The sequence below is a fragment of the Apodemus sylvaticus genome, chromosome 4 (genome assembly GCF_947179515.1).
Source record: "Apodemus sylvaticus chromosome 4, mApoSyl1.1, whole genome shotgun sequence".
Classification (NCBI taxonomy): Eukaryota; Metazoa; Chordata; class Mammalia; order Rodentia; family Muridae; genus Apodemus; species Apodemus sylvaticus.
In genome coordinates, this window is record NC_067475.1 from 70,296,612 (window position 1) to 70,440,790 (window position 144,179).

At 41.9% G+C, this 144,179-nt stretch overlaps 5 protein-coding genes and 4 pseudogenes across 5 annotated transcripts; 5 read left to right on the plus strand and 4 right to left on the minus strand.

The window, feature by feature from the left end:
* The first annotated feature begins 11,589 nt into the window (after window positions 1-11,589).
* Window positions 11,590-12,660, plus strand: LOC127683043 (TD and POZ domain-containing protein 1-like). Its single transcript, XM_052179894.1, has one exon. The coding sequence runs from the start codon at window positions 11,590-11,592 to the stop codon at window positions 12,658-12,660; it is 1,071 nt and encodes a 356-aa protein (XP_052035854.1).
* Window positions 12,661-35,847: 23,187 nt separating this feature from the next.
* LOC127683611 (TD and POZ domain-containing protein 2-like) lies at window positions 35,848-91,014 on the minus strand (annotated as a pseudogene).
* A 5,832-nt stretch (window positions 91,015-96,846) lies between these two features.
* On the plus strand, window positions 96,847-97,911 carry LOC127682219 (TD and POZ domain-containing protein 1-like). Its single transcript, XM_052178604.1, has one exon. It carries the CDS (start codon window positions 96,847-96,849, stop codon window positions 97,909-97,911), a length of 1,065 nt encoding a protein of 354 aa, XP_052034564.1.
* Window positions 97,912-104,369: 6,458 nt separating this feature from the next.
* On the plus strand, window positions 104,370-105,440 carry LOC127682220 (TD and POZ domain-containing protein 1-like). The gene has a single exon (XM_052178605.1). The coding sequence runs from the start codon at window positions 104,370-104,372 to the stop codon at window positions 105,438-105,440; it is 1,071 nt and encodes a 356-aa protein (XP_052034565.1).
* A 7,413-nt stretch (window positions 105,441-112,853) lies between these two features.
* LOC127683612 (TD and POZ domain-containing protein 4-like) lies at window positions 112,854-113,307 on the minus strand (annotated as a pseudogene).
* A 6,673-nt stretch (window positions 113,308-119,980) lies between these two features.
* LOC127682439 (TD and POZ domain-containing protein 2-like) lies at window positions 119,981-121,024 on the plus strand (the record flags this gene model as incomplete). The annotated part of the gene is made up of 1 exon (XM_052178807.1): window positions 119,981-121,024. A coding segment is annotated over exon 1 (1,044 nt), but the record flags the coding sequence as incomplete, so codon positions are not given.
* A 7,487-nt stretch (window positions 121,025-128,511) lies between these two features.
* On the minus strand, window positions 128,512-128,965 carry LOC127683614 (TD and POZ domain-containing protein 4-like; annotated as a pseudogene).
* Window positions 128,966-135,627: 6,662 nt separating this feature from the next.
* LOC127682221 (TD and POZ domain-containing protein 2-like) lies at window positions 135,628-136,671 on the plus strand (the record flags this gene model as incomplete). Its single annotated transcript, XM_052178606.1, has 1 exon — window positions 135,628-136,671. A coding segment is annotated over exon 1 (1,044 nt), but the record flags the coding sequence as incomplete, so codon positions are not given.
* Window positions 136,672-144,161: 7,490 nt separating this feature from the next.
* The window catches only part of LOC127683615 (TD and POZ domain-containing protein 2-like), a 1,168-nt pseudogene continuing 1,150 nt past the window's right edge, over window positions 144,162-144,179 (minus strand).

Here is a 144,179-nt window from a genome sequence, read left to right on the forward strand (position 1 = left end):
AGCCCCATCTCTCAGGTTGATCCAAGCGCTGAGAATTTGCCTGTCATTGAGTATCATTGGATTCCAGACAGTATAGTATGTACAGTGTACCCTGGAGAGTAGGATTCTAAGATTTTAGAGAGGCCAGCCACACAGAGACGTCTTCCTGAGCGTCTATAGCTGCAAGAGCCTGATAAACTATGGCTCTATGAGCTACATGATCTCGTCTAATACGGCAGAAGCACCAAAGGCAGACAAAGGCTGCTAAGCACATAAGGGTGGCTATAGCTAACAATCCAGCCCACTCTTTGATCCAAGAAAAGACACTGGAGAGCCACGAGGTCAGGTCCTCCACGGTGATTGGCTTCAGTCTTGTGGCATTAAGCGAAGCTATCTGAAATACAAGCTGTTTGGTTAATAATTCTCCCTCAAGAGACCAATTTCCTCTGAGGAATTCACTGATATTGTACTGACTTTCTTTTAGAACTGTCATATTTACCTGAAGGGGAGTAATACACAATCCTGGGGTATGTTTAACGCAAGATACCTGCACCATTGTTACAAGTGCATCAATTTCTTCTTGTAGAATATCTACTCTCTGATTCAAAAGTCGTATTCCAGCTTCTAAATGGGAATTATATTGATTTGGGGTCTGTAAGGCTCGTGCAGACCACTCAACTATACTATTCACTACCTCTGCAGTCTGCACTTGAGACGCCATGGCTACTGCAGCAGTAGCAGCGGCTGCTGCAGATATAGTAATGGCTGTAATAATGGCAACAGTAATACCAAACTCTCTCTTGAAATGGAACAATTGTCCTATAGGAAAAGTGTCTGCATCTTCTATAACTGGAATGGGCACAAACATGGGTAGGTGAACTACCAAGGCAGTATCGTTGCCGCCATCCCAACATTCTGATAGATAGCATTGTGTATGGGTACTGTTACAATCTAGGCGATCACTAGACATATCGGTACTAATAAGGAAGAAAAAGGATGGTTTGAGGCAAACCGGGGCAGAAGAATAATTCATGTTTTGCAAAAGTGAGTTTATGGTTATATTAAGAAGTCTGACTGCCCTTCTGTTAACGTTCCTAACAGCAAATATATTATAAAGAAAAAATTCTCCCTTAATGCGAGCAAGAGGAGTTAGTGGGGTAAAAGCATTTTGATAATTTGACAAGATCCCATCATACCATGGCCATGCATTCTGTGCTCCTGTTTGTTCCTCCTTTTTTATTATTAAACACGCTATCAGGTAAGAGTATATAAGGCTGTCAGCCAGGCCTGGGGGAACTGTCCAGCTTTAATAGCTGTGAGTGCCTGTACTATCATTGTGGCCTGTCTCTGTTGGACAAACCTATCCTACAGATACACCACAGGCAAGCAAATGCTATTAAAATCATGAGAACAGCAAGGACTCTAAGTCCCGCCCACTCCTTCAGATGATACACCACTAAGCTGATCCATGATGACAGTCCTTCAGCCAAAGACACATCCACTGGAGTGGAATTCACGGTGATGATAGCCATATGGAGTTGGTCCATCAGGGTGTCAAATTCACCAATGCAATTTCCTAAAAGATACTTAGACATTTGTTTAAACAAATTCGCAGCTCTTTTAAAATTTTCATGCTAAATGTTGGTAATGCATAAACTAGAATATTTCCACTGACATCCCAATTGGGCTAGCTGCCACAAGGTCTCAATTTGTTCTTGTACTAAATCAATTCTTTGGTTTATTACCATTAAGCCTCCTTTCAGTTGACCATAAAGGCTCACTTGCACATCAATTGCATGAGCAACGCTAGATGACAGATTACTCAGAGCATGAGCCCTGTGGCAAATTGTAAAAGGATTAAAAGCATAATCCATAAGTTGATCATGGTCAGCTCTGCTAACTGAGCTGAGTCCATGTGTTTCCACAGCCACCTGTTGATTATAAACAAGATATCTAGCTCTTCCTTCAAAAAAGCCATTCATGAAAATGATGTCCCAAGATGAATCATAGTTATGTGCACATATATTGATTTTTTAAATTAGAAATATGAGTATCAACCATCCTCAGAAGCTAATTAAGTCCTTTAGAATCAACATCATAATGTGCTACATCAAGAACAAATCTTTATAATTTGATGTATACAAAAATGTAAAATTGTTTTTTAAGCCATTACCTTTTTGATGATACGAATAATAAGTGTGCTTATATATCTGAATGTTTATATATACCCTCTTTGGGATACACACTTTATGTGTCCTGTCCCAAAGGGTCCTGTCTAGGCACCTTTTTAAAGATTAAATTATAGATAAGTATATTGTAGCTGTCTTCAGACACACCAGAAGAGGGCAAATGCTATGCCGTCCTTAGGGGTGTGACCATAGCCAATTCCCCTTTTTGTTTTATTAAGTGTTCTTTTAAGGTGTAGTGGGCATGCTCTATAATGCCCTGACCTTGGGGATTATGAGGAAGGCCATGATTTAACTGTATATTTATTTGTTTGTAGAAAGACTGGAACGACTGAGCAGTATAAGATGGACCATTATCTGTTTTAACTAACAAGGCTGCCCCCAGGCAGCCCATGCTTCAAGGCAATGTCCAATCATATTGCGAGCCTTCTCTCCACTCATGGCAGTAGCATGAATAATGCCAGAGCATATATCCACAGAGACATGAACATACTTTAAGGTTCTAAACTTAAGATATATGAGTCACATCTATCTGTCATAATTTTAGGGGCAATAGGCCCTTTGGATTAACTCCTAGACGCAGGGGATAGTGAAAAAATATACATTGTTGGCACTCCAGCACGATCTGTCGTGCATCTGCATGGGAAAGATGGAATTTTTGTTGTAATGTCCTAGCTGAAACATGAAATTGTTGATGAAATTTCCATGCAGCTTCCAGGGATGAGGGCATATTCCATTCTGGTGCATCGATCAACAAGGTCATTGCCCTTATTCAGCGGGCCTGGCAGACCAGAATGGGCTCTAATATGTTGTATAAAAATTTTTGAATCTCTGGACCAGATAATTTTCTGTAATTCCTTCATAAGATGACTTACTGTACTAGTAGGTTTTATGGAGCCAGCTACTTCTAATACCTTAACAGCATTTACCACATAAGATGAATCCGAAAGTAAATTAAATGGAAAGGAACATTTTTTGAAAACTTCTAACACAATTTGTAACTCAACCACCTGTGGGGAGCCAGGCTGATATTGGCACAAAACGGGCTTATTGTGCTCAATCATATAAGCTCCACAGCCTGTTTTAGATCCGTCTGTAAATATATTGGGGGCACCCGGCAAGGGTGCTTGTGCAGTTACTTTTGGAAACACCACAGGATGCTCCTTAAAAAATGAAAGCAAAGGATGTCTGGGAAAATGATTATCTATTAATCTATCAAAACAGCAGTGCAATATGGCCCAGTCATCAATTGTCCCACACAAAACCTGCACCTGAGAAGCAGTATAGGGAACGATCAGTGATGTAAGATTCTTCCCAAAAAATCTGTAGACATTGTTGTATCCCCAGAAGGACCAATTTAGCAATTGCAGTAGAGTAATGATCAATAGGTTTTGTTGGTGAGGCTATAGGATGTACCCACAACAGGGGACATTCCTGCCAAAGCAGGCCTGTAGGCTGCAAAAAGGTAGACAAAATATATAAAGCAATTTTTTCTCTTTGTAGTGAAACAATATTGCGTCTTGTAACCCTTGTTCTATTCTTTTGAGGGCTACTCTAGCCTCCTGTGTTAATATTTGGGGTGAATCCAAGGCCGAATTTTAATGCCTTTATAATTTCTATATAGCCTTATTAATGTTTTATGGATCTAAGTTTAAAACTTTATTTTGAACCACATCTGTATGAATCTGTTAAAAACGTTCTTTTGGCCATAACTCTCTAGGTGAAGATAAGGCCAGCCTTATACACATCAATCTTGCAAGGAGTAGCCTGTAACCAGACCCCACTGTATGAAGGTCAAATAACAAAAGTAACCTGTAATATCAAAGCATAGCTGCAATTTTTTGAAAGCAAAACCCAGTTTAAATAATCTTTTCTCCTTAAAATAATAGCAAACACATTATTTTCATATTGCAAAGTTTGTCTATCAGCTTGTGTGTTTGATTGTATGACAATGTAACTTATTGAAGAGACATTACTTTAAGTCTTATATTTTATAAGTCTGAGTTCTAGGATAAGAATCACATAAAACGTTATGTCAATTTAGAAATACCTTGGAGACCTGTATTTCTTGACTTCTGTCATGCCACATGTTGCTTAAGATAGCTTTAACCCTAAATTGTTAGTTTTAAACTTACCTTTTGTTACCATCATTATATTTTTTAAATCATGTCCAATAACTTATGAGTCAATACTCTATAGTCAAGGCATGTAAAACATTTATACCTTTAAGATCAATTAGAAATAAAATGAAGCAATTACACAAATCTCATTAATTTAAACCAAATACATATATATTTTTCTAGCTGTAATTTTAGGGGAATAAAACACCTTGAACCCAACCATCACCATGGTAGAAATTTTTCCAGGAGAATTAACCATTAAGTTTGAGGCTGTTGGCCTCTTAAAAGTAGCTTTTTTCTCCAGCTATGTTTAACTCATAGTTAAGAATGTGAAGCACCTTTAATCATCTTCTGTGTAAATTATAGACTGGCATGACTGCCAGTAGATAATACCTTTTTTTAACCATTTTATTTTTTTCTTTTTAACACATAACATAAACACAACAATCATTCAGCACTCAAACAATAGACAACATGAATTGACACACATATAGACAAGTTTGGTGCACCAAAGGTAGGCAACAGACAGAAATGGAACTTGATGTCCCAAAAAGATCCAAATACCTTAACCAGAACTACGAATATCTCCATTAGGATTCAGAGAGAAAATAGGACATCTCCCATTTTCTTCTGTTTCTTGGAGAGTTTTGAAATTAGCTTTTAACCATTATTATTATTATTACTATTAGTAGTAGTAGTAGTATAATTATTATTATACTATTTGATACCATGTCCTGTACATGGAAAAACTGCTTTTTTTGAAACCTGCTTTTTCTCTTGTTTAAGAGTTAACTCCTTGTCTTCTTTTTCTTCTGGGAGTTCTGCCAGGGAAGGAAGGAAAGAAATAGTGCCAACCATTGATAGTTATTGTATAGTGTCTTGCTTTTTTAATCCATATTAAGTTTATAAAAAGAGAAAAAGTTTTAAAAAATGTGAGACACGGTATATTGGCCATGACCATGTAGAGAGAGGTGGGGGGGGGGGGTAGAGGAGAGCCCAGGAATTTCTTTGTCTGGCTGTTTTAACTGTCTCTGACTTATAAAGAATAAATTTTCCTCCAGAAAATTTAGCTCGTGTAGGATTCAGCCTTCCGCGGAAGATTTAAAGTACCTTTTAAATTTTCCTTTTAAATCTCATAGATCCTGTAAGAAGGCTATTAAAGCAAGCTCTTTTTCCCTGCGGAACCCTGGAATGTTTTCACCCGGTGAGAGGTTTTGCTCGGGACTGCCCCTAGAGTTCTGGGCAAAAGGAACGCCCACAAATTGCGGGAGGGGAAGGGGGTAAGGGTGCGTTGTAGAAATGCCTTTCTGGTAAGGAGGCAGGTCTGGCATAGGGGAGTGGCACTCTGCTGCCTTGGCCGGAATTTGCTTTTTGTCTTTGAATGTCTTTTTTTCTCTTTAGTACCTCGGCCTCTAGGCCTCTAACTTGCTCATGAGAGCCTGAATTTCATCTTCGCTGTGGGAATCTTCAGATTCTGTTTGTTCTAAGTCCCTGAGGCTAGGATACAGCGACCCTCTCCTATCTCCTTTTTCACTTTCAGCTTTTTCTGACCTTTCTTCCTTTATCATTTCCAAAGCATTTCGGCCGTTCTCAAGGGCCCTGTAACATCTGTGATCTTCTAGACAGCTCCTCACCAATTTCCAAACGGGCTTCACCCCCGGTTTCAGGGTGCCCTGTTCCCAAGAGAAATCCAAGTCCTTGCCTAATTTATCCCAGCAGGGTACCTTAAGGTTCCCTGAGACTGCAAACCAAGGGGCTACTGTATCACATTCATTCAGGAATCTCTCCAGGGTGGATTTCTTAAGTTTTAAGTTTTTAGAAAATAATAGCTCTTGCAGAGCCAGAAAAATTGGATGAGACTGGGAAGTCCCCATCCTAAATAAATTTCTATTATCACTGCTATCACGTAATTAGAGGCAGAATCTAAACTGCTTCTAATTGACCAGGCAGAGTAACAAGGTGCCTGTCCTTTAAAAACAGGCATGAGAACTTCTTACTTAAAATTCCCATGGTTCTTAACCATGGAGTTCACTGTTAGTTGATTACTATGCAAATCCTCTTTCCTTTTGTTCCACCTCAAACTCCCCACCCTCCCCCCCCCCCCCCCCCCGCCTTAATTTGTAGGGCGGAGCGAACTAACCACACTTTCCTCCGTTTGTCCACTTGTACTACAGACCTGAGACTCCCGTGGCCTCTATTACCGATTAATTTTTCTTTTATAATTTAAAACTTGCCCCAAATACTGTTTTTCTGCCTCAAGACTCAGATTAAATTTATCTGTTTTTCGACCAGAAGAATCTGTATTAGAACTGGATCTATATACTTCAACTTAAAAAATTTAGGTGGGGACTGGTGAAACATGCCTTTAATCCCAGCACTTGGGAGGCAGAGGCAGACAAATTTCTGAGTTCAAGGCCACCCTGGACTAAAAAGTGAGTTCCAGGACAGGCAGGTCTACACAGAGAAACCCTGTCTTGAAAAAAACGAAAAAAAAAAAAAAAAAAAAAAAGGAAGAGGCATGCCTTCCACTTTAGTATGTCCACAATAAGTGCAGACTAGAAGAATAACCATCACCAATATACTTTGCTTACTAGGGACAATCATGCATAAATAAAGAGATCATGTAAATCTCTGCACAGATACTATTTACCCATGCACTGGTCTCACAAATGCCACCATAAACATGATCAGGGAAGGGGTGCTTTCCTTAACTGGTCAGGAGTTTGAGTGTTCACAAAATGTAAGGCATGTGGAAGAGCTCCTGTATGGTGGGCAGGATCAGAGCCCCAAACCTCTGAAGATGGCTCTATACTTTCCTGTGTGTTATTCCATTTAGACTTTGTACTTTCCCTCAGGGTCTTCAGGGCCCCCTTACCTCCTTCCTCTGAAACTATCTGTTTTAGGCATCTCCTACATTCTTCTGATTTTTCCTTGCCAACAGACTTTTTGACGGGTCTGGAGTCTGTTGCTTCTGTCCACTTATCTTTTTTCTCTTTTGTAGTCCTCTTTTATTAAATACTCTCTCTGCCACTATCACTAAATCTCTCAAACACCTTTCCCTAACCTCTAGACCCTCTGCAGGTTTTTTTTAAATATGCTGCCTAATTAATAAAAGCTAGATCAAAAGCTGTCTTTGCTTCTGCTTTCTGTTAGGGTGTGTTTTAATTACAAATTCCACATTATTCATTGATACAATTTAGCTAACAAGAATAGTTATCCAGCATCAAAAACTTGAACACCAAAAACTAAGACTAGAGAATACAGATATTCCTGATGTATGGTCAGATTTTTGAAATTCAGACTCCATTTTTAAAAATCTGTTCAAATTAATATCCTGGCACCTAGCATTAGTTTCCAAGATGCCCCTCAACAAAACCTGAGCCTAGCTTCACTCTCTAAGCCAATCTCTAATAAGACCAGCATCTTCAATTGGCACCCTCAACAAGACCAGGTTATTCCAACAACACACCTGCAACCCCAGATTACAAAACCACCCCCTGCCTAATGACCATCAATGCAGAGGGGAACAGAAGTTAAGTTTATGTTAGCCAGGTGGTGGTGGAGCACGCCTTTAACCACAGCACTTGTGAGAAGGAGGCAAGCAGATTTCTGAGTTCGAGGCCAGCCTGGTCTACAAACTGAGTTCCAGGACATCCAGGACTACACAGAGAAACCCTGTCTGGAGGAACAGGGAGAGAGAAGAAGGCTTATGGGAATTGCAGGGAGTGGGGACCCAGAAAAGGGGAAATCATTTGAAATGTAAATAAAGAATACATCGAATAAAAAAAAGAAAGAAAAAAATAAGTGCCCAAAAGATCAACTCTGAAGCTAAAGTCAGAGGTGTCCTTCTGAAAATGATATTCAAGAGACAGAGGCAGAAGAACCTAAACTGAAGTGGTACCCTAGGATACACACTAGGGCTGTTCTGGGAAAATAAGTTTATTTTAATTGATGTCATTCTTCATAACTAAGTTAATATCTAAAACAAACACAAAAACATTAAATGAAAAAAAATGACACAGGTTGAGCTATTATTAAAAAAAAAAACAGTTGAGCTATCTGTACCATGGAGCTGGGGATGCTCCACAGCCATCTGTGCACAGGTCCCACCAGAAGAGAGCTGGGCTCCCGGGAGTGCTGGCACAGGCTTACAGGCCCACAGGAAGTACAAGCTCCAGGTAGGAACACAGAAACAACAGAACCATGTAACACCAAAAATAACAAGATGGTGAAAGTCAAGCCCAAGAACCCTACCAACAAAAACCAAGGCTACTTAGCATCATCAGAAGCCAGTTCTCCCACCACAGCAAGTTCTGGATAACTGAATATACCACAGAGCAAGATTTGAATTTAAAATCACATTGCGTGAGGCTGATAGAGGACTTCAAGACCAACTCACTGATAAGTGGATATTAGCCTAGAAGCTCAGAATACCCAAGATACAATTCACAGACCACATGAAGCTCAAGAAGAAAGAAGACCAAAGTGTAGATACTTTGATTCTTCTTAGAAGGGGTACAAAATACCCATGGGAAGAAATACAAAGTGTGGAGCAGAGAGTAAAAGAATAGATATCCATAGACTGCCCCACCTGTGGATCCATCCCATATGCAGTTAACAAACCCAGGCACTATTGTGGATGCCAATAAGTGCTTGCTGACAGGAGCCAGATATAACTCTCTTCTGAGAGGCTTTGCCAGTGCCTGACAAATACAGAGGGGGATGCACACAGCTAACCATTGAACTGAGCAAAGGGTTTCAATGGAGGAACTAGAGAAAGGACCCAAGGAGCTGAAGGTGTTTGCAACCCCATAGGATGAGCAACAATATGAACCAACCAGTAAGCCCAGAGTTCTCAGGGACTTAAGCACAAATGAGAGAGTACACATGGAAGAAACGATGACTCCAGACACATGGGTAACAGAGGACAGCCTGAACAGACATCAATGAGAGGAGAGACCCTTGGACCCTTGAAGGCTCATTGCCTCAGGGTACACCTACCAGGTCAGGGAAGCTGGAGTGGGTGGGTTAGTGAGCAGAGGGAGGTGATGGAATAGAGGTTTTCAGAGGGGCATTGAGCAAAGAGGACATTTGAAATGTAAATAAAGAAGATATTTAAGTAAAATTGAAAAAAAATAAATAATGGCAAAAAGCCAGAACACAAAACCTGGCTCACTCACTCTGCTGCAATCCACGCTGGAAGCCAATGTTTTGAGATGGTTCACCTGACAATCTACTCCATCTACCAGCTTCTGGAGGTCATGGAGGAGCCACTCCTATGATGTTTCAGAAAGCAGAATCCTTGAACCAGAACATTGATTACTTGCAGTGAAAATTTGCATGTAATGCTGTTTGGGCCGAACACACACACACACACACACACATACGCTACTAATGCTATGTTTTCCATGCACACAGGAGACTAGCATGGCTGTCCTCTCAGAGGCTCTACCTACCAACAGCTAACAGAAATGCAGTTACAGCTAAGCATTGGATTGTAGTAGGGGAACCCTATGGATGAGTTAGGCGAAGGATTAAAGGAACTAAAGGAGATGGCAACTCTAAAAAAAATGACCAGTATCACCTAATCTGGACTTTCGGGGGCCACCAGAGACTAAGCCACTAACCAGTGAGCATACATGAACTTGTCTGATGCCCCAAGCACAAATGAAGTACAGGCATAACTTGTCTAGCCTCAGTGGAAGAGGATGTGCCTAATCCTATAGAGACTTAATGCCCCAGGGAGGGGGAATGCATGGGGAGCACCCTCTCAGAGGCCAAGGAGATGGGGGAGGGCTGAAAAACTGTGAGGGGAGCACTGCAGTGAGGCAGAATTTCAGATGAAAATTAATAAAATAAAAATTGAAAAAAGGATAATCCAGCCAGGCAGTGGTGCCACACACCTTTAATCCCAGCATTTGGGAGGCAGAGACAGGCAGATTTCAGAGTTTGAGGCCAGCCTGGTCTACAAAGTGAGTTCCAAGACAGCCAGGGCTACACAGAGAAATCCTGTCTCAAAAAACCAGAAAGACACACACGCACACACACAGAGAGAGAGAGAGAGAGAGAGAGAGAGAGAGAGAGAGAGAGACAGAGAGACAGAGAGACAGAGACAGAGAGAGACAGAGACAGAGAGACAGAGAGACAGAGAGACAGAGACAAACAGAAAGAGAAGCATTTATGATATTCCAGAACCATTGTTCTAATTGGCTCTGAAGAAGGATTTCCTAGGAGGGAAGTACAAGACTACCACCGACCAAATTGGGAGGAGTGATCACAAGGTCTGTGCTTCTGATTGGAATAACACACAGGAAAGAAGAAAGACATCTTCAGAGTTTTGGGGCTCTGATTCCTGACCACCATACAGGAGCTCTTCTACATGCCCTCCATTTGGTGAACACTCAGACTCTTGACCAGTTAAGGAAAACATCCCTTCCCTGATCAGGTTTATGGCAGAAATCAGTGTAAAAGCCAGCACAGGAGTAAATAATAGCTTTGCAGATATTGACAAGATACCTTCATTTATGGAAGTCTGAAGTATCAGTAAGCAAAGTACACTGGTGATGGCTCTTCTTGTCTAGACTACCTGTAGACTCATGTAACATATAAACTGGAGGGGTCATCTTTTAAAAGCTTGTTTTGCTTAAATTGAAATAGATAGATCCAGTTCAAACACAGATTCTTAGGGTTGAAAATCACACACCTTTAATCTGAGTCTTCAGGCAGTAAAACAAACACCTTTAATCCAGAAGCTGAGACTTGAAGACACATCCTTAATAGGGCCACGCCTTCTACTGGAGGCCTATATAAGCATATGAAGAAGTAGACTGTGTCTTTGCCTGCCTGCTCTCATCTTACTACCAAGCCCGTTTCTTCACTGGCATTAGACTCTACTTCAGAACACCAGCATATACTGAAGAAAACCTGAGACTTCAAACCTTGTGGACTAAGTAAGTACTGACTGTAGTCATTGTTATATTAGTTGAATTTATGTTATTCTCATATATCCTCTTTCTATTTATATAAAGGAATTAATTCTGTATGTTCAATAAACACACGCACATATACACTCAGAGAGAGAGAGAAAGAAAGAGAGAAGACAGAGAGGGGGGAAGAGAGACACAGAGAACCAGAGACAGTTACACAGAGACAGAGAGAGAAAAACAGCAGAGAGAAAGAATTTAGGAGAAATCTAAAATAAAATCTAAAGAGTATATATAATTGTATGTATCAGGATGAAGAGTCAATAAATGCTAGTTCTTCTTTTCAGATCAATGTTAACCTCCAAACTACCACCAACAGAAATGTCAGGGGACATGGAAGCCAAGAGCTGGGGCTCCACACAGATCAGTGTAAAAAACATCTGCTGTGAGTGGACCATTAGCAACTTCTCATTTTGCATGGATGGAATTCAGAAAGAGATTAGAAGCCCAGAGTTCTCATTAGAGGCCAATGAGGAAGCAGCATGGTGTTTGAGAGTATACCCAAATGGAGTTGATAAAGAAAGCAAAGATTACCTGTCAGTTGACCTGGGATTGCTCAGCTGTCCCGTGTGCCCAGTTTGGGCAAAGTTTGAGTTCTGGATCATAAATTCCCAAGGAGAGAAATGTCAAAGTAGGAAGAACCCCAGTGTTGCAAGCTTTTGGCAAGACCAACACAGGGGATTCAAAGAGTTCATCCTTCGAGATTTCCTCCTCTCCCATCAGCATTTACTTCTCCCTGAAGACCAGCTCACCATCTGCTGCAAGGTGAGCATAGCGGGAGCCATCTTCAGCATGCCTGGACAGAACATGACACCTGCAATCAAGGATCCAAGGCATGTGTTGGCAGATGACCTAGGGAAGCTTTGGGAGAATTCCATCTTCACAGACTGCTCCCTATTGGTAGGTGGCCATGAATTCAGGGCTCACAAGGCCATCCTAGCAGCTCGCTCTCCAGTTTTCAGAGCCATGTTTGAACATGAAATGCAGGAGAGACTAAAAAACTTCGTTGAGATTCATGACTTGGATCCCCAAGTCTTCCAGGAGATGATGGGCTTCATCTACACATGGAAGGCACCAAACCTCAAGAGCTACTCCATGGCCTCTGGTCTGCTGGCAGCTGCTGACAGGTATGGCCTGGACGGCTTGAAGGCCATGTGTGAGGATGCCCTCTGCAGGATCCTCTCTGTGGAGAATGCTGCAAACATTCTCATCCTGGCTGACCTCCACAGCACACAGTGGCTGAAGACTCAGGCCCTGGATTTCATTACAGATTTTGCCTATGAGGTCTCTAAGACCTCAGGGTGGAAGTCATTGGTGGAGTCACATCCCCCCTTGGTGGCTGAAGCCTTCTGCTCCCTGGCTTCTGCACAGTGTCCTTCTTTGGAGCCATGATTTAAATGCCTAAAGTGATCTCAGAAGATGGACAGCTGTGACCTGTACCTCTTCTGCAACAGCAACAACCAGCTTTTTTACCAATGACTTCTGCTTAGACAATGGTATTGAGGGAGCATTTGCACTTTATCAGGGGAATGGCAGCATGGTGGCTCAGGATTTAAAACACCTGCAATATATTATACATACTGAAATGGTAGGTGTGCAATAGGCAGCACTGCAGTCTGGGACACTCTACATGACATCTATGATGTTAATGTTCCTGTTTGAATTTGTCTGATTTTTGGAAACTGAGATTCAATTTAGAGTGGGTCCTAGGCAGAGAACAACTGTGTTTCTTTGGAGAAACACTTCTGCCTTGGACTATACAGAAGAGATGACTGTGGCCATTGGCAAGGAGAAATCAACCATGATTGCTTCCTCATCAGAGAAGGAAAGACAATGAAGAGTTTCTGTTTAAACATTCAAGGTTCAGGGAACTCGGCTTCAAAAGCAATTACTGCTCTCTCAGAGAACTCTAGCTAAGTTCGCAGCACACATAGGAGAGTTTTCCACAACCTGAAACTGGTGAATCAGAGGATCTGAGGCCCTCCTCTTGTCTCCATGGCCACAAAGAACTCTGTAGACAAAACCTTAACCAAATAAAATACAAGATGAAAAAAACTTTTGAAATCAGTCTGTGGTTTCCAGAGATGTTTATTTCAGAGAAGTAACATGTAGTCCAAGCAGCCTAGCTCAGCTGTGGATGTTTGAACAGAGCCCTCACTCTCCTACCAATATTAGAAACCCTTGGTCTTTTTCCTTGGAATTTAATGTTGGAAAATGAGAACTCCACCCTCATGCTCTTTTTTTTTGTTTTTCATGTACTTCTTCAATTTTACCAGAAAATATAACTCCACTTTCAATCAACATAGAAATATTTTTTATTCAAAATATTTTTTATTTACATTTCAAATGATTTCCTCTTTTCTATCCCCCCACTCCCTGAAAGTCCCATAAGCCCCCTTCTCTTCCCCCTGTCCTCCCACCCACCCCTTCCCACTTCCCCGGTCTGGTTTTGCCAAATAGTGCTTCATTGAGTCTTTCCAAACCAAGGGGCCACTCCTCCTTTATTCTTGTACCTCATTTGATGTGTGGATTATGTTTTGGGTATTCCAATTTTCTAGGTTAATATCCACTTATTAGTGAGTGCATACCATGATTCACCTTTTGAGTCTGGGTTACCTCACTTAGTATGATGTTCTCTAGCTCCATCCAGGAATGGGCATGCTATTGAGATGTGAGCAGGAAGCTAAAGAAAAAAGCTTCCTTCTTCTTAATGCTTATTGTGGGGCTCCAGTAGAAGGTGTGGCCTAGTTAAGGGAGTGTCTTCTAGTCTGAAGATCTGGATTAAGGGTATGTGTTTTTCTGCCTCAAGACTCAGACTAAAGGTATATGTTTTTCTCAGATTAAATGTATATGTTTTTCGACCAGAAGAATCTGTATTAGAACTGGATCTATATACTTCAACTTAAGAAAAAAAATTAGCTGGGCACTGCTGGCACATGCCTTTAATCCCAGCACTTAGGAGGCAGAGGCAGGCAGATTTCTGAGTTCGAGGCCAGCCTGGTTTACAAAGTGAGTTCCAGGACAGCCAGGGCTACACAGAGAAACCCTGTCTTGAAAAAAGCCAAAAAAAAAAAAATAAAGGAAAAGGCATGCCTTCTACTTTTGGATGTCCACAATAAGTGCAGACTAGAAGAATAACCATCACCAAATAATATACTTTGCTTATTTGGGACAATCTTGCATAAATAAAGAGATCATGTAAATCTCTGCACAGATACTATTTACACATGCACTGGTCTTACAGATTGCTACCATAAACATGATCAGGGAAGGGGTGCTTTCCTTAACTGCTCAGGAGTCTGAGTGTTCACAAAATGTAAGGCATTTGGAAGAGCTCCTGTATGGTGGGCAGGATCAGAGCCCCAAACCTCTGAAGATGGCTCTATACTTTCCTGTGTTTTATTCCATTTAGACTTTGTACTTCCCCTCAGGGTCTTCAGGGCCCCCTTACCTCCTTCCTCTGAAACTATCTGTTTTAGGCACCTCCTGCAGTCTTCTGGTTTTTCCTTGACTGCCAACAGACTTTTTGATGAGTCTGGAGTCTGTTGCTTCTGGCCACTTAACTTTTTTCTCTTTTGTAGTCTTCTTTTATTAAATACTCTCTCTGCCACTATCACTAAATCTCTCAAACACATTTCCCTAACCTCTAAACCCTCTGCAGGTTTGTTTTTAATATGCTGCCTAATTAATAAAAGCTAGATCAACAGCTGTCTTTGCTTCTGCTTTCTGTGGGGTGTGTATTAATTACAAAATCCACATTATTCATTGATACAATTTAGCTAACAAGAATAGTTATCCAGGATCAGAAACTTGAACACCAAAAAGTAAGACTAGAGAATGCTGATATTACTGATGCATGGTCAAATCTTTGAAGTTCAGACTCCATTTTTAAAAATCTGTTCAAATTAACATCCTGGCACCTAGCATTAGTTTCCAAGTTGCCCCTCAACAAAACCTAAGCCTAGCTTCACTCTCTAAGCCAATCTCCAATAAGACCAGCATCTTCAATTTACACCCTCAACAAGACCAGGTTATTCCACCAACACACCTGTACCCCCAGATTACAAAACCACCCCCTGCCTAATGACCACCAATGCAGAGGGGAACAGAAGTTAAGTTTATGTTAGCCAGGTGGTGGTGGAGCACGCCTTTAATCCCAGCACTTGTGAGGAGGAGGCAAGCAGATTTCTGAGTTTGAGGCCAGCCTGGTCTACAAAGTGAGTTCCAGGACATCCAGGACTACGCAGAGAAACCCTGTCTTGGAGGAACAGGGAGAGGGAATAGGGCTTATAAGACTTGCGGGGAGTGTGGACCCAGAAAAGGGGAAATAATTTGAAATGTAAATAAAGAATACATCAAATAAAAAAAGAAAGAAAAAATAACTCCCCAAAAGATCAACTCTGAAGCTAAAGAGGTGCCCTGAAAATGATATTCAAGAGACAGAGGCAGAAGAACCTAAACTGAAGTGGTACCCTAGGATACACAGTGGGGCTGTTCTGGGAAAATAAGTTTATTTGAATTGATGTCATTCTTCATAAATAAATTAATATCTAAAACAAACAAACAAACACACAAACATTAAATGAAAGAAAAAACAATGACAGAGGTTTAGCAATTATTTAAAAAAAAAAAAAACAGTTGAGCTATCTGTACCATGGAGCTGGGGCTGCTCCACAGCCCTCTGTGCACAGGTCCCACCAGAAGAGAGCTGGGCTCCCGGAGTTCTGACACAGGCTTACAGGACCACAGGAGGTACAAGCTCCAGTCAGAAACACAGAAACAACAGAACTATGTAACACCAAAAGTAACAAGATGGTGAAAGGCAAGCACAAGAACCCTACCAACAAAAACCAAGGCTACTTAGCATCATCAGAAGCCAGTTCTCCCACCACAGCAAGTTCTGGATAACTGAATATACCACAGAGCAAGATTTGAATTTAAAATCACATTGCGTGAGGCTGATAGAGGACTTCAAGACCAACTCACTGATAAGTGGATATTAGCCTAGAAGCTCAGAATACCCAAGATACAATTCACAGACCACATGAAGCTCAAGAAGAAAGAAGACCAAAGTGTAGATACTTTGATTCTTCTTAGAAGGGGTACAAAATACCCATGGGAAGAAATACAAAGTGTGGAGCAGAGAGTAAAAGAATAGATATCCATAGACTGCCCCACCTGTGGATCCATCCCATATGCAGTTAACAAACCCAGGCACTATTGTGGATGCCAATAAGTGCTTGCTGACAGGAGCCAGATATAACTCTCTTCTGAGAGGCTTTGCCAGTGCCTGACAAATACAGAGGGGGATGCACACAGCTAGCCATTGAACTGAGCAAAGGGTTTCAATGGAGGAACTAGAGAAAGGACCCAAGGAGCTGAAGGTGTTTGCAACCCCATAGGATGAGCAACAATATGAACCAACCAGTAAGCCCAGAGTTCTCAGGGACTTAAGCACAAATGAGAGAGTACACATGGAAGAAACGATGACTCCAGACACATGGGTAACAGAGGACAGCCTGAACAGACATCAATGAGAGGAGAGACCCTTGGACCCTTGAGGCTCATTGCCTCAGGGTACACCTACCAGGTCAGGAAGGCTGGAGTGGGTGGGTTAGTGAGCAGAGGGAGGTGATGGAATAGAGGTTTTCAGAGGGGCATTGAGCAAAGAGGACATTTGAAATGTAAATAAAGAAGATATTTAAGTAAAATTGAAAAAAAATAAATAATGGCAAAAAGCCAGAACACAAAACCTGGCTCACTCACTCTGCTGCAATCCACGCTGGAAGCCAATGTTTTGAGATGGTTCACCTGACAATCTACTCCATCTACCAGCTTCTGGAGGTCATGGAGGAGCCACTCCTATGATGTTTCAGAAAGCAGAATCCTTGAACCAGAACATTGATTACTTGCAGTGAAAATTTGCATGTAATGCTGTTTGGGCCGAACACACACACACACACACACACATACGCTACTAATGCTATGTTTTCCATGCAGACAGGAGACTAGCATGGCTGTCCTCTCAGAGGCTCTACCTACCAACAGCTAACTGAAATGCAGTTACAGCTAAGCATTGGATTGTAGTAGGGGAACCCTATGGACGAGGTAGGCGAAGGTAAAGGAACTAAAGGAGATGGCAACTCTAAAAAAAATGACCAGTATCACCTAATCTGGACTTTCGGGGGCCACCAGAGACTAAGCCACTAACCAGTGAGCATACGTGAACTTGTCTGATGCCCCAAGCACAAATGAAGTACAGGCATACCTTGTCTGGCCTCAGTGGAAGAGGATGTGCCTAATCCTATAGAGACTTAATGCCCCAGGGAGGGGGAATGCATGGGGAGCACCCTCTCAGAGGCCAAGGAGATGGGGGAGGGCTGAAAAACTGTGAGGGGAGCACTGCAGTGAGGCAGAATTTCAGATGAAAATTAATAAAATAAAAATTGAAAAAAGGATAATCCAGCCAGGCAGTGGTGCCACACACCTTTAATCCCAGCATTTGGGAGGCAGAGACAGGCAGATTTCTGAGTTTGAGGCCAGCCTGGTCTACAAAGTGAGTTCCAGGACAGCCAGGGCTACACAGAGAAACCCTGTCTCAAAAAACCAGAAAGACACACAAACACACACACAGAGAGAGAGAGAGAGAGAGAGAGAGAGAGAGAGAGAGAGAGAGAGACAGAGAGAGAGACAGAGAGACAGAGAGAAACAGAAAGAGAAGCATTTATGATATTCCAGAACCACTGTTCTAATTGGCTCTGAAGAAGGATGTCCTAGGAGGGAAGTACAAGACTACCACCGACCAAATTTGGAGGAGTGATCACAAGGTCTGTGCTTCTGATTGGAATAACACACAGGAAAGAAGAAAGCCATCTTCAGAGTTTTGGGGCTCTGATTCCTGACCACCATACAGGAGCTCTTCTACATGCCCTCCATTTGGTGAACACTCAGACTCTTGACCAGTTAAGGAAAACATCCCTTCCCTGATCAGGTTTATGGCAGAAATCAGTGTAAAAGCCAGCACAGGAGTAAATAATAGCTTTGCAGATATTGACATTATACCTTCATTTATGGAAGTCTGAAGTATCAGTAAGCAAAGTACCCTGGTGATGGCTCTTCTTGTCTAGACTACCTGTGGACTCATGTAACATATAAAATCGAGGGATCATCATGGTGGCTCAGGATTTTAAACACCTGCAATATTATACATATTGAAATGGTAGGTGTGCAATAGGCAGCACTGCAGTCTGGGACACTCTATATGACATCTATGATGTTAAGGTTCCTGTTTGAATTTGTCTGATTTTTGGAAACTGAGATTCAATTTAGAGCTGGCCCTAGGCAGAGAACAACTGTGTTTCTTTGGAGAAACACTTCTGCCTTGGACTGAACAGAAGAGATGACTGTGGCCATTGGCAAGGAGAAATCAACCATGATTGCTTCCTCATCAGTGAAGGAAAGACAATGAAGAGTTTCTTTTTAAACATTCAAGGTTCAGGGAACTCGGCTTCAAAAGCAATTACTGCTCTCTCAGAGATCTCTTGCTAAGTTCGCTACACACATAGGAGAGTTTTTCACCACCTGAAACTGGTGAATCAGAGGATCTGAGGCTCTCCTCTTGTCTCCATGGCCACAAAGAACTCTGTAGACAAAACCTTAACCAAATAAAATACAAGATGAAAAAAACTTTTGAAATCAGTCTGTGGTTTCCAGAGATGTTTATTTCAGAGAAGTAACATGTAGTCCAAGCAGCCTAGCTCAGCTGTGGATGTTTGAACAGAGCCCTCACTCTCCTACCAATATTAGAAACCCTTGGTCTTTTTCCTTGGAATTTAATGTTGGAAAATGAGAACTCCACCCTCATGCTCTTATGACGACGGAGAAGTCTATGCCATAGTAGAGGGAGTCTAATCCTTCTGGGAGAGATGTGTTTGTGGATCAAGGCATGCAAAATCTATTAAATGTTTTGAAAACATCCAAAGGGATTTATTCATTACAGATTTGCAGGCCTGTATACCTGTTGAGGGAGAACCGGCTGGGGAGGGAGCAGAGGTACGAGTCCTTGGTCCAGTCTGTGGTCTGGAAGCACTGAGAGGCCTGTTACATTGCTCCAACATAGCAGGATTAGATAAGAGGAGATAGCCCATGATTGTAAAGCATTATTACAGAAAAGGAGGTGCCAAGAAAAGAGATCAAAAGGTAAAAAGAGAAAGAGATAGAGAGGTGAGATCCAGCCGTGGCCACTTAGAAAAAGAATGGGGGGGGGTAAGGGGGATAAGAGCGTAAGAGAAAAAAGAGGACAAGAGAGCATGCACAAGAGAGGAAGGAGGAGCCAAGCAGCCCTCTCTATAGTGGGTCAGGGTACCTGGCTGTTTCCAGGTAACTGCGGGGTGGGGCAAACCTGGCTGTACCTAGGTGACTGTGGGTGGGGAATCTAGGCCGTGGTGTGGCCCAGATATAAAATTAATTCAAACAAATCAGTAGCCTTCCTATACTCAAAGGATAAACAGGCAGAGAAAGAACTTAGGGAAGAAGAAATAGAAGAAGACCTCAGAAGATGGAAATATCTCCCATGCTTGTGGATTACCAGGATTAATATAGTAAAAATGGCCATCTTGTCAAAAGCAATCTACAGATTCAATGCAATCCCCATTAAATTGCAACTCAAGTCTTCAAAGAGTGAGAAAGTGCAATTCTCAATCTTATCTGGAATTACAAAAAACCCATGGTGCTTTTTCACAGCTAAAGAACACCAACTAAAACAAACCAGATGATAGATGACCCAGTGACCTGGAGTAAAACACCAGTAAAATACTACTGGTCTTCTTTAAAAGGGGTAAAATATCTTCTAATAATCCTTTAATCTTAATAATCTCCTTAATTAATAGCTTATTCACTCATCAGAGAAGCTTCCTCCTGCAGCAGATTGGAACAAATACAGAGATTAACACCCAGACATTATGCAGAGAGAGACAGAGACATTGGAGAGACAGAGACAGAGAAAGATCTTCATACACACAACTGTAAATGAGATGTTTCCCTTAAATCCATGCCCTCATAGTTCAGAGAGCCCTAAGGAAGACGATCAGAAGCAGGGAGGGAGACACAGGGAATGGAGGTTCTCAGGAAGACAACGCCCTTTGAATCCCCTTTAACTCAAAGACACTGAGGCAGCAGTCCCATGGCCTCCATGGATCTGTACCAGCTGTCCTTTTCTGATGACAGACAGAAATGTAGAGGATCCATGTGGGAAAGGACGTGGGAAAGAACAAGAAGAATTGAGGGAAACACTACTCACTCAGATTATACAGTATTAATAAAGAATTCATGCTTAATTAAAGAAGGAGGAGGAGGAGCAGATGCCTGGGGAGAAAATATAGTAGTTTTCCAAAACTTTCAGAATGAGATAAGAAGTGTTTCTAATTAGAGCTCCTCTGGTTATGTTTTAGTGCAATGCCATTAGGGACATTATATTCAGTGGTAACCAAATATCAGGAAGAGAGAATAAAATAAAATACATAAATGTACCCTTTTTGCTCATATTCTTGGTGTCTTAGTCAGGGTTTCTATTCCTGCACAAACATTATGACCAAGAAGCAAGTTTGGAAGGAAAGGGTTTATTCAGCTTACGCTGCTGCATTGCTGTTCATCACAAAAGGAAGTCAGGACTGGAACTCAAACAGGTCAGGAAGCAGGAGCTGATGCAGAGGCCATGAATAGATGTTCCTTACTGGCTTGCTCCCCCTGGCTTGCTCAGCCTGCTCTCTTATTGAACCCAAGAATACCAGCCCAGTGGTGGTACCACCCACAAGGGGCCCTCCCCACTTGATCACTAATTGAGAAAATGCCCCACAGCTGGATCTCATGGAGGCACTTCCCCAACTGAAGCTCCTTTCTCTGTGATAACTCCAGTCTGTGTCAAGTTGACACACAAAACCAGCCAGTACACTTGGCTGGTTCTTCCAATTCTGAGAAAAACCTTATCTACCTCCTGTGGATCTCTATTGCCTCAATCAATGTTTTAGAAAAATGGCTTACTTCATGTTTAGAGTGTCGTTTCTGCATGCCTATCTGCATGTGTGCTACCCACAGAATCCAGAGGAGGGCACTAGATCCCATGAAACTGACAGCTAGACTTTTGTGAGTTGCCCATTGCTACTAGGAATGAAACCTGGTTCTATTGACTGGCAGCCAGAGCACCAAGTGCTCAGTCATCTCCTCAGGCCCTGTCCCATTTGATTCTGATTACACACCTGTGGTTGTCCTCAGCATGAGGTCGAGTTGAAGGGAAACTTGACAAGTGAATTCTGAGGAATCTGGGATACAGAGCTAACAGAGCACAATCTCTTCTTTCAGGTTCATCCTCTCAGCATCAGTCTTTGGAATGAGGAATTCAGCCTCTGTCCCTATAGTTTCTCCATCTTCCCACACAATTGTGTCCACGCCATTCCCTGACTATTACTAATATTGAGAAGTTTGGGAGTCCATGAAAATATTTTATTGTCTCCTCTATTGGAAATTTTTGCAGGTTTTTGTATCTGCTGACTAGCTCTATCTTGTGTTATTGGAATTAAGAAAAAATACCATTCTGGCATAATAAATTGCATCATACTATGTAATTTATAAACCATGGAATTTATTCCCACAGTGTGAAGGTCAGGAAGGATCAACACATGCATTTCTTCATAAATGATACCTGCTCTAGGGATATAATGGTAGAAGAGCCAATTGGCAAGGACCTACTCACTTCCTTTATACTCTTTGACTCTTATTATGGTAGAAGCTCAACAGTCAAGGCAGGCCTCAAAGTCATGGTTAAACAGGACTTTCTCGATCTCCAAATCCTTGCTCGATCAGAAACATGTAGGGATTCCTGGATTGAATTTTTGTATGAGAGTACTTTCCTATTCCTAAGGATTAGCATATGACCAAATCACCTTACAGAGGCCCTGCTTTTCTTTCGTTTTTATTGAAAATGATTTTTCCACACAAAATATTCAGATTACAATTTGCCTTTCCCCATCTCCTTCCAGTCCCTCCCCATCTCGCTACTCACTGTACTGCTCAGGTCTCACTCCTTCCAGTTAGATGACAAGCAGAAAAACAAAACCAGGATGAAAAACAAAGAAAACACACATGAAACATACATGCACTTACACACAAATGCATAAAGTCAATAAAACACAAAATCATGAACCAAAACATAAAAGCAAAAGTGTAGAAAAATGACTAAACAAAGCATATGAGAGAAATAAAAAGTACAATTCAGCATTTGTGTAGGCCATCAACTCCTTGATAGTTGGCCTACTCTTAAATATTCTTTGTATAACCAGGGTAAATCTGCTGGAAAAATAATTTTTCATTTCCAGGCAGTTATGAGTTAGAGAGAACATCTCAGTCAGGGATAGGAGATAGTGTAAAATTCCCCGATTCCGCTCCTGCACCTCCTCTAGACCCATGCAGAGACATATATCTACCCTAATGTTAATACAAATAACAATATTTGACTTCTTCCTTTCTAATTTGTATACCCTTGATCTGCTTCAGTGGTCTTATTGATCAAAGACATCAAGTGCCCTATTTAATAGGTATATATACAGAGGAGATCACCTTACCTTATCTGGATTTTAGTGGAATTTTTCAAGTTTCTCTCCATTTAAGTTGATGTTGGTTGGCTATGGGCTTGCTCTAAACTGCCTTTTTTATATTCAGTTACATCCCTGTCTCTTGGGACTTTTGTCAAGAAGGATGTTGGATTTTGTCAAAGGCTTTTTCTGCATCTAATGTGATGATTGTGAGGCTGCTGTCTCTCAGTTTGTTCACCTGGTAGATTGAAGATCTAGTGCAGAAGTTCCTGTGCCAGCTGTGCCAGCTACTCCTATACAAAGCAGAGTGGAGAACACCACAACAGGTGCAGCAACCCTTTTCACCTGGTGATCTACAGAGTCTAATTCATTGGGAATGTTTTCCCCTGTGTGGGAGGTTATTGGGGTAACTACTGTGCCAGGATACAAATATCAGATGATGCATTTACAACTAGGGAATGTCTGCAAGGGGTAAGTCCTGATGCACAAGCCCACCTATCATCCTCTGGAAGCAAGAGGCACTCATATTCTTAATTGGTAGGAGTTACAATGGAATTGCAGAGATGTGAACGTTCTGAGGGTATCTGATTCCCAATACAAAGGCTTTCTTCTGTTACTGAAGGGTCAGCTTACCTCACTGTGGATGCTACCATGTGCACTGAGTACTCTCTGTAGTCTGTGAATAGTTTCCAGGAAGAGCTGTTCTATCATAGTAGGTGGGTTAGTCATTTAAGCATAACCAACAGTCCTATGTCAAATCAGGACAGGAGTCAATTATCTGGAACAAGCTTTCATAAATGATTGTGGAGTGGGTTGTTGAGACAGGAAGCCAGTAAACTTAGTGACACTTATGTTAGGGTAGGTGTGGTCATAGGCAGAGGCTAGGGCCTGAAGTCCAGCCTTGCAAGGACTTAATTGGGCCCAATAGCCAGCCCAGAACCTGTCTAACAACTTGTTGGATAGAGAAGAGAGTATTTCTATTGATTACCCCTGGAATCTGTATGCATACGTAACTCCTTTTTTTGTACATGCTCTGCATCCCCAAATATAGCCTGAATCCCATCCAGTGGCCTGTTTTCTTCTTTCGGTGAAGCTGAGTGTCAGGTGGCTATAAGGTGAATATGCATGAGAGAAGCATGGAGGTTTTTCTTCTTTTTTTCTTTTCTTTCGTTGGATATTTTCTTTACTTACATTTCAAATGTTATCCACTTTCCAGTCTCCCCTATGAAAACCCCCTATTCCATTCCCCTCCCCCTGCCTCTATGAGAGTGCTCCCCTACCCATGCACCTACTCCTGCCTTCCTGACCAGGCATTCCCCTCTACTGGAGCATAAAACCCCAACAAGACCAAGCGCCACTTCTCCCACTGATTTCCAACAAGGCCATTCTCTGCTACATATGCAGCCAGAGCCATGGGTCCCTCCATTTGTATTCTTTTGTTGGTAGCCCAACTAGCTTGATGAAATCAGATTTTAGTGAGAGTCCCAGTAGAACCTGTGCTTTCATAACCCCACTGTGCACAGTAGTAGTCCGAAGCTCCTTCACAGACTCTCTGATGGACCAGATGCTCTGGGTGCATGTAAAAATATTGTTTGAGGTATTTTCTCACAGAGGGGTCTAACTGGTGATGCAACAAATCTTCCAGGTCAAACTATAAAAATGAGAACCAAGTTTCAAGTGGGAGCCATGTAGCTGGCCTGATGGATGAGATAGTTTGGTCAAGGTTAACAATGATCCAAGTGAAGATAAGAGGCTGATGAAGATGGGCTGTGATGGTTGTAAGATGTCAGCATAAAGGGAGCAGAATTAGGAATATTGAAGTAACAACTTCAGCAGATCAGCTGAGCGTGGCATGACTTTGCATTGTTCTAGTGCTAATTCCTTGGGAACTTCCTCTCACTCCAGGCAGGCTGAACATGGGAACAGTGTATCCATGCCTGGATTCTATTCACTTTAACAGCTGAACAACTGTAGGAAGATGGGTGAGAAGGTCTTTGTGATCCACTTGTTAGGTGCTTTACAGGACAGAAAAAAAAAACACATCAAATTTCCCACTATAGATCTTGGAATAGGATTGGGGAAATAGTAAGTGGGAAAGCAAAGGACAAGTTTTAATTCTGCCCTTACCCTCTGTTACCATGGAAAGAGTGACACTTGTGTTAGCAGGGGTGCAAGCTGGACTTAAAGCCTGGGGCAGAGCATAGAGTTGGGTAGGGAGGCTAGAAGGTAAAGATCTGTGGCATCCACAAGATATAAAAAGAATGGTCAGTGAAGACTCCCACAGGTGGTGCGGTACAGAGGTTAATTGAGATTGTGGAATTAGGTGTGGTGGAACTTTAGTACAAGAAGTTCTGTAAGAAGTCTAGCTGGTATGAAGGCAGGCATGGCCTAGAGCCATGCTTCTCAAACTGTGGCTCCCTCATCCTCTGTGGTGGAGTATTGACCATTTCATGGGGGTTGGATATCAGATATCCTCTATATCAGATCTTTATAGTATAATTCATACGGGAGCCACACTACAGTAATGAAGTAGCCAACAAGTTATTTAATGGTTCTGGTTGACCACAAAGGAAGAACGGTATTAAGGGGGCACAACATTGACAAGAAGAGAAACTTCTGGCCTACGGAATATGAATACATAATGAATCAATCTCTTTGAATGTTTTCAAAATTAATAAAAGATTTTTGCATGCTTTGGCCAACAAACACTTCTCTCCCAGGAGGAGGAGACTTCCTCCACATTGGTCTACACTTCTTAGTCATCATAAGAGCATGATGATGGAGCTTTTAGCTAATGTAGATGCCAAGAAAAAAGACAATGGGTTTGTAATTCTGGTAATATAGTCTCCACGAGTATCCACACCTGATCAGGGCTGATTGGACTATATGTGACTTCTCTGAACCTAAACATCTCTGGAATCCACAGACTGATTCCAAATGTTTTATTCATATTATATTTTATTGGGTTACGATTTTGTTTACAGAGCTGTTTGTGGCCATGAAGACCAGAGAAGGGCCTCAGATCCTCTGAATGACCAGTTACAGTTGGCTGAAAACTCTCCTGGGTGTGCTGGGAACTGAACCACAGTTCTCTGACAGAGCAGTAATTGCCTTTGCAGCTGAGTTCCCACAAACTGAACCTTTAAAAAGTCTTCATTGTCATTTAAGTCTCAGATAAATAAATATTCATGTTTGATATCTCCCTTTCTTTGGGCCCTGGTCATTTGTTCTGTTTAGATCAGTCCATACAGTATTCCCCAATGAAATTCCTTTGGGCTGTGCTTATGGTCATCACCTAACTTGAATCCCAGTTTCCATCATGTCAGACAAAAACAAACAAGAACTTCAACAGGGCAGATATCATCTAGATTGTGTGAGACTCCTGTTCTGCCATTCACACCTGCAATTTTAACATAGTAGAGCTGTTTTAAATTCTGAGCCACCATGCTGCTTTCTTGCAGATGCAGTGTAAATGTTCCAGCTATACTGAACTCTAACCAGAAGTCATTGGTAACTACATTGGGTGCTGCCATTGGAAGACAGGTGTTGGTCATATCTGACTAGCTCCTAAAATCTCTTTATGCCTTTGAGCGAGGGATCAGTCTTTGAAGAGAGATTTCTCCCACAGCTTTGCTAGGTCATCTCTCAACATCTGTCTTGGCTCCTTGATTGCAGGTGTCATGATCTGTCCAGGCATGCAAAGATGGCTCCTATTATGCTCACCTTGCAGCAGAGGCTGAGCTGGTCTTCAGGGACAAGCCATTGCTGACGGGAGAGGAGGAAACCTCAAAGGATGAACTTTTTGAATCCCCACTTTTCGTATTGCTGAAAGCTTACGACATTGGGGTTCTTCATACTTTGGCATTTCTCTCCTTGGGAATTTCTGATCCAGAATTTGAACTTTGCCCAAACTGGGCTCTCTGGACAGCTGAGCAATCCCAGGTAAACTGACAGGTAATCTTTGCTTTCTTCATCAACCCCGTTTGGGTGTACTCTCAAACACCATGCTATTTCTTCATTGGCCTCTAATGAGAACACTGGGCTTGAAATCCTTTTCTGAATTCCCCCCATGCAAAATGAGAAGTCGCTAATAGTCCACTCATAGCAGATTTTTTTTACACTGATCTGTGTGGAGCCCCAGCTCTTTGTCTCCATGTCCCCTGACATTTCTGCTGGAGGTAGTTTGAAGGTTAATCTTGACCTGAGAGAACACCAGAGGTTATTTACTCTTCATCCTATTGAACACGATTATAGGTATACTTTGGATTTTAGTTTCAATTTCCCTAAGTTCTCTCTCTCTCTCTCTCTCTCCCTCTCCGTATCCCTCTCCGTCTTCCTTTTCCTCTCTCTCCCTCTCTCTCCGTCTCTCCCTCTCTTTTCCTCTCTCTCTCTCCCTCTCCCTTTCCCTCCCTCTCTCTTCCTCTCTCTCCCTCTCTTTGCCTATCTCCCTCCCCCTCTCCCTCTCCCTCCATCTCTCCCTCTTTCCCTCATCCCCCCCTCTCTCTTTCCCCCAAACACTGGAATTTCTATGTGTGTGTATGTGTTTGAGTTTCGTGACTCTTAGGTCAGTGGCCACTAGTTGGGCTATTCTATCCACCTCTGGATAGGAAAGTCTGTAAAACTTTATATATTCTCATCTCAAGTGTGTTGTATTTTCAGGGTCCTATAGAGAATGTACAGAATGAATTCCTTTATGTAAATAGACAGAGAATATAGAAGAATAACATACAGGCTGAGGTCTAGCTAATATAACAATGACTACAGTCAGTATTTACTTATTCCACAAGGTGTGAAGTCTCAGGTGTTCTTCAGTATATACTAATTCTTAAGAAGAAGGGTCTAATGCCAGTGAAGGAATGGGCTTGCTATTTAGATGAGAGCAGGAAGCCAAAGAAAAAAGCTTCCTTCTTCTTTATGCTTATTGTGGGCCTCCAGTAGAAGGTGTGGCCTAGTTAAGGGAGTGTCTTCTAGTCTGAAGATCTGGATTAAAGGTGTGTGTTTTTCTGCCTCAAGACTCAGATTAAAGGTGTATGTTTTCCTCAGATTAAATGTGTATGTTTTTTCTGACAAGAAGAATCTGCATTTGAACTGAATCTACCTACTTCAACTTAAGAAAAAAAATTCGCAGGGCACTGGGGGCACACGCCTTTAATCCCAATATTTGGGAGGCAGAGGCAGGCAGATTTCTGAGTTCAAGGCCATCCTTGTCTACGAAGTGAGTTCCAGGACAGCCATGGCTACACAGAGAAACACTGTCTTGAAAAAAAGCAAAAGAAAAAAATTTAAAAGGCATGCCTTCCACTTTAGTATGTCCACAAGTAGTGCAGACTAGAAGATTAACCATCACCAATATACTTTGCTTACTAGGGACAACCTTGCATAAATAAAGAGATAATGTAAATCTCTGCACAGATACTATTTACCCATGCACTGATCTTACAGATTGCTACCATAAACATGATCAGGGAAGGGGTGCTTTCCTTAACTGCTCAGGAGTCTGAGTGTTCACAAAATGTAAGGCATGTGGAAGAGCTCCTGTATGGTGGGCAGGATCAGAGCCCCAAACCTCTGAAGATGGCTCTATTCTTTCCTGTGTTTTATTCCATTTAGACTTTGTACTTCCCCTCAGGGTCTTCAGGGCCCCCTTACCTCCTTCCTCTGAAGCTATCTGTTTTAGGCACCTCCTGCAGTCTTCTGGTTTTTCCTTGACTGCCAACAGCCTTTTTTACGGGTCTAGAGTCTGTTGCTTTTGTCCAATTATTTTTTAATCTTTTGTAGTCCTTTAATTAAATACTCTCTGCCACTATCACTAAATATCTCAAACACCTTTCCATAAGCTCTAAACCCACTGGAGGTTTTTTTTTTTTAAATATGCTGGCTAAGTAATAAAAGCTAGATCAACAGCTGCATTTGCTTCTGGTAATTTAGGGTCTGTGGGGGTGTGTTTTAATTACAAAACCCACACTTTTCATTGATGCAATTTAGCTAACAAAAATATATATCCAGGAGCAGAAACTTGAACATGAAAAACTAAGGTTAGAGAATACAGATATTCCTGATGTATGGTCAAATCTTTGAAGTTCAGACTCCATTTTTAAAAACCTGTTCAAATTAACATCCTGGCACCTAGCATTAGTTTCCAAGTTGCCCCTCAACAAAACCTGAGCCTATCTCCAATAACACCAGCATCTTCAATTTACACCCCCTTAATCACTCTCTAAGCCAATCTCCAATATGACCAGCATCTTCAATTTACATCCTCAACAAGACCAGGTTATTCCACCCATACCTGCACCCCCAGATTACAAAACCACCCCCTGGCTAATGACCACCAATGTAGAGGAGAACAGAAATTAACTTTATGTTAGACACATGGTGGTGGAGCACGCCTTTAATCCCAGCAATTTTGAGGTGGAGGCAGGCAGATTTCTGAGTTTGAGGCCAGCCTGGTCTACAAAGTGAGTTCGAGGACATCCAGGGCTACACAGAGAAACCCTGTCTCAGAGGAAAAACAAAACAAAAAAATAGTTTATGTTATGACACCCAGCACTAGCCAATTATGTTAAAGGTCACAGTAGCTTTACAATTAGATGTTTTCACATTTACTCCCTGCTTGCTGCTTAGTATATGGCCTTGCCACATAGATATCCAGGGCTCCCCAAACACCAAAATCACCTTACATGGATATGGTGTGGCAGGAGCTAACTCAAATAAAATAAAGATCCTTCTTAAGTTGCAACAGAGCACCTCTCTGTATTTTAGGAGATCACTAAAATTTCCCTGGCTCTACACTCCAACACTATGGACTATGATCAAATACACCTTGGTTTTAGGTTTAACTGGAAATGCTTTGTATGTGTTGGGGTTTGCATCCTGAATGACTTCTATCACGGAAATGTCTGGAAATGCCTCACACACGTTCTGGACACTGAATCAACTGATCGTGGCTGAATTCTATGTGTCCAAACAGAAGTCATCCTAACCATTTTCTTTTCTTTTACAGCTTTATTTACTTATTATATGTAAGTACACTGTAGTTGTCCTCAGACACACCAGAAGGGGGTGTCCGACCTTACTATGAATGGTTGTGAGCCACCATGTGCTTGCTGGGAATTGAACTCGGGAACTCAGGAAGAGAGATCGGTGCTCTTAACCAGTGATCCATCTCTCCAGCCCATAACCATTTTCTTGAATAGAAGGCGGCATAGATGGATGTCTCAGATTTTTTTGGAACGACGATTGAAAGCTTCCTGTTCTCTCCAGACATGCTGAAGGAGCCTTGTACCATGCTCACCGTGCAGCAGAGGGTGGGCTGGTCTGCAGGGAGAAGCCAATGCCCATGGGAGAGCAGAAAAGATCACAAGCTGAGCTTTTTAAATCCCCTTATGGGTTTTGCAGTAACGTAATTTTTGTTATACTTCAATTCTTGATGTAGATGATGTTTACCTTCAATTCTTAGAAATAGCCTTGTCTTATACTCTGTGGTGCTGAGAAAGGAAACCTGAGCTCCCTTGTACACTGATACAACAAATTATGAGTAACATCAGTCTCAGAAACACAATGTTAGATGCTCTGCATCCTTCTTGGACCAAGTTTTCTGAAGGAAAATCTGATAAATATTAAGAAAGGAAGAAAGGGCCTGTGGGAGTAATGAGGGTACAAAGTGTGGAAACATTTAGCTCAATGCTTGGGAACTTGCCTAGCATGTTGAAGTCCGCAATTCTATCTCCTGCCAAACACACAGATGCAGCTTCCCACGGGTGACTGCTTGTATATGTGGACTGGCTCCTGAAAGAAGAAAACTGCCTGGTTTTGCCCTATACTGCTTCACTGAGTCTTTCCAGAACATGGGGCCAATCCTCTGTTCTCCTTGTACCTCATTTAATGTGTGGATTATGTTTTTGGTATTCCAGGTTTCTAGGTTAATATCTACTTACTAGTGCATTCATACCATAATTCATCTTTTGTGTCTGGTTTACCTCACTTAGTATGATGTTCTCCAGCTCCATCCATTTGCCTAAGAATTTCATGAATTCATTGTTTCCAATGGCTGAATAGTACTCCATTGTGTATATATACCACATTTTTTTTGCATCCACTCTTCTATTGAGGGATACCTGGGTTCTTTCCAGCTTCTGGCAATTATAAATAGAGCTGCTATGAACATAGTGAAACATGTATCCTTATTACATGCTGGGGAATCTTCTGGGTTTATGCCCAGGAGTGGTCTAGCAGGATCTTCTGGAAGTGAGGTGCCAAGTTTTTGGAGGAACCGCCAGACTGATTTCCAGAGTGGTTGTACCAATTTGCAATCCCACCAGCAGTGGAAGAATGTTCCTCTTTCTTCACATGCTCGCCAACATCTGCTATCTCCTGGATTTTTAATCTTAGCCATTCTGACTGGTGTAAAGTGAAATCTCAGGGTTGTTTTGATTTGCATTTCCCTAATGACTAATGAAGTTGAGCAGTTTTTAAGATGCTTCTCTGCCATCCAAAGTTCTTCAGGTGAAAATTCTTTGTTTAACTCTGTACTCCATTTTTTTAATAGGGTTATTTCATTTTATAGAGTCTAACTTCTTGAGTTCTTTATATATATTGGATATTAGCCCTCTATCTGATGTAGGGTTGGTGAAGATCTTTTCCCAATTTGTTGGTTGCCAATTTGTCCTTTTGATAGTGTCCTTTGCTTTACAGAAACTTTGTAATTTTATGAGGTCCCATTTGTCAATTCTTGATCTTAGAGCATAAGCTATTGGTGTTCTGTTCAGGAACTTTCCCCCTGTACCGATGTCCTCAAGGGTCTTCCCCAGTATCTTTTCTATTAGCTTCAGAGTGTCTGACAGCTGATAAACAACTTCAGCAAAATGGCTCGTTACAAAATCAACTCTAGCAAATCAGTAGACTTCCTATACTCAAAGGATAAGCAGACTGAGAAAGAAATTAGGGAAATGACACCCTTCACAATAGCCACAAACAACAGAAAGTATCTTGGTGTCACTATGATCAAACAAGTGAAAGATATGTATGAAAAGATCTTCAAGTCTCTGAAAAAGGAATTGGAAGAAGACCTCAGAAAATGGAAAAGTCTCCCATGCTCATGGATTGGCAGGATTATTATAGTTAAAATGGCCATTTTGTCAAAAGCAATCTACAGATTCAATGCAATCCCTTTCAAAATCCCAACTCGGTTCTTCATAGAGTTAGAAAGAGCAATTCGATGTAATAAGGATACATGCTCCACTATGTTCATAGAAGCCCTTTTTATAATAGCCAGCAGCCGGAAAGAAACCAGGTTTCCCTAAATGGAGGAATGGATACAAAAAATGTGGTATATATACCCTGTGGAGTACGATTCAGCCATTAGAAACAATGAATTCATGAAATTCTTAGACAAGTGGATGGAGCTGGAGAACATCATCCTAAGTGAGGTAACCCTGTCTCAAAAGACCTATATCATGGTATGTGCTCACTGGTAAGTGGATATTAGACTAGTAATTTGGAATACCCAAGTCATAATCCACATATCAAATGATGTCCAAGAAGAATGGAGGAGTGGCCACTGGATCTGGAAAGGCTCAGTGCAGACGTATAGGGCAATACCAGAACAAGGAAATGGGAAGGGGTGGATGGGGGAAAAGGAGGAGGGGAGAGGGCATATGGGACTTTCAGGAAGTGGGGAGCCAGGAAAGAAGAAATCATTTGAAATGTAAATAAAAAATAAATGGAATTTTAAAAAAAGAGCAATTCTCAAATTCATCGGGAATAACAAAAACCCCAGGATAGATAAAACTATTCTCAGCAACATAAGAAAGTCTGGGGGAATCAGTATCCCTGACCTCAAGCAATACTACATAGCAATAGTGTTAAAAACTGCAGGGTATTGGTACAGTGACAGGCAGGAGAATCCATGGAACAGGATTAAAGGTCCAGAAATGAACCCACACACCTATGACCACTTGATCCTCGACAAAGAGGCTGAAATCATCCAATAGAAAAAAGATAACCTTTTCAACAAATGGTGCTGGTTCAACTGGAGGTCGGCATGCAGAAGAATGCGAATTGATCCATCCTTGTCTCTTTGTACTAAGCTCAAATCCAAATGGATCAAGGTCCTCTGAAGCCACTCTGAAGCTATTAGAAAAGAAACTGGGGAAGAACCTTAAGGACATCGGTACAGGGTGAAAGTTTCTGAACAGAACACCAATAGCGTATGCTCTAAGATCAAGAATTGACAAATGTGACCTCATAAAATTACAAAGTTTCTGTAAGGCAGAGGACACCATCAAGAGGACAAATCGGCAACCAACAAATTGGGAAAAGGTCTTCACCGATCCTACATCAGATAGAGGGCTAATATCCAATATATATAAAGAACTCAAGAAGTTAGACTCCAGAAAACCAAACAACCCTATTAAAAAATGGGAAACAGAGTTAAACAAAGAATTCTCAACTGAAGAACTTCAGATGGTGGAAAAGCATCTTAAAAAATGCTCAACTTCATTAGTCATTAGGGAACTGCAAATCAAAACAACCCTGAGATTTCACCTTACACCAGTCAGAATGGCTAGGATTAGAAATTCAGGAGACAGCAGGTGTTGGAGAGGGTGTGGAGAAAGAGGAACACTCCTCCACTGCTGGTGGGGTTGCAAATTGGTACAACCACTCTGGAAATCAGTCTGGGGGTTCCTCCGAAAACTGGGCACCTCACTTCCAGAAGATCCTGCTATACCACTCCTGGGCATATACCCAGAGGATTCCCCACCATGTAATAAGGATACATGCTCTACTGTGTTCATAGCAGCCCTATTTATAATTGCCAGATGCTGGAAAGAACCCAGGAATCCCTCAACAGAAGAGTGGATGCAAAAAAATGTGGTATATCTACACAATGGAGTACTATACAGCCATTAGAAACAATGAATTCATGAAATTCTTAGGCAAATGGATGGAGCAAGAGAACATCACACTAAGTGAGGTAACCCTGACTCAAAAGGTGAATCATGGTATGCACTCACTAATAAGTGGATATTAACCTAGAAAACTGGAATACCCAAAACATAATCCACACATCAAAAGAGGTACAAGAAGAAAGGAAGAGTGGCCCCTTGTTCTGGAAAGACTCAGCAAAGCAGTATTTGGCAAAACCAGAACAGGGAAGTGGTAAGGGGTGGGTGGGAGGACAGCAGGAGAGAAGGGAGCTTACAGGACTTTCGGGGAGTGGGGGCTAGAAAAGGGGAAATCATTTGAAATGTAAATAAAAAATATATCGAATCTAAAAAAAATAAATTCAAGGCCAAAAAAAAAAAAAAAAAAAAAAAAAAAGAAACTGGGGTAGACCCTTGAGGACGTGGGCACAGGGGGAAGGTTTCTGAACAGAACACCAATAGCTTATGCTCTAAGATCAAGAATTGACAAATGGGACCTCATAAAATTACAAAGTTTCTGTAAGACAAAGGACACTGTCAAAAGGACAAAATGTCACCCAACAGATTGGGAAAGGATCTTCACCAACCCTAAATCCAACAGAGGACTAATATCCAATATATACAAAGAACTCAAGAACTTAAACCCCAGAGAACCAAATAACCCTATTAAAAATGGGGTACAAAGCTAAACAAAGAATTTTCACCTGAAGAACTTCAGACGGAGGCCAGAAGGGAAAGATATATGGCATCCTTGGATATAAAACGAATGGACAGTGAAGACTCCCACTGGTATTGTGGTACAGAGGTTGACAGAGATTGTGGAATTGGGTCTGGGAGAACTTTAGTATGAGAAGTTCTATAAGAGGTCTGGCTGGTGTTACAGAAAGCATGGCCTGGAGCCATGGTTCTCAACCTGTGGCTTCCTCATCCTCTTTGGGAGAGTAATGACCATTTCATGGGGGTTGAATATCAAAAATCCTCTATATCCGATTTTACAATATAATTCCTAACAGGAGCCACACTACAGTTATGAAGTAGCCACAAAGTAATTTAATGCTTCTGGTTGACCACAACAAGAAGAACTGTTTTAAGAGGGCACAACATTGAGAAGAGGAACTACTGGCCTATGCTGCATGAATCCATATGAAATGAATCCCTTCAAATGTTTTCAAAATACATAAAAGATTCTTGCATATCTTGACCAACAAACACTTCCCTCCCAGGAGGAGTAGACTTCCTCCACATTGGTCTACTCTTCTTAGTCATCATAAAAGCATGATGATGGAGCTTTTTGCTAATTTAGATGCCAAGAAAAAGACAAAGGATTTCTAATACTGGTAGGAAATCTGCACAAATATCTTGAGCTGAGCAGAGCTGATTGGACTATATGTGACTTCTCGGAACATAAACAGCTCTGAAATCCACCGAATGATTTCAACTGTTTTATTTTTATTATATTTTATTAGGTTAAGGTTTTGTATACAGAGCTGTTTGTGCCCATTGAGACCAGAGAAGTGTCTCAGATCCACTGCATCACCAGTTACACGTGGCTGAAAAAACTCTCCGGTGTCTGCTGGAATTGAATCAGTTTTCTGAGAGAGCAGTAATTCCTTTTGCAGCTGAGTTCCCACAAACTGAGACTTTAAAAAGTCTTCATTGTCATTTTAGTCTCAGATAAATAAACATTCATATTTGATTTCTCCCTTTCTCTGGGCCCTGGTCATTTGTTCTGTTTAGATCAGTACATACAGTTTTCCTGGATGAAACTCTGTTGAGCTGTGCTTAGGGTCAGCATCTAACTTGAATCCCAGTTTCCAACGTGTCAGTCAAAAAATAAACAAGAACATCAACAGGGCAGATGTCAACTTGATTGACCCAGACTCTTGTGCTGCCCTTCTCACACCTGCCATTTTAACATAGTACAGCTGTTTTAATCTTGAGCCACCATGCTATCTTGCCACAGATTCTGTATAAATGCTCTTATAATACTGTACTCTAACCAGAAGTCATTGATAGCTACATTGGGTGTTGCCATTGGAAGACAGGTGTTGGACATGTCTGACTAGCTTCTAAAATCTCTTTAGGCGTTTGAGTGAGGGCTCAAAGAAAATATTCTGTGCAGAATCCAGGGAGTGGAAGGCTTCAGCTGCCAAGTGGGGATGTGACTCCAACATTGACTTCCACTCCGAGGTCTCAGAGACCTCAGAGGAATGAAATGCAATGAAATTCAGAGCCTGGGTCTTTAGATTCTTTCTGCTGTGGAGGTCAGCCAGGATGAGAGTGTGTGCAGCATTCTCCACAGAGAGGATCCTGCAGAGGGCATCCTCACACATGACCATCAATTCCTCCAAGCCATACTTGTCAGCTGCTGTCAGCACACCAGTGGCCATAGGGTAGCTGTTGAGGTGTGGTGCCTTCCCTGTGTAGATGAAGTCCATCATCTCCTTGAAGACCTGAGGATCCAGGTCAGGGATCTTCACAAGGTTGGTTAGTCTCTCCTGCATTTCATGTTCAAACAGGGCTCTGAAAACTGGAGAGCGAGCTGCTAGGATGGCCTTGTGAGCCCTGAATTCATGGTCACCTACCAATAGGGAGCAGTCTGTGAAAAGAGATTTCTCCCACAGCTTTGTTAGGTCATCTATTAACGTCTTGGCTTCCATTTCCCCTGACATTTCTAAAGGAGGTAGAATTTGGAAGTTAAAGGTGATCTGAAAGAAGAACTAGAAGTTACTTATATGTCTTCCTCTTGGATACAATTATAGGTACACATTCGATTTCAGTTTCAATTCTCTCTCTCTCTCTCTCTCTCTCTCTCTCTCTCTCTCTCTCTCTCTCTCTCTCTCTCTCTCTCTCTCTCTCTCATTGTCTCTCTCTTTCCCTCTCCCTCTTCATCTCTTCTCATAGTATCCCTGCTTAACTCCCCTCCCAAGGCTGCAAATAAACTCTATTCTATGCTAGTCCTGTCATATGACTGGTACCCCAGGGGCAAGGGAAGCCTTAGCATGGTCCAGCCAGAGTACCCCTCCAACCCTTACCATAGACATGTCCTGCATTTCTTTTTATAAAACACAGCATTGATGTTGTGACTCAGATTTAGAAACTTACAGGTTAACATCTCCCACTGCCACATGAACTTGCCAGCAACAATATTGCTCTCTAGAGCTATCCATCCAAACATCAGCAAATTGGTTAGCTCCCTCTCCCACACTGGTCAGTGTATACATCCCCTGGTCCCAAGGGAGGGGTGTTGACCTCACAGCCACTTTATGGTGTCCTGGTGGATGGTGACATTTACAGTCTTTAAGACTGGCATCCTTGCTCACTCCTCATTTTAGGACATTTTCCCTTGAGTGAGATTTCCTCTCTCCTCTGCATCAATTCCTTTTCTCACTGTTGTGAAACCCCAGGCCTTTGTGGACCATTCTCCTCACAGCCCACTCAGGTACTGGCCTGAGCTCAGACCACAACGCAAAGCTTGAGGTCTTAGTGAACTGACCCTCTTGTTGTTTAGTTATAAACATTTCCTCAGAATGCTGCTAGCAGAAATTAATAACTGCCGATCTCACCCAGAAAGGGTATATCTTCGTTGACACTCCCATGCTCCCTCCTGAGATGCCACGGACTCTTAAAGGCTTCCAAATTCACAGGCTAAATTTGGCCCCAATATCCACTAAGCAATAACTCTCTATTGCTGTTTGAGGGCACTTAAATTTTTACAATCCTCTCACCAACCATTCAGATAAATGGAAAGATTTCTATGCAGGGCCCCCTCCCACTACCTCCATCTCTTGCAACTTTACTTCTTTGCTCTCCCTCCCACATACAGGCACAGTGAGAAGGCTGCCTTGATTGTGGTATGATAAACACTGAGAAACAGTGTTCCACCTTGATCTATGGCTGCCTCTATTCTCCTATCTCTGTTCCCCCTTGCTTTCTTGCTCCCTGCCTGACCCAACACGATGGGACACAAAACATGCTATGCTAGAGCAGAGTTGCAGGCAGACAGAGCACAGCTGCAGGCCCTGCCTCCTATTCCCTGACCCACCCAACATGCTTGCTTCCTTGCCCTGCCCCACTTGTGCCCTGCTTACACGAGGTTGAGCTGCTGCCTATGCTTCTGTGCTCCTGGGGTCCCCGCACCACCACCACTGTCAGCTCTCTGAATTCTTTCCATTCTGTTCTGCATCAGCTCTAAACCAGTTGTGACAGCTGAGCTGCTCCATGCACAGATCAGACCCACTGCTCTGTACACATCAACAGAGGCTGACTACAATGAAAGGGGAGACTTGCTGTCCACCAGACAAAATGTGTCCATTCATCTCCATATGTATGTCCTTTTACATGTTTTTATCTGCTGATGCACAATTATTTCTGCCATTCCCACATATAACAAACACATTACATTCCTCTAGGCAGAGTTGTAGCTTCAGTGCTACCTTTGTTCTGGGCAGTCTTGTAAGTGTCTGCCATCTTTTTTGTAGGAAAATAAGGTTTTCCTATGCTTTTGCTTCAGCACCATCTTTTTTTTCTTTTTTATCTTTTTTTTATTCGATATATTTTTTAATTTACATTTCAAATGATTTCCCCTTTTCAGGTCCCCCACTCCCCGAAGTCACATAAGCTCCCTTCCATCCCCCTGTTCTCCCATCCACCCCTTCAGCACTACCTTTGTTCTGGGCAGTCTTGTGAGTATCTGCCATCTTTTTTGTAAGCAGATAAGGTTTTCCTATGCTTTTGCTTCAGCACCATCTTAAAAAAGGGAGGTCAGATGAATGGCTGTAGCTTTAGTGCCATCTTAGTTAATGACAGTCCCATGATCACCCAGCATCTTTGTTATGGGCAGTTCCTACCTCACTGCCTCCTCACCTTAGAACATCGTGACAGGGTCTCTGATGTCTATCCTGCCTTGATAAATAATAATGTAAATATTAATTTAAAGATTTAGAATAGCAAACAGGTAAAAGATCACTGCTTTAAGTTAAAGATTGCCTAACTCAGATATGCTTAATAGATACTAGCTCTCATTCTTCTCAGAAAGTGCTAAATGTAACAACAAATGTTTAAGCTTATTAGGACAGAAAGACTCCATAGCATAACAGTTACCACCCCCTCCCCCAACCAAGATCTCTGAAAAGATGTATGCAGTGACAAGACTGCCTAGACTGCATTATGATAAGCACTGAGGTTCTGTGATCCATTGCCTTGCTGATGCCGGCACTCAGCCTACATTATTGTCAAACTGAGGATAACCAGAAAGTTAAATGTCTCATATTGCCTAGGACAGGGTGGGGCATTTCTCACAAATTTTTGGGTTATTTTTTTTTTGAGTCAGGGTTTCTCTGTGTAGTCCTGGCTGTCCTGGAACTCGCTCTGTAGACCAAGCTGGCCTTGAACTCAGAAATCCACCTGCCTCTGCCTCCCAAGTGCTGGGATTAAAGGCGTGCACCACCACTCCCAGCTTTCTCCCACATTTCTACTCCTCAAGAAAAAAGCTTCTTGTCTTCTGGGCCTAATGGCCACATTAACTCTGCCTGAGTTATGATGGAGAACCCAGGTACCTGGGAAAATTGTCTAGGTAGTGGACTATTGAGCAAACTCTGTCATTTTAATTAATGACTTCTAGATTTTAATTTACTTTTCATAAATGTCTAACTACATTGACAGCTAAGCTAACTCTAGAAAACAGAACCCTAATTCTTTACCCCAAATCTAAATCTCCCACTTTATTAGCTCATTAGTCAATTTGTTAACTAATTATGACTACCAGATATCTTATCAAAGACAGACAAGTTTGCCTCACTCACAGGATTCAAGATAAAGTACACACAGTTCAGATATAACCTTTCAGACCTACCCTTCTGTTACTTCCTTTTCTAAGTTCAGTTCCCAGTGACTAAATGCTTCAAATTTATCTTCCCTGTTATGCCACTGTCCTAACATTAATAGTTTTTATAAATTAGCATAACCTTAATAAAACACTCTACTATACAATCCCACTTTTATAATTGTAAGTCCAAATTTGAAGTTTCCTTTGACTGTCTTTAACCTATAGACTTAAAGTGTTTCTCATTCTAAATATTTTAACTCTAAACTCAAGGTGTTTCTCATGCTAAACTATATGATCAATTATCATATTCACAAGGTTGTCAAATTTTCCAGTTAATTGTCTTTTCAATACATACTTCAAAATGCTTCTCATTATACTACATTTGTATACAGTCAGTCTCCTAGAGAGAAAAAAAGCCCTTCTGGTTCCTGTTCCACAAAAGGTTTCTGTCTTCCCAAAGCTCATCCTGAAGACTTCTCATGCTATTAACTACATTTATCTCTTTTGTAAACTTATAAGCTCCAAGAAACACAATGAGATTGACCTCTCATGGATGAAACAGACTCCATTTGGATAAGTACAACTGCCAATCAATAGCCTAAGTTCCCACTTGTGACCTATTCCAGACCTTGGGATTCTTCTCCTCTTCCCTGGGATTGGGACTTTCCTCACACCAACCACCAAGACACAAATGGTTCGACTGGATCTGCTCCTCTTCCTAAAGATGGTTCCACAAACCCTGGATAGCAAGGAAACAGCCAACTTTCTAAGATGGAACCAACTTCCCAATAGAAATTTTCTTTAGTTTCACAAATACACATCCTCCCAAAACAGCAGCAAATAGCTAAAGATCACGGAGTCCCTATCCCTGCTCCACCATCATTTCTGCCTAGTTTTCACCTTTATTTTAAATTAATCCAAAATGAAGGAATGTTAGAATTCTTTCTAGGGTCCACCCAACAGTTTCCTAGCAATAACCAGGTACTGTTGACTCACCATGAACGGAGATGTTTGCCCCCTACTTCTCTCTGATCATCTTTTAGTCTTTTCCTCTCTCAAACTCTGTAATCACTTTCTCCCTCACTCCTGTTACACCATCCTCCTCATTCTCCATGTGTTACTAGACAGATTCTCCTCTTCTCTTCTCTCCTCTCCCTCTTCTCTCCCCCCTCTCTCTCTCTCTCTCTCTCTCTCTCTCTCTCTCTCTCTCTCTCTCTCTCTCTCTCTCTCTTACGCTATCTCTCTGTGTGTCTTTCTCTACCTCTACATCCTTCTCATCCCTACTCAACTCAATTTCCCATGGTCTAAATAAACTCTATTCCATACAAAAGCTATATTAAACTATATACACATGCTATACATTCTCATTTCAAGTATATTTCATTAGTCAGGGTTCTGTAGAGAACCTGTAGAATGAATTCCTCCACATAAATTGAAAGTGGATATCTGAATATAACATACAGACTGAGGTCCAGCTTTTCAACAATGGGTAAAGCCAGTACTTACTTAGTCCACAAGGTTTGAAGTCTCAGGATTACTTCAGTATATGCTGGAATTCTGAAGTAGGGTCTAATGCCACTGAAGGAATGGGCTTGCTTGTTAGATGAGAGCAGGCAGGCAAAGACACAAAGCTTCCTTCCTCATTTGCTTATATAGGCCTCCAATAGAAGGCATGGCCCCATTAAGGGTGGGTCTTCTAGTCTCAAATTCTGGATTAAAGGTGTTTGTTTTCCTCCCTAAAGACTCAGATTAAAAGTATGTGATTTTCTAACTTAATAGTCTGTGTTTGAATTGGACTATCTGTTTCAATTTAAGCAAAAAAAAATGTTTTTAAAGACACACCCTCCAGTTTTGGATGTTACTTAAGTCCACAGGTAGTCTAGACAAGAATAGGCATCACCTTTGCTTACTGGGATCAGTCTTCCCTAAATGAAGGTAACATGTCAATCTCTGCACAGATATTATTTATACTTGTGCTGGTCTAACACTGATTTTGCCATAAGCATGATCAAGGATGGGGTGTTTTCCTTAACTGGTCATCTGTCTTGTGGTTCACCAAATGTAGGGCATGTGGAAGAGCTCCTTTATGGAGTGCAGGAAGCAGAGCCACAAACCTCTGAAGGGTTACAGCATATATTCAACACATATCAAAGAATAGGGTGTTATTACTGCCCTCATTTAAACTGACAGGTTAAATTCTGCCTGTGACTCTCATCTCTTCAGTTGTCATGTCTTAGAGAGACCCACATCCTAGAGGACATGGATATAATTATTGTGTTTTAGTCAGCTCCACAGCGCCTAGCTCTCCGGTATGTCTTGCTCCAATTTTGCTTATCCCTCAATATTCAATAACTGAATCTATTTTAATTTTTATTCCCACATTAGACTTATTGAAACTTATTAGTCACTTCTGAACATCAGTGACTCTGTATCTCATGCTTTTGGGGCCTCAATAGGAGGATCCCCTGTTTGACGTCTAACATTTGAAATCTTGTAGATGATCACAGTGCAACAGGCCCTTTGCATGAGAGATGTTCTAAATTGTTTTCTTAGCTCCTAGGAACACGCTTATGTAGGTAGAAGTTGCCTCCTATAGGAGAACTGAGACCCCCTGGGCAGCAACCATAGGTTTTGCTAATAAAATCTCTGTCACAGAGTGGGACCTCTATGAGGTATTTTGTTAGGGGGTGGCAGAGAGGTGTGAATTTATGGATGACTTGCCAGAGCCAATAGAATTTTGTACCACACAGAAGGAATATAGCCCTGGAAGCATCCTCATACCAGAGAACACAACTCGTCATTACAAAAAAACAACAGTCAAAATGTATGTAGAAAGAGACAGGGTGTGTTGGAAGAGAGGGTGGGGGGGAGAGAAGCAGAGATGAGAGAGACAGAGACAAAGACAGAGACAGATAGAGGGACAGAGGCTACACAGACAACCAGTGGTAGCTGTCACATGTCCAGAAAGATGAGAATCTGGGGATGTATTTAACACTTTCTGGACACTGGTGTCTAAACTGAAGATGCCATCTCATACCATACTTACCTTCAGGGATGACAGTGCAGGCACCTTTCAAATAATTCAAATAATTTCCTAGAAAAGTAACTTTTATTTGCACATATTAATTGTTGTCTCTGAGGCTTTCTGCCTTGATCTGCTCATCTAAGACTAGTCCTGGAAGGTTCTAGCTTCCCTCAAATCAAATCTCGGTTTAGAATGCTCTCAGCTTCTGAGACTTACAGCTGAATAAGCTCACCACTTTCTAGTTCTCTCTGACCTCTGGCAGTCTGCTTTAATTTGTTCTGGCTCAAAAGTCTGCTCCACTGTAACTGACTCAGTCTGGCTTTTCTCATCTTCTCCTGAATTGCTCACGTGGTCTCATACTAACTTTCACAATCACTTCTAATCTTCAAGGTCCTCTCACTCTCTGGCTCATTCTATCTTTACCTGTTTCTTCTCTCTTTCTCTCTGCAGTGATCTCTTTCCTTTCTTCTCTCTTCTAGTAATGGTCGGGCATATCCTTTTCTGTCTAATCTTTCTTTAATTTTTTAGTTTCTCTGAACATTGGTGCTTCTTTCTATAAACTAACTTTACCTTAAGTGTTTGGAATTAAAGGTGTGTACTAAGTGAATGTCTGTATTCCACCCAGAAGGATTAAAGGTGTGTGCCAAGGCTGAGGCACTCCACAACTAAAAACAGTTTTCTTCCAAGCATAACACATTTTTGGGGTTCACAATTTTATCAAATATGCTGTGACAGTTTTCTTTTAGTATGGAGGTGTCAGGCACTACTGTGTGTTTTGGGAACACATTGATTAAGGTAAATCTCGGGAATCTGGATCTCAGGTTGAACACCCTCTGGAATTCCTTGACCACTGCCCTCTCCCTTGCCTGAGAAGCTCAGAGAACCTAGTGTCTCAAATTGTAGTCTCTGAAACTTCTGTGGATTTGATCTTGGGACAGCATAAAAGGGGTTGGTGGGCACTCCCTGGAAGAAGAAGAAGTTTTGTTCAAGGTTGCCTAATAAACTGCTTGGAGGAAGAAAACTCCCTGGTGTCGTGTTATCTCTTGCTGGACATGGGGGGGGTCAGTATTTACTTATTCTGAAAGGTATGAAGTCTCAGGTATTCTTCACTATATACTGGAATTCTTAAGAAGAAGGGTCTAATGCCAGTGAAGGAACCTTTTCAACAAATGGTGCTGGTTCAACTGGAGGTCGGTATGCAGAAGAATGCGAATTGATCCATCCTTGTCTCCTTGTACTAAGCTCAAATCCAAATGGATCAAGGACCTCCACATAAAGCCAGACACTCTGAAGCTAATAGAAAAGAAACTGGGGAAGACCCTTGAGGACATCGGTACAGGGAGAAAGTTTCTGAACAGAACACCAATAGCGTATGCTCTAAGAGCAAGAATTGACAATTGGGACCTCATAAGGTTACAGAGTTTCTGTAAGGCAAAGGACACCATCAAGAGGACAGATCGGCAACCAACAAATTGGGAAAAGATCTTCACCAATCCTACATCAGATAGAGGGCTAATATCCAATATATATAAAGAACTCAAGAAGTTAGACTCCAGAAAACCGAACAACCCTATTAAAAAATGGGGTACAGAGTTAAACAAAGAATTCTCACCTGAAGAACTTCGGATGGCGGAGAAGCATCTTAAAAAATGCTCAACTTCATTAGTCATTAGGGAAATGCAAATCAAAACAACCCTAAGATTTCATCTTACACCAGTCAGAATGGCTAAGATTAAAAATTCAGGAGACAGCAGGTGTTGGAGAGGGTGCGGAGAAAGAGGAACACTCCTCCACTGCTGGTGGGGTTGCAAATTGGTACAACCACTCTGGAAAGCAGTCTGGCGGTTCCTCCGAAAACTGGCCACCTCACTTCCAGAAGATCCTGCTATACCACTCCTGGGCATATACCCAGAGGATTCCCCACCATGTAATAAGGATACATGCTCTACTATGTTCATAGCAGCCCTATTTATAATTGCCAGATGCTGGAAAGAACCCAGGTATCCCTCAACAGAAGAGTGGATACAAAAAATGTGGTATATCTACACAATGGAGTACTATTCAGCCATTAGAAACAATGAATTCATGAAATTCTTAGGCAAATGGATGGAGCTAGAGAACATCATACTAAGTGAGGTAACCCAGACTCAAAAGGTAAATCATGGTATGCACTCACTAATAAGTGGTTATTAACCTAGAAAACTGGAATACCCAAAACATAATCCACACATCAAATGAGATACAAGAAGAAAGCAGGAGTGGTCCCTGGTTCTGGAAAGACTCAGTGAAACAGTATTTGGCAAAACCAGAACGGGGAACTGGGAAGGGGTGGGAGGGAGGACAGGGGAAGAGAAGGGGGCTTACGGGACTTTCGGGGAGTGGGGGGGGGGCTAGAAAAGGGGAAATCATTTGAAATGTAAATAAATTATATCGAATAAAAAAAAAAAAAAAAGAAGAAGAAGAAGGGTCTAATGCCAGTGAAGGAATGGGCATGCTATTGAGATGAGAGCAGGGAGCCAAAGTAAAAAAGCTTCCTTCTTCTTTATGCTTATAGTGGGCCTGCAGTAGAAGGTGTGGCCTAGTTAAGGGAGTGTCTTCTAGTCTGAAGATATGGATTAAAGGTATGTGTTTTTCTGCCTCAAGACTCAGATTAAAGGTGTATATTTTTCTCAGATTAAATGTGTAGGTTCCCCCCCACACACCAGAAGAATTTGCATTTTAACTGAAACTACCTACTTCAACTTAAGAAAAATATTTAGCCTTTAATCCCAATACTGCAAAGGCAGGCGGTTTTCAGAGTTCAAGGCCACCAGCCCCTGCCTAAAGACCACCAAAGCAGAGAGGAACAGAAGTTAACTTTATGTTAGACACATGGTGGTGGAGCACGCCTTTAATCCCAGCAATTGTGAGGTGGAGGCAGGCAGATTTCTGAGTTTGAGGCCATCCTGGTCTACAAAGTGAGTTCCAGGACATCCAGGGCTACACAGAGAAACCCTGTCTCAGAGGAAAAACAAAAACAAAAAACAAAAAAAAGTTTATGTTATGACACCCAGCACCAGCCAATTATGTTAAAGGACACAGTAGCTTTACAATTAGATGTTTTCTCATTTACTCCCTGCTTGCTGCTTAGTATATAGCCTTGCCACATAGATATCCAGGGCACCCCAAACACTGTAATCACCTTACATGGATATATGGTGTGGCAGGAGCTAACACAAATAAAATAAAGATCCTTCTTAAGTTGCAACAGAGCACCTCTCCCTATTTTAGGAGATCACTAAAATTTCCATGGCTCTACACTCCAACACTATGGACTATGATCAAATACACCTTGGTTTTACTTTTAACTGGAAATGCTTTGTATGTGTTGGGGTTTGCATCCTGAATGACTTCTATCACGGAATGTCTGGAAATGCCTCACACACGTTCTGGACACTGAATCAACTGATCATGGCTGAATTCTATGTGTCCAAACAGAAGTCATCCTAACCATTTTCTTTTCTTTTACAGCTTTATTTATTTATTATATGTAAGTACACTGTAGTTGTCCTCAGACACACCAGAAGAGGGTGTCAGACCTTACTATGAATGGTTGTGAGCCACCATGTGGTTGCTGGGAACTGAACTCAGGAACTCAGGAAGAGAGATCGGTGCTCATAACCAGTGAGCCATCTCTCCAGCCCTTGACCATTTTATTGAATAGAAGACAGCGTAGGTGGATGTCTCAGATTTTTTTGGAACGACGATTGAAAGCTTCCTATTCTGTCCAGAAATGCTGAAGGAGCCTTGTACCATGCTCACCTTGCAGCAGAGGGTGGGCTGGTCTGCAGGGAGAAGCCAATGCCCATGGAAGAGCAGAAAAGCTCACAAGCTGAGCTTTTTAAATCCCCTTATGGGTTTTGCAGAAATGTAATTTTTGTTATATTCAGTTATTGATGTAGATGATGTTTACCTTCAATTCTTAGAAATATCCCTGTCTTATACTCTGTGGTGCTGAGAAAGGAGACCTGAGCTCCCTTGTACACTGATACAATAAATTATGAGTAACATCAGTCTCAAAAACACAATGTTAGATGCTCTGCATCCTTCTTGGACCAAGTTTTCTGAAGGAAAATCTGATAAATACTTAAGAAAGGAAGAAAGGGCCTGTGTCAGTAATGAGGGTACAAAGTGTGGAAACGTTTAGCTGAATGCTTGGGAACTTGCCTAGTATGTTTAGGTCCCTAATTCTATATCCTGCCAAACACACAGATGCAGCTTCCCACAGGTGACTGCTTGTATATGTGGACTGGCTCCTGAAAGAAGAAAACTGCCTGGAGACTGAGCAGAGGATGGCAGAGGCACACTGAACACTGCATTGCTTGATCTCTTAGGCATTCCTTAAAGGAATCACTGAGTCAGGGTGTGTAGTTCTCAGGAATAATCTTATCTGGGAGGCGATCCAGAGCAGTTAACTGGTGACACTTGGGAGAATGGCAGAGTTCTCATTGCGGTTTTGACTATCAGAAAAGGACCCAATAATAGTCCCATTATAAAAGAGCTTAATAATCACTGATATAATTTTAGGAAATCTAATAAGATCATCATTAAGCCTTAAGTCATCTATTTGTCTATTTAGCATTGCTATAAAATAGTATATCTTCATAGACCTGCAGAGATATGCTCCAAAGGGGTGTGCTATTACTTAGTGATTATAGATATAGATATAGATATAGATATAGATATAGATATAGATATAGATATAGATATAGATATAGATATAGATATAGATATAGATATAGATATAGATAAAGATATAGATGGAGATGGAGATGGAGATGGAGATGGAGATGGAGATGGAGATGGAGATGGAGATGGAGATGGAGATGGAGATAGAGATAGAGATAGAGATAGAGATCACTAAGTGATATATATAGATATAGATATTTAATAATAATAGGAAGAGCATATTAATAACAGGAATCTTCCCTAAAATGAATCCCTTACAGCCTTTCTAAAGAAGGGTGAACCTGTCACAGATTATATAATACTCTGAAGCAGGCCATCTTAGCATAATGTCCTACTACTTATCAGTATAGCTCTTTCATTTCATTAGTTAGAGTCACCCCAAGATAATTTATGCTGTTTGTGGCTATTGTGAAGGGTGTCATTTCCCTAATTTCTTTCTCAGTCTGCTTGTCCTTTCAGAATACAAAGGCTACTGATTTGCTTCAGTTGATTTTGTAACCAGCCACTTTTCTGAACTTGTTTATCAGCTGTAGGAGTTCTCTGATAGAGTTTTTTGGCTCACTTAAGTATACTATCATATCATCTTCAAATATTGACACTTTGACTTTTTCCATTCCAATTTGTATCCCATTGACCTCCTTATGTTGTCTAATTGCTCTAGCTAGGACTTCAAGTACTATATTGAAAAAATATGGAGAGAGGGGGCAGCCTTGTCTAGTCCCTGATTTTAGTGGGATTGCTTCAAGTTTCTCTCCATTTAGTTTGATGTTGGCTACCGGTTTGCTGTATATTTCTTTTACTATGTGTAGATATGGGCCTTGAAATCCTCTCCTTTCCAAGACTTTTAGCATTAAAGGATGCTGAGTTTTGTCAAGTATTTTTTCAGCATCTAATGAAATGATCATGGGTTTTTGTCTTTGAGTTTGTTTATGTAGTGGTTAAAATGGATGGATTTCCATATATTGAACTATCCCTCCATCTCTGGGATGAAGCCTACTTAATCTTGGAGGATGATCGTTTTGATGTGTTCTTGGATTCAGTGGGCAAGAATTTTATTGAGTATTTTACATCGATATTCATAAGGGAAATTGGCCTGAAATTCTCTTTCTTAGTTGGATCTTTGTGTGGTTTTGGTATCAGCATAATTGTGGCTTCGTAGAAGGAGTTGGGTAGTGTTCCTTCTGTTTCTATTTGGTGGGATACTTTGAAGAGTATTGGTGTTAAGTCTTCTTTCTTTGAAGGTTTGATAGAATTCTGCACTAAAACCATCTGGTCCTGTGCATTTATTGGCCGGAAGACTTTCTATTACCCCTTCTATTTCTTTAGGGGTTATGGGTCTGTTTAGATGATCTATTTGATCCTGATTTAATTTGGTATTTGGTATCTGTCTAAGAAATTGTCCATTTCCCCCAGATTCTCCAGTTGTGTTGAGTACAGGCTTTTGTAGTAGAATCTGATGATTTTTTGAATTTCCTCAGTTTCTGTTGTTATATCTCCCTTTTCATTTCTAATTTTGTTAATTTGGATACTGTTTCTGTGCCCTTTTGTCCCTTCCCCCACAGCATTGAGCTGGACTTCTCAGCCCATTCCATTCAAGCTGTGACATTCCTGGCTGGCAGCCCCCACCCTTCTGCTGGTGTTATCTCTGGCCTTTGTTCCCCTTAGAACAATACAGCTGCTTTCACCTTGACACTTTCACCTTGACAACAAAGGCTGCCTCAGGGCAGTCTCACCTGGAGACCAGCAGAGACCTGTGAGACTTGAAGCAGGCGAACTGCTGAGAAGAAGAGCCAAGGAATTCGCGGCCTTCCCCCTTGATGTGGGGGGGAAGGGTTGTTTTCTAAAGACTATATATATTGGATAAATAATAGTAAAATCAGTCTCAATGGGCAAAGTTTTGTCCTGACTCATTTCTCTTTAGTCCCCTTCCCGTTTATCCCCAGAATTCTCTTCCAGGTCTCCAGTTCACATGCAGCCGTGGGCGGCTACATAATGGCGCCTTGAACAGGAACCGACCTGATACAGGAGAATTTCCTGAGGTAACCCTATCTGGCAAAGCTTCGCAGAAAAAATGGAAAGAAGATGGTATCCGCACGGTAAACAACTATAGGAGTTAAATGCTAGCGCTAGTGTAAAATTTTATCCTTTGAAACTATTGTTGTGGGTGCAGAAGGATATGGCTAGGCAAGCAGAATTGTGTTGACCCAGCACAGTAGCTGCTTGGGATAGATAGATAGATAGAGAAAAAATGGGACAGGAAAGTTAGGTTTTATTTCCTAAAATGACATCTTTACAGCCGTTGCATAACGCTCTTTTAATTTTCACAGATGGCTCTTCCAAAGGAAGAGCTAGATATCTTATTAATAATCAACAGGTGGATATAGAGACCCCTGGGCTTTCTGCTCAGTTATCAGAACTGACAGTGGTGTTGTGTGTCTTTCAATCTGTAAATAGTACTTTTAATCTCTTTACTGACAGTGCTTACGTTGCATTTTATGTACCACAATTAGAGACCTACGGCACATTTAATTTTAATACACCAGCAGGATCCTTTTTTTCCACAATTGCAAAGTATCATTCTTGCTAGGAAAACTCCCTTTTACATTGGCCATATAAGAGCTCACTCTGGTCTTCCTGGAGCCTTAGCTGAAGGCAATCAGTGCATTGACAGAGCTCTAATAGGAGAGGCTTTAGTTTTAGAGCTTGTAGAAATGGCTAGACGTGATCATGATAAATTTCATCTTTCTAGCCATACATTAAGACTCTGTCATAAGATCACAAAGGAGCAAGCAAGAATGATTGTAAAACAATGCCCTAATTGCCTTACTTTAGCACCAGTGCCTCACTTAGGGGTTAATCCACAAGGCCTTATACCTAATCAAATTTGGCAAACGGATGTAACTCACTATGCAGAATTTGGAAAATTAAAAGTTATACATGTTTGCACTGATACTTGCTCAGGACTTCTTTTTGCCTCTCTACATTTGGAAGAAGCCTCTAAAATAGTAATTGATCACTGTTTACAAGTCTTTAACACCATGGGATTACCCAAGGTCATTAAGACAGACAATGGGCCAGCCTATTCTGGTAAGAACTTCATCTCATTTTGTAAAAAAATTGGAATTAAACATAAAACTAGAATTCCTTATAACCCAATTGGTCAAGGAATCGTCGAGCATGCTCATCGCACCCTTAAAAACTGGCTTTTTTTCTTTTTATTTACATTTCAAATGATTTCCCCTTTTCTAGCCCCCAACTGCCCGAAAGTCCCGTAAGCCCCCTTCTCTCCCTCCGATGTCCTCCCACCCACCCCTTCCCACTTCCCTGTTCTGGTTTTGCCGAATACTGCTTCACTGAGTCTTTCCAGAACAAGGGGCCACTCCTCCTTTCTTCTTGTACCTCATTTGATGTGTGGATTATGTTTTGGGTATTCCAGTTTTCTAGGTTAATATCCACTTATTAGTGAGTGCATACCATGATTCACCTTTTGAGTCTGGGTTACCACACTTAGTATGATGTTCTCTAGCTCCATCCATTTGGGCCTTTGTTCCCCTAGAACAATGCAGCTGCTTTCACCTTGACAACCAAGGCTGCCTCAGACGAGCAGAGACCTGCGAGACTTGAAAATTTTCTTCCAGGTCTCCAGTTCACATGTGGCCACGGGCTTCTACACCCTTTGGTTAGTCTGGCTAAGGGTTTATCTATCTTGTTGATTTTTTTCAAAGAACCAGATCCTGGTTTTGTTGATTCTTTGTATGGTACACTTTGTTTCTACTTGATTGATTTCAGCCCTGAGTTTGATGATTTCTGACTTCTTCTCAACCTGGGTGAATTAGCTTCTTTTTGTTCCAGGGCTTTCAATTGTTCTGTTAAGCTTCTAGTGTATGCTCTCTCCAATTTCTTTTTGGAGGCACTCAAAGGTATGAGTTTTCCTCTTAGTACTGCTTTCATGTGTCCCATAGATTTGTGTATGATGTGCCTTCATTTTCATTAAATTCTAAGAAATTTTTGAATTCTTTCTTTATTTCTTCCTTGACCAAGGTATCACTGAATAGACTATTGTTCAGTTTCCATGTGTATGTGGGCTTTCTGTTGTTTTTATTGTTATTAAAGACCACTTACACCATAGGGATCTGATAGGAGGCATGGGATTATTTTGATCTTCTAATATTTGTTGAGGTCTGTCTTGTGACCAACTATATGATCGATTTTGGAGAAGGTACCATGAGGTGCTAAGAAAATGGTATATTCTTTTACTTTGGGATGACAAGTTCTATATATATGTGTGTGTGTGTGTGTGTGTGTGTGTGTGTGTGTGTGTGTGTGTGTTAAATCCAGTTGGTCCAAAGCTTCAATTAATTTCACTGACTCCCTGTTTAGTTTCTGTTTTCTTGATCGGTCCATTAAGGAGAGTGGGGTGTTGAAGTCACCCACGATTATTGTGTTAGGTGCAATGTGTGCTTTGAGCTTTAGTAAAGGTTCTTTTATGAATGAGGGTGCCCTTGCATTTGGAGCATTGATGTTCAGGATTGAGAGTTCTTCTTGTTGTCAAAGAGTTTTCCTTTGACAAGCAAGAAATGTCCTTCTGTGTCTCTTTTTATTGAAAGTCAATTTTATCTGATATTAGAATGGCAACTCCTGCTTGTTTCCTGAGACTATTTGCTTGTAGAATTGTCTTCCAGCCTTTTACTCTAAGGCAGTTTTAGTCTTTGACACTGAGGTGTGTTTCCTGTATGCAGTGAAATGTAGGGTCCTGTTTATGTATCCAGTCTGTTAGTCTATGTCTTTTTATTGGGGAATTGAGTCCATTGAAGAGATATTAAGGAGTAGTGGCTATTGCTTCTTATCATTTTTGATGTTAATTTTATACTCGTGTGGTTATCTTCTTTTGGGTTTGATGAAAGAAGTTTAATATCCTGCTTTTTCCAGGGTATAGTTTCCCTCGTTGTAATGCTGTTTTCCCCCTCTTATCCTTTGTAGGGCTGGGTTTGTGGAAAAATATTGTGTAAATTTGGTTTTGGCATGGAATATCTTGGTTTCTCCATCTATGGTGATTGAGAGTTTCGCTGGGTATTTTAGTCTTGGCTGGCATTTGTGTTCTCTTAGTGTCTGCATGAGCTCCATCCAGGATCTTCTAGCTTTCATGGTCTCTGGTGAGAAGTCTGGTGTAATTCTGATAGGTCTTCCTTTATATGTTACTTGCCCTTTTTCTCTTACTGCCCTAAGTATTCTTTCTTTGTTTAGTACATTTTGGGGTTTTGATTATTATGTGACAGGAGGTGTTTCTTTTCTGGTCCAGTCTGTTTGGAGTTCTGTAGGCTTCTTGTCTATTCATGGGCATCTCTCTCTCTTTAGGTTAGGGAAGTTTTCTTCCATAATTTTGTTGAAGATACTTGCTGGCCTTTTCAGTTGTAAATCTTCACTTTCATCAATGTATATAATCTTTAGGTTTGGCTTTCTCCTTGATATGATAGTATAATTAAGTGACCCCCAAAAAAAACTCCACCTGAGAACACCTACAGCTGATAAACAACTTTAGCAAAGTGGCCAGATGTAAAATTAATTCAAACAAATCAGTAGCCTTCCTATACTCAAAGGATAAACAGGCTGAGAAAGAAATTATGGAAGAAGAAATAGAAGAAGACCTCAGAAGATGAAAATATCTCCCATGCTTGTGGATTAGCAGGATTAATAAAGTAAAAATGGCCGTCTTGTCAAAAGCAATCTACAGATTCAATGCAATCCCCATCAAAATTCTAACTCAATTCTTCAAAGAGTGAGAAAGTGCAATTCTCAAACTCATCTGGAATTACAAAAAAACCCATGGTGCCTTTTCACAGCTAAAGAACACCAACTAAAACAAACCAGATGTTAGATAACCCAGTGACCTGGAGTAAAACACCAGTAAAATACTACTAGTCTTTTTTGTAAAAATGTAAAATAAAATAACACCTAATAATCCTTTTAGCCTACTAATCTCCTTAATTAATACCTTATTCACTCATCAGAGAAGCTTCCTCCTGCAGCAGATTGGAGCAAATACAGAGATTAACACCCAGACATTATGCAGAGCGAGACAGAGACAGAGACATTGGAGAGACAGAGACAGAGAGAGAAAGATCTTCATACACACAACTGTAAATGAGATGTTTCCCTTAAATCCATGCCTTCATAGTTCAGAGAGCCCTAAGGAAGACATTCAGAAGCAGGGAGGGAGACACAGGGAATGGAGGTCCTCAGGAAGACAATGCCCTTTGAATCCCCTTTAAATTGCATACACTGAGGCAGCAGTCCCAGGGCCCATGGATCTGTACCAGCTGTCCTAATCTGATGACAGACAGAAAGGGAGAGGATCTATATGGGAAAGGACATGGGAAAGAACTAGAAGAATTGAGGAAAACACTATTCACTCAGATTATACAGTATTAAACGAATTCATGCTTAATTAAAGAAGGGGGAGGAGGAGCAGATGCCTGGGGAGAAAATATAGTAGTTTTCCAGAACTTTCAGAATGAGATAAGAAGTATTTCTAAGTAAAGCCCCTCTGGTTATATTTTAGTGCAATGCCATTAGGGATATTAAATTCAGTGGTAACCATATATCAGGAAGAGAGAGTAAAATAAAATACATAAACTTGCTCTTTCATATTCTTGGTATCTTAGTCAGGGTTTCCATTCCTGCACAAACACCATGACCAAGAAGCAAGTTGGGAAGGAAATGGTTTATTCAGCTTACACTTCTGCATTGCTGTTCATCACAAAAGGAAGTCAGGATTGGAACTCAAGCAGGGTTGGAAACAGTAGCTGATGCAGAGGCCATGAAGAGATGTTCCTTACTGGCTTGCTCCCCCTGGCTTGCTCAGCCTGATCTCTTATAGAACCCAAGAACACCAGCCCAGTGGTGGTACCACCCAAAAGGGGCCCTCCCCACTTGATCACTAATTGAGAAAATGCCCCACAGCTGGATCTCATGGAGGCACTTCCCCAACTGAAGCTCCTTTCTCTGTGATAACTCCAGCCTGTGTCAAGTTGACACACAAAACCAGCCAGTACACTTGGCTGGTTCTCCCAATTCTGAGAAAAACCTTATCTCCCTCCTGTGGATCTCTATTGCCTCAATCAATGTTTTAGAAAAATGGTTTACTTCATGTTTAGAGTGTTGTTTCTGCATGCCTACCTGCATGTGTGCTACCCACAGAATCCAGAAGAGGGCACTAGATCCCATGAGGCTGGCACCTAGACTTTTGTGAGTTGCCCATTGCTACTAGGAATGAAACCTGATTTTGCCAATCAATGCCAAATCTATTGATTGGCAGCAAGAGCACTAAGTGCTCGGTCATCTCTTCAGGCCCTGTCCCATTTGATTCTGATTACACACCTGTGGTCGTCCTCAGCATGAGGTCAAGTTGAAGGGAAACTTGACAAGTGAATTCTGAGGAATATGGGATACAGAGCTAACAGAGCACAATCTCTTCTTTCAGGTTCATCCTCTCAGCATCAGTCTTTGGAATGAGGAATTCAGCCTCTGTCCCTATAGTTTCTCCATCTTCCAACACAGTTGTGTCATGCCATTCCCTGACTATTACTAATATTGAAGAGTTTGGGAGTCCATGAAAATATTTTATTATCCTCTATTGGAAATTTTTGCAGGTTTTTGTATCTGGTGACTAGCTCTATCTTGTGTTATTGGAATTAAGAAAAAATACCATTCTGGCATACTAAATTATATTATACTGTGTAATTTACAAACCATGGAATTTATTCCCACAGTGTGAAGGTCAGGAAGGATCAACACATGCATTTCTTCATAAATGACACCTTCTCTAGGGATATAATGGTAGAAGAGCCAATTGGCAAGGACCTCCTCACTTCCTTTATACTCTTTGACTCTTTATATGGTAATAGCTCAACAGTCAATGCAGGCCTCAAAGCCATGGTTAAGCATGAATATCTCGATCTCCAAATCCTTGCTCGATCTGAAACATGTTGGGATTCCTGGACTGAATTTTGTATGAGAGTACTTTCCTATTCCTAAGGATTAACATATGACAAAATCACCTTACAGAGGCCCTGCTTTTCTTTCTTTTTTATTGAAAATTATTTCTCCACACAAAATATTCAGATTACAATTTGCCTTTCCCCATCTACTTCCAGTCCCTCGCCATCTCGCTACTCACTGTACTGCTCAGGTCTCACTCCTTCCAGTTAGATGACAAGCAGAAAAACAAAACCAGGATGAAAAGCAAAGAAAAGACACATGAAACATACATGCACTTACACACAAATGCATAAAGTCAATAAAACACAAAATCATGAACCAAAACATAAAATCAAAAGTGTAGAAAAATGACTAAACAAAGCATATGAGAGAAATTAAAAAGTACAATTCAGCATTTGTGTAGGCCATCAATTCCTTGATATTTGGCCTTCACTTAAATATTCGTTGTAAAATATAAATGCCAACTCATCAGAAAAGGAAAAGACAATGAAGATGTTCTTTTAAAGATTCAGTTTGCAGAAACTCAGCTGCAAAAGCTATCACTTTTTCTCTCAGAGAACTCTAGTTCAGTTCCCAGCACACACAGAATTTTCCACTACCTGTAACTGGTGACCCAGAGAATCTGAAGCCCTCCTCTGGTCTCCGTGGCCACAAACAACTCTGTAGACAAAACCTCAACCAACTAAAATATAATATGAATAAAACTTTTGAAATCAGACTGGATTTCAAAAATGTTTATGTTCAGATAAGTAACATGTAGTCCAATCAGCTGAGCTCAGCTGTAGATGTTTGTACAGACCCCTCACTGCCCTATCAGTATTAGAAACCTTTGGTCTATTTTCTTAGAATTTAATCTTGGCAAATGAGAACCCCATCACCATGCTCTCTTGATGCCTGGGAAGAGTAGGCCAAAGTAGAGGACATCTACTCTTTCTGGGAGAACAGTGTTTGTGGGTCAAGGCATGCAAAAATCTTTTATGTGTTTTGAAAACATTCAAAAGGATTGATTCATTATGAATTCATAGTCTCTAGGCCAGTGGTTGTCAAACTTCCTAATCTTGTGCCCCCTTAATACAGTTCTTCAAGTTGTGGTCAACCAAAACCATTAAAGTGCTTTGTGGCTACTTCATAATTGTAATGTTGCTACTTTTATGAACCATACTGTAATTATCTGATATACAGGATATCTGATATTAAGCCCATGTGAATGTGTCATTAGACTGCCAAAGGGATGGGGATCAACAGGTTGAGAACCATGGCTCTAGGCCATGCCTACCAGAAAACAAGGTAGATTTCCTATAGATCTTCTTTCAGTTGGCCCAGACCCAATTCCACAATATCAACCCCATCTCTAGCACAACACCTGCGGGAGTCTTCACTGCCCATTCTTCCCATATCCTGTGGATCACACAGATCTTCCCCTCTAACCTCCCTCTCCCCACTCTCTGCTCTGTCCTGTCTGAAGGCCCCAAGCCAGGCTTGTGTTCCTGCTAACAAAAGTGCCCATCTTTCCATGGTAACAGAAGGCTAAAGGCAGATCCACACCTCTCTTTGCTCCCCCACTTACAATTTCCCCATTCTCATTCCCAGATCTATAGCAGGAAATCTGCTGTTTTTTTCTTTTGGATAAAGCACAAACCCCAGTTGATCACAAAGAACTTATCCCCCAATCTTCCTTCCCCCAACTCAGCCCATCATCTCAGCCTCCAACACCAGCAGACAATCTCTAAGAACACAGCAAAAGAACAGGGCAGGGAAACAGGTATGGAAACTGAAGAATTCATCACTCCCTCCTCCATGCCAAATTCAATTCCCCAGTCTCATCTATAGAGCTATATCATAAGACCAGCTGTGGGCTGGAGAGATGGCTCAGCGGTTAGGAGCACTTACTGCTCTTCCAAAGGTCCTGAGTTCTAATCCCAGAAACCATATCGTGGTGGCTCACAACCATCTGTGGTGGGATCAGATGCCCTCTTCTGGGGTGTCTAAAAACAACTACAGTGTATTTACATATAATAAATAAATAAATCTTTAAAAAAAAAAAGCAAGACAAGCTGTAGTCTTCCTTTCTACCTGCCTACATTTCCTGAGAGTTCCAGAGACAATTACTTTTTAAGCCCCCTCCCCTTAACTCCTTGTTGAATTCTAGCCCCTAACTCCAACATGCACTCTCTGATAACTCACTGACCAATGCTGACAAGGAAGCACAAAACTGCCTGTAGATCTTCCCCTCTCTTTCACTTCTTGTAGTACCACACCTACCAGTCTAATCCTCAACTCCATAGCAAACCTTTGGGGTGACTTACTTTCACTGTCTCTCCCAATTCCAAGAAGACAAAATAAGCAGATTCTGGTGCAATCTATTCCCTCCTATGAACCCCTTCAGACCTCTAACCTATCGCCATTCCTAAGTGTTAGCTCCCTGTATACAGAAACCTTAAACAACCAAAACTATAAGGTCCAAAGAAAAATTCCTGCCTGACAGCAGTGATGGCTGTTCTCAATTGTAAACTTGACTATATCTGTAATGAACTGCAACCCAGAAGATTTATAAAAGTCTTGTAAGTGTAAAGAAAGGATTAGGTCCTGGCCTTTAATCCCAGCATTCAGTAAATAAAGGCATTCAGATCTTTGAGTTCAAGGTCAGTTACAGAACTAATTCTAAAACAGGCAAGTCTAGGCAGTGAAAGATATAATAGAACCAAGAGGGCTTGTTCTACTCCCAGCAAGCAGCCGCAGTGGGCAGTTTGGGGCATGTGGCTCTAGGTTAGAGTCCCTTTTTTATCAAGATGTAGAGCTGTTGGCTCTTCCAGCACCAATCCTGCCTGCAGGATGATATACTTCCCACATTGATGAAAATGGACAGAACCACCAAAATTGTAAGCCAGCCCCAACTAAAGGTGCTTTGTAAGGGGTAAACTCAAGTTTGACTTTGTAAGAATTGTTTTGGTCATGAAGTCTCTTCACAGGCATAAAACCCTAACTAAGAAAATGTACAGCAATTACGCTCTTCAAAAATACAGAAAGGAGAGAGCTGTGGAAGGAGAGAAGCCCCACGACCATACTCCCTGCCTGCCGGGACAGAAAAGGGTCACTATGTACTATATAACCCTGAGCTTTAGATTTCTGGTGTTGCAAACCGCCAGGGGTCTGCCTGCACTCAGGAACTGAGCACATAGGCAGTTCATCTGCAAGCCAGTCCATCGCGGGACCTGTGTCCTATGTGAGAATCAACAGAGGGAGTGACCCCCACCACACCATCTTGCTCCACAATAGAGCAGATAGAGAAGACCTGGTTGACCTTGACAACATAAGTATAACATTGCTTGAGGCAAGACTGAGAAGGGCTCCAAAGGCACAAAAGAGGAAGGCAGCATATCAGTAATCTGTGCCAGAGGAAACCCAGTCATCCAGTGTTGCAGAGATAACCTTAAAGATCCACAGTAAGTTGAAGCACCAGCCAGTGACAATAAGACCATCTAAAACCTGGGAGAATTAGATGGCTAAAAGCAAAGGCAAATGTAGGAACATTACGAACAGAAACCAAGGCATTATGGCAGCATCCTAACCCAATTCTCCAACAATAGCAAGTCCTGCATACCCCAACACACCAGAAAAACAAGATTTGGATTTAAAATCACTGGTCATGATGCTGGTACAGGAACACATGAAGGACATACTTGAAATTCAGGAGAAAATGGATCAAAAATTAGAAGCCCTTACAAGGGAAACACAAAAATCATTGAAAGAAATTCAGGAGAATACAAAAGCCAATAAGGAGGAAACGCAAATGTGACCTCATAAAATTACAAAGTTTCTGTAAGGCAGAGGACACCATCAAAAGGACAAATCAGCAATCAACAAATTGGGAAAAGATCTTCACCAATCCTACATCAGATAGAGGGCTAATATCCAATATATATAAAGAACTCAAGAAGTTAGACTCCAGAAAACCAAACAACCCTATTAAAAAATGGGGTACAGAGTTAAACAAAGAATTCACACCTGAAGAACTTCGGATGGCAGAGAAGCATCTTAAAAAATGCTCAATTTCATTAGTCATTAGGGAAATGCAAATCAAAACAACCCTAAGATTTCATCTTACACCAGTCAGAATGGCTAAGATTAAAAATTCAGGAGACAGCAGGTGTTGGAGAGGGTGTGGAGAAAGAGGAACACTCCTCCACTGCTGGTGGGGTTGCAAATTGGTACAACCACTCTGGAAAGCAGTCTGGCGGTTCCTCCGAAAACTGGGCACCCCACTTCCAGAAGATCCTGCTATACCACTCCTGGGCATATACCCAGAAGACTCCCCACCATGTAATAAGGATACATGTTCTACTATGTTCATAGCAGCCCTATTTATATTTGCCAGATGCTGGAAAGAACCTAGGTATCCCTCAACAGAAGAGTGGATGCAAAAAATGTGGTATATCTACACAATGGAGTACTATTCAGCCATTAGAAACAATGAATTCATGAAATTCTTAGGCAAATGGATGGAGCTAGAGAATATCATACTAAGTGAGGTAACCCAGACTCAAAGGGTGAATCATGGTATGCACTCACTAATAAGCGGATATTAACCTAGAAAACTGGAATACCCAAAACATAATCCACACATCAAATGAGGTACAAGAAGAAAGGAGGAGTGGCCCCTGTTTCTGGAAAGACTCAGTGAAACAGTATTCGGCAAATCCAGAACGGCGAAGTGGGAAGGGGTAGGTGGGAGGACAGGGGAAGAGAAGGGGGCTTACGGGACTCATGGGGAGTGGGGGGGCTAGAAAAGGGAAATCATTTGAAATGTAAATAAATTATATCGAATTAAAAAAAAAGAAAACCTTAGGAAGAAATCAGGGACCATAGACGCAAATATCAACAACAGAATACAAGAGATAGAAGAAAGAATCTCATATGCCGAAGATACCATAGAAACCATGGACTCAACAGTTAAAGAAAATGCAAAATGCAAAAAGCTTGTAACCCAAAACATCCAGGAAATCCAGAACACAATGAGAAACCCAAATCTAAGGATTATAGGCATTGATGAGAGTGAAGATTTACAACTTGAAGGGCCAGCAAATATCTCCAACAAAATTATGGAAGAAAACTTCCCTAACCTAAAGAGAGAGATGCCCATGAATATACAAGAAGCCTACAGAACTCCAAACATTCTTAGGCAAATGGATGGAGCTAGAGAACATCATATTAAGTGAGGTAACGCAGACTCAAAAGATGAATCATGGTATGCACTCACTATTAAGTGGATAATAACCTAGAAACCTGGATTACCCAAAACATAATCTACACATCCAATGAGGTACAAGAAGAAAGGAAGAGTGGCCCCTTGTTCTGGAAAGACTCAATGAAGCAGTATTCAGCAAACCAGAACGGGGAAGTGGGAAGGGGTGGGTGGGAGGACACGGGGAGAGAAGGGGGCTTACGGGAGTTTTTGGGAGTGGGGGGGGGCTAGGAAAGGGGAAATCATTTGAAATGTAAATAAAAAATATACCAAATTAAAAAAATTAAAAAAAAAAGAAGATTAATGGAACAACTGAAAGCCCTGAAACAAGAAGAAGCTAATTCACCCAGGAGGAGAAGAAGACAGGAAATCACCAAACTCAGGGCTGAAATCAATCAAGTAGAAACCGAGAGAACCATACAAAGAATAAACAAAACCAAAAGCTGATTCTTTAAAAACTCAACAAGATAGATAAACCCTTAGCCAGACTAACCAAAGGGCACAGAGAAAGTATCCAAATTAACAAAATTAGAAATAAAAATGGAGGGTAGCAGTGGCTGCTCCAGCTGAAGGGCCATCAGCGGTGGAACCAAGGCGACACAGGGTCCAGTTAGGCCCTGCGCCCACAACCACTGACCTTCGCTGACCAGCCGGGCGGCAAGCAACTGCGGTTCTGCGGAGCCTTTCGCTGCACGGAAGCCACTTCAGAACTCGGCTTCCCGCCAGTCAGGAGAGACTCACCTCCATCTTGATCCCGGGCTCCAGAGATCGGTCAGACTGAGGTACACAAACATAATCCTAGGCCCAACACCGCAGGGGTCTGAGCCAGACGGGCGTTGGCCTGCACCCAGGCCCTGGGCTATTCGAGTGGCCATCGGGGCGCCAACCCAGCCAGGAGGTTTTTTTTTGCCCCGGCCGGCGCACGCGCCGCCATTTTGCCTACAGGAGCCAGAGTGCTCGGGAGGGCAGAGACTGCTAACAAGCGTAGCCTGAGGCTAACAAAACGGGGGTCTAGGCCCCAAAAGGCACAGGACTGACCCCAAGAACTGGGCGGCTTGGTGGGCCATCTGTGTGTCAACCCGCCCAGGAGGTTATTAGCACAACAGACTCTCCCGGTGCTTTCGGGGAGCGCGGACGCGCACGCCCGCCATCCGGGTCACCTGGCGGACCCAAATAACAGTCATAACCCTAGGGGAACTTTGCTCGGACCTTGGCCTCCCAGGCGTTTGCCTGGACTCAGGGCCCGGGCGACAAGGCTAACCTAGTGTGCGCCAGCCCGGTTGGGGAAATTGGCTGCCCAGCGGAGTGAGCGGAGCACAGGGGAGGTCACAGCAACATTCACCTTCGGAGCTCCCTGGGGGTGCACACGGGTTCCACCTGGTCCACAGACACAATCTGGGGCAAGGCCTCAGGCAGAAGCCCCCAGCTCAACTCTCTCCGCTTCAGATCAGCCTGGGTGGCCGCCACATCTCCAGGTCCCTCAAGAGGCTAGTGGGGGCTTCCGGGCGGCCAGCTGGGAGAAGTCGGTGTGCTCCAATAAATCCTGCGGGCCCCAGCGGGAGCCTTCAGGTGCCTGCTTCGGGATCTGAACAGCCTGGACAACAGCACCCTGTCTACAGGCAGTGCAGAGTGTAAGCTGTGCACCAGAGGCCAACGGGGAAGGGGCAGCTTGCACTGGTGAGTCCAGCACTGACAAGACCAAGTAACACCAGTGAGAGCTAGATGGCAAAAGGCAAACGCAGGAACATCACTAACAGAAATCAAGGCAATATGGCAACATCTGAACCAAATTCTCCTCTACCAGCAAGTCCTGGATACCCCATCACACCAGTAAAACAAGATTTGGATTTAAAATCACTGGTCATGATGCTGGTACAGGAACACATGAAGGACATTCAGGAGAAAATGGATCAAAAGTTAGAAGCCCTTGCAAGGGAAACACAAAAATCATTGAAAGAAATCCAGGAGAATACAAAAGCCAACAAGGAGGAAATGCAAAAAACACTTAAAGAAATACAGGAGAACTTTGGTCAACAGGCTGAGGTCATGAAAGACGAAACACAAAAATCTCTTAAAGAAATACAGGAGAACTTTGGTCAACAGGCTGAGGTCATGAAAGAAAAAACACAAAAATCTCTTAAAGAATTACAGGAAAGCACAAACAAGCAAGTGAAGGAGCTAAGCAAAACCATCCAGGATCTAAAAACAGAAGTAGAAACAACTAAGAAAACTCAAAAGGCGACAACTTTGGAGATAGAAAGCCTTGGGAAGAAATCAGGGGACAGAGATGCAAATATCAACAACAGAATACAAGAAATAGAAGAAAGAATCTCAGATGCTGAAGATTCCATAGAAACCATGGACTCAACAGTTAAAGAAAATGCAAAATGCAAAAAGCTTGTAACCCAAAATATCCAGGAAATCCAGGACACAATGAGAAGACCAAACCTAAGGATTATAGGCATAGATGAGAGTGAAGATTTACAACTTAAAGGGCCAGCAAATATCTTCAATAAAATTATGGAAGAAAACTTCCCTAACCTAAAGAGAGAGATGCCCATGAATATACAAGAAGCCTACAGAACTCCAAACAGACTGGACCAGAACAGAAATACTTCCCGTCACATAATAATCAAAACACCAAATGTTCTAAACAAAGAAAGAATATTAAAGGCAGTAAGAGAAAAAGGCCAAGTAACATATAAAGGAAGACCTATCAGAATCACAGCAGACTTTTCACCTGAGACTATGAAGGCTAGAAGGTCCTGGGCAGATCTCATGCAGACTCTAAGAGAACACAAATGCCAACCAAAACTACTATATCCAGCAAAACTCTCAATCACCATAGATGGAGAAACTAAGATATTTCATGACAAAACCAAGTTCACCCAATATCTATCCACAAACCCAGCCCTAAAAAGGATAATAGGAGGACAACACCAATACAAGGAGGGAAACTTCACCCTGAAAAAAGCAAGATAGTAACCTTTCATCAAACCCAAAAGAAGTTAAGCAATCAAATTTAAAAAATAACGTCAAAAATGATAGGAAGTAACAATCACTATTCCTTAATATCTCTTAACATCAATGGACTCAATGCCCCAATAAAAAGACACAGACTAACTGACTGGATACGTAAACAGGACCCTACATTTTGCTGCTTACAGGAAACACACCTCAGGGTCAAAGACAAACACTACCTTAGAGTAAAAGGCTGGAAGACAATTTTACAAGCAAATGGTCTCAGGAAACAAGCTGGAGTAGCCATTTTAATATCAGATAAAATTGACTTTCAACCCAAAGTCATCAAAAGAGACTCTGAGGGACACTTCTTGCTGGTCAAAGGAAAAATACAACAAGAAGAACTCTCAATCCTGAACATCTATGCTCCAAATGCAAGGGCACCCTCTTTCATAAAAGAAACTTTATTAAAACTCAAAGCACACATTGCACCTAACACAATAATTGTGGGTGACTTCAACACTGCACTTTCCTCAATGGACCGATCAGGAAAACAGAAACTAAACAAGGACACAATGAAACTAATTGAAGCTTTGGACCAATTAGATTTAACTGATATATATAGAACATTCTATCCTAAAACAAAAGAATATACCTTTTTTTCAGCACCTCATGGTACCTTCGCCAAAATCGACCATATAATTGGTCACAAGACAGACCTCAACAAATATAAGAAGATAGAACTAATCCCATGCCTCCTATCTGATCACTATGGAATAAAAGTGGTCTTCAATAGCAACAGAAACAACAGAAAACCCACATACACGTGGAAATTGAACAATACTCTACTCAATGACACCTTGGTCAAGGAAGAAATAAAGAAAGAAATTAAAGACTTTTTAGAACACAATGAAAATGAAAACACAACATACCCAAATCTATGGGACACAATGAAAGCAGTGCTAAGAGGAAAACTCATAGCCCTGAGTGCCTCCAAAAAGAAAATGGAGAGAGCATACATTACCAACTTAATGACACACCTGAAAGCCCTAGAACAAAAAGAAGCTATTTCACCCAGGAGGAGTAGAAGGCAGGAAATCATCAAACTCAGGGCCGAAATCAATCAAGTAGAAACAAAGAGAACCATACAAAAAATCAACAAAACCAGGAGCTGGTTCTTTGAGAAAATCAACAAGATAGATAAACCCTTAGCCAGACTGACCAAAGGGCACAGAGAAAGTATCCAAATTAACAAACTTAGAAATGAAAAGGGAGACATAACAACGGAAACTGAGGAAATCCAAAAAATCATCAGATCCTACTACAAGAGCCTGTACTCAACACAACTGGAGAATCTGGAGGAAATGGACAATTTCCTTGACAGATACCAAATACCAAAATTAAATCAGGACCAACTAGACCATCTAAACAGTCCCATAAAGCCTAAAGAAATAGAAGGAGTCATAGAAAGTCTTCCAACCAAAAAAAGCACAGGACCAGATGGTTTCAGTGCAGAATTCTACCAGACCTTCAAAGAAGAGTTAACACCAATACTCTTCAAACTATTCCACAAAATAGAAACAGAAGGAACACTACCCAATTCCTTCTACGAAGCCACAATTACGCTGATACCAAAGCCACACAAAGATCCAACAAAGAAAGAGAACTTCAGACCAATTTCCCTTATGAACATCGATGCAAAAATACTCAATAAAATTCTTGCCAACCGAATCCAAGAACACATCAAAACGATCATCCACCATGATCAAGTAGGCTTTATCCCGGGAATGCAGGGTTGGTTCAATATACGGAAATCCATCAATACAATCCACTACATAAACAAACTCAAAGAACAAAACCACATGGTCATTTCATTGGATGCTGAAAAAGCATTTGACAAAATTCAGCATCCTTTCATGCTTAAAGTCTTGGAGAGAACAGGAATTCAAGGCCCATACCTAAACATAGTAAAAGCAATATACAGCAAACCGGTAGCCAGCATCAAACTAAACGGAGAGAAACTTGAAGCAATCCCACTGAAATCAGGGACCAGACAAGGCTGCCCCCTTTCTCCTTATCTTTTCAATATTGTACTTGAGGTACTAGCTCGGGCAATTCGACAACATAAGGAGGTCAAAGGGATACAAATTGGAAAGGAGGAAGTCAAACTATCATTATTTGCAGACGACATGATCGTCTACCTAAGTGACCCAAAGAACTCCACTAGAGAGCTCCTACAGCTGATAAACAACTTCAGCAAAGTGGCAGGTTACAAAGTCAACTCAAGCAAATCAGTGGCCTTCCTATACTCAAAGGATAAGCAGGCTGAGAAAGAAATTAGGGAAATGACCCCCTTCACAATAGCCACAAACAGTATAAAGTATCTTGGGGTGACTCTTACCAAACATGCGAAAGATCTGTATGACAAGAACTTCAAGACTCTGAAGAAGGAAATGGAAGAAGACCTCAAAAAATGGGAAAACCTCCCATGCTCATGGATCGGTAGAATCAATATAGTTAAAATGGCCATTTTGCCTAAAGCACTATACAGATTCAATGCAATACCCATCAAAATCCCAACTCAATTCTTCACAGAGTTAGAAAGAGCAATTATCAAATTCATCTGGAACAACAAAAAACCCAGGATAGCTAAAACTATTCTCAGCAACAAAAGAAAATCTGGGGGAATCAGTATCCCTGACCTCAAGCAATACTACAGAGCAATAGTGTTAAAAACTGCATGGTATTGGTACAGTGACAGGCAGGAGGATCAATGGAACAGGATTGAAGATCCAGAAATGAACCCACACACCTATGGCCACTTGATCCTCGACAAAGAGGCTGAAAACATCCAATGGAAAAAAGATAGCCTTTTCAACAAATGGTGCTGGTTCAACTGGAGGTCAGCATGCAGAAGAATGCGAATTGATCCATCCTTGTCTCCTTGTACTAAGCTCAAATCCAAATGGATCAAGGACCTCCACATAAAGCCAGACACTCTGAAGCTAATAGAAAAGAAACTGGGGAAGACCCTTGAGGACATCGGTACAGGGAGAAAGTTTCTGAACAGAACACCAATAGTGTATGCTCTAAGAGCAAGAATTGACAAATGGGACCTCATAAGGTTACAGAGTTTCTGTAAGTCAAAGGACACCATCAAGAGGACAGATCGGCAACCAACAAATTGGGAAAAGATCTTCACCAATCCTACATCAGATAGAGGGCTAATATCCAATATATATAAAGAACTCAAGAAGTTAGACTCCAGAAAACCGAACAACCCTATTAAAAAATGGGGTACAGAGTTAAACAAAGAATTCTCACCTGAAGAACTTCGGATGGCGGAGAAGCATCTTAAAAAATGCTCAACTTCATTAGTCATTAGGGAAATGCAAATCAAAACAACCCTAAGATTTCATCTTACACCAGTCAGAATGGCTAAGATTAAAAATTCAGGAGACAGCAGGTGTTGGAGAGGGTGCGGAGAAAGAGGAACACTCCTCCACTGCTGGTGGGGTTGCAAATTGGTAAAACCACTCTGGAAAGCAGTCTGGCGGTTCCTCCGAAAACTGGCCACCTCACTTCCAGAAGATCCTGCTATACCACTCCTGGGCATATACCCAGAGGATTCCCCACCATGTAATAAGGATACATGCTCTACTATGTTCATAGCAGCCCTATTTATAATTGCCAGATGCTGGAAAGAACCCAGGTATCCCTCAACAGAAGAGTGGATACAAAAAATGTGGTATATCTACACAATGGAGTACTATTCAGCCATTAGAAACAATGAATTCATGAAATTCTTAGGCAAATGGATGGAGCTAGAGAACATCATACTAAGTGAGGTAACCCAGACTCAAAAGGTGAATCATGGTATGCACTCACTAATAAGTGGTTATTAACCTAGAAAACTGGAATACCCAAAACATAATCCACACATCAAATGAGATACAAGAAGAAAGCAGGAGTGATCCCTGGTTCTGGAAAGACTCAGTGAAACAGTATTTGGCAAAACCAGAACGGGAAACTGGGAAGGGGTGGGAGGGAGGACAGGGGAAGAGAAGGGGGCTTACGGGACTTTCGGGGAGTGGGGGGGGGCTAGAAAAGGGGAAATCATTTGAAATGTAAATAAATTATATCGAATAAAAAAAAAGAAATAAAAATGGAGATATTACAACAGAAACCAAGGAAATTCAAAAAATCATCAGATCCTACTACAAAAATCTGTACTCAACACAACTGGAGAATCTGGAGTAAATGGACATTTTCTTAGACAGATACCAATTACCAAAATTAATCCAGGATGAAATAGACCATCTAAACAGACCCATAACCCCTAAAGAAATAGAAGGGGTCATAGATAGGCTTCCGACCAAAAAAAGCACAGGACCAAATGGTTTCGGTGCACAATTCTATCATACCTTCAAAGAAGACTTAACATCAATACTCTTCAAATTTTTCTACAAAATAGAAACAGAAGGAACACTACCCAACTCCTCCTTCGAAGCCACTATTACGCTGATACCAAAACCACATAAAGACCCAACTAGGAAAGAGAATTTCAGGCCAATTTTCCTTATGAATATCGATGCAAAAATACTAAATAAAATTCTTGCCCACCAAATCCAAGAACACATCAAAATGATCATCCACCATGATCAAGAAGGCTTCATCCAAGGGATGCAGGGATGGTTCAATATAAGGAAATCCATAAATGCTATCCACTACATAAACAAACTCAAAGGAAAAAACCACATGATCATTTCATTAGATGCTGAAAAAGCATTTGACAAAATTCAGCATCCTTTCATGCTAAAAGTCTTGGAAAGGACAGGAATTCAAGGCCCATATCAAAAGATAGTAAAAGCAATATACAGCAAACCGGTAGCCAACATCAAACTAAATGGAGAGAAACTTGAAGCAATCCCACTAAAATCAGTGACTAGACAAGGCTCTCCATATCTTTTCAATACAGTTCTTGATGTCTTAGCTAGAGCAATTAGACAACATAAGGAAGTCAAAGGGATACAAATTGGAAAGGAAGAAGTCAAACAATCACTATTTGCAGATGAAATGATAGTATACATAAGTGACCCTAAAAAAACTCTACTAGAGAACGCCTACGGCTGATAAACAACTTCAGCAAAGTGGCTGGCTACAAAATCAATGCAAGCAAATCAGTAGCCTTTATATATTCAAAGGATAAACAGACTGAGAAAGAAATTAGGGAAATGACTCCTTTCACAATAGCTAAAAACCGCATAAAGTATCTTGGGGTGACTCTAACCAAACAAGTAAAAGACCTATATGACAAGAACTTCAGATCTCTGAAGAAGGAAATCAAAGAAGATCTCAGAAAATGGAAAAATCTTCCATGCTCATGGATTGGCGGGATTAATATACTTAAAATGGCCATCTTGCCAAAGGCAATCTATAGATTCAATGCTATCCCCATAAAAATCCCAACCCAGTTCTTCATAGAGCTAGAAAGATCAATTCTCAAATTCATCTGGAATAACAAAAAACCCAGGATAGCTAAAACTATTCTCAACAGTAAAAGAATTCCAGGGGGATTCAGTACCCAAGACTTTAAACTTTACTAAAGAGAAATAGTGATAAAAAACTGCATGGTATTGGTACAATATCACGCATGTGGATCAATGGAATAGGATTCAAGACCCAGAAATGAACCAACACACCTATGGTCACTTGATCTTCGACAAAGGAGCTGAAAGCATCCAGTGGAAAAAAGATAGTCTTTTCAAAAAAATGGTGCTGGTTCAGATGGAGGTCAGCATGCAGAAGAATGTGAATCGATCCATTCTTATCTCCTGGTACTAAGCTCAACTCCAAATGGATCAAGGACCTCTACATAAAACCTGACACACTGAAACTAATAGAAAAGAAACTGGGGAAGGCCCTGGAGGACATGGGCACAGGAAAAAAGTTCTTGAATAGAAAACCAATAGCTTATGCTCTAAGATCAAGAACTGACAAATTGGACCTCATAAAACTACAAAGTTTCTGTAAGGCAAAGAACACTGTCAAAAGGACAAAACGTCGACCAACAGATTGGGAAAGGATCTTCACCAACCCTAAATCCAACAGAGGGCTAATATCTAATATATACAAAGAACTCAAGAAGGTAGAACCCAGAGAACCAAATAACCCCATTAAAAAGTGGGGTACGGAGCTAAACAAAGAATTTTCACATGGAGAATTTCAGAGAGCTGAGAAACACCTTAAGAAATGTTCAACATCATTAAACATTAGAGAAATGCAAATCAAAACAACCCTGAGATTTCACATCACACCAGTCAGAATGGCTAAAGTCAAAAACTCTGGAGACAGCAGGTGTTGGTGAGGATGTGGAGAAAGAGGAACACTCCTCCACTGCTGGAAGGATTGCAAGATGGTGCAACCACTTTGGAAATCAGTCTGGCGGTTCCTCAGAAAACTGGGCATGACACTTCCTCAGGACCCTGTTATAACACTCCTGGGCATTTATCCAGAGGATTCTTCAGCAAGCAATAAGGACACATGCTCTACTATGTTCATAGCAGCCCTATTTGTAGTAGCCAGAAGCTGGAAAGAACCCAGGTGTCCTTCAGCAGAGGAATGGATAAAAAAAAAATGTGGTATATTTACACAATGGAGTACTATTCAGCCATTAGAAACAATGAATTCATGAAATTCTTAGACAAATGGATGGAGCTGGTGAACATCATACTAAGTGAGGTAACCCAGTCTCAAAAGATCAATCATGGTATGCACTCACGGATAAGTGGATATTAGCCTAGAAACTTTGAATACCCAAGACATAATCCACAAATTAAATGATGTCCAAAAAGAATGGAGTGGCCCCTGGTTCTGGAAAGACTCAGTGCAAGAGTATAGGGGAATTCCAGAACAGGGAAGTTGGAAGGGGTAGATGGAGGAACAGGGGGAGGGAAGAGGGCTTATGGGACTTGAGGGGAGTGGGGACCCAGAAAAGGGGAAATCATTTGAAATGTAAATAAAAAATATATCAATAAAAAAAAAGAATTTTCACCTGAGGAATAGCGAATGGATGAGAAGAACCTAAAGAAATGTTCAACATCCTTAGTCCTTCTGCACAGTGTCCTTTCTTGGAGCCGTCATTCAAATGCCTAAAGTGATTTCAGGAGCTCGACAGGTGTGACCTGCACTCTTCTGCAACAGCAACAACCAGTTTTGTCAGTAATGACTTCTGGTTAGACAACGGTATTGAGGGAGCATTTGCACTTTATCAGGGGAACGGCAGCATGGTGGCTCAGGATTTAAAACACCTGCAATGTATTATACATATTGAAGTGGTAGGTGAGCAATAGGCATCACTGCAGTCTGGAACACTCTACCTGACATCTATGATGTTAATGTTCCTCTTTGAATTTTGTCTAGTTTTTTGGAAACTGTGATTCAATTTAGAGCTGGCCCTAGGCAGAGAACAACTGAGTTTCTTTGGAGAAATGTTTCTGCCTTGAACTGAACAGAACAGATGACTGTGGCCATTGGCAAGGAGAAATCAACCATGATTGTTTCCACATCAGAGAAGGAAAGACAAGGAAGAGTTTCTTTTTCCTTGGTCCAGTCTGTGTTCTGGAAGCACTGAGAAGCCTGTTTCATTGCTCCAACCTGGCAGGATTAGATAAGAGGAGATAGCCCATGATTTTAAAGCTTTATTATGAAAAAGTAGTGGCTTCTTCCTTTCCAATTTGTATCCCTTTGACTTCCTAATGTTGTCTAATTGCTCAAGCTAGAATTTCAAGTATTATATTGAAAAGATATGGAGAGAGATGGCAGCCTTGTCTAGTCCCTGATTTTAGTAGGATTGCTTCAATTTCTCTCCATTTAGTTTGATGTTGGCTACTGGTTTGCTCTATATTGCTTTGAGAATGTTTGGTGATGGGCCTTGAATTCCTGACCTTTCCAAGACTTTTAGCATGAAAGGATGCTCAATTTTGTCAAATGCTTTTGCAGCATCTAATGAAGTGATCTTTTGGGTTTTATTCTTTGAGTTTGTTTAGGGAGTGGATTGCATTGATGGATTTCCTTATATTGAACCATCCCTGCACCCCTGGGATGAATCATAGTGGATGATTGTTTTGATGTTTTCTTGATCTCAGTTAGCAAGACTTTTATTAAGTATTTTTTCATCGATATTCATAAGGAAAATTGGCCTTAAGTTCTCTTTCTTTGTTGGCTCTAGCTCTTAATTTTTCTTCCTGGAGATCCTTGATTAGGAGGTTGTTATTACTGAAGTTTTTATATCCTGGCAGGTGGGACAATGTGAGATTGCCTGATCGATCAAGAATCCTAACTGAAATATTTTGAATCTTACCCCTATTAGCAATTACTTAAGTTTTTGCTGACACAGGTGCAAAACTTGATGAATCTGATAGCTGAATTTCATACCAAACTTCTTAGATAGGACCTTAAAGCCCTCAGAGGTTAGAAACCATTTCTTCTGTAAAATGTTTTGATTTTCTTCTGATCATGTTAGTCTTCAGTAGTATACTCAGGAATGGTTGAGAGTTCAGGGGGTCACAAGGCTATCAGGATGCTGGTGGTGAAAGCTTGGGTGGCCTCTTTTTTGCTTTATTAGCTTGTCTGTTTCCTCAGGCTAATTCACATGATCCTTTTGGATGCCCAGGGTAATGAATTATGGCCACTTAGAAAGGAAGTCATAACGCCTACAGCAAAGCAAATATTACTTCCTTATTTTGATGGTCTTTCCTTGAGCAGGCAACAATCAACAATCTTCAATCTTGATGTATGGATCTATGTGCATGAGCCTTGGCAAAGTCATATCTCCTGTCAATACAAATGTTGGCTATAGCCACATCTGCCAACTGCAAAGCCTGAATTAGACCTGTCAACTCAGCCTTTTGGGCTCATGTGCCTGGCAGAAGAGCGGATGCTCATAAAACACAGTCCAAGTCCACCACTCCTAACCCTGTGTACCTGATTCTGTTCTGGATGAAGCTGCTCCCATCTATGAAGTCAATGTGCTCTGCATCTGGCCGGAGTATGCCAATCAAGTCTGGTCTGATGCTCTGGACATGCCCCAAAGCTATAGAGCAATCATGCTGTACATTTGAGGATAGGTCAGGTAGCAGGGGGACTGGGTTAAGGGCAGATAATGGGTTTATCTAATGTGAGGGAATTCAAAAGTAACACCTGGAAGTACATCAATCTGGCATTGGACAGCCATTGGCTAAGTGGATTCTTGAGGGTCCACTCGATAGCATGGGGATTGGGGCATGAAAACAAGTGCCTGTCACATTGTTTTCTTGTCAGGGTCCTTATCTAGCAGGGCAGTAGTAGCTATGGTCCAGAGAAAGGCTGGCAATCTTTGGGTCACCAAGTCAGCTTCTTGTTTTGTTTTGTTTTGTTTTGTTTTGTTTTGTTTTGTTTTGTTTTGTTTTGTTTTGTTTTGTTTTGTTTTTTGAGTCAGGGTTTCTCTGTGTAGCCCTGGCTATCCTGGAACTCACTCTGTAGACCAGGCTGGCATCAAATTCAGAAATCTGCTTGCCTCTGCCTCACAAATGCTGGGATTAAAGGTGAGTGCCACCGCTGTCAAGCAAGCTCAGGTTCTTAGTTAAAAACAGACTGATTTTCTAGGGACCCAAAGTTTTGGTGAGCACCCCTTTGACTATTCCCTTTCTTTCATCTATATACAGGTGGGAGGACTTGGGCATGTCCATAATGACCAGAGCCTGTGCCTCCAATAAGACTTTTTTATAGGTCTTAAAAGCTACATCTATCTCAGGGGTCTATTCTATCTTCTTGCCCCTGGCAGCCTCATATGGTGGTTTGGCTATTCCAGTGAACCCTGAACCCTAGAGTTAAACCTGATAGACCCCAGAAATTCCCATACATGCCTCCTAGATGATAGAACTGGAATGCTAAGAATGGTTTACATCCAGGCAACTCACAGCATGTTTTGCCCAACTTTGTATATGTACCATAGTTAGGTGACCTCAAATTGACCAAGCTGGGTGTCCTTAGCAGACACTCAGTTGCCTGGCTGACTCATCTCCTGTAGCAGGTCTCATGTGGACAATTCAGGAGTGATATTTGTTAATCCCCATTCTGGCTTCTATGGACATTGGGTTTTGTCTGATTCAGAATGGAGCAGCTTCAGCCTTCAATTGGAGTAGAACTGAGGTCCTAAGATGGGCAAGTCCTATTGGGTCCCTTTTATGCCCAGACTTCAAAGACTTCTTCCAGGAACCTCTGCAGGTAAGGAGAAGCTTAGAGATACAGCTGGTTGAGGAAGCAATGCGTACTCTTCCTCCAGGACCAAGTGAAAACAAGGATTGATCCATTCTTACACAGCACTTCCATGCCCTCAGGGTCAAACTTTATTTGGGTTCCCATCTGATGAGTAAATGTCTTCCCATAAGGAAGTATGGGCTCTAGGGATGAATATGAATGAATGGGTTACCTGTTCCACTCCCAAGTCCATCTTTCTTTGGCTAGTCCATGGACAGGTCTTGCTGTCCATTTTCTCTGTACCAATGTTGTTTTATTTGAAAATGGCCTCAGTGCTTCTTCCAAATGAAATGTTGTACCCCTGTGCCCACAAAAAGTATATGGCTTTGCGCTCCTCCATTAAAGTTACCCACAGTTTTTGTAGGGGGGTTGAACGCCAGGGCTCTCAGTCATATAGTCTTCCTATATGAACTTAAAGGAAGTTGCTTACCAGAAAATCTATCCAGGCATGGAATTTCCTGAATGATGTCAGGGGCAGTTTGTTTAGCAAAAAAACGATGTTTACCACTGGCAATTTTCCCTTGTTTCTGGGTCAAAGAATGTGTAGGTCATACAGGCTTTTAAAAAGTCTTTATAGATATTTTCTACTCTCTCATTATTTCCCTGCATCATCTGGCTTACCTCAAATAAATTTATGGGCCAACTACCTGGAAACTTCTCCGAGAGACCCCCTATTAGAATCTGGTGGTAGCATACAAAATGGATTTCTCTCAATCCTCACACTCTTTATATGTTTTCATGCATTTACATCAGGGATTTCTTCTTTGTCTCCTTAATGAACTCTATCACATTTATACAGATAGTTATAAGGTCTTTCCTCATGCTTCAGACATGTAGGAATTTTCAGGCACTGCTGGGTTAGGATAGCTGGGCTCTAGTGTAGACATAATGCCCTAGGTGCTATTGATTGTGTTGTATATGCTAGCATCTAAGACTCTGGGATTGCAATGGTTAAAGATTTAGATCCTAATTTCTACATTTGTCTGTTTTGTATAGCAGTTCTATTCCTTTTCTTCTGTTCCTCTCTGGAGTTTTGAAGAGTATGATTACTGTATGTTGTATTAGTTAAATTTTTTTTTGGTTTTTTTTTTGCTTGTTTGTTTGTTTGTTTGTTTGTTTGTTTGTTTGTTTTGCTGTGAAGAGACACCATGACCAAAGTAAGTCTTATAAAGGCAAACATTTAGTTGGGGCAGCCTGGGCATTTTGAGGTTCAGTCCATTATCCTTATAATGGAAAATACTTCATCATTCATGCAGGCTTGGTGCTGGAAGAGCCAACATCTCTACATCTTGGTAAAAGGCAAATCTAACATACATTCTAGTAGCCCGTTCTGCACACTGCTGCTGCTTGCTGGGACTGGAACAGGCCCCCTTGGTTTTGTTACATCTTTCACTGCTTAGGCGTGGCTGGCTTAGAAATTGTTCTATAAACTGACCTTGACATCAAAGACCTGCATACCTATATTTCCTGAATGCTGGCATGAAAGCCCTGTATTACTAGGCCTGGACCTGATCCTCTCTACATTTTTACAAGATATTTATAAACTCTGGATTATAGTTCATCCAAACATAGTCAAGTTGACAGATGAGAAGAGCCATCACTGCGGTCAGGCAGGAACTTTTCATTAAACCTAATAGTTTTGGCTACTGGTGGTTTGATGATCCTGTGTACTGGGAGCTGACACTTAGGAATGGGGGTACATTAGGGCTCTGAAGGGGTTCACAGGAGGGAGGAAATTACACCAGAATCTGATTTTATTGTCTCCTTGGAATTCAAGGAGACATGAAAAGTGGTCAGGATTGGTATAGACTTGTGGTTTAGAAAGGTAGGTGTAGTTCTACAAGAACTGAAGGATTACCAGGCAGTGGTAGTGCATGCCTTAAATCCCAACACTTGGGAGTCAGGGGCAGGTGTATTTCTGAGTTTGAAGCCAGCTTGGTCTACAGAGTGAGTTCCAGGACAGCCAGGACTATACAGAGAAACCTTGTCTGGGGATTGGGGAGGAAGAACTGAAGGATTGAGGAATATCTACAGGCATCTTCCATGTGTCCCTGTCAGGATTGGTCAGTGAGGTAACATGGATTTGATGCTGGAGTTAGGGGCTACCATACAGCCTGGAAGTAGTGAGAGGGAACTTAAAAAGGAATTGTCCCTGGGACCCAAAGGAGATGTAGGCAGGCAGAAAAGATAGCTGCAGCTGGTGTAATTATATAACTCTGTAGATCAGATTAGGGGATTGAATTTGGCAAGGAGGGGGAGCTCTGACTTCTTCAGTTTCCATAACTGTTTCCCTGCCCTGTTCTTTTGCTATGCTCTTAGTGAATGCCTGCAGACTGAGATGACGGATAGAGTTGTAGGTAGGAAGATGGGGGATAAGTTCTTTGTGATCCACTTGGTTTGGTGCTTTACAGGACAGAAAAAACACATCAAATTTCCCACTATAGGGCTTGGAATAGGATTGGGGAAATAGTAAGTGGACAGCAAAGGACAAGTTTTGATTCTGCCCTTACCCTTCTGTTACCATGGAAAGAGTGACACTTCTGTTAGCAGGGCTGCAAGCTGGACTTAAAGCCTGGGGCAGAGCATAGAGTTGGGTAGGGAGGCTAGAAGGGAAAGATCTGTGGCATCCACAAGATATAAAAAGAATGGGAAATGAAGACTCCCAAAGGTGGTGCGGTACAGAGGTTAATTGAGATTGTGGAATTAGCTGTGGTGGAACTTTAGTACAAGAAGTTCTGTAAGAAGTCTAGCTGGTATGAAGGCAGGCGTGGCCTGGAGCCATGCTTCTCAAACTGTGGCTCCCTCATCCTCTGTGGTGGAGTATTGACCATTTCATGGGGGTTGAATATAAGATATCCTCTATATCAGACCTTTTTATTGATATATTTATTTACATTTCAAATGATTTCCCCTTTTCTGGACCCCCACTCCCCGAAAGTCCCATCAGTCCCCTTCCCTCCCTCTGTTTTCCCCCCAACCCTTCCCACTTCCCTGTTCTGGTTTTGCCCTATACTGCTTCACTAAGTCTTTCCAGAACAAGGGGCCGCTCCTTCGTTCTTCGTGTACCTCATTTGATGTGTGGATTATGTTTTGGGTATTCCAGTTTTCTAGGTTAATATCCACTTATTAGTGAGTGCATACCATGATTCATCTTTTGAGTCTGGGTTACCTCACTTAGTATGATGTTCTCCAGCTCCATCCATTTGCCTAAGAATTTCATGAATTCATTGTTTCTAATGGCTGAATAGTACTACATTGTGTAGATATACCACATTTTTTGCATCCACTCTTCTGTTGAGGGATACCTGGGTTCTTTCCAACTTCTGGCAATTATAAATAGGGCTGCTATGAACGTAGTAGAGCATGTATCCTTATTACATGGTGGGGAATCCTCTGGGTATATGCCCAGGAGTGGTATAGCAGGATCTTCTGGAAGTGAGGTGCCCAGTTTTCAGAGGAACCGCCAGTCTGATTTCCAGAGTGATTGTACCAATTTCTAACCCCACCAGCAGTGGAGGAGTGTTCCTCTTTCTCCACATCCTCGCCAACACCTGCTGTCTCCTGAATTTTTAATCTTAGCCATTCTGACTGGTGTAAGGTGAAATCTCAGGGTTGTTTTGATTTGCATTTCCCTAATGACTAATGAAGTTGAGCATTTTTTAAGATGTTTCTCTGCCATCCGAAATTCTTCAGGTGAGAATTCTTTGTTTACCTCTGTACCTCGTTTTTTAATAGGGTTGTTTGGTTTTCTGGAGTCTAACTTCTAGAGTTCTTTATATATATTCGATATTAGCCCTCTATCTGATGTAGGATTGGTGAAGATCTTTTCCCAATTTGTTGGCTGCCGATCTGTCCTTTTGATGGTGTCCTTTGCCTTACAGAAACTTTGTAATTGTATGAGGTCCCATTTGTCAATTCTTGATCTTAGAGCATATGCTATTGGTGTTCTGTTCAGAAACTTTCTCCCTGTACCGATGTCCTCAAGGGTCTTCCCCAGTTTCTTTTCTATTAGCTTCAGGATATCTGGCTTTATGTGGAGGTCCTTGATCCATTTGGATTTGAGCTTAGTACAAGGAGACAAGGATAGATCAATTCGCATTCTTCTGCATGCTGACCACCAGTTGAACCAGCACCATTTGTTGAAAAGGCTATCTTTTTTCCATTGGATGTTTTCAGCCCCTTTGTCGAGGATCTAGTGGCCATAGGTGTGTGGGTTCATTTCTGGATATTCAATCTTGTTCCATTGATCCTCCTGCCTGTCACTATACCAATAACATGCAGTTTTTAACACTATTGCTCTGTAGTATTGCTTGAGGTCAGGGATACTGATTTCCCCAGACTTTCTTTTGTTGCTGAGAATAGTTTTATCTATACTGGGTTTTTTGTTATTCCAGATGAATTTGATAATTGCTCTTTCTAATTCTGTGAAGAATTTAGTTGGGATTTTGATGGGTATTGCATTGAATCTGTATATGGCTTTTGGCAAGATGGCCATTTTAACTATATTGATCCTGCTGATCCATTACCATGGGAGGTTTTCCCATTTTTTGAGTTCTTCTTCCATTTCCTTCTTCAGAGTCTTGAAGATCTTGTCATACAGATCTTTCACATGTTTGGTAAGAGTCACCCAAAGATACTTTATAGTGTTTGTGGCTATTGTGAAGGGGGTCATTTCCCTAATTTCTTTCTCAGACTGCTTATCCTTTGAGTATAGGAAGGCCACTGATTTGCTTGAGTTGATTTTATAACCTGCCACTTTGCTGAAGTTGTTTATCAGCTGTAGGAGTTCTCTAGTGGAGTTTTTTGGGTCACTTAGGTAGACTATCATGTCATCTGCAAATAATGATAGTTTGACTTCTTCCTTTCTAATTTTTATCCCTTTGACCTCCTTATGTTGTAGAATTGTCCGAGCTAGTACCTCAAGTACAATATTGAAAAGATAAGGAGAAAGGGGGCAGCCCTATCTAGTCCCTGATTTTAGAGGGATTGCTTCAAGTTTCTCTCCATTTAGTTTGATGCTGGCTACTGGTTTGCTATATATTGCTTTAACGATGTTTGGGTATGGGCCTTGTATTCCTGTTCTTTCCAAGACTTTAAGCATGAAAGGAAGCTGAATTTTGTCAAATGCTTTTTCAGCATCCAATGAAATGACCATGTGGTTTTGTTCTTTGAGTTCGTTTATGTAGTGGATTGCATTGATGGATTTCCATATATTGAACCACCCCTGCCACCCTGGGATAAAGCCTACTTGATCATGGTGGATGACCGTTTTGATGGGTTCTTGGATTCGGCTGGCAAGAATTTTATTGAGTATTTTTGCATCGATGTTCATAAGGGAGATTGGTCTGAAGTTTTCTTTCTTTGTTGGATCTTTGTGTGGTTTTGGTATCAGCGTAATTGTAGCTTCGTAGAAGGAATTGGGTAGGGTTCCTTCTGTTTCTATTTTGTGGAATAGTTTGAAGAGTATTGGTGTTAGGTCTTCTTTGAAGGTCTGATAGAATTCTGCACTGAAACCATCTGGTCCTGTGCTTTTTTTTGGTTGGAAGACTTTCTATGACCCCTTCTATTTCTTTAGGGGTTATGGGACTGTTTAGATGATCTACTTGGTCCTGAATTAATTTTGGTATTTGGTATCTGTCTAGGAAATTGTCCATTTCCTCCAGATTCTCCAGTTGTGTTGAGTACAGGCTCTTGTAGTAGGATCTGATGATTTTTTTTGATTTCCTCATTTTCTGTTGTAATATCTCCCTTTTCATTTCGAATTTTGTTGATTTGGATACTTTCTCTGTGCCCTTTGGTCAGTCTGGCTAAGGGTTTATCTATCTTGTTGATTTTCTCAAAGAACCAGCTCCTGGACTCGTTGATTCTTTGTATGGTTCCCTTTGTTTCCACGTGATTGATTTCAGCCCTGAGTTTGATGATTTCCTGTCTTCTACTCCTCCTGGGTGAAATCGCTTCTTTTTGTTCCAGGGCTTTCAGTGTCACTAAGCTGCTAGGATATGCTCTCTCCATTTTCTTTTTGGAGGCACTCAGGGCTATGAGTTTTCCTCTGAGCACGGCTTTCATTGTGTCCCAAAGATTTGGGTATGTTGTGCCTTCATTTTCATTAAATTCTAAAAAGTCTCTGATTTCTTTCTTTATTTCTTCTTTGGCCAAGGTGTCATTGAGTAGAGTATTGTTCAGCCTCCATGTGTATATGGGCTTTCTGTTGTTTTTGTTGCTATTGAAAACCACTCTTACACCATAGAGCTCTGATAGGAGGCATGGAATTAGTTCGATCTTCTTGTATTTGTTGAGGTCTTTCTTGCGACCAATTATATGGTCGATTTTGGAGAAGGTACCATGAGGTGCTGAGAAAAAGGTATATTCTTTTGCTTTAGGGTGAAATGTTCTATAAATATCCGTCAAATCCAACTGATCTAAAGCTTCAATTAGTTTTACTGTGTCCCTGTTTAGTTTCTGTTTTCCTGATCGGTCCATTGAGGAGAGTGGAGTGTTGAAGTCCCCCACAATTATTGTGTTAGGTGCAATGTGTGCTTTGAACTTTAGTAAAGTTTCTTTTACGAATGAGGGTGCCCTTGTATTTGGAGCATAGATGTTCAGAATTGAAAGTTCTTCTTGGTGGATTTTTCCTTTGACCAGCAAGAAGTGACCCTCAGTGTCTCTTTTGATGACTTTAGGTTGAAAGTCGATTTTATCTGATATTAGAATGGCTACTCCAGCTCGTTTCCCGAGACCATTGGCTTGTAAAATTGTCTTCCAGCCTTTTACTCTAAGGTAGTTTTTGTCTTTGACATTTAGGTGTGTTTCCTGTATGCAGCAAAATGTAGGGTCCTGTTTCCTTATCCAGTCTGTTAGTTTATGTCTTTTTATTGGCGAATTGAGTCCATTGATGTTAAGAGATATTAAGGAATAGAGATTATTACTTCCTGTCATTTTTGATGTTATTTTTATATTTGAGTGATTATCTTCTTTTGGGTTTGATGAAGGAAGGTTACTATCTTACTTTTTCCAGGGTGTAGTTTCCCTCCTTGTATTGGAAAGAGTGACACTTGTGTTAGCAGGGGTGCAAGCTGGACTTAAAGCCTGGGACAGAGCATAGAGATGGGTAGGGAGGCTAGAAGGGAAAGATCTGTGGCATCCACAAAATATAAAAAGAATGGTCAGTGAAGACTCCCACAGGTGGTGCGGTACAGAGGTTAATTGAGATTGTGGAATTAGGTGTGGTGGAACTTTAGTACAAGAACTTCTGTAAGAAGTCTAGCTGGTATGAAGGCAGGCATGGCCTGGAGCCATGCTTCTCAAACTGTGGCTCCCTCATCCTCTGTGGTGGGGTATTGACCATTTCATGGGGGTTGGATATCAAATATCCTCTACATCAGATCTTTATAGTATAATTCATAACAGGAGCCACACTACAGTAATGAAGTAGCCAACAAGTAATTTAATGGTTCTGGTTGACCACAACAGGAAGAACTGTATTAAGGGGGCACAACATTGAGAAGATGAGAAACAACTGGCCTAGGGAGTATGAATACATAATGAATCAATCTCTTCGAATGTTTTCAAAATACATAAAAGATTTTTGCATGCTTTGACCAACAAACACTTCTCTCCCAGGAGGAATAGACTTCCTCCACATTAGTCTACACTTCTCAGTCACCATAAGAGCATGATGATGGAGCTTTTGGCTAATGCAGATGCCAAGAAAAAAGACAAAGTGTTTGTAATACTGGTAAGATAGTCTCCACAAATATCCACAGCTGAGCAGGGCTGATTGGACTATATGTGACTTCTCTGAACATAAACATCTCTGGAATCCACATACTGATTTCAAATATTTTATTCATATTATAATTTATTGGGTTACGATTTTGTCTACAGAGCTGTTTGTGGCCATGAAGAACAGAGATGGGCCTCAGATCCTCTGGATGACCAGTTACAGGTGGTTGAAAACTCTCCTGGGTATGCTGGGAACTGAACCACAGTTCTCTGACAGAGCAGTAATTCCTTTGGCAGCTGAGTTCCCACAAACTGAGCCTTAAAAAAGTCTTCATTGTCATTTAAGTCTTAGATAAATAAATATTCATGTTTGATTTCTCCCTTTCTTTGGGCCCTGGTCATTTGTTCTGTTTAGATCAGTACATACAGTTTTCCCCAATGAAATTCCTTTGGGCTGTGCTCATGGTCAGCACCTAACTTGAATCCCAGTTTCCATCATGTCAGACAAAAACAAACAGGAACATCAACAGGGCAGATATCATCTAGATTGTCTGAGACTCCTGTTCTGCCATTCACACCTGAAATTTTAACATAGCAGAGCTGTTTGAAATCCTGAGCCACCATGCTGCTTTCATGCAGATGCAGTGTAAATGCTCCAGCAATACTGTACTCTAACCAGAAGTCATTGGTAACTACATTGGGTGCTGCCATTGGAAGACAGGAGTTGGTCATATCTGACCAGCTCCTAAAATCTCTTTATGCCTTTGAGTGAGGGTTCGAAGAAAATACTCTGTGCAGAATCCAGGAAGTGGAAGGCTTCAGCTGCCAAGTAGGGATGAGACTCCAACATTTCCTTCTACCCCAAGGTCTCACAGACTTCATAGGAATGAAGTGCAATGAAATCCAGGGCCTGAGTCTTCAGTCACTGTGTGCTGTGGAGATCGGCCACGATGAGAGTGTCTACAGCTTTCTCCACAAACAGCATCCTGAAGAGGGCATCCTCACACATGACCTTCAAGTCCTCCAGGCCATACTTGTCAGCTGCTGCCAGCACACCAGTGGCCATGGAGTTGCTGTTGAGGTGTGGTGTTTTTCCCCTGAGTAGATGAAGCACATCATCTGGAAGACCTGAGGTTCCAGGTCATGGATCTCAACGAGGTTCTTTAGGCTCTCCTGCATTTCATGTTCAAACATGGCTCTGAAAACTGGAGAGCGAGCTGCTAGGATGGCCTTGTGAGCCCTGAATACATGGCCACATACCAATAGGGAACAGTCTGTGAAGAGAGATTTCTCCCACAGCTTTGCTAGGTCATCTGTCAACATCTATCTTGAATCCTTGATTACAGGTGTCATCTTCTGTCCAGGCATGCTAAAGATGGCTTCTACTAGGCTCATGTTGCAGCAGAGGCTGAGCTGGTCTTCAGCGACAAGCCATTGCTGATGGGAGAGGAAGAAACCTCGAAGGATGTACTTTTTGAATCCCCAGTCTTCATATTGCTGAAAGCTTACGACATTGGGGTTTTTCATACTTTGACATTTCTCTCCTTGAGAATTTGTGATCCAGAATTTGAACTTTGCCCAAACTGGGCTCTCTGGACAGCTGAGCAACCCCAGGTAAACTGACAGGTAATCTTTGCTTTCTTCATCAACCCCATTTGTGTTCACTGTCAAACACCATGCCACTTCCTCATTGGCCTCTAATGAGAGCACTAGGCTTGAAATCCTTTTCTGAATTCCCCCCCCCCCGTGCAAAATGAGAAGTTGCTAATGGTCCACTCATAGCAGATTTTTTAATGCTGATCTGTGTGGAGGCCCGGCCCTTTGCCTCCATGTCCCCTGACGTTTCTGCTGGAGGTAGTTTGAAGGTTAATGTTGACCTGAAAAGAACACCAGAAGTTATTTACTCTTCATTCTTTTGAACACAATTATAGGTACACTTTACATTTTAGTTTCAATTTTTCTGTCGCGTCCACCTTCGCCAGCAAAGAGGACGCAACACCAAGGAGTTTCTTCCTTTAATGGTTTATTCGGGAAACCTTGAATTAAGCTTATTTCTTCTTTTGGCGGCCCCGGGCTCTCTCCCAGCCTGACCCTATGAAGCCTAGATAGCCTCATCTGCCCAGGGAGATAACCAGCCGTTTTCTCATAGGTGAACTCAGTGAGTTCTTCATTACCATGTAAGTGAGATACGGAATACACTGCACATGTATTCAAGAGATTTACTACCAGGGAGCTGCATGTGGCCAGCACCATCTTGTAACAGAGAAGAACAAAGGGTGGCTCACTACATATCACCCTTTTTTGTTTTAATAGAAGCCGTCCCAGGTCAGGGCTAATCGGGTCACTGGCATCCTACTGTCCAATGACCCCTGACTTATGTCATCTCTGCCATGACTTAGTCTTACCCATCAAAGGGTTACCCTATCGTCCACCGAGCCCCATGTCTCAGGTTGATCCAAGTGCTGAGAATTTGCCTGTCATTGAGTATCATTGGATTCCAGACAGTATAGTATGTACAGTGTACCCTGGAGAGTAGGCTTCTAAGATTTTAGAGAGGCCAGCCACACAAAGACGTCTTCCTGAGCGTCTATAGCTGCAAGAGCCTGATAAACTATGGCTCTATGAGCTACATGATCTCGTCTAATACGGCAGAAGCACCAAAGGCAGACAAAGGCTGCTAAGCACATAAGGGTGGCTATAGCTAACAATCCAGCCCACTCTTTGATCCAAGAAAAGACACTGGAGAGCCACGAGGTCAGGTCCTCCACGGTGATTGGCTTCAGTCTTGTGGCATTAAGCGAAGCTATCTGAAATACAAGCTGTTTGGTTAATAATTCTCCCTCAAGAGACCAATTTCCTTTAAGGAATTCACTTATATTGTACTGACTTTCTTTTAGAACTGTCATATTTACCTGAAGGGGAGTAATACACAATCCTGGGGTATGTTTAACGCAAGATACCTGCACCATTGTTACAAGTGCATCAATTTCTTCTTGTAGAATATCTACTCTCTGATTCAAAAGTCGTATTCCAGCTTCTAAATGGGAATTATATTGATTTGGGGTCTGTAAGGCTCGTGCAGACCACTCAACTATACTATTCACTACCTCTGCAGTCTGCACTTGAGACGCCATGGCTACTGCAGCAGTAGCAGCGGCTGCTGCAGATATAGTAATGGCTGTAATAATGGCAACAGTAATACCAAAATCTCTCTTGAAATGGAACAATTGTCCTATAGGAAAAGTGTCTGCGTCTTCTATAACTGGAATGGGCACAAACATGGGTAGGTGAACTACCAAGGCAGTATCGTTGCCGCCATCCCAACATTCTGATAGATAGCATTGTGTATGGGTACTGTTACAATCTAGGCGATCACTAGACACATCGGTACTAATAAGGAAGAAAAAGGGTGGTTTGACGCAAACCGGGGCAGAAGAATAATTCATGTTTTGCAAAAGTGAGTTTATGGTTATATTAAGAAGTCTGACTGCCCTTCTGTTAACGTTCCTAACAGCAAATATATTATAAAGAAAAAATTCTCCCTTAATGCGAGCAAGAGGAGTTAGTGGGGTAAAAGCATTTTGATAATTTGACAAGATCCCATCATACCATGGCCATGCATTCTGTGCTCCTGTTTGTTCCTCCTTTTTTATTATTAAACACGCTATCAGGTAAGAGTATATAAGGCTGTCAGCCAGGCCTGGGGGCACTGTCCAGCTTTAATAGCTGTGAGTGCCTGTACTATCATTGTGGCCTGTCTCTGTTGGACAAACCTATCCTACAGATACACCACAGGCAAGCAAATGCTATTAAAATCATGAGAACAGCAAGGACTCTAAGTCCCGCCCACTCCTTCAGATGATACACCACTGAGCTGATCCATGATGACAGTCCTTCAGCCAAAGACACATCCACTGGAGTGGAATTCATGGTGATGATAGCCATATGGAGTTGGTCCATCAGGGTGTCAAATTCACCAATGCAATTTCCTAAAAGATACTTAGACATTTGTTTAGACAAATTCGCAGCTCTTTTAAAATTTTCATACTAAATGTTGGTAATGCATAAACTAGAATATTTCCACTGACATCCCAATTGGGCTAGCTGCCACAAGGTCTCAATTTGTTCTTGTACTAAATCAATTCTTTGGTTTATTACCATTAAGCCTCCTTTCAGTTGACCATAAAGGCTCACTTGCACATCAATTGCATGAGCAACGCTAGATGACAGATTACTCAGAGCATGAGCCCTTTGGCAAATTGTAAAAGGATTAAAAGCATAATCCATAAGTCGATCATGGTCAGCTCTGCTAACTGAGCTGAGCCCATGTGTTTCCACAGCCACCTGTTGATTATAAACAAGATATCTAGCTCTTCCTTCAAAAAAGCCATTCATGAAAATGATGTCCCAAGATGAATCATAGTTATGTGCACATATATTGATTTTTTAAATTAGAAATATGAGTATCAACCATCCTCAGAAGCTAATTAAGTCCTTTAGAATCAACATCATAATGTGCTACATCAAGAACAAATCTTTATAATTTGATGTATACAAAAATGTAAAATTGTTTTTTAAGCCATTACCTTTTTGATGATACGAATAATAAGTGTGCTTATATATCTGAATGTTTCTATATACCCTCTTTGGGATACACACTTTATGTGTCCTGTCCCAAAGGGTCCTGTCTAGGCACCTTTTTAAAGATTAAATTATAGATAAGTATATTGTAGCTGTCTTCAGACACACCAGAAGAGGGCAAATGCTATGCCGTCCTTAGGGGTGTGACCATAGCCAATTCCCCTTTTTGTTTTATTAAGTGTTCTTTTAAGGTGTAGTGGGCATGCTCTATAATGCCCTGACCTTGGGGATTATGAGGAAGGCCATGATTTAACTGTATATTTATTTGTTTGTAGAAAGACTGGAACGACTGAGCAGTATAAGATGGACCATTATCTGTTTTAACTAACAAGGCTGCCCCCAGGCAGCCCATGCTTCAAGGCAATGTCCAATCATATTGCGAGCCTTCTCTCCACTCATGGCAGTAGCATGAATAATGCCAGAGCATATATCCACAGAGACATGAACATACTTTAAGGTTCTAAACTTAAGATATATGAGTCACATCTATCTGTCATAATTTTAGGGGCAATAGGCCCTTTGGATTAACTCCTAGACGCGGGGGATGGTGAAAAAATATACATTGTTGGCACTCCAGCACGATCTGTCATGCATCTGCATGGGAAAGATGGAATTTTTGTTGTAATGTCCTAGCTGAAACATGAAATTGTTGATGAAATTTCCATGCAGCTTCCAGGGATGAGGCCAGGAGGGCATATTCCATTCTGGTGCATCGATCAACAAGGTCATTGCCCTTATTCAGCGGGCCTGGCAGACCAGAATGGGCTCTAATATGTTGTATAAAAATTTTTGAATCTCTGGACCAGATAATTTTCTGTAATTCCTTCATAAGATGACTTACTGTACTAGTAGGTTTTATGGAGCCAGCTACTTCTAATATCTTAACAGCATTTACCACATAAGATGAATCCGAAAGTAAATTAAATGGAAAGGAACATTTTTTGAAAACTTCTAACACAATTTGTAACTCAACCACCTGTGGGGAGCCAGGCTGATATTGGCACAAAACGGGCTTATTGTGCTCAATCATATAAGCTCCACAGCCTGTTTTAGATCCGTCTGTAAATATATTGGGGGCACCCGGCAAGGGTGCTTGTGCAGTTACTTTTGGAAACACCACAGGATGCTCCTTAAAAAATGAAAGCAAAGGATGTCTGGGAAAATGATTATCTATTAATCTATCAAAACAGCAGCGCAATATGGCCCAGTCATCAATTTTCCCACACAAAACCTGCACCTGAGAAGCAGTATAGGAAACGATCAGTGATGTAAGATTCTTCCCAAAAAATCTGTAGACATTGTTGTATCCCCAGAAGGACCAATTTAGCAATTGCAGTAGAGTAATGATCAATAGGTTTTGTTGGTGAGGCTATAGGATGTACCCACAACAGGGGACATTCCTGCCAAAGCAGGCCTGTAGGCTGCAAAAAGGTAGACAAAATATATAAAGCAATTTTTTCTCTTTGTAGTGAAACAATATTGCGTCTTGTAACCCTTGTTCTATTCTTTTGAGGGCTACTCTAGCCTCCTGTGTTAATATTTGGGGTGAATCCAAGGCCGAATTTTAATGCCTTTATAATTTCTATATAGCCTTATTAATGTTTTATGGATCTAAGTTTAAAACTTTATTTTGAACCACATCTGTATGAATCTGTTAAAAACGTTCTTTTGGCCATAACTCTCTAGGTGAAGATAAGGCCAGCCTTATACCCATCAATCTTGCAAGGAGCAGCCTGTAACCAGACCCCACTGTATGAAGGTCAAATAACAAAAGTAAGCTGTAATATCAAAGCATAGCTGCAATTTTTTGAAAGCAAAACCCAGTTTAAATAATCTTTTCTCCTTAAAATAATAGCAAACACATTATTTTCATATTGCAAAGTTTGTCTATCAGCTTGTGTGTTTGATTGTATGACAATGTAACTTATTGAAGAGACATTACTTTAAGTCTTATATTTTATAAGTCTGAGTTCTAGGATAAGAATCACATAAAACGTTATGTCAATTTAGAAATACCTTAGAGACCTGTATTTCTTGACTTCTGTCATGCCACATGTTGCTTAAGATAGCTTTAACCCTAAATTGTTAGTTTTAAACTTACCTTTTGTTACCATCATTATATTTTTTAAATCATGTCCAATAACTTATGAGTCAATACTCTATAGTCAAGGCATGTAAAACATTTATACCTTTAAGATCAATTAGAAATAAAGATGAAGCAATTACACAAATCTCATTAATTTAAACCAAATACATATATATTTTTCTAGCTGTAATTTTAGGGGAATAAAACACCTTGAACCCAACCATCACCATGGTAGAAATTTTTCCAGGAGAATTAACCATTAAGTTTGAGGCTGTTGGCCTCTTAAAAGTAGCTTTTTTCTCCAGCTATGTTTAACTCATAGTTAAGAATGTGAAGCACCTTTAATCATCTTCTGTGTAAATTATAGACTGGCATGACTGCCAGTAGATAATACCTTTTTTTTTAACCATTTTATTTTTTTCTTTTTAACACATAACATAAACACAACAATCATTCAGCACTCAAACAATAGACAACATGAATTGACACACATATAGACAAGTTTGGTGCACCAAAGGTAGGCAACAGACAGAAATGGAACTTGATGTCCCAAAAAGATCCAAATACCTTAACCAGAACTAAGAATATCTCCATTAGGATTCAGAGAGAAAATAGGACATCTCCCATTTTCTTCTGTTTCTTGGAGAGTTTTGAAATTAGCTTTTAACCATTATTATTATTATTACTATTATTAGTAGTAGTAGTATAATTATTATTATACTATTTGATACCATGTCCTGTACATGGAAAAACTGCTTTTTTTGAAACCTGCTTTTTCTCTTGTTTAAGAGTTAACTCCTTGTCTTCTTTTTCTTCTGGGAGTTCTGCCAGGGAAGGAAGGAAAGAAATAGTGCCAACCATTGATAGTTATTGTATAGTGTCTTGCTTTTTTAATCCATATTAAGTTTATAAAAAGAGAAAAAGTTTTAAAAAATGTGAGACACGGTATATTGGCCATGACCATGTAGAGAGAGGTGGGGGGGGGGGGTAGAGGAGAGCCCAGGAATTTCTTTGTCTGGCTGTTTTAACTGTCTCTGACTTATAAAGAATAAATTTTCCTCCAGAAAATTTAGCTCGTGTAGGATTCAGCCTTCCGCGGAAGATTTAAAGTACCTTTTAAATTTTCCTTTTAAATCTCATAGATCCTGTAAGAAGGCTATTAAAGCAAGCTCTTTTTCCGTGCGGAACCCTGGAATGTTTTCACCCAGTGAGAGGTTTTGCTCGGGACTGCCCCTAGAGTTCTGGGCAAAAGGAAAGCCCACAAAGTGCGGGAGGGGAAGGGGGGAAGGGTGCGTTGTAGAAATGCCTTTCTGGTAAGGAGGCAGGGCTGGCATAGGGGAGTGGCACTCTGCTGCCTTGGCCGGAATTTGCTTTTTGTCTTTGAATGTCTTTTTTCTCTTTAGTACCTCGGCCTCTAACTTGCTCATGAGAGCCTGAATTTCATCTTCGCTGTGGGAATCTTCAGATTCTGTTTGTTCTAAGTCCCTGGGGCTAGGATACAGAGACCCTCTCCTATCTCCTTTTTCACTTTCAGCTTTTTCTGACCTTTCTTCCTTTATCATTTCCAAAGCATTTCGGCCATTCTCAAGGGCCCTGTAACATCTGTGATCTTCTAGACAGCTCCTCACCAATTTCCAAACGGGCTTCACCCCCGGTTTCAGGGTGCCCTGTTCCCAAGAGAAATCCAAGTCCTTGCCTAATTTATCCCAGCAGGGTACCTTAAGGTTCCCTGAGACTGCAAACCAAGGAGCTACTGTATCACATTCATTCAGGAATCTCTCCAGGGTGGATTTCTTAAGTTTTAAGTTTTTAGAAAATAATAGCTCTTGCAGAGCCAGAAAAATTGGATGAGACTGGGAAGTCCCCATCCTAAATAAATTTCTATTATCACTGCTATCACGTAATTAGAGGCAGAATCTAAACTGCTTCTAATTGACCAGGCAGAGTAACAAGGTGCCTGTCCTTTAAAAACAGGCATGAGAACTTCTTACTTAAAATTCCCATGGTTCTTAACCATGGAGTTCACTGTTAGTTGATTACTATGCAAATCCTCTATCCTTTTGTTCCACCTCAAACTCCCCCCGCCCCCGCCTTAATTTGTAGGGCAGGGCGAACTAACCACACTTTCCTCCATTTGTCCATTTGTACTACAGACCTGAGACTCCCGTGGCCTCTATTACCGATTAATTTTTCTTTTATAATTTAAAACTTGCCCCAAATACCGGGAACTTCATAGCCACTTAATACCGAGAGCTGCCTTGTCCCATACATTACTGGGATCTTTATAGCCTCTTAATACCGAGAGCTGTCTTGTCCCATAACCGGGATCTTTATACCTCCCATATTCCAGGAATTTTTAATTTAATTAACCCCCAACTACTGGGTACTCACCAGCGCACTGAAAACCCCCGACCAATAAAGGTTCTGAAGACTCCAGACAGTACGGGCCACCAATAATGTCGCGTCCACCTTCACCAGCAAAGAGTACACAACACCAAGGAGTTTCTTCCTTTAATGGTTTATGCAGGAAACCTTGAATTAAGCTTATTTCTTCTTTTGGCGGCCCCGGGCTCTCTCCCAGCCTGACCTTATAAAGCCTAGATAGCCTCATCTGCCAAGGGAGATAACCAGCTGTTTTCTCATAGGTGAACTCAGTGAGTTCTTCATTAGCATCTAAGTGAGATGAGGAATACAGCACACTGCGCATGTATTCAAGTGACTTACTACCAGGGAGCAGCATGTGGCCAGTGCCATCTTGTAACAGAGAAGAACAAAGGGTGGCTCACTACATTTCCCCTAAGTTCTCTCTCTCTCTCTCTCTCTCTCTCTCTCTCTCTCTCTCTCTCTCTCTCTCTCTCTCTCTCTCTCTCTTTCTCTCTCTCCCTCCCTTGCTCCCTCCTTCTCCCTCCTTCCTTCTCTCTCCCTCTCTCTTCTTCTCTTTCCCATCTCTCTCTCTCTCTCTCTCTCTCTCTCTCTCTCTCTCTCTCTCTCTCTCTCTCTCTCTCTCTCCTCCCTCCCCACTGGACTTCCGTGTGTGTGTATGTGTATGAGTTTAGTGACTCTTAGGTCAGTGGTCACTAATTTGGACTATTCTATCCACCTCTGGATAGTAAAGTCTGTAAAACTTTATATATTCTCATCTCAAGTGTGTTTTATTTTCAGGGTCATATAGAGAATGAATGACTTTATATAAATAGTCAGAAGATATATGAGAATAACATACAGGCTGAGGTCTAGCTAATATAACAATGACTACAGTCAGTATTATTGTGCAAGGTGTGAAGTCTCAGGTGTTCTTCAGTATATACTGAAATTCTTAAGAAGAAGGGTCTAATGCCAGTGAAGGAATGGGCTAGCTATTGAGATGAGAGCAGGAAGCCAAAGAAAAAAGCTTCCTTCTTCTTTATGCTCATTGTGGGCCTCCAGTAGAAGGGGTGGCCTAGTTAAGGGAGTGTCTTCTAGTCTGACGATCTGGATTAAACATATCTGTTTTTCTGCCTCAAGACTCAGATTAAATTTATCTGTTTTTTGACCAGAAGAATCTGTATCAGAACTGGATCTATATACTTCAACTTAAAAAAATTTAGCTGGGGACTGGTGGAACATGCCTTTAATCCCAGCACTTGGGAGGCAGAGGCAGGCAAATTTCTGAGTTCAAGGCCACCCTGGACTAAAAAGTGAGTTCCAGGACAGGCAGGGCTACACAGAGAAACCCTGTCTTGAAAAAAACCAAAAAAAAAAAAAAAAAAAAAGGAAAAGTCATGCCTTCCACTTTAGTATGTCCACAATTAGTGCAGACTAGAAGAATAACCATCACCAATATACTTTGCTTACTAGGGACAATCTTGCATAAATAAAGAGATCATGCAAATCTCTGCACAGATACTATTTACCCATGCACTGGTCTTACAAATGCTACCATAAACATGATCAGGGAAGGGGTGCTTTCCGTAACTGCTCAGGAGTCTGAGTGTTCACAAAATGTAAGGCATGTGGAAGAGCTCCTGTATGGTGGGCAGGATCAGAGCCCCAAACCTCTGAAGATGGCTCTATACTTTCCTGTGTGTTACTCCATTTACACTTTGTACTTCCCCTCAGGGTCTTCAGGGACCCCTTACCTCCTTCCTCTGAAACTATCTGTTTTAGGCATCTCCTACATTCTTCTGATTTTTCCTTGACTGCCAACAGACTTTTTGATGGGTCTGGAGTCTGTTGCTTCTGTCCACTTATCATTTTTCTCTTTTGTAGTCCTCTTTTATTAAATACTCTCTCTGCCACTATCACTAAATCTCTCAAACACCTTTCCCTAACCTCTAGACCCTCTGCATGTTTTTTAAATATGCTGCCTAATAAATAAAAGCTAGATCAACAGCTGTCTTTGCTTCTGCTTTCTGTGGGGGTGTGTTTTAATTACAAATTCCACATTATTCATTGATACAATTTAGCTAACAAGAATAGTTATCCAGCATCAAAAACTTGAACACCAAAAACTAAGACTAGAGAATACAGATATTCCTGATGTATGGTCAGATTTTTGAAATTCAGACACCATTTTTAAAAATCTGTTCAAATTAATATCCTGGCACCTAGCATTAGTTTCCAAGATGCCTCTCAACAAAACCTGAGCCTAGCTTCACTCTCTAAGGCAATCTCTGATAAGACCAGCATCTTCAATTGGCACCCTCAACAAGACCAGGTTATTCCAACAACACACCTGCAACCCCAGATTACAAAACCACCACCTGCCTAATGACCATCAATGCTGAGGGGAACAGAAGTTAAGTTTATGTTAGCCAGGTGGTGGTGGAGAATGCCTTTAACCACAGCACTTGTGAGAAGGAGACAAGCAGATTTCTGAGTTCGAGGCCAGCCTGGTCTACAAACTGAGTTCCAGGACATCCAGGACTACACAGAGAAACCCTGTCTGGAGGAACAGGGAGAGAGAAGAAGGCTTATGGGGCTTGCAGGGAGTGGGGACCCAGAAAAGGGGAAATCATTTGAAATGTAAATAAAGAATACATCGAATAAAAAAAAGAAAGAAAAAAATAAGTGCCCAAAAGATCAACTCTGAAGCTAAAGTCAGAGGTGTCCTTCTGAAAATGATATTCAAGAGACAGAGGCAGAAGAACCTAAACTGAAGTGGTACCCTAGGATACACACTAGGGCTGTTCTGGGAAAATAAGTTTATTTTAATTGATGTCATTCTTCATAACTAAGTTAATATCTAAAACAAACACAAAAACATTAAATGAAAAAAAATGACACAGCTATTATTAAAAAAAAAACAGTTGAGCTATCTGTACCATGGAGCTGGGGATGCTCCACAGCCATCTGTGCACAGGTCCCACCAGAAGAGAGCTGGGCTCCCAGGAGTGCTGGCACAGGCTTACAGGCACACAGGAAGTACAAGCTCCAGGTAGGAACACAGAAACAACAGAACCATGTAACACCAAAAATAACAAGATGGTGAAAGTCAAGCCCAAGAACCCTACCAACAAAAACCAAGGCTACTTAGCATCATCAGAAGCCAGTTCTCCCAGCACAGCAAGTTCTGGATAACCAAATATACCACAGATCAAGATTTGAATTTAAAATCACATTGCATGATGCTGATAGAGGACTTCAAGACCAACTCACTGATAAGTGGATATTAGCCTAGAAGCTCAGAATACCCAAAATACAATTCAAAGACCACATGAAGCTCAAGAAGAAAGAAGACCAAAGTGTTGCTACATTGATTCTTCTTAGAAGGGGTACAAAATACCCATGGGAAGAAATACAAAGTGTGGAGCAGAGAGTAAAAGAATGGATATCCATAGACTTCCCCACCTGTGGCGGGGGCATCCCATATGCAGTTAACAAACCCAGACACTATTGTGGATGCCAATCAGTGCTTGCTGACAGGAGCCAGATATAACTCTCTTCTGAGATGCTTTGCCAGTGCCTGACAAATACAGAGGGGGATGCACACACATCCCAACATTGAAATGAGCAAAGGGTTTCAATGGAGGAACTAGCTAAAGGACCCAAGGTGTTGAAAGTGTTTGCAACCCCATAGGATGAACAAAAATACGAACCAACCAGTAATCCCAGAGTTCTCAGGGACTTAAGCACAAATGAGAGAGTACACATGGAAGAAACGATGACTCCAGACACATGGGTAACAGAGGATAGCCTGAACAGACATCAATGAGAGGAGAGACCCTTGGACCCTTGAAGGCTCATTGCCTCAGGGTACCCCTACCAGGTCAGGGAAGCTGGAGTGGGTGGGTTAGTGAGCAGATGGAGGGGATGGGATAGAGGTTTTCGGAGGGGCATTGAGCAAAAAGGACATTTGAAATGTAAATAAAGAAGATATTTAAGTAAAATTGAAAAAAAAAAATAATGGCAAAAAAGCCAGAACACAAAACCTGGGCTCACTCACTCTGCTGCAATCCACGCTGGAAGCCAATGTTTTGACATGGTTCACCTGACAATCTACTCCATCTACCAGCTTCTGGAGGTCATGGAGGAGCCACTCCTATGATGTTTCAGAAAGCAGAATCCTTGAACCAGAACATTGATTACTGGCAGTGAAAATTTGCATGTAATGCTGTTTGGGCAGAACACACACACACAGACACACATACGCTACTAATGCTATGTTTTCCATGCAGACAGGAGGCTAGCATGGCTGTCCTCTCAGAGGCTCTACCAACAGCTAACTGAAATGCAGTTACAGCTAAGCATTGGATTGTAGTAGGGGAACCCTATGGATGAGTTAGGCAAAGGATTAAAGGAACTAAAGGAGATGGCAACTCTAAAAAAATGACCAGTATCACCTAATCTGGACTTTCAGGGGCCACCAGAGACTAAGCCACCAACCAGTGAGCATACATGAACTTGTCTGATGCCCCAAGCACAAATGAAGTACAGGCATACCTTGTCTAGCCTCAGTGGAAGAGGATGTGCCTAATCCTATAGAGACTTAATGCCCCAGGGAGGGGGAATGCATGGGGAGCACCCTCTCAGAGGCAAAGGAGATGGGGGAGGGCTGAAAAACTGTGAGGGGAGCACTGCAGTGAGGCAGAATTTCAGATGAAAATTAATAAAATAAAAATTGAAAAAAGGAGAATCCAGCCAGGCAGTGGTGCCACACACCTTTAATCCTAGCATTTGGGAGGCAGAGACAGGCAGATTTCAGAGTTTGAGGCCAGCCTGGTCTACAAAGTGAGATCCAGGACAGCCAGGGCTACACAGAGAAACCCTATCTCAAAAAACCAGATAAACACACAAACACACAGAGAGAGAGAGAGAGAGAGAGAGAGAGAGAGAGAGAGAGAGAGAGAGAGAGACAGAGACAGAGACAGAGACAGAGAGACAGACAGAGAGACAGAGAGACAGAGAGACAGAGAGAAACAGAAAGAGAAGCATTTAGGATATTCCAGAACCATTGTTCTAATTGGCTCTGAAGAAGGATTTCCTCTGAGGGAAGTACAAGACTACCACCGACCAAATTGGGAGGAGTGATCACAAGGTCTGTGCTTCTGATTGGAATAACACACAGGAAAGAAGAAAGCCATCTTCAGAGTTTTGGGGCTCTGATTCCTGACCACCATACAGGAGCTCTTCTACATGCCCTCCATTTGGTGAACACTCAGACTCTTGACCAGTTAAGGAAAACATCCCTTCCCTGATCAGGTTTATGGCAGAAATCAGTGTAAAAACCAGCACAGGAGTAAATAATAGCTTTGCAGATATTGACATGATACCTTCATTTATGGAAGTCTGAAGTCTCAGTAAGCAAAGTACCGTGGTGATGGCTCTTCTTGTCTAGACTACCTGTGGACTCATGTAACATATAAAATGGAGGGCTCATCTTTTAAAAGCTTGTTTTGCTTAAATTGAAATAGATAGATCCAGTTCAAACACAGATTCTTAGGGTTGAAAATCACACACCTTTAATCTGAGTCTTCAGGCAGTAAAACAAACACCTTTAATCCAGAAGCTGAGACTTGAAGACACACCCTGAATAGGGCCACGCCTTCTATTGGAGGCCTATATAAGCATATGAAGAAGGAGACTTTGTGTCTTTGCCTGCCTGCTCTCATCTTACTAGCAAGCCCATTTCTTCACTGGCATTAGACTCTACTTCAGAATACCAGCATATACTGAAGAAAACCTGAGACTTCAAACCTCGTGGACTAAGTAAGTACTGACTGTAGTCATTGTTATATTAGTTGAATTTATATTGTTCTCATATATCCTCTTTCTATTTATATAAAGGAATTAATTCTGTACGTTCAATAAACACACACAGATATATACTCAGAGAGAGAGAGAAAGAGAGAGAGAAGACAGAGAGGGGGGAAGAGAGACACAGAGAACCAGAGACAGTTACACAGAGACAGAGAGAAAAACAGCAGAGAGAAAAAATTTAGGAGAAATCTAAACTAAAATCTAAAGAGTATATATAATTGTATGTATCAGGATGAAGAATCAATAAATGCTAGTTCTTCTTTTCAGATCAATGTTAACCTCCAAACTACCGCCAACAGAAATGTCAGGGGACATGGAAGCCAAGGGCTCCACACAGATCAGTGTAAAAAACATCTGCTATGAGTGGACCATTAGCAACTTCTCATTTTGCATGGATGGAATTCAGAAAGAGATTAGAAGCCCAGAGTTCTCATTAGACGACAATGAGGAAGTGGCATGGTGTTTGAAAGTATACCCAAATGGAGTTGATGAAGAAAGCAAAGATTACCTGTCAGTTGACCTGGGATTGCTCAGCTGTCCCGTGTGCCCAGTTTGGGCAAAGTTTGAGTTCTGGATCATAAATTCCCAAGGAGAGAAATGTCAAAGTAGGAAGAACCCCAGTGTTGTAAGCTTTTGGCAATACCAACACAGGGGATTCAAAGAGTTCATCCTTCGAGATTTCCTCCTCTCCCATCAGCATTTACTTCTCCCTGAAGACCAGCTCACCATCTGCTGCAAGGTGAGCATAGCGGGAGCCATCTTCAGCATGCCTGGACAGAACATGACACCTGCAATCAAGGATCCAAGGCATGTGTTGGCAGATGACCTAGGGAAGCTTTGGGAGAATTCCATCTTCACAGACTGCTCCCTATTGGTAGGTGGCCATGAATTCAGGGCTCACAAGGCCATCCTAGCAGCTCGCTCTCCAGTTTTCAGAGCCATGTTTGAACATGAAATGCAGGAGAGACTAAAAAACCTCGTTGAGATTCATGACTTGGATCCCCAAGTCTTCCAGGAGATGATGGGCTTCATCTACACATGGAAGGCACCAAACCTCAAGAGCTACTCCATGGCCTCTGGTCTGCTGGCAGCTGCTGACAGGTATGGCCTGGAGGGCTTGAAGGCCATGTGTGAGGATGCCCTCTGCAGGATCCTCTCTGTGGAGAATGCTGCAAACACTCTCATCCTGGCTGACCTCCACAGCACACAGTGGCTGAAGACTCAGGCCCTGGATTTCATCACAGATTTTGCCTATGAGGTCTCTAAGACCTCAGGGTGGAAGTCATTGGTGGAGTCACATCCCCCCTTGGTGGCTGAAGCCTTCTGCTCCCTGGCTTCTGCACAGTGTCCTTCTTTGGAGCCATGATTTAAATGCCTAAAGTGATCTCAGAAGATGGACAGCTGTGACCTGCACCTCTTTTACAACAGCAACAACCAGCTTTTTTACCAATGACTTCTGCTTAGACAATGGTATTGAGGGAGCATTTGCACTTTATCAGGGGAATGGCAGCATGGTGGCTCAGGATTTAAAACACCTGCAATATATTATACATACTGAAATGGAAGGTGTGCAATAGGCAGCACTGCAGTCTGGGACACTCTACATGACATCTATGATGTTAATGTTCCTGTTTGAATTTGTCTGATTTTTGGAAACTGAGATTCAATTTAGAGTGGGCCCTAGGCAGAGAACAACTGTGTTTCTTTGGAGAAACACTTCTGCCTTGGACTGAACAGAAGAGATGACTGTGGCCATTGGCAAGGAGAAATCAACCATGATTGCTTCCTCATCAGAGAAGGAAAGACAATGAAGAGTTTCTGTTTAAACATTCAATGTTCAGGGAACTCGGCTGCAAAAGCAATTACTGCTCTCTCAGAGAACTCTAGCTAAGTTCGCAGCACACATATGAGAGTTTTCCACAACCTGAAACTGGTGAATCAGAGGATCTGAGGCCCTCCTCTTGTCTCCATGGCCACAAAGAACTCTGTAGACAAAACCTTAACCAAATAAAATACAAGATGAATAAAACTTTTGAAATCATTCTGTGGTTTCCAGAGATGTTTATTTCAGAGAAGTAACATGTAGTCCAAGCAGCCTAGCTCAGCTGTGGATGTTTGAACAGAGCCCTCACTCTCTTACCAATATTAGAAACCCTTGGTCTTTTTCCTTGGAATTTAATGTTGGAAAATGAGAACTCCACCCTCATGCTCTATTTTTTGTTTTTCATGTACTTCTTCAATTTTACCAGAAAATATGACTCCACTTTCAATCAACATAGAAATATTTTTTATTCAAAATATTTTTTATTTACATTTCAAATGATTTCCTCTTCTCTAGCCCCCCACTCCCTGAAAGTCCCATAAGCTCCCTTCTCTCCCCCTGTCCTCCCACCCACCCCTTCCCACTTTCGTCTGGATTTGCCAAATAGTGCTTCATTGAGTCTTTCCAGACCAAGGGGCCACTCCTCCTTTATTCTTGTACCTCATTTGATGTGTGGATTATGTTTTGGGTATTCCAATTTTCTAGGTTAATATCCACTTATTAGTGAGTGCATACCATGATTCACCTTTTGAGTCTGGGTTACCTCACTTAGTATGATGTTCTCTAGCTCCATCCAGGAATGGGCATGCTATTGAGATGTGAGCAGGAAGCTAAAGAAAAAAGCTTCCTTCTTCTTAATGCTTATTATGGGGCTCCAGTAGAAGGTGTGGCCTAGTAAAGGGAGTGTCTTCTAGTCTGAAGATCTGGATTAAGGGTATGTGTTTTTCTGCCTCAAGACTCAGACTAAAGGTATATGTTTTTCTCAGATTAAATGTATATGTTTTTCGACCAGAAGAATCTGTATTAGAACTGGATCTATATACTTCAACTTAAGAAAAAAAATTAGCTGGGCACTGCTGGCACATGCCTTTAATCCCAGCACTTAGGAGGCAGAGGCAGGCAGATTTCTGAGTTCGAGGCCAGCCTGGTTTACAAAGTGAGTTCCAGGACAGCCAGGGCTACACAGAGAAACCCTGTCTTGAAAAAACCCAAAAAAAAAAAAAAAAAAAAAAAGGAAAAGGCATGCCTTCCACTTTTGGATGTCCACAATAAGTGCAGACTAGAAGAATAACCATCACCAAATTATATACTTTGCTTATTTGGGACAATCTTGCATAAATAAAGAGATCATGTAAATCTCTGCATAGATACTATTTACCCATGCACTGGTCTTACAAATGCTACCATAAACATGATCAGCGAAGGGGTGCTTTCCTTAACTGCTCAGGCGTCTGAGTGTTCACAAAATGTAAGGCATGTGGAAGAGCTCCTGTATGGTGGGCAGGATCAGAGCCGCAAACCACTGAGGATGGCTCTATACTTTCCTGTGTTTTATTCCATTTAGACTTTGTACTTCCCCTCAGGGTCTTCAGGGCCCCCTTACCTCCTTCCTCTGAAGCTATCTGTTTTAGGCACCTCCTGCAGTCTTCTGGTTTTTCCTTGACTGCCAACAGACTTTTTGATGGGTCTGGAGTCTGTTGCTTCTGGCCACTTAACTTTTTTCTCTTTTGTAGTCTTCTTTTATTAAATACTCTCTCTGCCACTATCACTAAATCTCTCAAACACCTTTCCCTAACCTCTAAACCCTCTGCAGGTTTGTTTTTAATATGCTGCCTAATTAATAAAAGCTAGATATACAGCTGTCTTTGCTTCTGCTTTCTGTGGGGTGTGTATTAATTACAAAATCCACATTATTAATTGATACAATTTAGCTAACAAGAATAGTTATCCAGGATCAGAAACTTGAACACCAAAAAGTAAGACTAGAGAATGCAGATATTCCTGATGTATGGTCAAATCTTGAAGTTCAGACTCCATTTTTAAAAATCTGTTCAAATTAACATCCTGGCACCTAGCATTAGTTTCCAAGTTGCCCCTCAACAAAACCTGAGCCTAGCTTCACTCTCTAAGCCAATCTCCAATAAGACCAGCATCTTCAATTTACACCCTCAACAAGACTAGGTTATTCCACCAACACACCTGTACCCCCAGATTACAAAACCACCCCCTGGCTAATGACCAACAATGCAGAGGGGAACAGAAGTTAAGTTTATGTTAGCCAGGTGGTGGTGGAGCACGCCTTTAATCCCAGCACTTGTGAGGAGGAGGCAAGCAGATTTCTGAGTTCAAGGCCAGCCTGGTCTACAAAGTGAGTTCCAGGACATCCAGGACTACACAGAGAAACCCTGTCTTGGAGGAACAGGGAGAGGGAATAGGGCTTATAAGACTTGCAGGGAGTGGGGACCCAGAAAACGGGAAATAATTTGAAATGTAAATAAAGAATACATCAAATAAAAAAAGCAATAACTCCCCAAAAGATCAACTCTGAAGCTAAAGAGGTGCCCTGAAAATGATATTCAAGAGACAGAGGCAGAAGAACCTAAACTGAAGTGGTACCCTAGGATACACAGTAGGGCTGTTCTGGGAAAATTAGTTTATTTGAATTGATGTCATTCTTCATAAATAAATTAATATCTAAAACAAACAAACACACAAACATTAAAAGAAAGAAAAAACAATGACACAGGTTGAGCTATTATTAAAAAAAAAAAGTTGAGCTATCTGTACCATGGAGCTGGGGCTGCTCCACAGCCCTCTGTGCACAGGTCCCACCATAAGAGAGCTGGGCTCCCGGGAGATCTGGCACAGGCTTCCAGGACTACAGGAGGTACAAGCTCCAGTCAGAAACACAGAAACAACAGAACTATGTAACACCAAAAGTCACAAGATGGCAAAAGGCAAGCACAAGAACCCTACCAACAAAAACCAAGGCTACTTGGCATCATCAGAGGACAGTTCTTCCACCACAGCAAGTCCTGGATAACTGAATACATGACAGAGCAAGATTTGAATTTAAAATCACATTGCATGAGGTTGATAGAGGACTTCAAGTCCAACTCACTGATAAGTGGATATTAGCCTAGAAGCTCAGAATACCCAAGATGCAATTCACAGACCACATGAAGCTCAAGAAGAAAGAAGACCAAAGTGTGGATACTTTGATGCTTCTTAGAAGGGGTACAAAATACCCATGGGAAGAAATACAAAGTGTGGAGCAGAGAGTAAAAGAATGGATATCCATAGACTGCCCCACCTGTGGATCCATCCCATATGCAGTTAACAAACCCAGGCACTATGGTGGATGCCAATAAGTGCTTGCTGACAGGAGCCAGATATAACTCTCTTCTGAGAGGCTTTGCCAGTGCCTGACAAATACAGAGGGGGATGCACACAGCCAACCATTGAACTGAGCAAAGGGTTTCAATGGAGGAACTAGAGAAAGGACCCAAGGAGCTGAAGGTGTTTGCAACCCCATAGGATGAGCAACAATATGAACCAACCAGTAAGCCCAGAGTTCTCAGGGACTTAAGCACAAATGAGAGAGTACACATGGAAGAAACAATGACTCTAGCCACATGGGTAACAGGACAGCCTGAACAGACATCAATGAGAGGAGAGACCCTTGGACCCTTAAAGGCTCATTGCCTCAGGGTACCCCTACCAGGTCAGGGAAGCTGGAGTGGGTGGGTTAGTGAGCAGAGGGAGGGGGATGGGATAGAGCTTTGCAGAGGGGAAATGAGCAAAGGGGACCTTTCAAACGAAAAATCAAGAAAATATTTAATTAAAATTGAAAAATAAATAAATAATGGCAAAAAAGCCAGAACACAAAAACTGGGCTTACTCACTCTGCTGCAATCCACGCTGGAAGCCAATGTTTTGAGATGGTTCACCTGACAATCTACTCCATCTACCAGCTTCTGGAGGTCATGGAGGAGCCACTCCTATGATGTTTCAGAAAGCAGAATCCTTGAACCAGAACATTGACTACTTGCAGTAAATATTTACATGTAATGCTATTTGGGCAAAACACACACACACATGCTACTAATGCATTTCCATGCAGACAGGAGGCTAGCAAGGCTGTCCTCTCAGAGGCGCTACCAACAGCTAACTGAAATGCAGTTACAGCTAAGCATTGGGTTGTAGTAGGGGAACCCTATGGATGAGTTAGGCGAAGGATTAAAGGAACTAAAGGAGATGGCAACTCTAAAAAGATGACCAGTATCACCTAATCTGGACTTTCAGGGGCCACCAGAGACTAAGCCACTAACCAGTGAGCATACATGAACTTGTCTGATGCCCCAAGCACAAATGAAGTACAGGCATACCTTGTCTGGCCTCAGTGGAAGAGGATGTGCCTAATCCTATAGAGACTTAATGCCCCAGGGAGGGGGAATGCATGGGGAGCACCCTCTCAGAGGCAAAGAAGATGGGGGAGGGCTGAAAAACTGTGAGGGGAGCACTGCAGTGAGGAAGAATTTCAGATGAAAATTAATAAAATAAAAATTGAAAAAAGGAGAATCCAGCCAGGCAGTGGTGCCACACACCTTTAATCCCAGCATTTGGGAGGCAGAGACAGGCAGATTTCAGAGTTTGAGGCCAGCCCGGTCTACAAAGTGAGTTCCAGGACAGCCAGGGCTACACAGAGAAACCCTGTTTCAAAAAACCAGAAAGACACACACACACACACACACAAAGAGAGAGAGAGAGAGAGAGAGAGAGAGAGAGAGAGACAGAGAGACAGAGAGACAGAGAGACAGAGAGACAGAGAGACAGAGAGACAGAGAGACAGAGAGAAACAGAAAGAGAAGCATTTAGGATATTCCAGAACCATTGTTCTAATTGGCTCTGAAGAAGGATTTCCTCGGAGGGAAGTACAAGACTACCACCGACCAAATTGGGAGGAGTGATCACAAGGTCTGTGCTTCTGATTGGAATAACACACAGGAAAGAAGAAAGCCATCTTCAGAGTTTTGGGGCTCTGATTCTTGACCACCATACAGGAGCTCTTCTACATGCCCTCCATTTGGTGAACACTCAGACTCTTGACCAGTTAAGGAAAACATCCCTTCCCTGATCAGGTTTATGGCAGAAATCAGTGTAAAAACCAGCACAGGAGTAAATAATAGCTTTGCAGATATTGACATGATACCTTCATTTATGGAAGTCTGAAGTCTCAGTAAGCAAAGTACCGTGGTGATGGCTCTTCTTGTCTAGACTACCTGTGGACTCATGTAACATATAAAATGGAGGGATCATCTTTTAAAAGCTTGTTTTGCTTAAATTGAAATAGATAGATCCAGTTCAAACACAGATTCTTAGGGTTGAAAATCACACACCTTTAATCTGAGTCTTCAGGCAGTAAAACAAACACCTTTAATCCAGAAGTTGAGACTTGAAGACACACCCTGAATAGGGCCACGCCTTCTATTGGAGGCCTATATAAGCATATGAAGAAGGAGACTTTGTGTCTTTGCCTGCCTGCTCTCATCTTACTAGCAAGCCCATTTCTTCACTGGCATTAGACTCTACTTCAGAATACCAGCATATACTGAAGAAAACCTGAGACTTCACACCTCGTGGACTAAGTAAGTACTGACTGTAGTCATTGTTATATTAGTTGAATTTATGTTATTCTCATAAATCCTCTTTCTATTTATATAAAGGAATTAATTCTGTATGTTCAATAAACACACACAGAAATACACTCAGAGAGAGGGAGAAAGAGAGAGAGAAGACAGAGAGGGGGGAAGAGAGACACAGAGAACCAGAGACAGTTACACAGAGACAGAGAGAGAAAAACAGCAGAGAGAAAGAATTTAGGAGAAATCTAAAATAAAATTTAAAGGGTATATATAATTGTATGTATCAGGATGAAGAGTCAATAAATGCTAGTTCTTCTTTTCAGATCAATGTTAACCTCCAAACTACCACCAACAGAAATGTCAGGGGACATGGAAGCCAAGAGCTGGGGCTCCACACAGATCAGTGTAAAAAACATCTGCTATGAGTGGACCATTAGCAACTTCTCATTTTGCATGGATGGAATTCAGAAAGAGATTAGAAGCCCAGAGTTCTCATTAGAGGACAATGAGGAAGTGGCATGGTGTTTGAGAGTATACCCAAATGGAGTTGATAAAGAAAGCAAAGATTACCTGTCAGTTGACCTGGGATTGCTCAGCTGTCCCGTGTGCCCAGTTTGGGCAAAGTTTGAGTTCTGGATCATAAATTCCCAAGGAGAGAAATGTCAAAGTAGGAAGAACCCCAGTGTTGTAAGCTTTTGGCAATACCAACACAGGGGATTCAAAGAGTTCATCCTTCGAGATTTCCTCCTCTCCCATCATCATTTACTTCTCCCTGAAGACCAGCTCACCATCTGCTGCAAGGTGAGCATAGCGGGAGCCATCTTTAGCGTGCCTGGACAGAACATGACACCTGCAATCAAGGATCCAAGGCATGTGTTGGCAGATGACCTAGGGAAGCTTTGGGAGAATTCCATCTTCACAGACTGCTCCCTATTGGTAGGTGGCCATGAATTCAGGGCTCACAAGGCCATCCTAACAGCTCGCTCTCCAGTTTTCAGAGCCATGTTTGAACATAAAATGCAGGAGAGACTAAAGAACCTCGTTGAGATTCATGACTTGGATCCCCAAGTCTTCCAGGAGATGATGGGTTTCATCTACACATGGAAGGCACCAAACCTCAAGAGCTACTCCATGGCCTCTGGTCTGCTGGCAGCTGCTGACAGGTATGGCCTGGAGGGCTTGAAGGCCATGTGTGAGGATGCCCTCTGCAGGATCCTCTCTGTGGAGAATGCTGCAAACATTCTCATCCTGGCTGACCTCCACAGCACACAGTGGCTGAAGACTCAGGCCCTGGATTTCATCACAGATTTTGCCTATGAGGTCTCTAAGACCTCAGGGTGGAAGTCATTGGTGGAGTCACATCCCCCCTTGGTGGCTGAAGCCTTCTGCTCCCTGGCTTCTGCACAGTGTCCTTCTTTGGAGCCATGATTTAAATGCCTAAAGTGATCTCAGAAGATAGACAGCTGTGACCTGCACCTCTTCTGCAACAGCAACAACCAGCTTTTTTACCAATGACTTCTGCTTAGACAATGGTATTGAGGGAGCATTTGCACTTTATCAGAGGAATGGCAGCATGGTGGCTCAGGATTTAAAACACCTGCAATATATTATACATACTGAAATGGAAGGTGTGCAATAGGCAGAACTGCAGTCTGGGACACTCTACATGACATCTATGATGTTAATGTTCCTGTTTGAATTTGTCTGATTGTTTGAAAACTGATTCAATTTAGAGCTGGCCCTAGGCAGAGAACAACTGTGTTTCTTTGGAGAAACACTTCTGCCTTGGACTGAACAGAAGAGATGACTGTGGCCATTGGCAAGGAGAAATCAACCATGATTGCTTCCTCATCAGAGAAGGAAAGACAATGAAGAGTTTCTGTTTAAACATTCAAGGTTCAGGGAACTCGGCTGCAAAAGCAATTACTGCTCTCTCAGAGAACTCTAGCTAAGTTTGCAGCACACATAGGAGAGTTTTCCACCACCTGAAAGTGGTGAATCAGAGGATCTGAGGCCCTCCTCTTGTCTCCATGGCCACAAAGAACTCTGTAGACAAAACCTTAACCAAATAAAATACAAGATGAATAAAACTTTTGAAATCAGTCTATGGTTTCCAGAGATGTTTATTTCAGAGAAGTAACATGTAGACCAAGCAGCCTAGCTAGCTGTGGATGTTTGAACAGAGCCCTCACTCTCCTACCAATATTAGAAACCCTTGGTCTTTTTCCTTGGAATTTAATGTTGGAAAATGAGAACTCCACCCTCACGCTCTTATGACGACTGAGAAGACTATGCCATAGTAGAGGGAGTCTAATCCTTCTGGGAGAGATGTGTTTGTGGATCAAGGCATGCAAAATCTATTAAATGTTTTGAAAACATCCAAAGGGATTTATTCATTACAGATTTGCAGGCCTGTATACCTGTTGAGGGAGAACCGGCTGGGGAAGGAGCAGAGGTACAAGTCCTTGGTCCAGAACACCAACTAAAACAAACCAGATGATAGATAACCCAGTGACCTGGAGTAAAACACCAGTAAAATACTACTGGTCTTCTTTAAAAAGGGTAAAATATCTTCCAATAATCCTTTAATCTTAATAATCTCCTTAATTAATACCTTATTCACTCATCAGAGAAGCTTCCTCCTGCAGCAGACTGGAACAAATACAGAGATTAACACCCAGACATTATGCAGAGACAGACAGAGACAGAGACATTGGAGAGACAGAGACAAAGAAAGATCTTCATACACACAACTGTAAATGAGATGTTTCCCTTAAATCCATGCCCTCATAGTTCAGAGAGCCCTAAGGAAGATGATCAGAAGCAGGGAGGGAGACACAGGGAATGGAGATTCCCGGGAAGACAACACCCTTTGAATCCCCTTTAACTCACAGACACTGAGGCAGCAGTCCCATGGCCTCCATGGATCTGTACCAGCTGTCCTTTTCTGATGACAGACAGAAATGTAGAGAATCCATATGGGAAAGGACGTGGGAAAGAACTAGAAGAATTGAGGGAAACACTGCTCACTCAGATTATAGAGTATTAATAAAGAATTCATGCTTAATTAAAGAAGGAGGAGGAGGAGCAGATGCCTGGGGAGAAAATATAGTAGTTTTCCAAAACTTTCAGAATGAGATAAGAAGTGTTTCTAAGTAGAGCCCCTCTGGTTATGTTTTAGTGCAATGTCATTAGGGACATTAAATTCAGTGGTAACCAAATATCAGGAAGAGAGAATAAAATACATAAACGTGCCCTTTTTGCTCATATTCTTGGTGTCTTAGTCAGGGTTTCTATTCCTGCACAAACATTATGACCAAGAAGCAAGTTTGGAAGGAAAGGGTTTATTCAGCTTACACTGCTGCATTGCTGTTCATCACAAAAGGAAGTCAGGACTGGAACTCAAACAGGTCAGGAAGAAGGAGCTGATGCAGAGGCCATGAATAGATGTTCCTTACTGGCTTGCTCCCCTGGTGGTACCACCCACAAGGGGCCCTCCCCACTTGATCACTAATTGAGAAAATGCCCCACAGCTGGATCTCATGGAGGCACTTCCCCAACTGAAGCTCCTTTCTCTGTGATAACTCCAGTCTGTGTCAAGTTGACACACAAAACCAGCCAGTACACTTGGCTGGTTCTCCCAATTCTGAGCAAAACCTTATCTCCCTCCTGTGGATCTCTATTGCCTCAATCAATGTTTTAGAAAAATGGTTTACTTCATGTTTAGAGTGTTGTTTCTGCATGCCTATCTGCATGTGTGCTACCCACAGAATCCAGAGGAAGGCACTAGATCCCATGAGACTGACAGCTAGACTTTTGTGAGTTGCCCATTGCTACTAGGAATGAAACCTGGTTCTATTGACTGGCAGCCAGAGCACCAAGTGCTCAGTCATCTCCTCAGGCCCTGTCCCATTTGATTCTGATTACACACCTGTGGTTGTCCTCAGCATGAGGTCGAGTTGAAGGGAAACTTGACAAGTGAATTCTGAGGAATCTGGGATACAGAGCTAACAGACCACAATCTCTTCTTTCAGGTTCATCCTCTCAGCATCAGTCTTTGGAATGAGGAATTCAGCCTCTGTCCCTATAGTTTCTCCATCTTCCCACACAGTTGTGTCCACACCATTCCCTGACTATTACTAATATTGAGAAGTTTGGGAGTCCATGAAAATATTTTATTGTCTCCTCTATTGGAAATTTTTGCAGGTTTTTGTATCTGCTGACTAGCTCTATCTTGTGTTATTGGAATTAAGAAAAAATACCATTCTGGCATAATAAATTACATTATACTGTGTAATTTAAAACCATGGAATTTATTCCTACAGTGTGAAGGTCAGGAAGGATCAACACATGCATTTCTTCATAAATGATACCTGCTCTAGGGATATAATGGTAGAAGAGCCAATTGGCAAGGACCTCCTCACTTCCTTTATACTCTTTTACTCTTTATATGGTAGAAGCTCGACAGTCAAGGCAGGCCTCAAAGCCATGGTTAAGCAGGACTTTCTCAATCTCCAAATCCTTGCTTGATCAGAAACATGTAGGGATTCCTGGATTGAATTTTTGTATGAGAGTACTTTCCTATTCCTAAGGATTAGCATATCACAAAATCACCTTACAGAGGCCCTGCTTTTCTTTCTTTTTATTGAAAATGAGTTTTCCACACAAAATATTCAGATTACAATTTGCCTTTCCCCATCTCCTTCCAGTCCCTCCCCATCTCACTACTCACTGTACTGCTCAGGTCTCACTGCTTCCAGTTAGATGACAAGCAGAAAAACAAAACCAGGATGAAAAACAAAGAAAACACACATGAAACTTACATGCACTTACACACAAATGCATAAAGTCAATAAAACACAAAATCATGAACCAAAACATAAAAGCAAAAGTGTAGAAAAATGACTAAACAAAGCATATGAGAGAAATTAAAAAGTACAATTCAGCATTTGTGTAGGCCATCAACTCCTTGAGAGTTGGCCTACTCTTAAATATTCTTTGTATAACCAGAGTAAATCTGCTGGAAAAATAATTTTTCATTTCCAGGCAGTTATGAGTTAGAGAGAACATCTCACTCAGGGATAGGAGATAGTATAAAATTCCCCGATTCAGCTCCGGCACCTCCTCTAGACCCATGCAGAGACATATGTCTACCCTCATGTTAATACAAATAACAATATTTGACTTCTTCCTTTCTAATTTGTATACCCTTGATCTGCTTCAGTGGTCTTATTGCTCAAAGACATCAAGTGTCCTATTTAATAGGTATATATACAGAGGAGACCACCTTTCCTTGTCTGGATTTTAGTGGAATTTTTCAAGTTTCTCTCCATTTAAGTTGATGTTGGTTGGCTATGGGCTTGCTCTAAACTGCCTTTTTTATATTCAGTTACATCCCTGTCTCTTGGGACTTTTGTCAAGAAGGATGTTGGATTTTGTCAAAGGCTTTTTCTGCATCTAATGTGATGATTGTGAGGCTGCTGTCTCTCAGTTTGTTCACCTGGTAGATTGAAGATCTAGTGCAGAAGTTCCTGTGCCAGCTGTACCAGCTACTCCTATACCAAGCAAGGTGGAGAACACCACAACAGGTGCAGCAACCCTTTTCACCTGGTGACCTACAGAGTCTAATTCATTGGGAATGCTTTCCCCTGTGTGGGAGGTTATTGGGGTAACTACTGTGCCAGGATACCAATATCAGATGATACATTTACAACTAGGGAATGTCTGCAAGGGGTAAGTCCTGATGCACAAGCCCACCTATCATCCTCTGGAAGCAAGAGGCACTCATATTCTTAATTGGTAGGAGTTACAATGAAATTGCAGAGATGTGAACGTTCTGAGGATAACTGATTCCCAATACAGAGGCTTTCTTCTGTTACTGAAGGGTGAGCTTACCTCTCTCTGAATGCTGCCATGTACACTGAGTACTTTCTGTAGTCTGTGAATAGTTTCCAGGGAGAGCTGTTCTATCATAGTAGGTGGGCTAGGCATTTAAGCATAACCAACAGTCCTATGTCAAATCAGGACAGGAGGAGTCAATTATCTGGAACAAGCTTTCATAAATGCAGGGGTCATGATTGTGGAGTGGGTTGTTGAGACAGGAAGCGAGTAAACTTAGTGACACTTATGTTAGGGTAGGTGTGGTCATAGGCAGAGGCTAGGGCCTGAAGTCCAGCCTTGCAAGGACTTTATTGGGCCCAATAGCCAGCCAGAACCTGTCTAACAACTTGTTGGATAGAGAAGAGAGTATTTCTATTGCTTACCCTGGAATCTGTATGCATACGTAACTCCTTTTTTTGTACATGCTCTACATCCCCAAATATAGCCTGAATCCCATCCAGTGGCCTGTTTTCTTCTTTCAGTGAAGCTGAGTGTCAGGTGGCTATAAGGTGAATATGCATGAGAGAAGCGTGAAGGTTTTTCTTCTTTTTTTCTTTTCTTTCATTGGATATTTTCTTTACTTACATTTCAAATGTTATCCACTTTCCAGTCTCCCCTCCGAAAACCCCCTATTCCATTCCCCTCCCCCTACCTCTATGAGAGTGCTCCCCTACCCATGCACCTACTCCTGCCTTCCTGACCAGGCATTCCCCTCTACTGGAGCATAAAACCCCCACAAGACCAAGAGCCACTTCTCCCAATGATTTCCAACAAGGCCATTCTAAGCTACATATGCAGCCAGAGCCATGGGTCCCTCCATTTGTATTCTTTTGTTGGTAGCCCAACTAGCTTGATGAAATCAGATTTTAGTGAGAGTCCCAGTAGAACCTGTGCTTTCATAACCCCACTGTGCACAGTAGTAGTCCGAAGCTCCTTCACAGACTCTCTGATGGACCTGATGCTCTGGGTGCATGTAAAAATATTGTTTTGACAGGTATTTTCTCACAGAGGGGTCTAACTGGTGATACAACAAATCTTCCAGGTCAAACTATAAAAATGGGAAGCAAGTTTCAGGTGGGGGCCATGTGGCTGGCCTGATGGATGAGATTGTTTGGTCAATGTTAACAATTATCCAAGTGAACATAAGAGCCTGATGAAGACGGTCTGTGATGGTTGTAAGATGTCAGCATAAAGGGAGCAGAATTAGGAATATTGAAGTAACAACTTCAGCAGATCAGTTGAGCATGGCATGACTTTCCATTGTTCTAGTGCTAATTCCTTGGGAACTTCCTCTCACTCCAGGCAGGCTGAACATGGGAACAGTGTATCCATGCCTGGATTCTATTCACTTTAACAGCTGAACAGCTATAGGAAGATGGGTGAGAAGGTCTTGTGATCCACTTGTTTGGTGCTTTACAGGACAGAAAAAAAAAACACATCAAATTTCCCACTATAAATCTTGGAATAGGATTGGGGAAATAGTAAGTGGGAAAGCAAAGGACAAGTTTTAATTCTGCCCTTACCCTTCTGTTACCATGGAAAGAGTGACACTTGTGTTAGCAGGGGTGCAAGCTGTACTTAAAGCCTGGGGCAGAGCATAGAGTTGGGTAGGGAGGCTAGAAGGGAAAGATCTGTGGCATCCACAAGATATAAAAAGAATGGTCAGTGAAGACTCCCACAGGTGGTGCAGTACAGAGGTTAATTGAGATTGTGGAATTAGGTGTGGTAGAACTTTAGTACAAGAAGTTCTGTAAGAAGTCTAGCTGGTATGAAGGCAGGCATGGCCTGGAGCCATGCTTCTCAAACTGTGGCTCCCTCATCCTCTGTGGTGGAGTAGTGACCATTTCATGGGGGTTGGATATCAGATATCCTCTATATCAGATCTTTATAGTATAATTCATACGGGAGCCACACTACAGTAATGAAGTAGCCAACAAGTTATTTAATGGTTCTGGTTGACCACAACAGGAAGAACGGTATTAAGGGGGCACAACACTGAGAAGATGAGAAACTACTGGCCTAGGGAATATGAATACATAATGAATAAATCTCTTTGAATGTTTTCAAAATTAATAAAAGATTTTTGCATGCTTTGACCAACAAACACTTCTCTCCCAGGAGGAGGAGACTTCCTCCACACTGGTCTACACTTCTTAGTCATCATAAGAGCATGATGATGGAGCTTTTAGCTAATGTAGATGCCAAGAAAAGACAATGGGTTTGTAATTCTGGTAATATAGTCTCCACGAATATCCACACCTGATCAGGGCTGATTGGACTATATGTGACTTCTCTGAACCTAAACATCTCTGGAATCCACAGACTGATTTCAAATGTTTTATTCATATTATATTTTATTGGGTTACGATTTTGTTTACAGAGTTGTTTGTGGCCATGAAGACCAGAGAAGGGCCTCAGATCCTCTGAATGACCAGTTACAGTTGGTTGAAAACTCTCCTGGGTGTGCTGGGAACTGAACCACAGTTCTCTGACAGAGCAGTAATTCCTTTTGCAGCTGAGTTCCCACAAACTGATCCTTTAAAAAGTCTTCATTGTCATTTAAGTCTCAGATAAATAAATATTCATGTTTGATATCTCCCTTTCTTTGGGCCCTGGTCATTTGTTCTGTTTGGATCAGTCCATACAGTTTCCCCCAATGAAATTCCTTTGGGCTGTGCTTATTTATGGTCAGCACCTACCTTGAATCCCAGTTTCCATCATGTCAGACAAAAACAAACAAGAACTTCAACAGGGCAGATATCATCTAGATTGTGTGAGACTCCTGTTCTGCCATTCACACCTGCAATTTTAACATAGTAGAGCTGTTTTAAATTCTGAGCCACCATGCTGCTTTCTTGAAGATGCAGTGTAAATGCTCCAGCAATACTGTACTCTAACCAGAAGTAATTGGTAACTATATTGGGTGCTGCCATTGGAAGACAGGTGATGGTCATATCTGACTAGCTCCTAAAATCTCTTTATGCCTTTGAGTGAGGGCTCAAAGAAAACATTCTGTGCAGAATCCAGGGAGTGGAAGGCTTCAGCCGCCAAATAGGGATGTGACTCCAACATTGCCTTCCACTCTGAGTTCTCAGAGACTTCAGAGAAATGAAGTGCAATGAAATCCAGGGCCTGAGTCTTCAGCCACTGTGTGCTGTGGAGGTCAGCCAGGATGAGAGTGTCTGCAGCTTTCTCCACAGAGAGTATCCTGAAGAGGGCATCCTCACACATGACCTTCAAGTCCTCCAGGCCATACTTGTCAGCAGCTGCCAGCACACCAGTGGCCATGGAGTTGCTGTTGAGGTGTGGTGTTTTTCCCCTGAGTAGATGAAGTACATCATCTGGAAGACCTGAGGGTCCAGTCATGGATCTCAACAATGTTCTTTAGGCTCTCCTGCATTTCATGTTCAAACATGGCTCTGAAAACTGGAGAACAAGCTGCTAGGATGGCGTGGTGAGCCCTGAATACATGGCCACCTACCAATAGGGTTCAGTCTTTGAAGAGAGATTTCTCCCACAGCTTTGCTAGGTCATCTCTCAACATCTGTCTTGGCTCCTTGATTGCAGGTGTCATGATCTGTCCAGGCATGCAAAGATGGCTCCTATTATGCTCACCTTGCAGCAGAGGCTGAGCTGGTCTTCAGGGACAAGCCATTGCTGATGGGAGAGGAGGAAACCTAGAAGGATGAACTTTTTGAATCCCCACTTTTTGTATTGCTGAAAGCTTACGACATTGGGGTTCTTCATACTTTGGCATTTCTCTCCTTGGGAATTTATGATCCAGAATTTGAACTTTGCCCAAACTGGGCTCTCTGGACAGCTGAGCAACCCCAGGTAAACTGACAGGTAATCTTTGCTTTCTTCATCAACCCCGTTTGGGTGTACTCTCAAACACCATGCTATTTCTTCATTGGCCTCTAATGAGAACACTGGGCTTGAAATCCTTTTCTGAATTCCCCGCATGCAAAATGAGAAGTTGCTTATAGTCCACTCATAGCAGATTTTTTTTTTACACTGATCTGTGTGGAGCCCCAGCTCTTTGTCTCCATGTCCCCTGAAATTTCTGCTGGAGGTAGTTTGAAGGTTAATCTTGACCTGAGAGAACACCAGAGGTTATTTACTCTTCATCCTATTGAACACGATTATAGGTATACTTTGGATTTTAGTTTCAATTTCCCTAAGTTCTCTCTCTCTCTCTCTCTCTCTCTCTCTCTCTCTCTCTCTCTCTCTCTCTCTCTCTCTCTCTCTCTCTCCCTCTCACTGTCTATCTCTCTGTCTCTCTCTGTCTCTCTCTCCCTCTCCGTCTCCCTCTCCGTCTCCCTTTTCCTCTCTCTCCCTCTCTCTCCGTCTCTCCCTCTCTTTTCCTCTCTCTCTCCCTTTCCCTTTACCTCCCTCTCTCTCCCTCTCTCTCCCTCTCTTTGCCTATCTCCCTCCCCCTCTTCCTCTCCCTCCATCTCTCCCTCTTTCCCTCTTCCCCCCTCTCTCTTTCCCCCAAACACTGGAATTTCTATGTGTGTGTATGTGTTTGAGTTTCGTGACTCTTAGGTCAGTGGCCACTAGTTGGGCTATTCTATCCACCTCTGGATAGGAAAGTCTGTAAAACTTTATATATTCTCATCTCAAGTGTGTTGTATTTTCAGGGTCCTATAGAGAATGTACAGAATGAATTCCTTTATGTAAATAGACAGAGAATATAGAAGAATAACATACAGGCTGAGGTCTAGCTAATATAACAATGACTACAGTCAGTATTTACTTATTCCACAAGGTGTGAAGTCTCAGGTGTTCTTCAGTATATACTGGAATTCTTAAGAAGAAGGGTCTAATGCCAGTGAAGGAATGGGCTTGCTATTTAGATGAGAGCAGGAAGCCAAAGAAAAAAGCTTCCTTCTTCTTTATGCTTATTGTGGGCCTCCAGTAGAAGGTGTGGCCTAGTTAAGGGAATGTCTTCTAGTCTGAAGATCTGGATTAAAGGTGTGTGTTTTTCTGCCTCAAGACTCAGATTAAAGGTGTATGTTTTTCTCAGATTAAATGTGTATGTTTTTTCTGACAAGAAGAATCTGCATTTGAACTGAATCTACCTACTTCAACTTAAGAAAAAAAATTCGCAGGGCACTGGGGGCACACGCCTTTAATCCCAATATTTGGGAGGCAGAGGCAGGCAGATTTCTGAGTTCAAGGCCAGCCTTGTCTACAAAGTGAGTTCCAGGACAGCCATGGCTACACAGAGAAACACTGTCTTGAAAAAAAGCAAAAGAAAAAAATTTAAAAGGCATGCCTTCCACTTTAGTATGTCCACAAGTAGTGCAGACTAGAACAATAACCATCAACAATATACTTTGCTTACTAGGGACAATCTTGCATAAATAAAGAGATGATGTAAATCTCTGCACAGATACGATTTACCCATGCACTGGTCTTACAAATGCTATCATAAACATGATCAGGGAAGGGGTGCTTTCCTTAACTGCTCAGGAGTCTGAGTGTTCACAAAATGTAAAGCATGTGGAAGAGCTCCTGTATGGTGGGCAGGATCAGAGCCCCAAACCTCTGAAGATGGCTCTATTCTTTCCTGTGTTTTATTCCATTTACACTTTGTACTTCCCCTCAGGGTCTTCAGGGCCCCCTTACCTCCTTCCTCTGAAACTATCTGTTTTAGGCATCTCCTACATTCTTCTGATTTTTCCTTGACTGCCAACAGACTTTTTGATGGGTCTGGAGTCTGTTGCTTCTGGCCACTTAACTTTTTTCTCTTTTGTAGTCCTCTTTTATTAAATACTCTCTCTGCCACTATCACTAAATCTCTCAAACACCTTTCCCTAACCTCTAGACCCTCTGCAGGTTTTTTTAAATATGCTGCCTAATTAATAAAAGCTAGATCAAAAGCTGTCTTTGCTTCTGCTTTCTGTGGGGGTGTGTTTTAATTACAAATTCCACATTATTCATTGATACAATTTAGCTAACAAGAATAGTTATCCAGCATCAGAAACTTGAACACCAAAAACTAAGACTAGAGAACACAGATATTCCTGATGTATGGTCAGATTTTTGAAATTCAGACTCCATTTTTAAAAAATCTGTTCAAATTAATATCCTGGCACCTAGCATTAGTTTCCAAGATGCCCCTCAACAAAACCTGAGCCTAGCTTCACTCTCTAAGCCAATCTCTAATAAGGCCAGCATCTTCAATTGGCACCCTCAACAAGACCAGGTTATTCCAACAACACACCTGCAACCCCAGATTACAAAACCACCACCTGCCTAATGACCATCAATGCAGAGGGGAACAGAAGTTAAGTTTATGTTAGCCAGGTGGTGGTGGAGCATGCCTTTAACCACAGCATTTGTGAGAAGGAGACAAGCAGATTTCTGAGTTCGAGGCCAGCCTGGTCTACAAACTGAGTTCCAGGACATCCAGGACTACACAGAGAAGCCCTGTCTGGAGGAACAGGGAGAGAGAAGAAGGCTTATGGGGCTTGCAGGGAGTGGGGACCCAGAAAAGGGGAAATCATTTGAAATGTAAATAAAGAATACATCGAATAAAAAAAAAGAAAGAAAAAAATAAGTGCCCAAAAGATCAACTCTGAAGCTAAAGTCAGAGGTGTCCTTCTGAAAATGATATTCAAGAGACAGAAGCAGAAGAACCTAAACTGAACTGGTACCCTAGGATACACACTAGGGCTGTTTTGGGAAAATAAGTTTATTTTAATTGATGTCATTCTTCATAACTAAGTTAATATCTAAAACAAACACAAAAACTATAATGAAAAAAAATGACACAGGTTGAGCTATTATTAAAAAAAAAAAAAAAAAAAAAAAAAAAAAAAAACATTTGAGCTATCTGTACCATGGAGCTTGGGATGCTCCACAGCCGTCTGTGCACAGGTCCCACCAGAAGAGAGCTGGGCTCCCGGGAGTGCTGGCACAGGCTTACAGGCCCACAGGAAGTACAAGCTCCAGGTAGGAACACAGAAACAACAGAACCATGTAACACCAAAAATAACAAGATGGTGAAAGTCAAGCCCAAGAACCCTACCAACAAAAACCAAGGCTACTTAGCATCATCAGAAGCCAGTTCTCCCAGCACAGCAAGTTCTGGATAACCAAATATACCACAGATCAAGATTTGAATTTAAAATCACATTGCATGATGCTGATAGAGGACTTCAAGACCAACTCACTGATAAGTGGATATTAGCCTAGAAGCTCAGAATACCCAAAATACAATTCAAAGACCACATGAAGCTCAAGAAGAAAGAAGACCAAAGTGTTGCTACATTGATTCTTCTTAGAAGGGGTACAAAATACCCATGGGAAGAAATACAAAGTGTGGAGCAGAGAGTAAAAGAATGGATATCCATAGACTTCCCCACCTGTGGCAGGGGCATCCCATATGCAGTTAACAAACCCAGACACTATTGTGGATGCCAATAAGTGCTTGCTGACAGGAGCCAGATATAACTCTCTTCTGAGAGGCTTTGCCAGTGCCTGACAAATACAGAGGGGGATGCACACACATCCCAACATTGAAATGAGCAAAGGGTTTCAATGGAGGAACTAGCTAAAGGACCCAAGGTGTTGAAAGTGTTTGCAACCCCATAGGATGAACAAAAATACGAACCAACCAGTAATCCCAGAGTTCTCAGGGACTTAAGCACAAATGAGAGAGTACACATGGAAGAAACGATGACTCCAGACACATGGGTAACAGAGGATAGCCTGAACAGACATCAATGAGAGGAGAGACCCTTGGACCCTTGAAGGCTCATTGCCTCAGAGTACCCCTACCAGGTCAGGGAAGCTGGAGTGGGTGGGTTAGTGAGCAGAGGGAGGGGATGGGATAGAGGTTTTCAGAGGGGCATTGAGCAAAGAGGACATTTGAAATGTAAATAAAGAAGATATTTAAGTAAAATTGAAAAAAAAATAATGGCAAAAAAGCCAGAACACAAAACCTGGGCTCACTCACTCTGCTGCAATCCACGCTGGAAGCCAATGTTTTGACATGGTTCACCTGACAATCTACTCCATCTACCAGCTTCTGGAGGTCATGGAGGAGCCACTCCTATGATGTTTCAGAAAGCAGAATCCTTGAACCAGAACATTGATTACTTGCAGTGAAAATTTGCATGTAATGCTGTTTGGGCAGAACACACACACACAGACACACATACGCTACTAATGCTATGTTTTCCATGCAGACAGGAGGCTAGCATGGCTGTCCTCTCAGAGGCTCTACCAACAGCTAACTGAAATGCAGTTACAGCTAAGCATTGGATTGTAGTAGGGGAACCCTATGGATGAGTTAGGCGAAGGATTAAAGGAACTAAAGGAGATGGCAACTCTAAAAAAAATGACCAGTATCACCTAATCTGGACTTTCAGGGGCCACCAGAGACTAAGCCACCAACCAGTGAGCATACATGAACTTGTCTGATGCCCCAAGAACAAATGAAGTACAGGCATACCTTGTCTGGCCTCAGTGGAAGAGGATGTGCCTAATCCTATAGAGACTTAATGCCCCAGGGAGGGGGAATGCATGGGGAGCACCCTCTCAGAGGCCAAGGAGATGGGGGAGGGCTGAAAAACTGTGAGGGGAGCACTGCAGTGAGGCAGAATTTCAGATGAAAATTAATAAAATAAAAATTGAAAAAAGGATAATCCAGCCAGGCAGTGGTGCCACACACCTTTAATCCCAGCATTTGGGAGGCAGAGACAGGCAGATTTCAGAGTTTGAGGCCAGCCTGGTCTACAAAGTGAGTTCCAGGACAGCCAGGGCTACACAGAGAAACCCTGTCTCAAAAAACCAGATAAACACACACACACACACACACACACAGAGAGAGAGAGAGAGAGAGAGAGAGAGAGAGAGAGAGAGAGACAGAGACAGAGACAGAGACAGAGACAGAGAGACAGAGAGAGAGACAGAGAGACAGAGAGACAGAGAGAAACAGAAAGAGAAGCATTTAGGATATTCCAGAACCATTGTTCTAATTGGCTCTGAAGAAGGATTTCCTCGGAGGGAAGTACAAGACTACCACCGACCAAATTGGGAGGAGTGATCACAAGGTCTGTGCTTCTGATTGGAATAACACACAGGAAAGAAGAAAGCCATCTTCAGAGTTTTGGGGCTCTGATTCCTGACCACCATACAGGAGCTCTTCTACATGCCCTCCATTTGGTGAACACTCAGACTCTTGACCAGTTAAGGAAAACATCCCTTCCCTGATCAGGTTTATGGCAGAAATCAGTGTAAAAACCAGCACAGGAGTAAATAATAGCTTTGCAGATATTGACATGATACCTTCATTTATGGAAGTCTGAAGTATCAGTAAGCAAAGTACCCTGGTGATGGCTCTTCTTGTCTAGACTACCTGTGGACTCATGTAACATATAAAATGGAGGGATCATCTTTTAAAAGCTTGTTTTGCTTAAATTGAAATAGATAGATCCAGTTCAAACACAGATTCTTAGGGTTGAAAATCACACACCTTTAATCTGAGTCTTCAGGCAGTAAAACAAACACCTTTAATCCAGAAGCTGAGACGTGAAGACACATCCTTAATAGGGCCACGCCTTCTACTGGAGGCCTATATAAGCATATGAAGAAGTAGACTTTGTGTCTTTGCCTGCCTGCTCTCATCTTACTAGCGAGCCCATTTCTTCACTGGCATTAGACTCTACTTCAGAATACCAGCATATACTGAAGAAAACCTGAGACTTCAAACCTCGTGGACTAAGTAAGTACTGACTGTAGTCATTGTTATATTAGTTGAATTTATGTTGTTCTCATATATCCTCTTTCTATTTATATAAAGGAATTAATTCTGTATGTTCAATAAACACACACAGATATATACTCAGAGAGAGAGAGAAAGAGAGAGAGAAGACAGAGAGGGGGGAAGAGAGACACAGAGAACCAGAGACAGTTACACAGAGACAGAGAGAAAAACAGCAGAGAGAAAGAATTTAGGAGAAATCTAAAATAAAATCTAAAGAGTATATATAATTGTATGTATCAGGATGAAGAATCAATAAATGCTAGTTCTTCTTTTCAGATCAATGTTAACCTCCAAACTACCGCCAACAGAAATGTCAGGGGACATGGAAGCCAAGGGCTCCACACAGATCAGTGTAAAAAACATCTGCTATGAGTGGACCATTAGCAACTTCTCATTTTGCATGGATGGAATTCAGAAAGAGATTAGAAGCCCAGAGTTCTCATTAGAGGACAATGAGGAAGTGGCATGGTGTTTGAGAGTATACCCAAATGGAGTTGATAAAGAAAGCAAAGATTACCTGTCAGTTGACCTGGGATTGCTCAGCTGTCCCGTGTGCCCAGTTTGGGCAAAGTTTGAGTTCTGGATCATAAATTCCCAAGGAGAGAAATGTCAAAGTAGGAAGAACCCCAGTGTTGTAAGCTTTTGGCAATACCAACACAGGGGATTCAAAGAGTTCATCCTTCGAGATTTCCTCCTCTCCCATCAGCATTTACTTCTCCCTGAAGACCAGCTCACCATCTGCTGCAAGATGAGCATAGCGGGAGCCATCTTCAGCATGCCTGGACAGAACATGACACCTGCAATCAAGGATCCAAGGCATGTGTTGGCAGAAGACCTAGGGAAGCTTTGGGAGAATTCCATCTTCACAGACTGCTCCCTATTGGTGGGTGGCCATGAATTCAGGGCTCACAAGGCCATCCTAGCAGCTCGCTCTCCAGTTTTCAGAGCCATGTTTGAACATGAAATGCAGGAGAGACTAAAAAACCTCGTTGAGATTCATGACTTGGATCCCCAAGTCTTCCAGGAGATGATGGGCTTCATCTACACATGGAAGGCACCAAACCTCAATAGCTACTCCATGGCCTCTGGTCTGCTGGCAGCTGCTGACAGGTATGGCCTGGACGGCTTGAAGGCCATGTGTGAGGATGCCCTCTGCAGGATCCTCTCTGTGGAGAATGCTGCAAACATTCTCATCCTGGCTGACCTCCACAGCACACAGTGGCTGAAGACTCAGGCCCTGGATTTCATTACAGATTTTGCCTATGAGGTCTCTAAGACCTCAGGGTGGAAGTCATTGGTGGAGTCACATCCCCCCTTGGTGGCTGAAGCCTTCTGCTCCCTGGCTTCTGCACAGTGTCCTTCTTTGGAGCCATGATTTAAATGCCTAAAGTGATCTCAGAAGATGGACAGCTGTGACCTGCACCTCTTCTGCAACAGCAACAACCAGCTTTTTTACCAATGACTTCTGCTTAGACAATGGTATTGAGGGAGCATTTGCACTTTATCAGAGGAATGGCAGCATGGTGGCTCAGGATTTAAAACACCTGCAATATATTATACATACTGAAATGGTAGGTGAGCAATAGGCAGTACTGCAGTCTGGGACACTCTACATGACATCTATGATGTTAATGTTCCTGTTTGAATTTGTCTGATTGTTTGAAAACTGATTCAATTTAGAGCTGGCCCTAGGCAGAGAACAACTGTGTTTCTTTGGAGAAACACTTCTGCCTTGGACTGAACAGAAGAGATGACTGTGGCCATTTGCAAGGAGAAATCAACCATGATTGCTTCCTCATCAGTGAAGGAAAGACAATGAAGAGTTTCTTTTTAAACATTCAAGGTTCAGGGAACTCGGCTTCAAAAGCAATTACTGCTCTCTCAGAGATCTCTTGCTAAGTTCGCTACACACACAGGAGAGTTTTTCACCACCTGAAACTGGTGAATCAGAGATCTGAGGCCCTCCTCTTGTCTCCATGGCCACAAAGAACTCTGTAGACAAAACCTTAACCAAATAAAATACAAGATGAATAAAACTTTTGAAATCAGTCTGTTGTTTCCAGAGATGTTTATTTCAGAGAAGTAACATGTAGACCAAGCAGCCTAGCTCAGCTGTGGATGTTTGAACAGAGCCCTCACTCTCCTACCAATATTAGAAACCCTTGGTCTTTTTCCTTGGAATTTAATGTTGGAAAATGAGAACTCCACCCTCATGCTCTTATGACGACTGAGAAGACTATGCCATAGTAGAGGGAGTCTAATCCTTCTGGGAGAGATGTGTTTGTGGATTAAGGCATGCAAAATCTATTAAATGTTTTGAAAACATCCAAAGGGATTTATTCATTACAGATTTGCAGGCCTGTATACCTGTTGAGGGAGAACCGGCTGGGGAAGGAGCAGAGGTACAAGTCCTTGGTCCAGAACACCAACTAAAACAAACCAGATGATAGATAACCCAGTGAACTGGAGTAAAACACCTGTAAAATACTACTGGTCTTCTTTAAAAAGGGTAAAATATCTTCCAATAATCCTTTAATCTTAATAATCTCCTTAATTAATACCTTATTCACTCATCAGAGAAGCTTCCTCCTGCAGCAGACTGGAACAAATACAGAGATTAACACCCAGACATTATGCAGAGAGAGACAGAGACAGAGACATTGGAGAGACAGAGACAAAGAAAGATCTTCATACACACAACTGTAAATGAGATGTTTCCCTTAAATCCATGCCCTCATAGTTCAGAGAGCCCTGAGGAAGATGATCAGAAGCAGGGAGGGAGACAGGGAATGGAGATTCTCGGGAAGACAATGCCCTTTGAATCCCCTTTAACTCACAGACACTGAGGCAGCAGTCCCATGGCGTCCATGGATCTGTACCAGCTGTCCTTTTCTGATGACAGACAGAAATGTAGAGGATCCATATGGGAAAGGACGTGGGAAAGAACTAGAAGAATTGAGGGAAACACTGCTCACTCAGATTATACAGTATTAATAAAGAATTCATGCTTAATTAAAGAAGGAGGAGGAGGAGCAGATGCCTGGGGAGAAAAAATAGTAGTTTTCCAAAACTTTCAGAATGAGATAAGAAGTGTTTCTAAGTAGATCCCCTCTGGTTATGTTTTAGTGCAATGCCATTAGGGACATTAAATTAAGTGGTAACCAAATATCAGGAAGAGAGAATAAAATAAAATACATAAACGTACCCTTTTTGCTCATATTCTTGGTGTCTTAGTCAGGGTTTCTATTCCTGCACAAACATTATGACCAAGAAGCAAGCTTGGAAGGAAAGGGTTTATTCAGCTTACACTGCTGCATTGCTGTTCATCACAAAAGGAAGTCAGGACTGGAACTCAAACAGGTTAGGAAGCAGGAGCTGATGCAGAGGCCCTGAATAGATGTTCCTTACTGGCTTGCTCCCCCTGGCTTGCGCAGCCTGCTCTCTTATTGAACCCAAGAATACCAGCCCAGTGGTGGTACCACCCAAAAGGGGCCCTCCCCACTTGATCACTAATTGAGAAAATGCCCCACAGCTGGATCTCATGGAGGCACTTCCCCAACTGAAGCTCCTTTCTCTGTGATAACTCCAGTCTGTGTCAAGTTGACACACAAAACCAGCCAGTACACTTGGCTGGTTCTCCCAATTCTGAGCAAAACCTTATCTCCCTCCTGTGGATCTCTATTGCCTCAATCAATGTTTTAGAAAAATGGTTTACTTCATGTTTAGAGTGTTGTTTCTGCATGCCTATCTGCATGTGTGCTACCCACAGAATCCAGAGGAAGGCACTAGATCCCATGAGACTGACAGCTAGACTTTTGTGAGTTGCCCATTGCTACTAGGAATGAAACCTGGTTCTATTGACTGGCAGCCAGAGCACCAAGTGCTCAGTCATCTCCTCAGGCCCTGTCCCATTTGATTCTGATTACACACCTGTGGTTGTCCTCAGCATGAGGTCGAGTTGAAGGGAAACTTGACAAGTGAATTCTGAGGAATCTGGGATACAGAGCTAACAGACCACAATCTCTTCTTTCAGGTTCATCCTCTCAGCATCAGTCTTTGGAATGAGGAATTCAGCCTCTGTCCCTATAGTTTCTCCATCTTCCCACACAGTTGTGTCCACACCATTCCCTGACTATTACTAATATTGAGAAGTTTGGGAGTCCATGAAAATATTTTATTGTCTCCTCTATTGGAAATTTTTGCAGGTTTTTGTATCTGCTGACTAGCTCTATCTTGTGTTATTGGAATTAAGAAAAAATACCATTCTGGCATAATAAATTACATTATACTGTGTAATTTAAAACCATGGAATTTATTCCTACAGTGTGAAGGTCAGGAAGGATCAACACATGCATTTCTTCATAAATGATACCTGCTCTAGGGATATAATGGTAGAAGAGCCAATTGGCAAGGACCTCCTCACTTCCTTTATACTCTTTTACTCTTTATATGGTAGAAGCTCGACAGTCAAGGCAGGCCTCAAAGCCATGGTTAAGCAGGACTTTCTCAATCTCCAAATCCTTGCTCGATCAGAAACATGTTGGGATTCCTGGATTGAATTTTTGTATGAGAGTACTTTCCTATTCCTAAGGATTAGCATATCACAAAATCACCTTACAGAGGCCCTGCTTTTCTTTCTTCTTTATTGAAAATGAGTTTTCCACACAAAATATTCAGATTACAATTTGCCTTTCCCCATCTCCTTCCAGTCCCTCCCCATCTCACTACTCACTGTACTGCTCAGGTCTCACTCCTTTCAGTTAGATGACAAGCAGAAAAACAAAACCAGGATGAAAAACAAAGAAAACACACATGAAACATACATGCACTTACACACAAATGCATAAAGTCAATAAAACACAAAATCATGAACCAAAACATAAAAGCAAAAGTGTAGAAAAATGACTAAACAAAGCATATGAGAGAAATTAAAAAGTACAATTCAGCATTTGTGTAGGCCATCAACTCCTTGAGAGTTGGCCTACTCTTAAATATTCTTTGTATAACCAGAGTAAATCTGCTGGAAAAATAATTTTTCATTTCCAGGCAGTTATGAGTTAGAGAGAACATCTCACTCAGGGATAGGAGATAGTATAAAATTCCCCGATTCAGCTCCGGCACCTCCTCTAGACCCATGCAGAGACATATGTCTACCCTCATGTTAATACAAATAACAATATTTGACTTCTTCCTTTCTAATTTGTATACCCTTGATCTGCTTCAGTGGTCTTATTGCTCAAAGACATCAAGTGCCCTATTTAATAGGTATATATACAGAGGAGACCACCTTACCTTGTCTGGATTTTAGTGGACTTTTTCAAGTTTCTCTCCATTTAAGTTGATGTTGGTTGGCTATGGGCTTGCTCTAAACTGCCTTTTTTATATTCAGTTACATCCCTGTCTCTTGGGACTTTTGTCAAGAAGGATGTTGGATTTTGTCAAAGGCTTTTTCTGCATCTAATGTGATGATTGTGAGGCTGCTGTCTCTCAGTTTGTTCACCTGGTAGATTGAAGATCTAGTGCAGAAGTTCCTGTGCCAGCTGTACCAGCTACTCCTATACCAAGCAAGGTGGAGAACACCACAACAGGTGCAGCAACCCTTTTCACCTGGTGACCTACAGAGTCTAATTCATTGGGAATGCTTTCCCCTGTGTGGGAGGTTATTGGGGTAACTACTGTGCCAGGATACCAATATCAGATGATACATTTACAACTAGGGAATGTCTGCAAGGGGTAAGTCCTGATGCACAAGCCCACCTATCATCCTCTGGAAGCAAGAGGCACTCATATTCTTAATTGGTAGGAGTTACAATGAAATTGCAGAGATGTGAACGTTCTGAGGATAACTGATTCCCAATACAGAGGCTTTCTTCTGTTACTGAAGGGTGAGCTTACCTCTCTCTGAATGCTGCCATGTACACTGAGTACTTTCTGTAGTCTGTGAATAGTTTCCAGGGAGAGCTGTTCTATCATAGTAGGTGGGCTAGGCATTTAAGCATAACCAACAGTCCTATGTCAAATCAGGACAGGAGGAGTCAATTATCTGGAACAAGCTTTCATAAATGCAGGGGTCATGATTGTGGAGTGGGTTGTTGAGACAGGAAGCGAGTAAACTTAGTGACACTTATGTTAGGGTAGGTGTGGTCATAGGCAGAGGCTAGGGCCTGAAGTCCAGCCTTGCAAGGACTTTATTGGGCCCAATAGCCAGCCAGAACCTGTCTAACAACTTGTTGGATAGAGAAGAGAGTATTTCTATTGCTTACCCTGGAATCTGTATGCATACGTAACTCCTTTTTTTGTACATGCTCTACATCCCCAAATATAGTCTGAATCCCATCCAGTGGCCTGTTTTCTTCTTTCAGTGAAGCTGAGTGTCAGGTGGCTATAAGGTGAATATGCATGAGAGAAGCGTGAAGGTTTTTCTTCTTTTTTTCTTTTCTTTCATTGGATATTTTCTTTACTTACATTTCAAATGTTATCCACTTTCCAGTCTCCCCTCCGAAAACCCCCTATTCCATTCCCCTCCCCCTACCTCTATGAGAGTGCTCCCCTACCCATGCACCTACTCCTGCCTTCCTGACCAGGCATTCCCCTCTACTGGAGCATAAAACCCCCACAAGACCAAGAGCCACTTCTCCCAATGATTTCCAACAAGGCCATTCTAAGCTACATATGCAGCCAGAGCCATGGGTCCCTCCATTTGTATTCTTTTGTTGGTAGCCCAACTAGCTTGATGAAATCAGATTTTAGTGAGAGTCCCAGTAGAACCTGTGCTTTCATAACCCCACTGTGCACAGTAGTAGTCCGAAGCTCCTTCACAGACTCTCTGATGGACCTGATGCTCTGGGTGCATGTAAAAATATTGTTTTGACAGGTATTTTCTCACAGAGGGGTCTAACTGGTGATACAACAAATCTTCCAGGTCAAACTATAAAAATGGGAAGCAAGTTTCAGGTGGGGGCCATGTGGCTGGCCTGATGGATGAGATTGTTTGGTCAATGTTAACAATTATCCAAGTGAACATAAGAGCCTGATGAAGACGGTCTGTGATGGTTGTAAGATGTCAGCATAAAGGGAGCAGAATTAGGAATATTGAAGTAACAACTTCAGCAGATCAGCTGAGCGTGGCATGACTTTCCATTGTTCTAGTGCTAATTCCTTGGGAACTTCCTCTCACTCCAGGCAGGCTGAACATGGGAACAGTGTATCCATGCCTGGATTCTATTCACTTTAACAGCTGAACAGCTATAGGAAGATGGGTGAGAAGGTCTTGTGATCCACTTGTTTGGTGCTTTACAGGACAGAAAAAAAAAACACATCAAATTTCCCACTATAAATCTTGGAATAGGATTGGGGAAATAGTAAGTGGGAAAGCAAAGGACAAGTTTTAATTCTGCCCTTACCCTTCTGTTACCATGGAAAGAGTGACACTTGTGTTAGCAGGGGTGCAAGCTGTACTTAAAGCCTGGGGCAGAGCATAGAGTTGGGTAGGGAGGCTAGAAGGGAAAGATCTGTGGCATCCACAAGATATAAAAAGAATGGTCAGTGAAGACTCCCACAGGTGGTGCAGTACAGAGGTTAATTGAGATTGTGGAATTAGGTGTGGTAGAACTTTAGTACAAGAAGTTCTGTAAGAAGTCTAGCTGGTATGAAGGCAGGCATGGCCTGGAGCCATGCTTCTCAAACTGTGGCTCCCTCATCCTCTGTGGTGGAGTAGTGACCATTTCATGGGGGTTGGATATCAGATATCCTCTATATCAGATCTTTATAGTATAATTCATACGGGAGCCACACTACAGTAATGAAGTAGCCAACAAGTTATTTAATGGTTCTGGTTGACCACAACAGGAAGAACGGTATTAAGGGGGCACAACACTGAGAAGATGAGAAACTACTGGCCTAGGGAATATGAATACATAATGAATAAATCTCTTTGAATGTTTTCAAAATTAATAAAAGATTTTTGCATGCTTTGACCAACAAACACTTCTCTCCCAGGAGGAGGAGACTTCCTCCACACTGGTCTACACTTCTTAGTCATCATAAGAGCATGATGATGGAGCTTTTAGCTAATGTAGATGCCAAGAAAAGACAATGGGTTTGTAATTCTGGTAATATAGTCTCCACGAATATCCACACCTGATCAGGGCTGATTGGACTATATGTGACTTCTCTGAACCTAAACATCTCTGGAATCCACAGACTGATTTCAAATGTTTTATTCATATTATATTTTATTGGGTTACGATTTTGTTTACAGAGTTGTTTGTGGCCATGAAGACCAGAGAAGGGCCTCAGATCCTCTGAATGACCAGTTACAGTTGGTTGAAAACTCTCCTGGGTGTGCTGGGAACTGAACCACAGTTCTCTGACAGAGCAGTAATTCCTTTTGCAGCTGAGTTCCCACAAACTGAACCTTTAAAAAGTCTTCATTGTCATTTAAGTCTCAGATAAATAAATATTCATGTTTGATATCTCCCTTTCTTTGGGCCCTGGTCATTTGTTCTGTTTGGATCAGTCCATACAGTTTCCCCCAATGAAATTCCTTTGGGCTGTGCTTATTTATGGTCAGCACCTACCTTGAATCCCAGTTTCCATCATGTCAGACAAAAACAAACAAGAACTTCAACAGGGCAGATATCATCTAGATTGTGTGAGACTCCTGTTCTGCCATTCACACCTGCAATTTTAACATAGTAGAGCTGTTTTAAATTCTGAGCCACCATGCTGCTTTCTTGAAGATGCAGTGTAAATGCTCCAGCAATACTGTACTCTAACCAGAAGTAATTGGTAACTATATTGGGTGCTGCCATTGGAAGACAGGTGATGGTCATATCTGACTAGCTCCTAAAATCTCTTTATGCCTTTGAGTGAGGGCTCAAAGAAAACATTCTGTGCAGAATCCAGGGAGTGGAAGGCTTCAGCCGCCAAATAGGGATGTGACTCCAACATTGCCTTCCACTCTGAGTTCTCAGAGACTTCAGAGAAATGAAGTGCAATGAAATCCAGGGCCTGAGTCTTCAGCCACTGTGTGCTGTGGAGGTCAGCCAGGATGAGAGTGTCTGCAGCTTTCTCCACAGAGAGTATCCTGAAGAGGGCATCCTCACACATGACCTTCAAGTCCTCCAGGCCATACTTGTCAGCAGCTGCCAGCACACCAGTGGCCATGGTGTTGCTGTTGAGGTGTGGTGTTTTTCCCCTGAGTAGATGAAGTACATCATCTGGAAGACCTGAGGGTCCAGTCATGGATCTCAACAATGTTCTTTAGGCTCTCCTGCATTTCATGTTCAAACATGGCTCTGAAAACTGGAGAACAAGCTGCTAGGATGGCGTGGTGAGCCCTGAATACATGGCCACCTACCAATAGGGTTCAGTCTTTGAAGAGAGATTTCTCCCACAGCTTTGCTAGGTCATCTCTCAACATCTGTCTTGGCTCCTTGATTGCAGGTGTCATGATCTGTCCAGGCATGCAAAGATGGCTCCTATTATGCTCACCTTGCAGCAGAGGCTGAGCTGGTCTTCAGGGACAAGCCATTGCTGATGGGAGAGGAGGAAACCTAGAAGGATGAACTTTTTGAATCCCCACTTTTTGTATTGCTGAAAGCTTACGACATTGGGGTTCTTCATACTTTGGCATTTCTCTCCTTGGGAATTTATGATCCAGAATTTGAACTTTGCCCAAACTGGGCTCTCTGGACAGCTGAGCAACCCCAGGTAAACTGACAGGTAATCTTTGCTTTCTTCATCAACCCCGTTTGGGTGTACTCTCAAACACCATGCTATTTCTTCATTGGCCTCTAATGAGAACACTGGGCTTGAAATCCTTTTCTGAATTCCCCGCATGCAAAATGAGAAGTTGCTTATAGTCCACTCATAGCAGATTTTTTTTTTTACACTGATCTGTGTGGAGCCCCAGCTCTTTGTCTCCATGTCCCCTGAAATTTCTGCTGGAGGTAGTTTGAAGGTTAATCTTGACCTGAGAGAACACCAGAGGTTATTTACTCTTCATCCTATTGAACACGATTATAGGTATACTTTGGATTTTAGTTTCAATTTCCCTAAGTTCTCTCTCTCTCTCTCTCTCTCTCTCTCTCTCTCTCTCTCTCTCTCTCTCTCTCTCTCTCCCTCTCACTGTCTATCTCTCTGTCTCTCTCTGTCTCTCTCTCCCTCTCCGTCTCCCTCTCCGTCTCCCTTTTCCTCTCTCCCTCTCTCTCCGTCTCTCCCTCTCTTTTCCTCTCTCTCTCCCTTTCCCTTTACCTCCCTCTCTCTCCCTCTCTCTCCCTCTCTTTGCCTATCTCCCTCCCCCTCTTCCTCTCCCTCCATCTCTCCCTCTTTCCCTCTTCCCCCCTCTCTCTTTCCCCCAAACACTGGAATTTCTATGTGTGTGTATGTGTTTGAGTTTCGTGACTCTTAGGTCAGTGGCCACTAGTTGGGCTATTCTATCCACCTCTGGATAGGAAAGTCTGTAAAACTTTATATATTCTCATCTCAAGTGTGTTGTATTTTCAGGGTCCTATAGAGAATGTACAGAATGAATTCCTTTATGTAAATAGACAGAGAATATAGAAGAATAACATACAGGCTGAGGTCTAGCTAATATAACAATGACTACAGTCAGTATTTACTTATTCCACAAGGTGTGAAGTCTCAGGTGTTCTTCAGTATATACTGGAATTCTTAAGAAGAAGGGTCTAATGCCAGTGAAGGAATGGGCTTGCTATTTAGATGAGAGCAGGAAGCCAAAGAAAAAAGCTTCCTTCTTCTTTATGCTTATTGTGGGCCTCCAGTAGAAGGTGTGGCCTAGTTAAGGGAATGTCTTCTAGTCTGAAGATCTGGATTAAAGGTGTGTGTTTTTCTGCCTCAAGACTCAGATTAAAGGTGTATGTTTTTCTCAGATTAAATGTGTATGTTTTTTCTGACAAGAAGAATCTGCATTTGAACTGAATCTACCTACTTCAACTTAAGAAAAAAAATTCGCAGGGCACTGGGGGCACACGCCTTTAATCCCAATATTTGGGAGGCAGAGGCAGGCAGATTTCTGAGTTCAAGGCCAGCCTTGTCTACAAAGTGAGTTCCAGGACAGCCATGGCTACACAGAGAAACACTGTCTTGAAAAAAAGCAAAAGAAAAAAATTTAAAAGGCATGCCTTCCACTTTAGTATGTCCACAAGTAGTGCAGACTAGAACAATAACCATCAACAATATACTTTGCTTACTAGGGACAATCTTGCATAAATAAAGAGATGATGTAAATCTCTGCACAGATACGATTTACCCATGCACTGGTCTTACAAATGCTATCATAAACATGATCAGGGAAGGGGTGCTTTCCTTAACTGCTCAGGAGTCTGAGTGTTCACAAAATGTAAAGCATGTGGAAGAGCTCCTGTATGGTGGGCAGGATCAGAGCCCCAAACCTCTGAAGATGGCTCTATTCTTTCCTGTGTTTTATTCCATTTACACTTTGTACTTCCCCTCAGGGTCTTCAGGGCCCCCTTACCTCCTTCCTCTGAAACTATCTGTTTTAGGCATCTCCTACATTCTTCTGATTTTTCCTTGACTGCCAACAGACTTTTTGATGGGTCTGGAGTCTGTTGCTTCTGGCCACTTAACTTTTTTCTCTTTTGTAGTCCTCTTTTATTAAATACTCTCTCTGCCACTATCACTAAATCTCTCAAACACCTTTCCCTAACCTCTAGACCCTCTGCAGGTTTTTTTAAATATGCTGCCTAATTAATAAAAGCTAGATCAAAAGCTGTCTTTGCTTCTGCTTTCTGTGGGGGTGTGTTTTAATTACAAATTCCACATTATTCATTGATACAATTTAGCTAACAAGAATAGTTATCCAGCATCAGAAACTTGAACACCAAAAACTAAGACTAGAGAACACAGATATTCCTGATGTATGGTCAGATTTTTGAAATTCAGACTCCATTTTTAAAAAATCTGTTCAAATTAATATCCTGGCACCTAGCATTAGTTTCCAAGATGCCCCTCAACAAAACCTGAGCCTAGCTTCACTCTCTAAGCCAATCTCTAATAAGGCCAGCATCTTCAATTGGCACCCTCAACAAGACCAGGTTATTCCAACAACACACCTGCAACCCCAGATTACAAAACCACCACCTGCCTAATGACCATCAATGCAGAGGGGAACAGAAGTTAAGTTTATGTTAGCCAGGTGGTGGTGGAGCATGCCTTTAACCACAGCATTTGTGAGAAGGAGACAAGCAGATTTCTGAGTTCGAGGCCAGCCTGGTCTACAAACTGAGTTCCAGGACATCCAGGACTACACAGAGAAGCCCTGTCTGGAGGAACAGGGAGAGAGAAGAAGGCTTATGGGGCTTGCAGGGAGTGGGGACCCAGAAAAGGGGAAATCATTTAAAATGTAAATAAAGAATACATCGAATAAAAAAAAAGAAAGAAAAAAATAAGTGCCCAAAAGATCAACTCTGAAGCTAAAGTCAGAGGTGTCCTTCTGAAAATGATATTCAAGAGACAGAAGCAGAAGAACCTAAACTGAAGTGGTACCCTAGGATACACACTAGGGCTGTTTTGGGAAAATAAGTTTATTTTAATTGATGTCATTCTTCATAACTAAGTTAATATCTAAAACAAACACAAAAACTATAATGAAAAAAATGACACAGGTTGAGCTATTATTAAAAAAAAAAAAAAAAAAAAAAAAAAAGTTGAGCTATCTGTACCATGGAGCTGGGGATGCTCCACAGCCGTCTGTGCACAGGTCCCACCAGAAGAGAGCTGGGCTCCCGGGAGTGCTGGCACAGGCTTACAGGCCCACAGGAAGTACAAGCTCCAGGTAGGAACACAGAAACAACAGAACCATGTAACACCAAAAATAACAAGATGGTGAAAGTCAAGCCCAAGAACCCTACCAACAAAAACCAAGGCTACTTAGCATCATCAGAAGCCAGTTCTCCCAGCACAGCAAGTTCTGGATAACCAAATATACCACAGATCAAGATTTGAATTTAAAATCACATTGCATGATGCTGATAGAGGACTTCAAGACCAACTCACTGATAAGTGGATATTAGCCTAGAAGCTCAGAATACCCAAAATACAATTCAAAGACCACATGAAGCTCAAGAAGAAAGAAGACCAAAGTGTTGCTACATTGATTCTTCTTAGAAGGGGTACAAAATACCCATGGGAAGAAATACAAAGTGTGGAGCAGAGAGTAAAAGAATGGATATCCATAGACTTCCCCTCCTGTGCAGGGGCATCCCATATGCAGTTAACAAACCCAGACACTATTGTGGATGCCAATAAGTGCTTGCTGACAGGAGCCAGATATAACTCTCTTCTGAGAGGCTTTGCCAGTGCCTGACAAATACAGAGGGGGATGCACACACATCCCAACATTGAAATGAGCAAAGGGTTTCAATGGAGGAACTAGCTAAAGGACCCAAGGTGTTGAAAGTGTTTGCAACCCCATAGGATGAACAAAAATACGAACCAACCAGTAATCCCAGAGTTCTCAGGGACTTAAGCACAAATGAGAGAGTACACATGGAAGAAACGATGACTCCAGACACATGGGTAACAGAGGATAGCCTGAACAGACATCAATGAGAGGAGAGACCCTTGGACCCTTGAAGGCTCATTGCCTCAGAGTACCCCTACCAGGTCAGGGAAGCTGGAGTGGGTGGGTTAGTGAGCAGAGGGAGGGGATGGGATAGAGGTTTTCAGAGGGGCATTGAGCAAAGAGGACATTTGAAATGTAAATAAAGAAGATATTTAAGTAAAATTGAAAAAAAAATAATGGCAAAAAAGCCAGAACACAAAACCTGGGCTCACTCACTCTGCTGCAATCCACGCTGGAAGCCAATGTTTTGACATGGTTCACCTGACAATCTACTCCATCTACCAGCTTCTGGAGGTCATGGAGGAGCCACTCCTATGATGTTTCAGAAAGCAGAATTCTTGAACCAGAACATTGATTACTTGCAGTGAAAATTTGCATGTAATGCTGTTTGGGCAGAACACACACACACAGACACACATACGCTACTAATGCTATGTTTTCCATGCAGACAGGAGGCTAGCATGGCTGTCCTCTCAGAGGCTCTACCAACAGCTAACTGAAATGCAGTTACAGCTAAGCATTGGATTGTAGTAGGGGAACCCTATGGATGAGTTAGGCGAAGGATTAAAGGAACTAAAGGAGATGGCAACTCTAAAAAAAATGACCAGTATCACCTAATCTGGACTTTCAGGGGCCACCAGAGACTAAGCCACCAACCAGTGAGCATACATGAACTTGTCTGATGCCCCAAGAACAAATGAAGTACAGGCATACCTTGTCTGGCCTCAGTGGAAGAGGATGTGCCTAATCCTATAGAGACTTAATGCCCCAGGGAGGGGGAATGCATGGGGAGCACCCTCTCAGAGGCCAAGGAGATGGGGGAGGGCTGAAAAACTGTGAGGGGAGCACTGCAGTGAGGCAGAATTTCAGATGAAAATTAATAAAATAAAAATTGAAAAGAGGATAATCCAGCCAGGCAGTGGTGCCACACACCTTTAATCCCAGCATTTGGGAGGCAGAGACAGGCAGATTTCAGAGTTTGAGGCCAGCCTGGTCTACAAAGTGAGTTCCAGGACAGCCAGGGCTACACAGAGAAACCCTGTCTCAAAAAACCAGATAAACACACACACACACACACACACACACACACACACACACACAGAGAGAGAGAGAGAGAGACAGAGACAGAGACAGAGACAGAGACAGAGACAGAGACAGAGACAGAGAGACAGAGAGAGAGACAGAGAGACAGAGAGACAGAGAGAAACAGAAAGAGAAGCATTTAGGATATTCCAGAACCATTGTTCTAATTGGCTCTGAAGAAGGATTTCCTCGGAGGGAAGTACAAGACTACCACCGACCAAATTGGGAGGAGTGATCACAAGGTCTGTGCTTCTGATTGGAATAACACACAGGAAAGAAGAAAGCCATCTTCAGAGTTTTGGGGCTCTGATTCCTGACCACCATACAGGAGCTCTTCTACATGCCCTCCATTTGGTGAACACTCAGACTCTTGACCAGTTAAGGAAAACATCCCTTCCCTGATCAGGTTTATGGCAGAAATCAGTGTAAAAACCAGCACAGGAGTAAATAATAGCTTTGCAGATATTGACATGATACCTTCATTTATGGAAGTCTGAAGTATCAGTAAGCAAAGTACCCTGGTGATGGCTCTTCTTGTCTAGACTACCTGTGGACTCATGTAACATATAAAATGGAGGGATCATCTTTTAAAAGCTTGTTTTGCTTAAATTGAAATAGATAGATCCAGTTCAAACACAGATTCTTAGGGTTGAAAATCACACACCTTTAATCTGAGTCTTCAGGCAGTAAAACAAACACCTTTAATCCAGAAGCTGAGACGTGAAGACACATCCTTAATAGGGTCACGCCTTCTACTGGAGGCCTATATAAGCATATGAAGAAGTAGACTTTGTGTCTTTGCCTGCCTGCTCTCATCTTACTAGCGAGCCCATTTCTTCACTGGCATTAGACTCTACTTCAGAATACCAGCATATACTGAAGAAAACCTGAGACTTCAAACCTCGTGGACTAAGTAAGTACTGACTGTAGTCATTGTTATATTAGTTGAATTTATGTTGTTCTCATATATCCTCTTTCTATTTATATAAAGGAATTAATTCTGTATGTTCAATAAACACACACAGATATATACTCAGAGAGAGAGAGAAAGAGAGAGAGAAGACAGAGAGGGGGGAAGAGAGACACAGAGAACCAGAGACAGTTACACAGAGACAGAGAGAAAAACAGCAGAGAGAAAGAATTTAGGAGAAATCTAAAATAAAATCTAAAGAGTATATATAATTGTATGTATCAGGATGAAGAATCAATAAATGCTAGTTCTTCTTTTCAGATCAATGTTAACCTCCAAACTACCGCCAACAGAAATGTCAGGGGACATGGAAGCCAAGGGCTCCACACAGATCAGTGTAAAAAACATCTGCTATGAGTGGACCATTAGCAACTTCTCATTTTGCATGGATGGAATTCAGAAAGAGATTAGAAGCCCAGAGTTCTCATTAGAGGACAATGAGGAAGTGGCATGGTGTTTGAGAGTATACCCAAATGGAGTTGATAAAGAAAGCAAAGATTACCTGTCAGTTGACCTGGGATTGCTCAGCTGTCCCGTGTGCCCAGTTTGGGCAAAGTTTGAGTTCTGGATCATAAATTCCCAAGGAGAGAAATGTCAAAGTAGGAAGAACCCCAGTGTTGTAAGCTTTTGGCAATACCAACACAGGGGATTCAAAGAGTTCATCCTTCGAGATTTCCTCCTCTCCCATCAGCATTTACTTCTCCCTGAAGACCAGCTCACCATCTGCTGCAAGGTGAGCATAGCGGGAGCCATCTTCAGCATGCCTGGACAGAACATGACACCTGCAATCAAGGATCCAAGGCATGTGTTGGCAGAAGACCTAGGGAAGCTTTGGGAGAATTCCATCTTCACAGACTGCTCCCTATTGGTGGGTGGCCATGAATTCAGGGCTCACAAGGCCATCCTAGCAGCTCGCTCTCCAGTTTTCAGAGCCATGTTTGAACATGAAATGCAGGAGAGACTAAAAAACCTCGTTGAGATTCATGACTTGGATCCCCAAGTCTTCCAGGAGATGATGGGCTTCATCTACACATGGAAGGCACCAAACCTCAATAGCTACTCCATGGCCTCTGGTCTGCTGGCAGCTGCTGACAGGTATGGCCTGGACGGCTTGAAGGCCATGTGTGAGGATGCCCTCTGCAGGATCCTCTCTGTGGAGAATGCTGCAAACATTCTCATCCTGGCTGACCTCCACAGCACACAGTGGCTGAAGACTCAGGCCCTGGATTTCATTACAGATTTTGCCTATGAGGTCTCTAAGACCTCAGGGTGGAAGTCATTGGTGGAGTCACATCCCCCCTTGGTGGCTGAAGCCTTCTGCTCCCTGGCTTCTGCACAGTGTCCTTCTTTGGAGCCATGATTTAAATGCCTAAAGTGATCTCAGAAGATGGACAGCTGTGACCTGCACCTCTTCTGCAACAGCAACAACCAGCTTTTTTACCAATGACTTCTGCTTAGACAATGGTATTGAGGGAGCATTTGCACTTTATCAGAGGAATGGCAGCATGGTGGCTCAGGATTTAAAACACCTGCAATATATTATACATACTGAAATGGTAGGTGAGCAATAGGCAGTACTGCAGTCTGGGACACTCTACATGACATCTATGATGTTAATGTTCCTGTTTGAATTTGTCTGATTGTTTGAAAACTGATTCAATTTAGAGCTGGCCCTAGGCAGAGAACAACTGTGTTTCTTTGGAGAAACACTTCTGCCTTGGACTGAACAGAAGAGATGACTGTGGCCATTTGCAAGGAGAAATCAACCATGATTGCTTCCTCATCAGTGAAGGAAAGACAATGAAGAGTTTCTTTTTAAACATTCAAGGTTCAGGGAACTCGGCTTCAAAAGCAATTACTGCTCTCTCAGAGATCTCTTGCTAAGTTCGCTACACACACAGGAGAGTTTTTCACCACCTGAAACTGGTGAATCAGAGATCTGAGGCCCTCCTCTTGTCTCCATGGCCACAAAGAACTCTGTAGACAAAACCTTAACCAAATAAAATACAAGATGAATAAAACTTTTGAAATCAGTCTGTTGTTTCCAGAGATGTTTATTTCAGAGAAGTAACATGTAGACCAAGCAGCCTAGCTCAGCTGTGGATGTTTGAACAGAGCCCTCACTCTCCTACCAATATTAGAAACCCTTGGTCTTTTTCCTTGGAATTTAATGTTGGAAAATGAGAACTCCACCCTCATGCTCTTATGACGACTGAGAAGACTATGCCATAGTAGAGGGAGTCTAATCCTTCTGGGAGAGATGTGTTTGTGGATTAAGGCATGCAAAATCTATTAAATGTTTTGAAAACATCCAAAGGGATTTATTCATTACAGATTTGCAGGCCTGTATACCTGTTGAGGGAGAACCGGCTGGGGAAGGAGCAGAGGTACAAGTCCTTGGTCCAGAACACCAACTAAAACAAACCAGATGATAGATAACCCAGTGAACTGGAGTAAAACACCTGTAAAATACTACTGGTCTTCTTTAAAAAGGGTAAAATATCTTCCAATAATCCTTTAATCTTAATAATCTCCTTAATTAATACCTTATTCACTCATCAGAGAAGCTTCCTCCTGCAGCAGACTGGAACAAATACAGAGATTAACACCCAGACATTATGCAGAGAGAGACAGAGACAGAGACATTGGAGAGACAGAGACAAAGAAAGATCTTCATACACACAACTGTAAATGAGATGTTTCCCTTAAATCCATGCCCTCATAGTTCAGAGAGCCCTGAGGAAGATGATCAGAAGCAGGGAGGGAGACAGGGAATGGAGATTCTCGGGAAGACAATGCCCTTTGAATCCCCTTTAACTCACAGACACTGAGGCAGCAGTCCCATGGCCTCCATGGATCTGTACCAGCTGTCCTTTTCTGATGACAGACAGAAATGTAGAGGATCCATATGGGAAAGGACGTGGGAAAGAACTAGAAGAATTGAGGGAAACACTGCTCACTCAGATTATACAGTATTAATAAAGAATTCATGCTTAATTAAAGAAGGAGGAGGAGGAGCAGATGCCTGGGGAGAAAAAATAGTAGTTTTCCAAAACTTTCAGAATGAGATAAGAAGTGTTTCTAAGTAGATCCCCTCTGGTTATGTTTTAGTGCAATGCCATTAGGGACATTAAATTAAGTGGTAACCAAATATCAGGAAGAGAGAATAAAATAAAATACATAAACGTACCCTTTTTGCTCATATTCTTGGTGTCTTAGTCAGGGTTTCTATTCCTGCACAAACATTATGACCAAGAAGCAAGCTTGGAAGGAAAGGGTTTATTCAGCTTACACTGCTGCATTGCTGTTCATCACAAAAGGAAGTCAGGACTGGAACTCAAACAGGTTAGGAAGCAGGAGCTGATGCAGAGGCCCTGAATAGATGTTCCTTACTGGCTTGCTCCCCCTGGCTTGCGCAGACTGCTCTCTTATTGAACCCAAGAATACCAGCCCAGTGGTGGTACCACCCAAAAGGGGCCCTCCCCACTTGATCACTAATTGAGAAAATGCCCCACAGCTGGATCTCATGGAGGCACTTCCCCAACTGAAGCTCCTTTCTCTGTGATAACTCCAGTCTGTGTCAAGTTGACACACAAAACCAGCCAGTACACTTGGCTGGTTCTCCCAATTCTGAGCAAAACCTTATCTCCCTCCTGTGGATCTCTATTGCCTCAATCAATGTTTTAGAAAAATGGTTTACTTCATGTTTAGAGTGTTGTTTCTGCATGCCTATCTGCATGTGTGCTACCCACAGAATCCAGAGGAAGGCACTAGATCCCATGAGACTGACAGCTAGACTTTTGTGAGTTGCCCATTGCTACTAGGAATGAAACCTGGTTCTATTGACTGGCAGCCAGAGCACCAAGTGCTCAGTCATCTCCTCAGGCCCTGTCCCATTTGATTCTGATTACACACCTGTGGTTGTCCTCAGCATGAGGTCGAGTTGAAGGGAAACTTGACAAGTGAATTCTGAGGAATCTGGGATACAGAGCTAACAGACCACAATCTCTTCTTTCAGGTTCATCCTCTCAGCATCAGTCTTTGGAATGAGGAATTCAGCCTCTGTCCCTATAGTTTCTCCATCTTCCCACACAGTTGTGTCCACACCATTCCCTGACTATTACTAATATTGAGAAGTTTGGGAGTCCATGAAAATATTTTATTGTCTCCTCTATTGGAAATTTTTGCAGGTTTTTGTATCTGCTGACTAGCTCTATCTTGTGTTATTGGAATTAAGAAAAAATACCATTCTGGCATAATAAATTACATTATACTGTGTAATTTAAAACCATGGAATTTATTCCTACAGTGTGAAGGTCAGGAAGGATCAACACATGCATTTCTTCATAAATGATACCTGCTCTAGGGATATAATGGTAGAAGAGCCAATTGGCAAGGACCTCCTCACTTCCTTTATACTCTTTTACTCTTTATATGGTAGAAGCTCGACAGTCAAGGCAGGCCTCAAAGCCATGGTTAAGCAGGACTTTCTCAATCTCCAAATCCTTGCTCGATCAGAAACATGTTGGGATTCCTGGATTGAATTTTTGTATGAGAGTACTTTCCTATTCCTAAGGATTAGCATATCACAAAATCACCTTACAGAGGCCCTGCTTTTCTTTCTTCTTTATTGAAAATGAGTTTTCCACACAAAATATTCAGATTACAATTTGCCTTTCCCCATCTCCTTCCAGTCCCTCCCCATCTCACTACTCACTGTACTGCTCAGGTCTCACTCCTTTCAGTTAGATGACAAGCAGAAAAACAAAACCAGGATGAAAAACAAAGAAAACACACATGAAACATACATGCACTTACACACAAATGCATAAAGTCAATAAAACACAAAATCATGAACCAAAACATAAAAGCAAAAGTGTAGAAAAATGACTAAACAAAGCATATGAGAGAAATTAAAAAGTACAATTCAGCATTTGTGTAGGCCATCAACTCCTTGAGAGTTGGCCTACTCTTAAATATTCTTTGTATAACCAGAGTAAATCTGCTGGAAAAATAATTTTTCATTTCCAGGCAGTTATGAGTTAGAGAGAACATCTCACTCAGGGATAGGAGATAGTATAAAATTCCCCGATTCAGCTCCGGCACCTCCTCTAGACCCATGCAGAGACATATGTCTACCCTCATGTTAATACAAATAACAATATTTGACTTCTTCCTTTCTAATTTGTATACCCTTGATCTGCTTCAGTGGTCTTATTGCTCAAAGACATCAAGTGCCCTATTTAATAGGTGTATATACAGAGGAGACCACCTTACCTTGTCTGGATTTTAGTGGACTTTTTCAAGTTTCTCTCCATTTAAGTTGATGTTGGTTGGCTATGGGCTTGCTCTAAACTGCCTTTTTTATATTCAGTTACATCCCTGTCTCTTGGGACTTTTGTCAAGAAGGATGTTGGATTTTGTCAAAGGCTTTTTCTGCATCTAATGTGATGATTGTGAGGCTGCTGTCTCTCAGTTTGTTCACCTGGTAGATTGAAGATCTAGTGCAGAAGTTCCTGTGCCAGCTGTACCAGCTACTCCTATACCAAGCAAGGTGGAGAACACCACAACAGGTGCAGCAACCCTTTTCACCTGGTGACCTACAGAGTCTAATTCATTGGGAATGCTTTCCCCTGTGTGGGAGGTTATTGGGGTAACTACTGTGCCAGGATACCAATATCAGATGATACATTTACAACTAGGGAATGTCTGCAAGGGGTAAGTCCTGATGCACAAGCCCACCTATCATCCTCTGGAAGCAAGAGGCACTCATATTCTTAATTGGTAGGAGTTACAATGAAATTGCAGAGATGTGAACGTTCTGAGGATAACTGATTCCCAATACAGAGGCTTTCTTCTGTTACTGAAGGGTGAGCTTACCTCTCTCTGAATGCTGCCATGTACACTGAGTACTTTCTGTAGTCTGTGAATAGTTTCCAGGGAGAGCTGTTCTATCATAGTAGGTGGGCTAGGCATTTAAGCATAACCAACAGTCCTATGTCAAATCAGGACAGGAGGAGTCAATTATCTGGAACAAGCTTTCATAAATGCAGGGGTCATGATTGTGGAGTGGGTTGTTGAGACAGGAAGCGAGTAAACTTAGTGACACTTATGTTAGGGTAGGTGTGGTCATAGGCAGAGGCTAGGGCCTGAAGTCCAGCCTTGCAAGGACTTTATTGGGCCCAATAGCCAGCCAGAACCTGTCTAACAACTTGTTGGATAGAGAAGAGAGTATTTCTATTGCTTACCCTGGAATCTGTATGCATACGTAACTCCTTTTTTTGTACATGCTCTACATCCCCAAATATAGCCTGAATCCCATCCAGTGGCCTGTTTTCTTCTTTCAGTGAAGCTGAGTGTCAGGTGGCTATAAGGTGAATATGCATGAGAGAAGCGTGAAGGTTTTTCTTCTTTTTTTCTTTTCTTTCATTGGATATTTTCTTTACTTACATTTCAAATGTTATCCACTTTCCAGTCTCCCCTCCGAAAACCCCCTATTCCATTCCCCTCCCCCTACCTCTATGAGAGTGCTCCCCTACCCATGCACCTACTCCTGCCTTCCTGACCAGGCATTCCCCTCTACTGGAGCATAAAACCCCCACAAGACCAAGAGCCACTTCTCCCAATGATTTCCAACAAGGCCATTCTAAGCTACATATGCAGCCAGAGCCATGGGTCCCTCCATTTGTATTCTTTTGTTGGTAGCCCAACTAGCTTGATGAAATCAGATTTTAGTGAGAGTCCCAGTAGAACCTGTGCTTTCATAACCCCACTGTGCACAGTAGTAGTCCGAAGCTCCTTCACAGACTCTCTGATGGACCTGATGCTCTGGGTGCATGTAAAAATATTGTTTTGACAGGTATTTTCTCACAGAGGGGTCTAACTGGTGATACAACAAATCTTCCAGGTCAAACTATAAAAATGGGAAGCAAGTTTCAGGTGGGGGCCATGTGGCTGGCCTGATGGATGAGATTGTTTGGTCAATGTTAACAATTATCCAAGTGAACATAAGAGCCTGATGAAGACGGTCTGTGATGGTTGTAAGATGTCAGCATAAAGGGAGCAGAATTAGGAATATTGAAGTAACAACTTCAGCAGATCAGCTGAGCGTGGCATGACTTTCCATTGTTCTAGTGCTAATTCCTTGGGAACTTCCTCTCACTCCAGGCAGGCTGAACATGGGAACAGTGTATCCATGCCTGGATTCTATTCACTTTAACAGCTGAACAGCTATAGGAAGATGGGTGAGAAGGTCTTGTGATCCACTTGTTTGGTGCTTTACAGGACAGAAAAAAAAAAAAACACATCAAATTTCCCACTATAAATCTTGGAATAGGATTGGGGAAATAGTAAGTGGGAAAGCAAAGGACAAGTTTTAATTCTGCCCTTACCCTTCTGTTACCATGGAAAGAGTGACACTTGTGTTAGCAGGGGTGCAAGCTGTACTTAAAGCCTGGGGCAGAGCATAGAGTTGGGTAGGGAGGCTAGAAGGGAAAGATCTGTGGCATCCACAAGATATAAAAAGAATGGTCAGTGAAGACTCCCACAGGTGGTGCAGTGCAGAGGTTAATTGAGATTGTGGAATTAGGTGTGGTAGAACTTTAGTACAAGAAGTTCTGTAAGAAGTCTAGCTGGTATGAAGGCAGGCATGGCCTGGAGCCATGCTTCTCAAACTGTGGCTCCCTCATCCTCTGTGGTGGAGTAGTGACCATTTCATGGGGGTTGGATATCAGATATCCTCTATATCAGATCTTTATAGTATAATTCATACGGGAGCCACACTACAGTAATGAAGTAGCCAACAAGTTATTTAATGGTTCTGGTTGACCACAACAGGAAGAACGGTATTAAGGGGGCACAACACTGAGAAGATGAGAAACTACTGGCCTAGGGAATATGAATACATAATGAATAAATCTCTTTGAATGTTTTCAAAATTAATAAAAGATTTTTGCATGCTTTGACCAACAAACACTTCTCTCCCAGGAGGAGGAGACTTCCTCCACACTGGTCTACACTTCTTAGTCATCATAAGAGCATGATGATGGAGCTTTTAGCTAATGTAGATGCCAAGAAAAGACAATGGGTTTGTAATTCTGGTAATATAGTCTCCACGAATATCCACACCTGATCAGGGCTGATTGGACTATATGTGACTTCTCTGAACCTAAACATCTCTGGAATCCACAGACTGATTTCAAATGTTTTATTCATATTATATTTTATTGGGTTACGATTTTGTTTACAGAGTTGTTTGTGGCCATGAAGACCAGAGAAGGGCCTCAGATCCTCTGAATGACCAGTTACAGTTGGTTGAAAACTCTCCTGGGTGTGCTGGGAACTGAACCACAGTTCTCTGACAGAGCAGTAATTCCTTTTGCAGCTGAGTTCCCACAAACTGAACCTTTAAAAAGTCTTCATTGTCATTTAAGTCTCAGATAAATAAATATTCATGTTTGATATCTCCCTTTCTTTGGGCCCTGGTCATTTGTTCTGTTTGGATCAGTCCATACAGTTTCCCCCAATGAAATTCCTTTGGGCTGTGCTTATTTATGGTCAGCACCTACCTTGAATCCCAGTTTCCATCATGTCAGACAAAAACAAACAAGAACTTCAACAGGGCAGATATCATCTAGATTGTGTGAGACTCCTGTTCTGCCATTCACACCTGCAATTTTAACATAGTAGAGCTGTTTTAAATTCTGAGCCACCATGCTGCTTTCTTGAAGATGCAGTGTAAATGCTCCAGCAATACTGTACTCTAACCAGAAGTAATTGGTAACTATATTGGGTGCTGCCATTGGAAGACAGGTGATGGTCATATCTGACTAGCTCCTAAAATCTCTT

Coding starts and splice junctions, on each gene's coding strand:
- LOC127683043 (XM_052179894.1), top strand. CDS start 11,590: ATGTCAGGGGACATGGAAGCCAAGAGCTGGGGCTCCACACAGATCAGT.
- LOC127682219 (XM_052178604.1), top strand. CDS start 96,847: ATGTCAGGGGACATGGAAGCCAAGGGCTCCACACAGATCAGTGTAAAA.
- LOC127682220 (XM_052178605.1), top strand. CDS start 104,370: ATGTCAGGGGACATGGAAGCCAAGAGCTGGGGCTCCACACAGATCAGT.